At 45.0% G+C, this 130,672-nt stretch overlaps 8 protein-coding genes, 4 long non-coding RNA genes, 1 other non-coding gene and 2 pseudogenes across 19 annotated transcripts; 10 read left to right on the top strand and 5 right to left on the bottom strand.

The window, feature by feature from the left end:
• The first annotated feature begins 3,776 nt into the window (after positions 1 to 3,776).
• Positions 3,777 to 4,450, top strand: LOC120694983 (basic blue protein-like). Its single transcript, XM_039978318.1, has 2 exons — positions 3,777 to 4,003; positions 4,110 to 4,450. Exons 1-2 carry the CDS (start codon positions 3,838 to 3,840, stop codon positions 4,448 to 4,450), a joined length of 507 nt encoding a protein of 168 aa, XP_039834252.1. The 5' UTR covers positions 3,777 to 3,837.
• Positions 4,451 to 13,380: 8,930 nt separating this feature from the next.
• LOC120662796 (small nuclear ribonucleoprotein-associated proteins B and B'-like) lies at positions 13,381 to 16,372 on the top strand. Its single transcript, XM_039941872.1, has 2 exons — positions 13,381 to 14,315; positions 16,007 to 16,372. Exon 1 carries the CDS (start codon positions 13,508 to 13,510, stop codon positions 14,303 to 14,305), a length of 798 nt encoding a protein of 265 aa, XP_039797806.1. The 5' UTR covers positions 13,381 to 13,507; the 3' UTR covers positions 14,306 to 14,315; positions 16,007 to 16,372.
• A 24,994-nt stretch (positions 16,373 to 41,366) lies between these two features.
• On the top strand, positions 41,367 to 46,174 carry LOC120662807 (probable inactive leucine-rich repeat receptor-like protein kinase At3g03770). 2 transcript variants are annotated; one of them, XM_039941879.1, is made up of 8 exons: positions 41,367 to 41,659; positions 41,816 to 43,757; positions 43,854 to 43,987; positions 44,079 to 44,319; positions 44,536 to 44,744; positions 44,877 to 44,911; positions 45,166 to 45,563; positions 45,680 to 46,174. In XM_039941879.1, exons 2-7 carry the CDS (start codon positions 42,371 to 42,373, stop codon positions 45,557 to 45,559), a joined length of 2,400 nt encoding a protein of 799 aa, XP_039797813.1. In that variant the 5' UTR covers positions 41,367 to 41,659; positions 41,816 to 42,370; the 3' UTR covers positions 45,560 to 45,563; positions 45,680 to 46,174. The 2 variants fall into 2 exon arrangements, with proteins under 2 accessions (XP_039797813.1, XP_039797817.1); XM_039941883.1 differs by having other exon boundaries at positions 41,369 to 41,659; positions 44,883 to 44,911.
• A 323-nt stretch (positions 46,175 to 46,497) lies between these two features.
• On the top strand, positions 46,498 to 47,536 carry LOC120662834. Its single transcript, XR_005670235.1, has 2 exons — positions 46,498 to 46,705; positions 47,270 to 47,536. It is a non-coding gene; the product is annotated as an uncharacterized LOC120662834 (long non-coding RNA).
• On the bottom strand, positions 47,261 to 53,601 carry LOC120662823 (ubiquitin-conjugating enzyme E2 2-like). The gene is made up of 5 exons (XM_039941895.1): positions 53,249 to 53,601; positions 53,039 to 53,064; positions 48,784 to 48,873; positions 48,587 to 48,675; positions 47,261 to 47,678 (listed from the first exon to the last, which is right to left on the bottom strand). Exons 1-5 carry the CDS (start codon positions 53,371 to 53,373, stop codon positions 47,550 to 47,552), a joined length of 459 nt encoding a protein of 152 aa, XP_039797829.1. The 5' UTR covers positions 53,374 to 53,601; the 3' UTR covers positions 47,261 to 47,549.
• Positions 53,602 to 54,377: 776 nt separating this feature from the next.
• LOC120662841 (BTB/POZ and MATH domain-containing protein 5-like) lies at positions 54,378 to 59,272 on the bottom strand. Of its 2 annotated transcripts, none has more exons than XM_039941914.1 (4): positions 58,697 to 59,268; positions 56,535 to 56,910; positions 56,179 to 56,452; positions 54,378 to 55,154 (listed from the first exon to the last, which is right to left on the bottom strand). In XM_039941914.1, exons 1-4 carry the CDS (start codon positions 59,182 to 59,184, stop codon positions 55,129 to 55,131), a joined length of 1,164 nt encoding a protein of 387 aa, XP_039797848.1. In that variant the 5' UTR covers positions 59,185 to 59,268; the 3' UTR covers positions 54,378 to 55,128. The 2 variants fall into 2 exon arrangements, with proteins under 2 accessions (XP_039797848.1, XP_039797844.1); XM_039941910.1 differs by having other exon boundaries at positions 54,380 to 55,134; positions 58,697 to 59,272.
• A 2,835-nt stretch (positions 59,273 to 62,107) lies between these two features.
• Positions 62,108 to 69,048, top strand: LOC120662857 (probable transcriptional regulator SLK2). The gene is made up of 10 exons (XM_039941922.1): positions 62,108 to 62,341; positions 63,578 to 64,264; positions 64,353 to 64,481; positions 64,965 to 65,013; positions 65,576 to 65,790; positions 65,918 to 65,986; positions 66,548 to 66,648; positions 66,804 to 66,897; positions 67,053 to 67,122; positions 67,802 to 69,048. The coding sequence occupies exons 2-10, from the start codon at positions 63,659 to 63,661 to the stop codon at positions 68,761 to 68,763; spliced, it is 2,295 nt and encodes a 764-aa protein (XP_039797856.1). The 5' UTR covers positions 62,108 to 62,341; positions 63,578 to 63,658; the 3' UTR covers positions 68,764 to 69,048.
• A 5-nt stretch (positions 69,049 to 69,053) lies between these two features.
• LOC120662868 lies at positions 69,054 to 73,057 on the bottom strand. Of its 4 annotated transcripts, none has more exons than XR_005670238.1 (5): positions 72,905 to 73,057; positions 72,554 to 72,799; positions 71,172 to 71,270; positions 70,791 to 70,996; positions 69,054 to 70,357 (listed from the first exon to the last, which is right to left on the bottom strand). XR_005670238.1 is itself a non-coding variant. In XM_039941941.1 (4 exons), exons 2-4 carry the CDS (start codon positions 72,797 to 72,799, stop codon positions 70,916 to 70,918), a joined length of 426 nt encoding a protein of 141 aa, XP_039797875.1. In that variant the 5' UTR covers positions 72,905 to 73,057; the 3' UTR covers positions 70,650 to 70,915. The 4 variants fall into 4 exon arrangements, 2 of the variants coding, with proteins under 2 accessions (XP_039797875.1, XP_039797864.1); XR_005670237.1 differs by having other exon boundaries at positions 72,544 to 72,799; XM_039941941.1 differs by lacking the exon at positions 69,054 to 70,357 and having other exon boundaries at positions 70,650 to 70,996.
• A 6,032-nt stretch (positions 73,058 to 79,089) lies between these two features.
• LOC120662893 (probable polyribonucleotide nucleotidyltransferase 1, chloroplastic) lies at positions 79,090 to 90,067 on the bottom strand. Its single transcript, XM_039941952.1, has 24 exons — positions 89,700 to 90,067; positions 89,310 to 89,378; positions 88,704 to 88,810; positions 88,563 to 88,605; positions 88,400 to 88,483; positions 87,516 to 87,580; positions 87,250 to 87,406; positions 86,411 to 86,467; positions 85,786 to 85,899; positions 85,015 to 85,275; positions 84,687 to 84,761; positions 83,946 to 84,059; positions 83,454 to 83,546; positions 82,607 to 82,785; positions 82,048 to 82,231; positions 81,892 to 81,939; positions 81,716 to 81,788; positions 81,052 to 81,125; positions 80,854 to 80,961; positions 80,690 to 80,784; positions 80,484 to 80,547; positions 80,269 to 80,322; positions 80,136 to 80,177; positions 79,090 to 79,898 (listed from the first exon to the last, which is right to left on the bottom strand). The coding sequence occupies exons 1-24, from the start codon at positions 89,949 to 89,951 to the stop codon at positions 79,641 to 79,643; spliced, it is 2,670 nt and encodes an 889-aa protein (XP_039797886.1). The 5' UTR covers positions 89,952 to 90,067; the 3' UTR covers positions 79,090 to 79,640.
• A 1,707-nt stretch (positions 90,068 to 91,774) lies between these two features.
• TRNAG-GCC lies at positions 91,775 to 91,845 on the top strand. The gene has a single exon. It is a non-coding gene; the product is annotated as a tRNA-Gly (tRNA).
• Positions 91,846 to 93,217: 1,372 nt separating this feature from the next.
• LOC120662901 lies at positions 93,218 to 97,226 on the top strand. 2 transcript variants are annotated; one of them, XR_005670240.1, is made up of 4 exons: positions 93,218 to 93,635; positions 93,935 to 94,038; positions 95,429 to 96,553; positions 96,973 to 97,226. It is a non-coding gene; the product is annotated as an uncharacterized LOC120662901 (long non-coding RNA). The 2 variants fall into 2 exon arrangements; XR_005670239.1 differs by having other exon boundaries at positions 95,429 to 97,226.
• A 2,338-nt stretch (positions 97,227 to 99,564) lies between these two features.
• LOC120662912 lies at positions 99,565 to 102,537 on the top strand. The gene is made up of 4 exons (XR_005670241.1): positions 99,565 to 100,041; positions 100,652 to 101,298; positions 101,392 to 101,608; positions 102,268 to 102,537. It is a non-coding gene; the product is annotated as an uncharacterized LOC120662912 (long non-coding RNA).
• Positions 102,538 to 104,341: 1,804 nt separating this feature from the next.
• LOC120695866 lies at positions 104,342 to 105,225 on the top strand. The gene is made up of 2 exons (XR_005683930.1): positions 104,342 to 104,511; positions 104,821 to 105,225. It is a non-coding gene; the product is annotated as an uncharacterized LOC120695866 (long non-coding RNA).
• Positions 105,226 to 106,578: 1,353 nt separating this feature from the next.
• On the top strand, positions 106,579 to 114,965 carry LOC120662917 (annotated as a pseudogene).
• A 1,315-nt stretch (positions 114,966 to 116,280) lies between these two features.
• On the bottom strand, positions 116,281 to 120,104 carry LOC120694984 (annotated as a pseudogene).
• Between the last annotated feature and the right edge of the window lie 10,568 nt (positions 120,105 to 130,672).

Genomic DNA, 130,672 nt, shown 5'->3' on the forward strand with positions numbered 1-130,672 from the left:
ACATGTCTTGGCATGATTTTTACAGGGTAGCTTAATCGGTTCATGTTCTGTTTAGGGTAATTTTTGCTAAATTTATTACTGTTTTTGCTTTGAGTTATTTATTTATTAGCAAACATGGAATTAATTGCTATAGGAATCAACCGCCACTCATTTTATGAAGTTAGTATAACTTGCTTGTGCTGTTGATCATGATGTCTTGTGTAGTTAAATTTGTTATTTAACTACTCTATAAACGATTGCCCATGTGTGTTTATAATGTTGTTCTTGCATTACATATAGATACGACTACCTTGTCGGACGGGACGTACGAGTTGATCCCGGAATCTGGCGAAGGTGATCTCGAAGCTCAAGTAAACACTGCTGAACTAACTGAAGCCCCGGACCAAAGTTCGGAAGAGCCTAGAGCTGAAATAGTTAGCAACTACCGAGAAGGCAAGCCCCGGACATAACCTATATTTCAAATTATTATCATTTACTGTTATTATTTACTTGTGCATTTACAGTTCTTAGGATTTGAATTGAAACCCTAGATGCATGATCCTAGGAACCTATGTACTGAATACTAGACTTGAGTTCGATTAATTGCTAAGCTTACAGGACCGGTAAAAGTCGAGTGATTGCCTGTCACTCGCGAGCTTTATAGGAATTGCTTGTTTACTTTCTGTTATCAATATAAGGACAGGACGACGGACGGGGTCGTGTTCGATATCATGACCTTTGGTGAGACCCCGTCTGTGTTGATGAACTTGCTAAGGTCGCGGTGTGTGGTAGTGCTGGTTAAGTTTTTGAAAGTACTAGCCACATGTCGTAAATATGGTACGCGGTAAGCCTAGTAGCCGATTGGATCGGGGAGTGGATATACCTTTCACTCTCTCTTTAGAGATAGGTTTTTAAATGTTATTGTTGATCAACACTACGACTTCAAGGGACAAGGGTGGACCGGGCACGGGTGGACCTTGGAGCCCTGTAGTCGGGGAGAGTGACCCTATCCACAAGCCGGAAAGAAAGGTCAACGGTTGCTTAGAAGTGACTCGACGGTGCTTCAAGCGTGTGTGTTAGGTTTATCCTTGCAAGGTTGAATTTCGATTCAGAATCGTCCGCCTCTCACGATGAAATGAGACTGCTTAATCTCTTTGCCACACAGAGTAACAAGAGCAACAATATTATGATCAATCTGGATGTTTGCTTAGAAGTTCTACCATGATTGATTAATAGTTGCTTACATAGAATGGTTAATCAACTAGAGTCTTGAAAGCTAAAACTTGAAAGTAAGGACATACTCTTTATTGCTTTTCAGCAAAAAGGAAAATCAGAACCTCACAAACCCTGCATAGTCTAGCTAAAGTGGGTTAAATATACCCGTTGACGGTTAAATCTTACTGAGTATTAGAATACTCAGTCTTGCTGTTGAAACCCTTTTTCAGGTTTGAGTTTCGAAGAGCAGATCGCTAGTTTGACCTTTCCCTGCTCTTTGCCTCATGGCTGGTCCGTAGAGTAGGATACATCTTCGGCTAGCAATGACCATGACGAGTGATACCTTGCTTGGGCTAGCTTGGTATACCTTTGCGACGTGTTGTAGCCGTCGTTGTCTCTTTCCGCTGCTTTCAAACTCTGAAGTTAAAGTTATGGCTTGTATAACTGTTTTACAAAGTTTGGTTTTGTAATAAGTACTTTGAATCATGTTGTAATCTTTGCCTTGCCTGTATTGTAAACTTGTGGTTGTAATATCTCTGGACTCGCCTTCGTGCGGGGTATGCTTGTTCGATCCGAGAACCGGTGGTTGTATCGGGACGTTACCCGACAGACCAAGAATTGTTCCGTTTGAAGTGCGTTTGAGCCGGTATTGCGTTATGATGTTGGCCAGCGCACTTAAGCCGGGATAATTCCGGTGGTTCTGCCACAGGTCCAAGCACCGGTCAGACCGGCTGGCCAGAAATAAACCCTAGCTAAGTCATATAACACTGGTTTAGCTCTCTAATTTAATTTAACCTGATTCTTCTTAATTATAAATTTTTCTTTAATTTCCAAATAAACCAACACATGAAGAATTCACTAACACATCAACTATGTTTCCTAGGCCGGAAACTTGTATAGTGGACTACACATGCCTAAACTAAACCACTGCCTCGGTTTCATAATTTTTGGACTAACAGATTTGCCGAAACTAATTAAATGAGTCTAAACACCACTTAAACTCTACTATGGGCAAAAAGGACATTTCGCAAGAACAAACATTTTTTCCTTGTAGATACAGACGTAACCAATCTAACAAAACTAACTTTGTATTTTTATCATTTTTCCTTGATTTATTAGACAACCTGCAAGTTTTCGCTGAAATAATAAAAATAAAAAAAACAACCACCGGAAGACTCCGGGTTTTACTCCCAGATTCTCCGGACACAATGTCCGGAGTTTCCGGATAATTGTCCGGAGTTTCCGGGATCCCTAGTCCGGAGAATCCGAACGTATATCCAGAGTTTTCGGGTATACCTAAACAGTAGCCAACCTCGCGCACCCATGGTGAATGGCGGCGCGCGCGGTGCACGGAGCGGCGGAGAAAGGGCCGAGAAAGGAGTGGGGAAGGTGGAGGAGCTCACCAGGAATCCATTCCCATAGTCGATTTTGGTGGAGGAGGACCGGAGAAGCGGATCGACGCGAAGAGGTGGAGCTCTGGCGGCGGTCGGCGGTAGGGCCGTTGATTCCCGCCGGAGAAGGCTCGAGCAAGGCTCATGGAGGTGCGGAACACGGTCGGGGAGGCTCTCGCGGAAGGAAATGGACGAACGGCGGCCGAAGATGGCCGGGACGGTGAGAGCAGGGGCTCAGCTCGAGCTCGGGCTGAAGGGAGGCGCGAGAGCTGAATGAGAGAGATGAGGACGAGAGCAGGCAGCTCGGGATAGGATAAGGACGTGGGCGGTCCGGAGTATCCGGGCACATTCCCGGAGTATCCGGGGTGTTACACCCGAATACATGCTTGAATGTGTGTGTATGTGTGTGGAGTATACATGAGTGAATTCGTGATGCATGTGATGTTCTGTTGTTTGTATTTCATGCATGTTCATTTTGTAACCCATATACTCTTTCCATTTCAAATTATAGGTTGTTTGACTTTTTTAACGTAAAGTTTGATCACTCATCTTATTTAAAAAGTTTATGAAAACATAGCCAAATTTAAATTATTTTTGAAGAACTTGTATTGACAAATTTAAGCAAGTCACAACACAAAAAAAATAATATTTTGCATATATTTTTAAATAAGACGAGTGTTCAAATTTGCGGTCAAAAAAATCATTATCTCCAATCCCGGCCCCGACCGCGTATTACTGAGTGCAAACAAGATTTCTGTCGATCGAACACTAGCTAGCTAAGACAGGCAGACAGACAACGACAGGTCGATACACGCTCGGATCGAGAGCTGTCTAGCAATACGGTGCGAGGAAATCGCCAGGGAAACGTATGCCATTGCCAACCCTGGGCGCGCGACGAACCGGTAGTGGAAACACCGATGCGTCGCCGGACGTTGCCTCTTGCCATGTCCCCTGCGGCCTCCCATCCAGTGACGATCCCAATGCAGGCTCCACCTCGCTTTTATCAGCTGGATGGCGAAACACTCTGTCTTGCCTCTCGCGCTACCGACCTCGTAGAGACTTGTTCCATCTGGTCTCGTGTTACCTAGTCAAGGCTCTAGGCCTCTAGCTTCTCTGCTGTGCCACCATCTCCTGTATAAATAGACACGAGCCCTTGTCATTGCCAAGCCACAGCAGCAGCAGCAGCAGCAGCAGCAAGACTGATCGCAATCTCGATCGACCAGGGTCGACGACGTTCGCTAGGGAAGAGGCAATGGCAGCCCACTGGCAAGCTCTGCTCTTCTTGGCCGTCGTCTTCGCCGCGGTGTCGCTGGCCTCCGCCACGCAGTGGATGGTCGGGGACGGCGGCGGCTGGAGGGCCCAGTTCAACAAGACCGGCTGGGCCGACGGCAAGACGTTCAGGGTCGGCGACACCCTGAGTACGTGCGCGCGTTGCCCGGCCGGCACGCACATCCGGTCTCGCGTCTCGCGACGAGAAATAACTAATCACGCGCGTGCCCCTCATCTTTGATTAATTCTTGGCAGTGTTCATGTACCCCGCGGGCAACCACACGGTGATCCAGGTCGACAAGGAGGACTTCGCGGCGTGCAACGTGGAGACCAACAGCAAGCTCGGGGCCTGGTACTCCGGCAACGACGTCGTCCCCCTCAACAAGCCCGGCAAGATGTGGTTCTTCTGCAGCGTCGAAGGCCACTGCAACAACGGCATGAAGCTCGTCATCAACGTCGTCGGGGACGGCGCCGCCCCGGCCCCGGCCCCGGTGGAGCCGGCTTCGCCGCCGTCGTCCGCTCCCGCCATGGGCTACACGGTCGGCGGCGCGGTCGCCGTGGCCGGCGCCGTGCTCGCGTCGGTGCTGGCGTTCTAGCCGGGATCGGAAGACGGACCTACGCGGACGGCGGACCATCCATACTATACTTGACTTCATTTTGTGTGTGGTCGGATCATTTTTTTTTCTGTCGGCGAGTTGTTACTGTCGTTTGGCGATTTACATGTACTGCTGCAGTGCTGCTACACGACTCTTGTTTGAACTAGTACGGGTAGCAAGAGTTCAACGGTATGTAATGTAACACGGGGCCTGCTCTGCCTAGTCACGTGTTGTGTGATTTGAGTTTGCCGTCCACTATATCGCCGGCATTAATAAATTCATTCTAATAAAGTTCGTCTCTGTACACAATCTTTTTGAAACCTCTTCTGCTCATTTTATTTTTATTTTTATTTTACGCTGGACTCAGCCAAATCTCGAGCCACAAAAAGGGTTACAAACTCTGGCCTCTGGGAGGGGTCGTGCCGCACCATGGATTGATCCGGGTCCCAACTGAAGCTTAGCTAGATCATGAGCGACCAAATTACAGGAGCGAGGGCTGAAATTAACATGAGCCACGTCAAAAGAGGGCTGAAATTAACATGAGCGACCGAATTACAGGAGCGAGGGCTGAAATTACTTTGTTTCGCAGATTATGACTAGTGGCTGGTGCTGATTTGCTATGAGAGAAAAGTACTACTGGCTGGCTAGAAAAACATTGTCGCTGAATATCGGCAGAACAGAATGTCCCTAAATAGTGGACCGCGAATAAACACATTTTATTGACCTTAAATGTAAAAGGCTCAAGGGCGGCCAACAACGGCGATGTTGTGCCTCCGTCTCTAGCCCTCCCCTGCAACTGCCCATTAATGTTTCGCATAATACTTCAATCCCATTGGGCCACCAAATATCATCTCTCAAAACCCTAGCTTCTAGCACTACGCACTCCTCATTTTTTTCTCTCTCCCTTATCCTCGTCGTCGATCCCCTCCGCCGCCTTTGGTGCCTCAGCTGCAAGCGGCGACGACAGCCTCAGTGCTCACTGGCCCAGTCCTCTCCTCCCTTCCACTCCGTGCTCTAGCCTAAGGCCCTACCTTTCTTTCTCGGCTTCTCTGACAGGAGGCACGACAAGCGGAGGCGACGTCGCCAGGCGGGGCCGCCGAGCGTGGCGTCGACAGGTGCAAGCAGCAACAGGCGGGCATGGCAGTGGCAGGCGCAGGCGGAGGCCTGCAGGCACAACTGTGTGGGGGCAGGCGTGGCGGCAGGTGAGCAACTGCCTCCATAGAGCGTGCGGGTGGCGGATGGCACGGGCACGTACGACAGAACCCGTGCTTTTTGAGCCGGCATGGCACGAAAATGGGCCTATGGGCTCGTGCTTGGGACGAGAACGTGACAGGACGGGCGGCACGACATGACCCGTTAGCATTATCGTGCCATGCCTGGCTCGGCGAGTTCGTGCTCCGGCCATACCGGGCGGCCCGAATCGCCATCTATATACGGTCCCTCCCTGATGCTGTTTTGGGAACAGGGGTAGCCTGTCGAACTTTCATTGTTACAGTCATAATCTAGTAACCTGGAGATGAGACTCTGGTGGCTTTATATGCTTTTGTATTTTGATCCTTTGTGCTGTGTCAGCTAGCTAGTTAAGCAACGCGTGCCGTGTTATCTAGCCTTACATCATCGTGGATGCATATTGCAAATTTGCATCCTCTGGGCAACTTCACCTTCGGCCTTTGCTGGATAAGATTAGGGCGTGGCGACGGGCCAAGAAGTTGTCATATGTTAGTGTCTGTTGAACCACGAAGGTTACATTGCATTGTGATCATCTGATCGATCGACCTCTGAGTGAAACACTTCCCGTGCTCAGCTCAGAATAACCGGTTGAGCCATGCGGTTTGACCAGTCCTGCATGAAGTCTTCCCCTTTAAAATCAAAACTAAAGAAGTTTTTAGGAGAAAATGATTGGGAGCTGGTTTGGGGAGCTGTTGGAGTCCGAAATTTGCTGGTTACTTCCAAAAATGAGTTTTGGGAATAGATTTAGGGTATTTTTGGAGATGGTCTTAGTGTGCAATTTAGAAAACATGTTAACAACTAAAAAACTATTGGCATGGCCATGGAGAAGTACAATTTAATAGCATTTTACTAAAAAACTATGAGTAGAAAAAAGTTAATACGACTAAGATTTTGAGAGAGTGATGATGACCATAGAGGAGGGTGAACATAAAGAAGTAGATTGTACCTTGCCGGCTATAAAAATAAATTTATAGAGCATGTACACGACACGTGATGGAGAAAAGATACCGCAGCCATTAAATCAAAATAAATGCATGTATGAATAAACTTTAAAAACTGGAGATGGAAGAATAAAAATAAAAACTAGCTACCCGCACTATTTGTGCGGGCCACCTTGCTAGTTTCTCAAATTCAAATGTGAATTTCTACTAAGCTTTTAGTAGATTAATCCTTCTCTTGCCCAAATATGTGACTGCAATAAATGGTGGTTTTAGTTTAAGTATATGATTTGAAGGTATACCACAATTTACGAATTTTGATGAACACAACTCATCTTGTGGCATCCTATCACTGCCTTCCGCTACTTCCCCACCCCTAAGCACAAGGGAGGATAAAAAACAAGTGTATCCTTACTTAGATGAGAATTATCTTCTATTTCTACTAGCCAGAAGATAAGAGAGACATCTTCTAATATTTAAGAAAATAAAATCATTTCTTCGTTGGTCTTGTCTTGCACAAGGGAGGTCGTGTTTGGAACAATACACCTAAGGCCAATCTCAGTGGGAACTATCATCGCACAATTACCAAGACTGTAAACTAGATAACCGAGCCGGAAGAGTGTCATGATAATGATTGTCGTGGTGTGGCAAACCACAGCTGGGTGGCGGAAGGCACCCGCCTAAGTCCAGAGGGTGTGTACTCGGGGGTTAGCTAGTTCTAGTTCGATCTCCGAGGAAGAACACGATGAACACAGCAGTTTAGAGTGGTTCGGGCCGCCGGAGCGTAACACCCTACGTCCAGCGTGTGTCTGAGTATGCTCTGGAGAGCCTGTTGTGTACAGCGAGCGTCTCCCTTTTATATCTCAAGAGAGGCGCGTACATGGCTGCTGGGTCCCCGACAGGTGGGCCCAATGATGTAGCATAAAATAATGTATTGTTCATACATTATGGCGATGCAGGCGAAGGGGATCTCACTCCTGGATTTCCTTGCCTGCTCCTTGAATCCCCCGTTCAGCATAACCTGGCGTTGTCTTGTCTAAACGGTGCCGGGCGTAGCTAGCGGCGTCGCCTGCCACGTAGCTGAACGGGCCGTGTAGCTTGCGGCGTAGGCGGCATGATGGAAAAGTGCCGTGCCGTCGTATCCAATTAATGCGACAGACGGGCTCTGCGAGGGTGCGGCGCAGGCGACTGCACTGTGTCCTCGGTAAAACGCGGTCTACAGTGAGGCCTGAAAAAGGCTGCCCCGCGTGCCGCGGGTGCAGAGCACGCCTCAACCATCCGCATTAAATGCGGTAGGTGGGCGAGTCTTCCAGTGGAAGACTCGTGCCCGCGCCCGCACCTGCGGGACACGTGGAACCTCCGGACCCCTGGCGGCATGCTGGCTCTACGCGTATGGGTGGTCCGAGCAGGCGCGGGGAGGTCCCGTACCCCTATGGGGGTCCGGGCCCCCGGCCGTTGGTTCGGAGCTCCCCCTCCTCTTGGGACACGTGGCGTCACCGGACCCGTCCCAGAGCAAGGAGCAGGTCCGGGGCCATAGGCCCGGTGAGGTAGGAGCCTGGCCCGTGGGGCCCGGCAGCTCCGCCCCTTATGGCGTTGGTCACAGATGACTATGCGAGTCCTGCCTTGTTGCAGTAGAAGTGGGTATCCCTGGTACAGGGTACCGACAATGATGACACTCTTCTCACATTCTGTGACACTAGCTCTTCTCCCTTTCTGCCATATTAACAAATTTAATGCTCGTGACACTTCCGTAACACTTCCATTGAGGAAGTGTTGTGGCGGAGCCATCCATCTTTGGCGTCTCCTCTTTCTCTACCACGTGGAACCCTGACAACTTTGGACAACAACAACAACAACATAGCCTTTTTTTCCCAAGCAAATTGGGGTAGACTAGAGATGAAACCCAAAAGAAAATTGCTAGAGGGCTCGTCTCTTGTGCTACTTTTAGTACTTCAACGGCCGTAGAATGCTTAAGTTTTATATTCTAATCTCTTGATCGGCAAGTATTGATTCCGGATCTTCTTCACACTGGTACTTTTTGGGTGTAGACTTTTGACAGTGTTTTCTAGTAGTGTGCCCACCATACATTAAATGCCTATTTGGACGATAAAGTGGATATTTAACATCTAGTAATAGAATTTTTCCGGACCCAATTGAAACATGAACCATGCTTGGCACCCGTAACCAGACACTACAAAAGCAAACTACATTTTTTTTGTCTAGTAAAAAAGCAAACTACATTTTACCTGCACTTCAGTGGAAGGGCCTTTTTACAGTAGAAATTATAGGTGGGGATAAAAAGCAACAACATTATTCTACGAAGTTATTTGGCATGATACATTTGCCCGACAGCTAGCTGGACTGTTTACCGTTCTATGCATCATCAATCGTACTTACCTTTGCCAAATATGGGAAACTCCCAGGAACGCCATCATTACCGTGAAATTTCGTGATGAGCTGATGCATACCGAATTGCCCCATCGATGCCGGTCGAGAGACGACAATGACGGCGGAGATAGCAGCCTGATCATACCGAATTGCCCATTGATGCATCCGAAGTTAATTACCCAAGATAATTGCCACACATGGATAGATATTCCTCTCCAAACATCATCTGATACCTGATGATAACAAAGCGCCTCATCAACATCTATCTTCAACCATCGCTAATTACCATTACCATGCGGTAATTCCCTTGACAAAATGGCCCTTAATTGCCTTGCTCGACGGCGCATAAAACTACGGGGCTCATCAGCCGCTCAGGGTTGGAATTGGAATCACTTCTTTGGTGTGTAGTGGCAATGGCTTCCAAGCGGGCAAGCGGCGGTTGCTGATCGGCGCCGTCGCCGTCCTATTTGCGGTGGGGGCGGCGGCGGCGGCGGCGCTCGCTGCCGACCTCTTGGTCGGGGACGGCAAGGGCTGGCACCTCGATGTCGAGTACGACGAGTGGGTCGACGGCAACGAGTTCTTCGTTGGCGACACGCTGGGCACGTGCACAATTACCCGGCGTTAATCGGCGAGATAATTCAGGTAGCTTGTCTATCCTGTGTCCCGCGCCCGTGCAGTGTTCAAGTATACCAAGGGCAGCCACTCGGTGGTGGAGGCGACGGCGGCGGGCTTCGCGGCGTGCAGCGCCGCCAACAGGCAACAGCCTCGCGACGTGGGCCTCCGGCGACGACAGGGTTCCCCTCAGCGCGTCGGGGCAGCGGTGGTTCTTCAGCGGGGGTGAGCAGTGACTGCGTCCAGGGCATGAGGTTCAACGTCACCGTCCTCCCGGTCGTCAAGCTCTCCCCCTCCACGTCGTCGCTGCCGCCGTCGAGTGCTCCCTGCAGCGGGGGTGGCATGGCGCCGGCTCTCGCCGCTGCCGCGGTGGCAGCGGCCTCGCTCCTGTTCTAGGCATCGCGTTCAACCGGGTTACGGATGACGAGCCGCTCGAAATGTATGCGCCCTGGTTTTTGTGATTTGACGGGTTCTTCGGATTTATTTTCTGAGGAAAATAGATGCTTTAAACGGATCTGCTCGATTTAATTGCATTGAGAGTGGAAGTAATTATAGCACGGCTCATAGAACAGAACTTCGATGGATATATTTGTAAACCTTAGCAAATAAACAGCTTTTTGAGGGGGTAAACCTGTAAGGAACATGGCCCCATCTAGCCATTATTTGTGATTTTAGTGATTGAGTGACAACATAATTAATGGGACTAACAAATTTGTGAGATCATATTTGTAGGAGTCTTTAGGTCCCATGGATATGATTCAACACGTCTAATTCATCATCAAGACGCAATGTCCAATCTATCGTCGAGACACCCCATGTCCAATCCACCATCAAGATGACAAGTCCAATCAGTCGTAGAGGTGCCAAAATATATTTCAAGGATCCAAATGATCGCCGCGACAAATTGGACAAGAAGATGCAGTTTCTGCTGCACCGGTTTAACTGATGCCCCACCATCAGAACATACGATGGTTGTCAGAAGAACCGACGCCACTGCATCGGTGTCATTGGGCGTGCATACTGAGCCAAGTGAGGAAAACTCAGTAGCACCGATTGAACCGATCGGGTCAAGTCAAGCATCAGTGCAATCAACATACCATTGTCCAGAGATTATGTCAAGCGTGCAGCAGCCAAGCCTTCAGCACCGGAAGGACCGACGGTCACCGGAGCAATGCGTCGGTGCAATGACGTCAGCAGGTGCAACGACTATATGAAGATCCAGTGTAACCGGTTTAACCGACACCCCAAGCATCGGATTAACCGATGGTCCCAGAAGCTGATGCAGAAGTGTCAGAGATGCCAACAGCTACTTCAGAGCGCAGAGTGACTGGAAGAACCGATGCCATAAGCACCGAAAGTTTCGATACCTACGCAGAAAATTGGCTAACGGCTAGTAACGGCTCTCTTGAGTAGGTGGCCTATATATACGCCTCACCCCGGTCATTGTGAGTTTACTGGAGATCAGAGAGACACCATACACATTGAAGAACACCTCCAAGCCAACCCAAGTGCATATTGATCAAATTCTTAGGTTTAGCACTAGCTTTGTGAGTGTGAGTGCTAGATTAGCTCTTGAGTGAGTGAGTAAGCAAGGTTGAGATCCTTGTGTTGCGGTTTTTGAGTGAACCAACCATTATATCTCGATGCGCCGGCCCCTTGGAGCATTGGTGGCTCGCCAGCACGTCAACGACCCTCCGGCTTGGTGTGGAGCGGCGTCGATAACATTGTGCGGGGAACGAAGACCCCTTTTTCATGGGCAATCTTCCTTAGTGGAAAGCGGGATCAAGGTGACCGTGATTGTATTCACGGGATAAATTCTCGTGTCGAGAGTTTGTTTTCTCTCATACCTCCTCTTTAAGCTTTCGCATTTCATATTGCAATTTGTGTGCCTTTACTTTCTTAGTATAGTATCTTGCTAGGATTGGCTATAGATTGCAAAACTCTTTTTGGGATGAGGTTTTCATACTAGAAGAATCATAGTTGTACATCTAGATAGATTGTTTTAGTTTAAGTTTTTGTGCAAACTAATTGGAGCCATAGGTTAAGGTTTTAGAGTGCCTAATTCACCCCCTCTCCCTCTTAGGCGAGAGCACCCGATCACTTTCAAAACTACTTCAAAATATTGCTAAATGTTCAATTACACCATCTGAACAAATATTACATGTAACCTAAGATATCATCTTCTTTATTGAAGGGAGTAGTTACTAGGTATCATGTTGGGAAAAGCAAGGGCCATTTGGATTGAGGCCCCAAAAGGCCTACCTAAATATTGGCCATGGCCAATGCCAATGTAGGGGCAGTGCAAAAATTTTGCCTAAAATAAAAATATAGTGACTGATTCATGACAAAGTCAAATATAGAGAGTAGGGTCAAAGATAAAAGTATAAAATATGAGGTCCACTTTTTATTATTTCCTATCTTCAAAATATAATAAGAAAAATTGGTCTTGTTTTATCAATTAGTAAATTGCAAGGATTCATTCGAATGCATGGTTTAAAAATCGTGACCGTTTAGTTGTTTTGTAAATACAAAACACAAAACAATGACTAAAATCAACCAGTTTGTGACAATCATGGACCAGCCAAACAAAATCCGGATTATATTTCACAAAAAAATTCATATGACATTTTTAAAATTTAATACTTGGGGAATCGACAGAAGCCGAGAAGCGCTTTTTTCATTTTTATATTAAAAAAACAAAATTTCAAAAATATCTGCCGAATAGGGAAATTTTCAAAAATAGGTGCCTGTCGCCCCTCTAATGGGCGACAGGGTGCCTGTCGCCCATCTAGTTGGCGACAGAACCTAAATGTAAAAAAAAAAATTACATTTAGTTCCTGGCGCCCAGGACGCATTAAACAGTGAAATTGTAAAATTGATATAAAATCGTAGAAACATCAGAAAAATAAAAACTCAAATATTCTGGATTCTATGAAACAATATCTACAACTTTTGTTACATAAAGTTTTTCATTTGATCAACGTATCTTCTCTATTTTAAATACCAGTTTAATGCACTTTTATTTAAATCTCAAGATCCATCCGTTGGATGCATGGAATCTTTGGCTAGAGTGTTGCATATGGTGAGCATACGCTTGTGCAAAATTATTAGGCCCAAAAAACATTTCTAGAATAAGTTTGTAAATTAGATCTTGCAATATGTCTCGTTTAAATGAGTTATTTATCCATGCTGCTATACTGAGTATTAGAAGCCATAACTTTTACAGTACCATTATTTTATTTTCTAAGATCTATAAAAAAAGTTTGGTAAATTTTAGATAAGGACAACTAGATCAAATGAATTATTTCAGATTTTTCTAGGTACAAGAACTATTTTTCTTGATTTAGATACATTAATCAAATGAAAAACTTTATGTAACAAAAGTTGTAGATCTTATTTCATAGAATCCAGAACAGTTGAGTTTGAATTTTTCCGATTTTCTACGATTTTATATCGATTTTACAAGTTTACTGTTTAATGGGCCCTGTACGCCAGGACCTAAATGTAATTTTTTTTACATTTAGGTCCTGTCGCCAACTGGATGGTCGATAGTCGCCCATTAGGGGGGCGACAGACACCCATTTTTGAAAGTTCCATATTCGGCATATATTTTTATAATTTTGTTTTTTAAAATATAAAAATGAAAAAAAAGGCAGCCGAGAAGGCCTAGGCACACCTTTCAATTTTCACCCCACGGGCCCAAAACTAACCGACATTACAACAGGCCCACCAGCCCACGACAAAGCACCGATTCTGCGAGACCAACTCAAACGGACAAACCCCTCGAAACCCTCTCATATTCATCCCCGCCCGCCGCCGCCTCCACCCCCTCCTCGCCGAAACCCTAACCCTACTCGCCGCGGCCGCCCTCCCCCCCGGCGACGCCGCCATGTCGAACCCAAAGGGCTCCAAGATGCTCCAGTTCGTCAACTACCGCATGCGAGTGACGATCCAGGACGGCCGCCAGCTTGTGGGCAAGTTCATGGCGTTCGACCGCCACATGAACCTCGTCCTCGGCGACTGCGAGGAGTTCCGCCGCCTCCCGCCCTCCAAATCCTCCAAGACCACCGGCGACCGCGAGGAGCGCCGCACGCTCGGGCTCCTCCTCCTCCGCGGCGAGGAGGTCGTCTCCATGACCGTCGAGGGCCCGCCGCCGCCCGACGAGTCGCGCGCCAAGGCCGCGGCGGCTGGGGGTGCCCTCGCCGGCTCGGGTGTCGGCCGCGCCGCTGGGCGCGGTGTTCCCACCGGCCCGCTCCTCCAGGCCGCTCCGGGCCTCGCCGGCCCTGTTCGGGGCGTGGGTGGACCCGCCCCTGGCATGATGCAGCCCCAGATCTCGCGGCCGCCGATGCCCAATCTGTCGGCGCCGCCGGTGGCGTACCCGCAGGTTGTGCGCCCGCCGCAGGGGATGCCTCCTCCGCATATGCGACCTGGAATGCCGCCGCAGATGCCGATGCCGTTCCAACGTCCGCCTGGGGCGCCGCCTGCGCCATTCCCTGGGGCACCCCCACAACAGTTCATGAGGGGACCCCCGCCGATGGGGCCGCCACAGATCAGGCCCGGGATGCCGGGTCCTCCACCCCCTGGAATGAGGCCTGGGATGCCTCCGCCGCCGTACGGACAGCCGAGGCCAGGGATGCCGCCCCCGCCACCTGGCCCGCAGCAGCCTGGACAGAACCCGCCGCAGTAGCCTCTTACCTGTAAGTAATTCTCGCATCTATAGTTGTTAATTGGTGTTTAGGGTTGATTTTTTCCTTTGAATTGGTGTCATGGTTAAATTTGCATAAGATTTACTTAGTTTGTTTGATGCTTAGTTAGTTTGTTTTGGTTAATAATAACTACACTTAGCAGCAATAACTGGCTGATGCAATTCATCTGTTACCTTCTGCTGCGAACTGTAATTCTGACCTAAGAACCATTCTTGTTACTATGCTACAATTTGCAATGGCACTGCCATTATGATCACGTGGAAGCAATTTTCGTTTGCCCACTTACAGGATAAGTGAATTTGCTTGCTGCTCTCGTACCACTATGCTTATAAACCCCTTTTGTTTTATAACTTCTTATTTGAATTTCTACATACAAGTGCAGTTTGCAAATTCTACTTCGAAATTTCATTGTTTGATGCTACATTCTACTAAATTAGTGGATGCTGGTTGTTTTAGTTTGCTCCTAGATAATTTATTATTTACATTTGTAACAAGGTTTAAAAAAAACGCTAGACGCTAGGTGAACGCTAGCCTATGGTTTAAAGTTTTTTGTGATTAAACGTAGATTAAACGTCTTTTGTAATTAAACGACACTGTGATTAAACGCAACGCCAGGCCAAAGTTTAGAGTTTAATCAAGATTAAACATAGTTTTAAAATGTTTTTTAAAACAGGGATTTGTAATGTTTGGAGGAACAACATGGAAAGAGAGTATAGCTGTTATTGTGGTTTCATAAAGGTGCTCTATTTCTGCCTTTTGTTTCTGGGCAGGGTGTACCATGCAATTTCATGGAAAAGTATGAGGGACTTTTGGTATCATTCGTTTGGTTGAACAGGAATTATGTGGAGTACTAATATAATTAACTATGCTATGAAACAATGCTAGGTCGTTGGGGATACTTTTTCAAAAGTATTTGATTTGAATGAAGCTGAGCAACGAAGTTTATTCTTCTTGGCATTGTAGCTTATCTTGCATTTCAGCAATAGCCTTCATCACTAAAACTACTTTGGATTATTAATTAGTAGATCCTTATGTGATCACAATTTAGCATAGCTCTTTGATTTTAGTCTATCAGTTCTCCGACGCATAGAAATCTAATACTCTGCACAAGCATAACCCATCTTGTTTATTATCACAGTGCTGAGCCATTTTAGTATTGAATATACAGTTTCCTATAAGTAATCTATATGCACTATATGGATAACTGACAGTGCCCATGTTTATTGTAACCTTGTCGATCTCTCCATAATATGTGCAGCTTTCATGCTTATCTTTGCTGATATATCTTCTGTCCAAGAGTGTTATACATAAACATAAGTAATTGTAGAGGGATCACATGACAATATCCACCATGATATAATTTGTAGGAATGTTTTAAACCTTCAGGGCCTGTGTGGATGTGGTGGACTGCGGCCCAAATATCCCCTTGAGAACCCAATGATGTGGTTTATGTCGTAGTCTGTGGTTGTTTTCTTGTAGGTAAACAGCATCCAGCTGCAATTTTTGGTTGCCTGATAGCCAACTTGTTGAATCTGAGCTGATTGAGATTGAGTCCATGTCATGCCAGATATTCTTAGTTCCTTTGCATCGTCTGTTTAATTTGCAAGATATGGTTAGATCATTGCTTGTCCCTTTGCATGCAATATAATATTTTCTGCTGACTTTGTGAATCTTCTACCCAGGGATAAGCTTCTTGGGGACGCACAATGGAAGATTTCACGAGAAAGGATCGTAATTGCACCTATGGAAGACCTGTGGAATTCCACAAATGCTTCGTCATTTCTGTCTCATATCCAGCAGTAGTTTCGTTTCGGTATTGTGAGATGAGAGAAGAGAACCTTGTCAGTGTGTACCAATCATCCTTTTGATGTGATTTGTGAGAGGGGACTTTTGTTCTGATGCAATGTACGTAAAGTGGCCAGGGCCTGTTTTAACTGTTTGGATGTTAAGTTAGGAAATATGGATAGCTTGTTTCATTATGTCTGAAGTCTGGATAATTGACTTGCTTGTCACTGATTCAAGTTGCCTAAGCCAATGTTTCTCTCGAAGCGGCATACTTTCTGTGTTTGGTCATGGAGCGACATAATTGCCATAGAGAAAGGATCACCACATAATTTTGATTTTGATTTGTCTGTGTTTACTAAGATTCTAGCCAGTAGCACGAGTAGGAGTGGTAATGGGTCTCTTTTCAGGGCTCAACTTGGTCTTTAATTTTTTTTAGCTCAAAATTGTATAGAATTAGAGTATGGTCTTTTTAGTGCCCAGCTCTTAGATTATCCAGATCAAATTTGACGGTCCTTTACCACCCCTAAGCACGAAGGATTAGGAGTTGTTGGTTCCAAGCGCTAACTTTAGTCTATGTCACGTTATAGAGAATCTTAGTATTTAAAAGTATTAAATAAATGTTAATTATGAAACTAACTGCAGGGCTCTAAGGTTAAACTGCGAGACGAATCTAATAAGGTATATTAATTTATGATTAGCGGATGGCTACTGTAGCATCACTGTAGCAAATTATGAATTAATTAGACTCATTAAATTCGTCTCGCAAATTAGCACTCAACTGTCAAAGAAAAATTAGAAACAAATTTTATTTAATACTCCAAAATAATAAAATTCTTTTTGATGTGACTGGAACTTGAATAAAATTTCTGATAACAAATAAGATCTTAGTGAAGCTAGCCAACTGACATGTGAGGGCTTCACATGTGAGCGCGAGGGGGGACGAGACTGAGACAGGCTCTGTTGGAGGCTTTGCCGAGCGTGAGTGAAGCCAGCTGCACCGCAGCCAGCCACCGCTCCGGCCGTCAGCGCCGGTCGGGAACGAGCAGCTTTGCCGTGAGGCCAACAGGAAAGAGAGACGCTCCATGACCCACCAGTGATCACTCCATTTACCGTCATCGGCTTTGCATGGCCTGGCCTGCACGTTAATGATATTTGGAGCTCCCTGTCGTGTTCATGGGCTCTGGAATGTTCCCGGGCCCGTTGCGAAGCGACGACGCTGCACCGGCCCACGAGCTCCGGCTCTCCCTGGTCACGGAATTGCAGCTCTTTAACCGTTCTCCGAGATTTGGAGGGGGTTGAAGTGAATTGGAAGAGTTGTGACATGTGAGGGATCAAATCCTCAACAAATTTAATCCCCCTCAATTTATAAAAGAAATTAACCGAACAAACCTTTAAGAATTCAAGGCTACTCACTTGAAGTTTCGCTTTGAATAATACACGCCGAACCGCAAGCAGTTCATGATTTTTCAAAAAAAAAAAAGTTTCGCTTTGAAAAAATATACATACTCTGAAGTTAGGAAATCGTCGTGTGTGGTGCAACCTGCCTCAAATGGACCAACACATACACACTGATTGATGATATGATAGAGACATGCTTAGTGGCTACCGTACCTGCTCTTCCTGATTAAGCACATCAATTGACTCATGATGGAGTCCTCACTGCCACTGGCTACAGGAACGAAAACTCGTACATTCAGCATTAAACAATGAGCGGCACACATAAACTGAGTACATACCCAACGCCAAACCCTAGCATCAAAATGGTTCTTGAACCTTGATGATGACGCTGTTAGCTTCTGCTGCGCCTGGCCAGTCAGAGCAATAATCTGAGCCGTCCTCCTCCTCCAACCAGCAGCATGTGCAGAGGAAAGCAGCTGCACACCTAGCTGCCACATCCAGAACAGTGGGCTGCTCAAGATCGTGCCAGTGTGATGCTACTGATCGGTTCAGCGATTGCTGCAGACCAAAGGAAGCAGCAGTACACGGAAAATTTACCCGAATTAACTGGCAGCAGTCACTGGCACAGTGGCACGAGGTCGGCCTATTTTTTGCGTCCTTTTTTCTGCAGGGCAAATCGCTTTCCATGGTGTTGAATGCTCTGCCGGCTGCTAGCTCTCCCCTCTGTACGGCGGCATTTCACCGCTGATGAATGAAACCTTTTTTTTTTTTTGCGGGTACCGCTGATGAAACCTTGTACCACTTGCAACTCTGTTGTGACACTTGTGCGCACGAAGTTACATGGGCACGCAACACGGTCTGCTGGCTGTACATGTCCAAGGACAGGTCGAGTCCTCTCCGGGACAGAGCCGCTTGCAAGTGATAGATCATCGATGGAGCACCTTATAATAACTAGTTTGTGAACTTTGATTATAAATGTGACATGTTTGAATATTTGGAAAATAATGAGCAGATTCGTATCGGAATAGTGATATACTGGTGCGTTCAGATTAAATGTGCCCAAAGAGTTAGGGACTAAGTACGGGCGCCCCGACGCTTACATGCATGGACCCATACTCAACCTAATACACGCACACAACTTTATCCCTGTGAGCACCTCGAAAGACTGAGCCGGCAAATCTTGAGCACCCCGAAAGACTGAGCCGGCAAATTAATCTTAAAATTGACGAAATTACCATAGGTGCCTTACTATCGACCAGCACGCCAAGGAGATACTTGTGTGCCCAAACTCCGAAGGGTTATTTATTTATGACCAAAGGAAGTGGGTTGGAGATATCATGTGATGATCACAATTCACAAACAGGACAATATTAATGGTTAATGCCATCATTTATCCCCCAACAAAATGGCAGACCAAGATGAGACGTGCATGACGTAATGCTCCGAATCAAGCTTTCCTACCATGGCTATTTATTTATTTACTATTATTATTTTTTGAAATGGCCACCGTGGTTAGGCGTGCTAGCTTACGGGTGGTCCGGCCGTCCGGGTCGGACCATATGGCCATATGGGCGGCCCCTGGAAGCTACACACGGCTGAGGCTGATCTTGTCGTTTGTTTGCACGGTGCGATCACTCATCAGCTAGCACGCACAGTAGCTATATTCTGCAGGCCATCATTTGATTCCGAATCTGACGGACGGATGTGTACGAGTACGATCATATTTATATCTTTGCAAAAGGCACCGTGCCCCAATGTACATGTATACCATATATGTATGTATGCACGTACTGTACGACCGTATACGTACTTCACGATTGCTCATCAGTGGTAATCACAGGACTATGTATGCACGGCACTATTGTTAAATTTTCTCCTTTTCTTCCACCATTTGAACATTAATTTGAACTTGTTTGCGATTTGGAAAAGTCATGTGTGCAATTTGCCTAGATGGGCAACACGCTGACAGAGGGACCCAAAAGATTGTGTCGCAGATACACATTTTTTTTAGAGAAAAAAAAATAATATTAAGTAACTATGCTCTGAACTTGGAGATGATCTAGCTGGCTACGTACTCCTCTTGAATATTAAGTACAATCACAGTGGGATCCTCACTAACTACAAATAATATTCGTCCTTTTTGGGGCCGACACCAACTAATAATTCTTTTTTGCAAATTCGAGCTAATAATTGGATCTCTCTAACTGGTTGGTGTTAGTCCCACTGGACTAGATAGATGGAATGCAAGATCGCTCTGGACTGGCCAGTAGTGTTAGGTTGCATCATGCATGCACGCGCGTGATCTCCATACATCCATGCATCATCGCGGTTTACATGTCATCACCTGTATATATATTCGCTGCAACTAGCGAACAATGTTTTTCTCACACACCAAATCAGCACCAGCATCAACCAGACAGTAGTACTTTTTTCACACAACAAATCAGCACCAGCCACCAGTCACAGCCAGCCGAATAGTATGTTTGGCCAAATTAACAATATATATACTCTATATGTAGGGCTACTGGCCTATATGGAGCTTCATCAGCTCTATATTCAGATTTAAATGAAAATGTTTCAGTTTATTTCAAACCTAAAGTTGGGGAGGTTAGTTGGGTTATTGCAGGTTCAAAGACTTTTGGTGATTAAAGTGAGTGTGTTCAACTTTCGTCTTTTTTTTTAAAGTCTATATCACCCCCTCGCATATGGAGAGTGGACTACATAACCCCCAACCTATAAAACGGTCTATATCACCCCCTGAACTCTCCAAAACTGGTCAAATTACCCCTGAAACAGTTTCGAAAAATCATAGTAAATCACAGAAAAAATATAAAATAAACAATCCAATTGTGTTGGACTCCAAATGAGTAGATCTACACAGTGAACATATAATATGATATGCTTTAGTATATTTTTATAGCTATGAAGAAAAACATAGATCTAAAGCTACAACAAAAAATATACTAAAACATACCATATTATATGATCACTGTGTAGATCTACTCATTTGGAGTCTAACACAATTGTATTTTCCATTTTATGATTTTTCTGTGATTTACTATGATTTTTTGAAACTGATTTAGGGTGTTTCAGAAAATTCAAGGGGTGATATAGACTGTTTCATAGGTTGGAGGGTTATGTAGGCCACGTCCCATAGTTGGGGGAGGGGCGGGGATGATATATATTTTTTCCTTTTTTTTGGATTGATGGTATACTGTCATCGTTTGTTGTATGACGTGTCGTAGCACTTCAGACTCACGAACAAAGCTGTTACTTGTAGATATTATAGGTACAATTTTCTCATTAAATTTACATGAGACTTGTGGAACGCTACAACACCATCCACAAATAATGGTATAGGCACATTATTTTCCGTGCGGCCCTTTTTGAAATATTTCAAGTAAAGTGCCAAATAATAGTGTGGCAGCTTATTTCTAGCTACACGCTGACCGATTTCATTCTTCATGCCACTAGTTCATTGATCTGAATAGTTAGAGCCAATCAGAGCCGTCCTCCAACGTAACCACAACTAAACAGAGAAAAAGGCCGAAGGTAAGGACACTGTTCATTGATCTGAATGTTGGGATAATGATCTGTGAGCTTAAACAGTAAGCTCATTAAATAAATGAAAAGTAAAGTGGTAAGATAAGCTAATAAAGGAAAATCAATGAACGGAACGAACATTCCCGTGCCGTCCTGATCAGGGACGGCAACCGACCCAACAATGGCGGTTCTCCCCGGTGTGCAACAAGTATAAATAATGAGGTGAGAACCCCGCTCAAGGTACTGATCACCTGGACGTTGCCAACACCGGGGAAATCACAACCGACACACGCACACACACTAAGAACACATACACAGAGGCAAGTGATGGGAGGCCCTAGTGACCAAGGTATGTGCATCTCATGACATTCTTGTGGTTCCTTTTGATCTAGAGATCCTAGAATATCTAACAATGGCATCACGAGCAAGGTTAGCTTCAAATTGGAACCCTCTGTTTATGCTAAATACCTCTGTCATGAAGTTTTGCGTCCAAATCCTGCAACCCGAAGCCCTAATTACCCAAAAAAATCCCCACTGCCGAAACCCTAACCCTAGCAAAATCCCCAAATCCTAAGGAACTTTAACCCTAAGATCTAAAGAGGAAGGCGGGGAGCTTACCTCAAGGGCCGCCATGGCCGTCACTAACGGCGAGCGCGCGCCCGGGACTTGGTCCTGAGCAGCCTCGTGGGCCCCCCGCACCGGCCGACGCCGACCCCACGCGCGCGCCATGAAGCCGAGGTGGCCGTCCGCTCGCTAGATCTGACGACCGCCGCCGTCGCCGCTGCAAATCGGGGGCACGGCCGGCGGGTGCCTTAGGGCACCGACGAGCGGTGCTCGAAAGAGCTGCGCGCCGGCCACGGCCGCACTCTGGTGAGCAAAGCTCGGCAGCGCCTCCACCCCCTCTGGCGCGCGCCGCTCCGACGACGCCGTCACCGTCTCGCTCGCCCGGAGCCGCTGTCGGGTGAGAAGAGAGAGAAGGGGAGGGATAAAATAACTTAGGGTTGGGGGGGGCGGCCGGGCCGCCTTTTATGCGTCGGGGGGGGGGGGGGGAGGCGCTGGCCGTCGGATTTGATCCGACGGCTGGCACGCGTCGGCCCCGGCTCAGGCCGTGGCAGGCCGGCGGGGAGGTTGAATTCCCGGCCCAGGCCTAGGTTTTTGGGCCTAAGGCCCGGGTTTTGGGGGCGGCGCGACTGTTTTGGACCAGGCCGAAATCGGCCCAGGTCGTTTTAAACTTTTTGGGCCAAATTTTGTTAATATTTTTGTTGACACCAATTTTTGACACGTGTCAAGGAAGCTGATTCATATGAAGGGAAGATGGCCGATGGAAGTCCGTCCGATGGGTCAGGAGAATATTCTGCGAAGAAGCTGATCCGCTAGCTCCGGTGCTCGGCCGATGGAGAGTTGCCGATGAAGTCAAGGAAGGAGAAGAGGATCCGGACTCTACGAGAATCTTGATGATTCGGTTGTAATATTTTAAGTAGTTTATCTTTTAGATAATCTTTTCTTTAGGGTCAAGTAATGTTTGTCTTGATCGGTTAGGACTTGATAGCGCTAGGCTATATATATCAGTTGTAAGGGACCGGAAAAATTTGATACACATCTAATACAACAAACTTTACAATTTCTTTGCACTTTTTTCGGCGACTTCACCTTTTCTTTTTTTTCGACGAGTTCTTTGAAGTTGATCAAGGACGCCTCACATTCGAGCGACTTGATTTGCTGGTGAGTTTTCGTTTTACCGAGTATATTTGAGCTTTAGCTATCGGGTGCATCGATGTAGCTTTGTTCAAATCTATTTAAAAGTTATCGAGTTTATCTGGACTTTGACTTCCGGGCGCATCACTGTCGTCTCGTCTAGATTTATTCACCAATTATCGATATCGGCTAGATTTGTAGGTTTTCCTATGCTTTTTGGCCATTATCACATCTAAAAACATACTAGATCGGCTTTAGGTTTTGGAGTAACACTTTTGTTATCTCAAGAGCCAGTTTAGATCTGTTTTTAGCTCACATCATCTGAGTTACACATTCGTAGCTTAGATCTTGTCATACATACGCAAACGGCTGTTCAAAGCCAGTTTTGTCGTTTAGTGCATCGGCTGATCCTGCCGATGCGCTCTTTTACTACGCGCTTGCATTTAATATCTTTTTATCGTCTATAGTATCAGCAAAGCTTGCCGATACGCCCATCTGAGAGATATTTGGAATCTCAGTCGATACGCTCTCGAATTTGACTTTGTTTTCTCCCTTGTCAATTTCAGGTCAAATTGACTGGCACGCTTGGTTGACTTTCCGTGACTCGGCGAACACTTGCCCTAGGATTCCAGTGTGTTGATGTTTGTGTCAACACATCTTTTGGCACGCTCGATGGGACCAAAAGCTTCAACATGGTGGAAATGACAGATAAATCTGCAGTTAGTGAAGAAAACTAGATTCCTGTTCCTGAAGACAAGCTCGAAGAAGAACAAAAGAAGGAACATAAAGAGCTGGTGGAGAGATTCAAATGTGAATGCCTCAAGTCGTACATCGTCAACAGATCTGGTGAGGTGATCAAGAAGTTTAATCTTCCATCTTTCCAGCCATTGACAGAGGCTCAACGTGAAAGCAAGATGATAGACGCAGTTGGCCAAGCTGTGGCACAAGCCTTCATCAAGAGTGCAACAGTTATGGGCAACACAGTGCACAATGCGGTGGTTAAGACTTTTGCTGAAGGCATGTTTTCAGGGTGCATGGATCCTTGCTATATACAGCCAGATCAGATGCAGTATGTTCTCTTGGAAATATCTATGGCAGCAGCCCTGTTGGCTCAGAATAGCCAGGCAGGAACAAGCAACAGTCAAACTCCACCCCAGATGACTACTGCAGCATCAGCGGTTACAGCAGATTCTATATACTCAACCACGCCGCCGATTGCTACAACTGTGCAAGATGGATCTGCGTCTGTATTTCCTAAAGGATGGAATCCTGCTACTGGGTATGGTATGCATCCGGATTTCTTTTCTACGCCACCCAAGATGCAGTTTAATGCGTCGGCTTCTCAGCCGATAGCCTCTCAGCCTGATCCATCGATCGTTCAGCCGATGGGTGCACAGCAGGATGCATCGGCAACACAGCTGAATGCACAAGGCGCATGGAGTCCACAACAGATGGCACAAACTAATACATCGGTGCCACCGTCGTTGACCCCACAGCAGCGTCTTGCTATTCTGCTCCAACCCCAGTCTCCTTCAGAAGTGTTGTTGTCACAATCTCCGCATCAGAAGGGAATCAACTGGGTATTCCACAATCAAGCAACCGGACAGATACGTTGTGTTAGTGTACCATACATGGAGGCTACTGGGCAACAGTCGGCTAGTCCATCAGCTCCACAGCCGACGATGATTTAGCAGACACCCAATCGGATAGCTCAGCAAATACATCAGATGCAATCGGCTAGACAGCCGATGAACCATGTAGCTCAGCAACTTGCGATGATGACCAATGCAGCGAGCACGGTTTCCCCTCAGCAAATGCCAATAGTTGAGCCGCAAGTTGATTGGAGCACAAAGATAGCTGAAGTGATGAGGGAGCAGTTTGGTTTGAGGCCAAAGCAACAATCCGTTATGTACAAGACTCCCTATCCTCTGTCTTATGATCAGATTCCTCACCCACACAAGTACAAAATGCCTGACTTCACAAAGTTCTCAGGGCAGGGAGAAGTTTCTACGATGGAACATGTTAATAGGTTCCTTCTATAGTTGGGAGAAGTGGGCAACCATGATGCACTCAGAGTCCGTTTGTTCTCCTTGTCTTTGTCTGGATCGGCCTTTGCTTGGTTCACCACTTTGCCAGCAAACTCCATATTATATTGAGCCCATCTAGAGAGACAATTTCATCAGTTCTTTTTCTCTGGGATTACTGAGTTAAAGTTGACCGATTTGACCGGCTTAAGACAGAGAAATGATGAATTGGTTGCTGCTTTTATCCAAAGGTTCAGAGATGTCAAGAACCGATGTTACAGTTTGGTTCTATCTGATCCGCAGTTGGCCGATGCAGCATTTAATGGGCTCTTGCCGCACATTAAAGATAAATATGCATCGCAAGAGTTTGAAAGTATTAGCCAGATCGCAAGTCGGATGATAGGAAAGACTCGATCCTACGAGTCCAAGAAGCCTTTTCAGAAGAAGATCAACTATGTGGAGTATTTTGCTAATGATGAGTCTGAAAAGGAGCAAGAAACGGTCGCATCGGCTGAGTGGATACAGAACAACAAAAAGCCGGTGATGTGTTCGTTTGGGAAGAAAGAGCCTGAGTAGTATGGGTTTGACATCACCAAAGTCGACAAGATCTTTGACTTGTTATTGTCGGAAGGGTTGATCAAGTTGAAGCCATATCACAAGATTCCATCGAAGGACGAGATCAAGAATATGAAGTACTGCAAGTGGCACAACGTCACATCGCATGATACAAATAAGTGCAAGGTCTTCCGACAGCAGATTCAGATGGCTTTCGAACAAGGGAGATTGAAATTTGAGGCTCCCAAGAAGATGATGAAGATCGACGGGCATCCTTTCGCCACAAACATGGTTGATGTGGCCAGAGATGAGGATTCTCCTCAAGCCAAGATTTTGATATCGTCATCGGCCAAGAGATCTGGGGCTGTTGATCCTAAAGTGCAGATAGCAGCCGATGAGGTCAAAGGAAAGGGTCCGATGAAGGATGTTGGACGTTCATCGACACCACGTAGACGTGTCACGTCTCAAATGCTGTTGAATAAGTTTCAGCGTGATCGTGAAAGGCGGCAGCGTAGAGAAGAAGAGGAGCGACGCGAGCAAGATCGTTGGAGGTGTCCTTTCTTTGTCTACTGCTGGGAAGAAGGGTTGACATTGCCATCGGCGTATGATTGTCCCGAGTGCAATGGTCAAGGCAACCGATCATATGAAAAACCACGTCATGAACCCTATCGACGTGAGCGCACTCCTGTGCATGATCGGCTAGGAAGAAAGATATCGGTACATGATCAACTAGGGGGCAGGACCATGCTACGTGATCCTGCTAGAAGAAGAATACCTGCACACGATTGGCTAGAACAGGTGGCCGATGACAGAGTGCAAGATGATCAGCCGATGCAGAGAGATCCAGAACGTGAGCCTGATCGCACGGATCAATCTCAATGGTGCCTAGGGGATTTGACCAGGTCTCAGAAGCGACGTATTCAGAGGTTACGCCAGCTGGAGATCATTGAGGAAGAACAAGAACAAACTCTGAACGAGAAAGGAGTCAAATCACAAATTTGGCGTGTTAAGGCTAAATCCGATGATGAATCGGCCAGTGACAATTCTACACCGATCCAAGCAGTCGGTTCTTCAGAAAGTTCCTGATGGATGAGTTCCTAGAGGAAGAATGGAAGTTGGGGCATGGGTTTATGTCGGCCGATTTACTAGAGGAAATTGATATCGGAGATGGTGATAGACCGAGGCCGACGTTTATTAGTGCCAACTTGGATCTCAAATACAAGCAGGAACTGAAAAGTTTATTAAGAGAGTACAAAGATTGCTTTGCTTGGGAATATTATGAGATGTTTGGCTTGGATAGATCTATTGTGGAACATCGTTTGCCTATAAAATCGGGATATCGGCCATATCAACAAGGAGCGAGGCGATGTAATCCTAAGATTTTGCCAGATATAAAGGCCGAGATTATACAGTTAATTGAAGCTAATTTTATTTGGCAGTGTCGTTATGCCGAATGGATTTCTAACGTGGTTCCTGTTTACAAGAAAAATGGCAAGTTGCGGGTATGCATTGATTTCAGGGATCTCAACAAGGCTACGCCGATGGATGGTTACCCTATACCGATAGCTGATATGTTGGTAGATGCTGCTGCTGGGCACAAGGTGATCAGTTTTATGGATGGTAATGCTGGGTACAACCAAATCTTTATGGCGGAAGAAGACATCCACAAAACTGCATTCAGATGTCTGGGACATCTCGATTTATTCGAGTGGGTAGTCATGACCTTCGGACTAAAAAATGCCGGTGCTACGTACCAGAGAGCCATGAATTATATCTTTCATGAATTCATCGGCAAAATTGTGGAGATATACATTGATGACGTGGTTGTGAAGTCAAAGGGGCACCAAGAACATTTGGCCGATCTACGTAGAGCTTTGGAATGCACCAGAAGACATGGTTTAAAGATGAATCCAAACAAGTGCGCTTTTGGTGTATCAGCTGGCCAATTTTTGGGCTTTATGGTACATGAGCGAGGGATTGAAATTAGTCAGAAGACTATATCAGCCATCGACAAAGTTGAAACCCCTACGATGAAGGTTGAACTTCAGTCATTGATCAGCAAGATTAATTTTATTCGAAAGATTTATATCTAATCTGTCGGGAAAAATTCAGCCGTTCAGTTCTTTACTAAAGTTGAAGGCCGATCAGGAATTTGTATGGAGAGAGGAACATCAGAAGGCATTGGATGAAATCAAACATTATCCGGTAAATCCTCCGGTGTTGGTTCCTCCCCAAAAGCACAAACCATTTAAATTGTATTTATCGGCTGATGAGCGTGCTATCGGATCGGCCCTTATTCAAGAATTTGACGGAAAAGATAGAGCTATCTATTTTGTGAGCAGAAGGTTGCTGGATGCTGAAACCAGGTATTCTCCTGTCGAGAGATTGTGTCTTTGCTTATACTTCTTCTGTACCAAGCTTAGACATTATTTATTGTCGGCTGAATGTGTTGTTGTGAGCAAAGATGATGTTATTAGATATATGCTCTTATTGCTGATTTTAAAAGGGAGAATAGGGAAGTGGATTTTGGCATTATCAGAATTTGATTTGAGATATGAATCGGCTAAAACAGTTAAGGGTCAAGCCGTAACCGATTTTGTTGTGCAACATTGTGGACCAGAGCTAAGCATGGTAGATCTTGTTCTTTGGACTTTATTCTTTGATGGATCTTCGTGTGGAAACAATTCTGGAATTGGTGTGGTGCTAATTTCCCCTCGGGGGACAAATTTTGAGTTCTCATTTCCGATTGAAGCCTCTACAACCAATAATCAAGCTGAGTATCGTGCTATTCTCAAGGGGATTCAATTACTTCGAGAAATCAAAGCCGAAGCTGTTAAGATTTTTGAAGATTCTATGCTGGTGATCAATCAGTTAGTTGGGGAGTATGAATGCAAAGATGGTATTTTACAATTATATCATGAAGAATGTCTCCGGCTGCTGAAAGAATTCAAGAAGGTAACCATCGAGCATGTTCCCAAATTTCATAATAGTGATGCAAATCGGCTGGCTCAGCATGCTTTAGGATATCGGCTGATGGAAGGAATAATGGCCTTGGAGTTAACAGCCGATGATTGAAGGAAAGAGATTATTGATTATCTGAAAGATCTATCCAAGAAAGTGAACGGAAAAATCAGATTCTAAGCAATCAAGTATGTATTGTTGGAGGAAGATTTATATTATCGGTCAATTGATGGGGTTTTGCTCAAATGCATTGATAAAGAAGAAGCAAAGGTGTTAATGGGTGAAATTCACGAAGGTGTCTGTGGATCCCATCAATCGGTGAAGCGTCCCCTCATAAGAGAAGACTTAAATGTATTACAAATATCAGTCCCAGGAGGCTGATACACATTTATTACATCAGATAGTACATCACCGTTCAACTCTACGCGATAATGGGCAGTGAAGCGCCACTATCGCGAGGATAACAACTAAAACCCACACAACGACATTAACTACGAAGAGGTCATCAGAGTCCTGCGGCATACGGAGCTTCCTGCGGGTGACCCTATCCACAGGAAAGGTTGGGTGCAGGACGGAACCTCTACTCAATGTCTTCGGGAACGAAGTCTGGACCTTCCTCTGTAAAAGTTAAGAATGGGGTGAGTACAAACGTACTCAGCAAGTCCAACCACACCCACGGAGGGGGTATAAACAGAATATAATGCATGGGGTAAACCAAGGATAAGGCTAGGGTTTAATTTGCGGAAAGCTAATTTTTATGCAGGGGTTTATTTGAAAGAAAGGGTTTTTCAAAAAAAAAACAACTATATCTCACAGTGTAACACATAGGGTTGATCCACGCAGGATCCCAGTTTTAAGTTGCTACCGGACTCCTCATCCGCCGTAGTACATGGCACAACTGCCGGACACTTTTTCAAAATGACTCACGCCATCCCATCCATTCCCAGAAGAAACACTAGTTGTGTGACCAAACCATAACTCACCCAGTACCGTGGGCACGTCTATTCGAATAGATTTTAACTCTGCAGAGGCGTGCAACTTTACCCACAAGCGGGGTACCACGGCACGATCACCTTAGTGTCGGTGCGGATCTCAACAAAGCCATTACCCACCTTAGCTAGACCTGACTAGCCACCACGGGATCCACCGAGGGGTCATCGACCTATCACCGAGGTATAACCGGGGCATAAATCACACAGAGCATATCCCTTCTCCTTGGTCACTCGTTGCTCTCAACTCTCCTGATGGCTATCAGACTAACTAGTGGGGTTTATGCTAAGCCGTTGCCCATACAACGGTCGAGTGGTTTGCACGATGGTTGAGTTAGGTGAGATGACACACCAACTCGGTCCTTAGTTGTGACAAGATGGATATCTCCCTTCCTTGCTCAACCACACAGGTACGAGCACACCATTCGGCAATTCACACAGAAGTGCCATCCATCTCGTTTAAACTTATCTTTCGAAAATTTCATATTTTTCCTTCCCACACACTCACACCTTTTCTTTGTATAAAACAAGTTGTATCGTGTTTAAGGTCCTAAGCGTTCTAGCATCGATTAATGTCCAAACAGATCACATTCAGACATTAATCTAGGTGGTCAAGAAATAGTTATAATAAATCAAGGGGTGGCTATCCAACCATGTTTTCAGCAGGCAAAACATATGCAGTTTTGTAAATCGGGCCAATAGGTTGTGTTTATAAAAACTAGGACAAAATATGCCTCAAAGGATGGGATTGAACTTGCCGTCCTCAAAGCCTTCCGGGAAGTCCTGATCGAAGTACTGTCCTTCGGGTTCGGGGTCGCGGAACTGGTCCTCGTTCACTTGCTGCTCGTCGACGGGTTCTCCCTCGTTCACACCGTCAGCTACGGATGAGAACGGCACAACGACAAGCAAACACAAACAAGCACAAACATAAAATAAAATGAGCTTAGAGAGGATGAAAATAGGAGGAATAGATAGTGTATGATTTTAGAAGAATTTAAGAAAAAGAATCAACGGAATCGGAGTTTGGATGGGTGAGATATTGGATGCTAAAGTGAACTGATAATTAAACTACATAATTAAATTAGTATATTTCACATGATGGCATGGTCACGTGGGCTACTCGAACAGCACACACATGCGTATATACTTGGGCCTTTGGATTTTATTAGTGTTGTGGGCCCAGGAGATAATAGGAAGGGAGAGGGGCACAGGTAGCAGAGAAGCACGCAGGTTCTCGTGCCCATCTCTCTCTCTCTCTCTCTCTCTCTCTCATCCGCCATGGCTGGGGTGCTCGAGCTCGAGCCGGCGGCAGCTCCGGCCACCGTTCTAGAATCCGAGGGCACGGGGAGAGAGAGGAGGGCGAGGGGGTTCTACTTGGGTGACTCCGGACATGGGAAACGAAGGTCGGCTCCGGCCGCGTGGCAGCCATGGCCGCGGCTTATGAGCTTGCTGGTGGTGGGTAGAGGAAGGGGCGCTGGTTGGGGAAGGCCGAGGGTGCTGCGGAGATGCTCGGCAGCTGCTTACCTTGGTGCGGGGCTGCCTACAGGAGGAGATCGACGAGCGGCTGCTGCGGCTCGGGAGGGAGAGCAGAGAGAGCTCGATTCAGGGAGGAAGGGAGGCGGTGAGTGGTGGAGCTGGGGCTGCTCGGAGAGTTGAAGGTGGCGACGGAGGGCAGCTCGGCCTCGCCTTTTATAGGCCGAAGAAGCAGCAACAGCTCGCAGCTTCAACCACCGCCATTAATGGCGGTGACTGTGGACAGGCATCGGCTTGTGGGCGTCGCCTAGCGGAGCGGTGTCATTGAGGCGACGGCAAGGCGTTCGCGGCGAGGCGGCGGGGCTGCAGCGGTGAAGAGACGGGGCGGGCAGGCGCCCCGGCGGCCGGCGGCCGGCGCGGCTTTGGCACGGCGAGCAGCTCGGCAGTGTGATGGGATGGCACAAGCACGCGCGGACTTGCGGTGATGATGGCGTAGAGGAGATGGGATGGCATGAGCAGAGGGCAGCGTCGCTTTGCAGCAGCTCGCTGGGGTCTCCAGCTTTTGGCTAGGTTGTCCGCTGGTGCGAGAGCTCGGCGTGCCATGGCCATGTGTTGCTACTGGGTGCTAGCTAATGGCAGCATGCATGTGATTAAGTGTTGCTGCATGCGCCAGCGAGAGCGAGCACAGCGAAAGCCTCGATCTGCAAAGTTTGCATGCACACATGGGTGCTAGCTTGATGCTAAGGCTGCATGCAGATGTTTAAAAGCTGCTACGCGAGTGCAACTTGTGTACGTGAGAGTGCATAGGTGAGAAACAAAACAAGAGAGATTAGTGAGGGAGGAAGCTAATTAGTTGGAGCATATATGATGAGAGAGAATAGCTAAATGGAGGTTTAGGCAAAAGATAGAATCTAGGTGACAAGGAAATTTGAGCTCAACGACGAAAGAAATTTTGAAATGATTTCAAAATTTATTTTTAGCGAGTAATTTCCTTGGGTGAATTTTCGGGATGTTACAAACCTACCCCACTTAAAATGAATCTCATCATCGAGATTCGGTTGGCTTCTAAATAGGTGGGGAAACTCCTTCAGAGCATCGGTGCATTGGGTTTGCGCAAATGGAAGGCGAAAGGCTAGGGGCAAAGAAGAGTTTTACCCAGTTGTATGGGGTAAGCTGTGTGCACGGGGTATGAGGAATGACTTTGAATGCTGGTTGGAGTAATTTCGGAACAAAATAAATTATTCCGAAACTGGAGGGCATGTGTTGACACCATTTTTTGACACGTGTCAAGGAAGGTGATTCTTATGAAGGGAAGATGGCCGATTTGGAAGAAACCAAAAGATACACAGGGTTGGAATCGGCCGATGGAAGTCCGTTCGATGGGCTAGGAGAATATTCTGCGAAGATGCTGATCCGCTAACTCTGGTGCTCGGCCGATGGAGAGTTGCCGATGAAGTCAAGGAAGGAGAAGAGGATCCGGACTCTACGAGAATCTTGATGATTCGGTTGTAATATTTTAAGTAGTTTATCTTTTAGATAGTCTTTTATTTAGGGTCAAGTAATGTTTGCCGTGATCAGTTAGGACTTGATAGCGCTAGGCTATATATATCAGTTGTAAGGGACCGGAAAAACTTGATACACATCCAATACAACAAACTTTACAATTCCTTTGCACTTTTTTCGGCGACTTCGCCTTTTCTTTTCTTTTTTCGATGAGTTCTTTCAAGTTGATCAAGGACGCCTCACATTCGAGCGACTTGATTTGCTGGTGAGTTTTTGTTTTACTGAGTATATTTGAGCTTTAGCTACCGGGCGCATCGCTGTAGCTTCGTTCAAATCTATTCAAAAGTTATCGAGTTTATCTAGGCTTTGAGATCCGGGCGCATCGCTGTCGTCTCGTCTAGATTTATTCACCAATTATCGATATCGGCTAGATTTGTAGGTTTTTCTATGCTTTTTGGCCATTATCACATCTAAAAATATACTAGATCGGCTTTATGTTTTAGAGTAACATTTTTGTTATCTCAAGAGCTGGTTTAGATCTGTTTTTAGCTCACATCATCTGAGTTACCCATTCGTAGCTTAGATCTTGTCATACATACACAATCGGCTGTTCAAAGCCGGTTTTGTCATTTAGTGCATCGGCTGATCCTGCCGATGTGCTCTTTTACTACGCGCTTGCATTTAATATCTTTTTATCATCTATAGTATCAAAAAAGCTTGCCGATACGCCCATCTGAGAGATATTCGGAATCCCAGCCGATACGCTCTCGAATTTGACTTTGTTTTCTCCCTTGTCAATTTCAGGTCAAATTGACTGGCACGCTTGGTTGACTTTCCGTGACTCGGCGAACACTTGCCCTTGGATTCCAGTGCGTTGATTTTTGCGTCAAATTTTTTTTTCTTGAAATTAAGAAAAATGCATTGGGCTGCATAGTAATGGGCCAAATAAGTTATTGGGCTAAAATAATGTTGTTTTTAGACTTTAAATAATTGTTTTTGCTTTTAAACATTATGATTATAAATGTTATTTCATGTTTAAATTTTAAAGATGTTTTGTTATGTTTAGCAAATAATGATTAGAATAATAAACAGACTTATTATGTAATGAAATTTTCTCATGTCCATCTAATTTTTATGATATTTACATTAATTTTATTCTTTAAAGTTATTATTTTATGTGTTATAAATTATTTTCGCTGCAAATATTTACTCTGACTAAGTGTGACAAATAATTGTCATTCTGGCCAAAGCTGATTGACACTTATTTGATCATAAAATTTTATTTGTTCAAATCAATTCTGGCCAAAGCTGATTTGATTGAATTAATAAAAGAAGATTATGAAATTCAATAAAGTGTGGTTTGTATTTATTATTCTGGCCAAAGCTGATTTATAAATACTTATTCACAAAATTTTATTGCTCTTATTCATTTCTGGCCAAAGCTGATTTGAATTTGATCAATAAAAGAAGATGCTCACCTATGTTATTGATTCTCTCTTATGCAGCATCTCAAATTGCCAGTATCTTAGGCAATATTGAGCAGCTTAATGGAAGCAACTATGCTTCATGGAAGGAGAAGCTGGAGATCACTCTAGCTCTGCTGGATATTGATTTTGCCCTCCATAATGATGCTCCAGTTGAGCCTAAACCGGGAAATGAAAATTATGAAGCTCTTAAGAAGGAATATGATGAAGCAAAGGCAAAATAGGATATTTCAAATCGAAAATGCCTTATGATCATCAGAAGCTCCATCATTGACACTATAAGGGGTGCTATCTCAGATACTCAGACTGCCAGAGAATATCTTGCTAAGATTGAGGAGCAGTTTAAGGGCTCCTCTAAAGCTTATGCCACCACCCTTATCAAAAGGTTGGTTGGAGAGAGATATGATGCCACTGGAAGTCTGAGGGAGCATATAATGAAGAAATGTCACATGGCTTCAAAGCTTAAGTCAATGGAGATGGAAATCTCAGATGGTTTTCTTGTCCATTTTATCATGTCATCACTACCCCAGGAGTTTTCTCCATTTGTGATCAACTATAATTCTATGAAAATAAAGTGGGGGTATTGATGAGTTAATTGCCATGTGCGTGCAAGAAGCAGAAAGGCTTAAGGCAGAAAGAATTGATCATGCTAATCAATTCAAGCATTCTGAAAAGAAAAGGTATAAGAAATTTAAGAAGAAACACTTCAAGCCTAAGCCTGGTCAATTCAAAGAAAAGGGGCAATATTCTAAGCAAGGCCAGCAGAATAAGCCAGCAGGTGGCTCTAGTGCAGAGGATAAAGGAAAAGATCCCGAAGGGTGTCATTTTTGTGGAAAAAGTGGACACCGCCAGAAGGACTGCATTGGCTTTATGAGATGGCTCAATAAGAAAGGTACTGATGTTATAACTTTTGTTGATGAATCTCTGTATATTGATTATGCCACTGATTCTTGGTGGATTGACTCAAGTGCAACAATTCATGTTGCAAACTCTTTACAAAAATTCGCTACAAGGAAGACCCTAAGAAGAGGGGAAAGAAGAATTAGAGTTGCTAATGGAGTTAAAGTCAAAGTCAAAGTCAAGGCCATTGGAGACTTCACCCTTACTCTTCATACTGGCTTTAGACTTCAGCTAAATGACGTTCTTTATGTACCCTCTATGAAAAGAAACTTAGTTTCTGTTTCATGTTTAGATGATGATGGTTATCATTGTACTTTTGGAGACCATAGATGTATAATTATGTTTGGTAATAAAAATGTTGGTCTCGCTGTTAGACGGGAACAACTTTATAAAATATCCTTATGTGATACCACTTATCATGTTGATTCCTCCTCGAATGCAAACATCAGTACCAAACAAAAATATGATAATAATGAGACTTCTTCGAAATTATGGCACTGTCGCTTAGGCCATATTTCGAGGGGGAGAATTGAGCGTCTCATTAAAGAAAATATCCTCCATCCTTTGGATTTCTCGGATGCAAATGTTGAACATTGCATTGATTGCATCAAAGGAAAATATGCAAAGAAAATCAAGAAAGGTGTAAATCGAAGTACGAGAGTTTTGGAAATAATCCACACAAATATTTGTGGTCCTTTTAATGTTAAATCAGTGGATGGTTTTGATTCCTTCATCACATTCACCGATGACTACTCCTGCTATGGATATATTTATCCAATCAAAGAAAGATCCGAGGCATTAGATAAATTCAAAATTTTCAAAGCAGAAGTTGAGAATCAACATGATCAGAAGATCAAAATTGTAAGGTCTGATCGTGGTGGTGAATATTATTGAAGGCATACACCTTATGGCCAAACTCCTGGACCTTTTGCAAGGTTTTTGGAGGAAAATGGCATAAAAGCCCAGTACTCTACACCGGGCGAACCTTAGCAAAATGGAGTGGTAGAAAGGCGTAATCGCACTCTAATGGATATAGTACGAAGTATGATGAGTCACTCCACTTTGCCTGTGAATTTGTGGATGGAAGCTCTAAAGACAGCTGCACACATTCTTAGTAGAGTTCCCAGCAAATCAGTTCCTAAGATGCCTTTTGAATTATGGACTGGGAAGAAACCAACTCTAAATTATTTACATGTGTGGGGCTGCCCTGCTGAAGCTCGAGTTTTCAATCCAAATATGGGAAAGTTAGACCCCAAGACAATCAGTTGTCATTTTATTGGTTATCCTGATAAGTCGAAGGCATATCGTTTTTATTGCCCAAATCAGTTTACTAAGTTTGTTGAAATAAGACACGCTGTGTTTTTAGAAGATGAAGTAATCAGGGCGAGCATGATACCCAGGGAAATTCTTCTAGAGGAGAAATGGGAATATGTCCCAACACCTATAGTTCAGAATCCTATCTTCCCTGTGCATGCTGATGTTGCACCTCAAGTCCAGAGGACTATTGATACAACACCTGTTGAACCTCCTGCAACTACTTCAAGTATTGCACCTAATGATGAGCCTAATGAGCATGTTCAACAGCCTCCAGTTGTAATGAATGAGCAAAATAATGAGCAACCACTCAGAAGGTCACAACGAGAGAGAAGATCAGCTATTCCTAGTGATTATGTCATTTATATGAGTGAAGATATGAATGAGTTAATATTGGACGATGATCCCACGTCATTTAAGGAGGCCATGAATAATGAACATTCATCTGAATGGCTTGATGCTATGAAAGATGAAATAGAATATATGAATGCTAATGAAGTATGGGACTTAGTAGAAATTTCTAAAGGAGCCAAAACAGTAGGCTGCAAATGAGTCTACAAAACTAAACGTGACTCCAAGGGTAACATCGAAAGGTTCAAAGCAAGACTCGTGGCAAAAGGTTTTACGCAGAGAGTAGGCATTGATTACAATGAAACCTTCTCCCCTATTTCTTCTAAAGACTCATTCAGAATTGTTATGGCACTTGTGGCTCATTATGATTTGGAGTTGCATCAAATGGATGTTAAAACGACATTCCTGAATGGTGATTTGTATGAGGATGTTTACATGGCTCAACTTGAGGGTTTTGTTGTGGAAGGAAAAGAACATTTGGGATGTCATTTGAAGAAATCCATTTATGGACTGAAACAAGCGTTAAGACAATGGTACCTTAAGTTTGATCAAATTATCAGAGAATTTGGTTTTGAAGAAAATAAAAGGGATAATTGTATTTATGTTAAGTTTAGGGGGAGTAAATTCATCTTGATCTTATATGTGGATGATATACTCTTGGCCAGCAGTGATAAGAATCTATTGCTGGAAACAAAGAGGTTCCTTACCTCTAAGTTTGAGATGAAAAATCTCAGTGAAGCCACTTATGTTCTGGGCATAGAAATTCACGGAAATAGATCCAAAGGGATCTTGGGGCTATCTCAGAAGACATATATAGAAAAGGTGCTGAAAAAGTACAATATGCATAAATGTTCAGCCTCGCCTGCTCCTATAGTTAAGGGCGATAAGTTTGGAAAATTCCAATGTCCAAAGAATGAGTATGAAGCTGCGCAGATGAAGTCAATACCATATGCTTCGGCTGTCGGAAGCATAATGTATGCACAAGTGTGCACTCACCCTGATTTGGCATTCGTGACCGGGATGCTTGGCAGATTTCAGTCAAATCTAGGACCAAAACCCTGGAAAGAAGACCCTACGGTATTTGCAAGGCACTAAAGATCTTATGCTCACATATAAAAAGTCTGGTAACCTTGAAGTCATAGGTTACTCAGATGCTGATTTTGCGGGATGCGTTGACACTAAGAAATCGACGTTAGGTTATATCTTCACACTCGCAGGAGGAGCTATATCGTGGAAAAGCTCCAAACAAAGTGTTACTGCATCGTCGACAATGCAGGCTGAATATGTGGCATGTTATGAGGCTACTGGGTAGGCAGTATGGCTGAAGAACTTTATCCCGGGACTTAGAGTGGTTGACGGCATTTCAAAGCCACTCACGTTATACTGCGATAATCAACCAGCAGTAATCTATTCCAGTAACAACAAGTCAATGAGTGGAGCCAAGCACATTGACATTAAGTATCATGTTGTGAAAGAAAGGATCCAGGATCAGACAATAAGTATCAAATATATAAACACTAAGTCTATGTTGGCGGATCCACTCACAAAGGCCCTACCACCCAATATATTCAAAGATCACGTTACGGGTATGAGTTTGGTAGATAGGCCCATAATCCTAATGTGGACTTTCTCTGAGATCGTTCAGGAACCATAGTCACTTAGTTTAGTAGTACTTTATTGACTATTGTAACTTAGTGTCTTGGTGTACTGTCTGTCAAAGAGTGAGTCTGTAAGTTTGTATAAATTTAATGTAATAAGTTCATGGAGCTCCTAAGTTAAAGAAGTTTATTTCGAAATAAAGTAGTATGTTATAGTCACTGGGTTCAGTGGTGCAGGTTATTAGCTATTGTAATCCTTTTGTCTTGATGTACTATTTTATTAAGAAATAAACTTATAAGTTTAAGCCCTACGATCAAGGGGGAGAATGTTGGGATAATGATCTGTGAGCTTAAACAATAATCTCATTAAATGAATGAACAGTAAAGTGATAAGATAAGCTAATAAAGGAAAATCAATGAACGGAAACGAACGTTCCCGTGCCGTCCTGATCAGGGGCGGCAACCGACCCAACAATGGCGGTTCCCTCCGGTGTGCAACGAGTATAAATAACGGGGGTGAGAACCCCGTTCAAGGTACTGATCACCTGGACATTGCCAACACCGGGGAAATCACAACCGACACACGCACACACACTAAGAACACACACAGAGGCAAGTGATGGGAGGCCCTAGTGACCAAGGTATGTGCATCTCATGACATTCTTGTGGTTCCTTTTCATCTACAGATCCTAGAATATCTAACACTGAACTGATCGATGCCACATCCAGGCGCTAGTACTGATTGCTGTCACTTCTCACTACTACGAGCTAGCTAGCAAGTGATCTCTAGCTGATTGCTGGCGACCAAAGGAAACAGTACGCAAGATCAACAACTTGTACAAAGCACTACGCACCGCCAGCAGCAACAGAATCATTTTAATTTCTCGCCCAAAAAATCGTTGTCCATCTTTAATTTCCTATGTGTGGACTTTTGAACGCTGCGTGTCTCCGTTCTGAAGATCGGCCGGTCAGTGGGCATCTCTCGCCGTGAATGAAATCTTGTGGTAGCAAGCAGGCAGCAAATTGAACACACTGTCGCGGCACGAGTGCACACGTTGCTATCGAAGAAGTGAGGGCAATGGCCACCCTTGTCCCTTGAGAATGACGCGAGCTGTGTACGCTTACTTGGGAGTGAGAACAGATGGAGTGCTGTGCTTTGTATTGTGATCAAAATTTGAATTATAAAATAATTAAATAAAAGAGTTTAAGATGTTTGTACTAGTGCTTTTGGGGGGTAAATAAAGAATTACTGCATACCAATTCTGGAGACAGATGGGACAAATGGGGGAATCAAACAAGTGATGGCGCGAACTGAAGTAACTGCCCACCCACCCTAACAGAGACGCGGCAACGTGATAATGGCGCCACCACCCCAAGCGGCAACATCGGTGCCGGTCTGCAAGAGAGCAAGTGAAAAGGAGTTCCTTCGATGTGCAGTTTCACCTTTTTTTTCAACCCAAAATGCAGTAATTTTCTTCTGAAAACGTGCTAGTTGTTGCTGTTCGTTCTAGTGGCTTCTCAAGTAAGCGGAAGCTTACGCTAGCTACGTACTTCGGAAAAGTCATCTTATTTGTAGAACAAGTAAAGAATAGTGCAAAGCTGGCTAGCTAAAATCTTCATTCCGTTCCCTTTCACTTTTCACCGGCGAAATGCATTTTGACCGACTTTTTTTCATTCTTTCTTCAGGTTTTAGCCGCTGCTACGTTTGTGGATATTGTTCATGTTTGTGACAAGGAAACGGTTATGTATAATCCCAGTGGCCTCTTTGCAACGCCTTTTTTTATATCCTCGAATTGGGCCAGAAGGAAGGCTAGAATTCAACTAACTCCTAATAAGAAAATCCAGCAAATTTTGTGTAAAATTTGCCACGTTCCAGAGGAGGCCCTTAAACTTTCACAAGTGAAAACCCCCCGGCGCACCGCAACTATGAGGTCATGCATCTCACTGCATTGTTAAACAAAAAAAAAAGGCGCATTCCATTTCCACCCTATTTGTTTGCTCTCGATTCAGCTTTTTTAAAAAAAGGAAAAAACTTTTTATTTGCTCCCAGCACCACCCCACCTGCACTGCACGCGCACGCACAATACAATATGCAAGAGAAAGTAGCAAGGTATCCGGTTCACAGAAGTTGCGTGCTACATGACACGCACATGAGTGACATTCTACTGTCAACCACGCCTTTTAGCTATTAAGCTATCCTCTGGGTAAACTTTGCAGGCACCATCATCAGGTACGGTTAGCTAGTAGCTAACCATCCTCATTAGCAAGTTAGCATCCAAGCTACATGTTAGTGTCACGCACACTGCTGCCGTCATTTTTTTGTCTCACTCACTCACTCACAGAGTCACATGAATTGTGGGCCAGCCCAGAGTTTCCAATAGGACATTTGATTCTACTACATAGGGGCCCAATTAGGGGGCCGGTGGTTGAGAAAGAAATCCAACAATTATTTATTTCTGACGGCAACAGTCTGTGTGGGCACCAAAATCTACACAAACATCCAAGTCAATGTGGGAACACAACACACATGCTCTGCATGCAGATTCCAAAGCTTTCACAGGGATTCCTAAAGAAATGTTTTCAGAGGCCAAATATATATAATCTATCTGTGTCTTACCAAGTTTCACAAATTATTTATCTAATTAGCTGTGTGTGTTTCTTAAAATCTTTTGCCTATGAAGTGAGGGGTTGGTGCATGATGGCTGCCTTAGTGAAACTGATGCTCACATCGTCTTGTCTGCTTTATGTAAAGCAAAACAGAGGAATAGAAGGAAGGACAAAAAAAGATGAAACCAGTCAAATCAGAGGAATGAAAGGTACACTGGTAGGCAAAATATGGAGCCCCAGGCCAACCAGTGCTGAACAATTCTGATATGAAAAGCTGGTTGATGTAAAATTCAAGTTATTGGGCCACCCTGGCATTAAATCTGTATACTCTCCGGGCATCTGGAATCGATATTCTCTATTTAAAAGTTTCTTTTAAATGTTTGCATAAGCTCACAGGAAAACAGTGCCCAGCTTAGTATTCTCTGTGTCCCTGAAGAAAGCTGGGACAGGGATATCAGCTTCTGTATGTTCAGAACAAAGATAAACTACTCTAATCAATAAACCTACTCTAGATCACAGTTTGATCTGATGTTGTTCTGCCACCGACTCAACTTTTGTATGCTGACTGATTACACTGGAAACATTTTATATGAGAAAAAAGGTGACACCGGAAACATTTTTAAGGCAAAAATCTAAAAAAGAATGCATCTAAAATGTTAACCTACTGGAAAACAACATAGTGTTAGTTGTTACACCCTAGCTTTACCAAATCTTCAGAATGAAGAAGAGGGAAAGCACATAGTAATATAAAAAGTGCAACTCAAATAAAGAAAGGCATAGCCCTAAAAATACAAACAATTTCCCTGCTTGTTTCCTACACTTAGCTTTTGTATGATGGGAGAGCAAAAGGTAGCACCGGGCTCACCTCTCATTGTCCTTTAGCCAACCTCCATCGTCCAGCTCAAACTTTGGCGCTTTGCCTCATGCCTCAAGCCAGCCCGTGATGCTCAGCGACAGTATAGTAGTAGCCGACACACGGGGCATACGATTCCCTCACCAGTGACCCCCCACAAAACCCCAGGAAAATTAATAAGAACTGTTGATGCTGCTCCCATTCAGAACTTAGCTCCATTGCACTCATCTGCACATGCTCTCTGAGTTCCTTGCAAGCTGGCCTCTGCATTCTCAGCAGTGACAGTGAGTTGCTGCTCAAAGGTAATTGGAGTTTCTGCAGTTCTGTTCTTTGATTTCTTGGAGTTAATAGCAATTAGTGTTTTGAGTTAAACGCAGTGGTTAGTAGGAAACAGTGCTAGCAATCTTGCTGCAGAGGTGATGCTTGGGTAACAACCTGACGATTCGATTGTTCTGCAGTTGTGTTGCCACTTGCCAGTTCCTGAAGAAAGGGAGCAAATCTGGAGAGGTTTGCTGCAGGGGGAGGAAGAGGCATTAGCATCCAGTGCTTGCTTGCTGGGGGGTGAAAACAACTGGTGGTCTACCACTCAGATCCCTGTGCAGGGTTGGACATTGTGGCACAGCACATTTTTTTTCTGGTCACCGGTAGCTATCTCAATAACTATAGATCTTCTCAGCTCAGCTCCTTCGAGTTCAGTTAGTTGCTGCCTTCAATTTTCTCCCTGCATCCAGAGCTCAGACAGAAATCCTCTTCCAGATTCTGCACACATTTCTGTTAGTATTCTTGATTAAGAAGGCAGATAGATTAACAGCTGGAGAAAAAGTTCCTCCGTTTCCGATCATTTGGTCATCATTTCTGCGCTTGCTGTCCTCCATCAAGCTGATGTTCATCGATTGCACAGTAGAAAGCTAGCAATCATCGACGAATCTTCAGAAGGCTGAAGGAATTTCCAGCAATTTTTAAGAAAAGAGGAGGAAGAAGTCTTCGTGGCAGCAAGCTAGCGAGGTCCGAGAATGGCTAGAAGAAGTAGCAGGCATTCTCTGCTCATCTTGCTGCCAATGCTGCTTGCAATGGTGCCCGAGTCCACGCAGCTGCAGTCGTCACAGACATGGTCGCTGCTCAAGATCCAGCAGCTGCTCAACTACCCGCCGGTGCTCAGCACCTGGGCCAACCACACCGACTTCTGCTACGGCGGCGACTACAAGACCGCCTCCGCCTTCGTCGAGTGCTACGGCGACAGCGTCACGCAGCTCCACATCATCGGCCCCGGCGGCGCGCCTCCGCTGCCCAAGACCTTCAGCATCGACGCCTTCTTCACGACGCTGTCCAGGCTGCCCGACCTCCGGGTGCTCACGCTCACCGGCCTCGGCCTCTGGGGCCCGCTGCCGGGGAAGGTGTCGCGGCTGGCGTCGCTGGAGATCGTCAACATCAGCGGCAACTACCTCTACGGCCAGCTCCCGGAGGGCCTGTCCCGGCTCGGCAACCTCCAGACCTTCATCGCCGACGACAACATGCTCTCCGGCGAGCTCCCCGGCTGGCTCGGCAAGCTGCCGTCGCTGGCCGTGCTCAGCCTCCGCAACAACTCGCTGCAGGGGCCGCTGCCGGAGTCCGTCGGGGACATGGCGTCGCTGCGGTCGCTGACGCTCGCCTCCAACAACCTCTCCGGCGCGGTGCCGGACCTGAGCGCGCTCAGGAACCTGCAGGTGGTCGACCTCGCCAACAACTCGCTCGGCCCCGCTTTCCCGCGGCTGGGGAGGAAGGTGGCCAGCGTCGTGCTCAGCGGCAACCGATTCGGCGACGGGCTCCCCGGCGAGCTCGGCTCCTTCTACCTCCTCGAGCGCCTCGACGTGTCGAGGAACCGGTTCGTCGGCCCGTTCCCGCCGGCGCTGCTCGGGCTGCCGTCCATCGAGTACCTCAGCATCGCCGGGAACCGCTTCACCGGGCTGCTCACCGCCAACATGTCCTGCGGCGAGAACCTCCGGTTCGTCGACGTGTCGTCCAACCTCCTCACCGGCAGCCTCCCGTCGTGCCTGACCAGGGCCCCCTCCTCGAGCAGCAAGCCCGACGAGTCCAAGGTGACGCTCGTCGCGGCGTCCAACTGCCTGTCCGCCCCCGGCGGCGGCGGCGACGTCGGCTGGCAGCACCCGTCCCTGTTCTGCCAGAACCAGGCGCTGGCCGTGGGCATCGTGCCCGACCAGGCCCACGGCAGGAAGAGCGACGCCAAGGCGGGGCTCGTGGCCGGCATCGTCGCGGGCGCCCTCGCCGGCGCGGTGCTCGTCGGCGTGGCCGCCTTCCTCGCCGTGAGGAAGGTGACCATGAGGCGCGCCAAGGCCCGGCCGCCCCGACGGCTGGTGGAGCACGCCTCCAGCGCGTACCCTTCGCAGTTCTTCGCCGACGCTCGTACGATCATTCTCCCATCTCTTTGCGTTTACTGCTCAATTCCTCTGAAATTTCAGTGTCACTGACCTGTTGTTCATCGTTGATTGGGACGATCAGGTTACATATCGCAGACGGTGAAGCTGGGAGCTCTGGGCATTCCGGCGTACAGATCGTTCTCCCTGGTGGAGCTCGAGGCGGCGACCAACAACTTCGAGGTCTCCTGCCTCCTGGGGCAGGATGCTCACGGCCAGGTAGCTGCTGAATCTCCATTGGAACCGAGCAAGTTTCTTGTATGTGAAATGGCATGGCATGGCATAGCTGAGTGCTTGATCTCGGTGGCAGATGTTCCGGGGGACGCTGGGCAACGGGACGCCGGTGACGATCCGGACGCTGCGGGTGAAGCGGAGCCAGACGTCGCAGAGCTTCAACCGGCACATCGAGATGATCTCCAAGCTGCGGCACCGGCACCTGGTCAGCGCGCTGGGCCACTGCTTCGAGTACAACCTCGACGACTCCACCGTCACGCAGCTCTACCTCGTCTTCGAGTACGTGCAGAACGGCAACCTCAGGAGCAGGATCTCACGTGAGTACCCCCGTCCCTGCTGCCAATTTTTTTTGCGCAAACGTGCTCAGGCACGTATTTTATTAAAAAAAAAGTAAAAAGAAAGTTACAAATTTTAATAGACAGAGGTTATTAACGCGGAAACATAGACTTAATAGCGGAGTGTGATCATCGCTCGTCGGACAGTCTGATCATGTACTGACCAGTGATGGATTGGATGCTGTTGGCTTTGTTCAGAGGGAACGGAGGGGAGGAGGCTCCCCTGGGTGCAGAGGATTTCGACGGCCATCGGCGTGGCCAAGGGCATCCAGTTCCTGCACGGAGGGATCATGCCGGGGCTGTTCGCCAACAACTTCAAGATCACCAACATCCTCCTGGACCAGAACCTCGTCGCCAAGATCGGCAGCTACAACATCCCCATCCTAGCCGAGACCGCAAAATCAGAGGTAAAACCCACGATGCAATGGATCCCATCTTTTTGAATAGTGATGCTGTTCTTACTTCTGACCAATGTACTGCTAGAAAGGGTCAGCTTGTTCCCAATTAATGGTGTTGTACTTTTTGTTGGATCAATGCAGGGAGGAGGAGGAGGAAGCAAGTATCCATCTGACAGGTAGAGTCCTCATCAACAATCATCACATTTGCATTGCAAGTGTGATTGTGTACGTTTTGATTTTTTTTTAATAATAGAAACGAGTTCCAGCGTCTACAAAGTGTATACGGCTAAAAGATTATTACAAAACAGAGCTGTTCATTGGCTAAATGGAGAAAAAAAATTAAAGAAATAAGAATCTAAACCAATCTCGAGGTTATGCTTCCACCCCGATTGGCCAGAACTACTGAACTAATGGTGCATGCATTTGGCAGGGTGCCCAACGGCGACAAGATGGACATCTACGACTTCGGCGTGATCCTGCTGGAGGTGGTGACGGGGCGGCCCATCACGTCGATCCACGAGGTGGAGATCATGCGGGAGCAGCTGCAGTCGGCGCTGACGTCGGAGAGCCCGGCGCGGCGGCGGCTGCTGGTGGACCCGTCGGTGGGCCGCGCGTGCTCCGACGAGTCGGCGCGCACGGTGATGGAGATCTGCCTGCGCTGCCTGGCCAAGGAGGCGGCGCAGCGGCCGTCGGTGGAGGACGTGCTCTGGAACCTCCAGTTCGCCGCCCAGGTGCAGGACGACTGCCGCGCCGGCGACTCCCGCTCCCAGAGCAGCGAGGAGTCGCCGCTGTCGCCGTCGCAGATCCCCAGGGCTGCTGCCTAGCTAGGTACGCGACACCACTCGATTCTCTCGATGAGCCATCTGAGATTCCGAACAGTGATCGATCATGCTTCGCAAGTTGCAACTAGTACTAGAAATCTCAAATGGCGCTGCTCGATGCAGGTGCGAAGGTGAAGAACAAGGAACATTGGCGCGATCAGGCGAAGCAGCATGGAGCCAACAACTTTCGTTTGATGATGTAAGTTCGGTCTGATCAGCACGGCTGCATGGTAGAGAACGGAACAGAGTGGTGTCAGGCTTAAGTGTATAGCAGCTGCAGCTGCAGCTGAAGCCGGAAACTCATACTACGTATTAGTAGTTTTTTTTTTGAGGGCTACTACGTATTAGTTATTGTTACTACTTACTACTACTACTACCCCAGGATGTGTACAGACTACAGAGCCTTCTTGGCCTTTTTTTTTCGCTTACTGTTTTTTCCATTTCTGTTTCTATTTTCCCCTCATGAATCCGTTGACTTTGCAATAACCACTGTGGCACTGGCACTGTGTTTGCTTTGACCCTCGGTGGGGTTTTTAGGACCAAGTGTAACATCTTGCTGTAGCCTCTTTCCACTATGAGCTGGAAGGCAAATCAAGGGAAGTACACAGTGATCTCAAACATGCACTGTGTGAGTTTTTTTTTTAAAAAAAACATGTACTGTGTACTAGTAGCATCTTTGGCTCTCTGCATTTTATGATGAGGAGCTGGAAGGCATGGAGACACTGTAGGTCAATAGGTGGTGCTCTGTTCCTCCACCAGACTATCAGCTGCCATGTTGGGTAGCAATGGGCAATGGCAGACAGCCACTGCGTTGCCACTTGCCAACATGCCGGATCGGGTGGTCCAGCGCGCAGTCATCATTACGTACGTACATTACAAAATCAGGGCAGGATCTCGTCACGGGCGTACCCAGCGTGATCATCTCCACCACAACCAGGAAGGTTTGAGGTGCCGATCAGGACACCGCAAAATTCAAATCCATATCATTTCAAGATCAACCTGTCCTCCCCTCCCCTCCCAGTCCCAGCTGCCGACACAAGGGGCCAGAGAGGCCCAAGGCCAGCTACCTTCGCCTCGGTCCCTACAGGAGATGTAGGGATGGAGGATGTCAAACCAAAACCACAATGCAAGGGCAACGATATTTCAGCGGTCCAGCTAGGGGTGGGCAAAATATAACCGAAATCGATTAACCGAACCGAACCGAACCGCTTTAACCGCAAAAGTCGGTTAATTCGGTTAACGGTTAATTTTGTGGTTAAAATTTTTGAGATATTCTTTAACCGCATATTATTTCGGTTTTGATGTGCCACTAACCGATTTAACCGAATTAACCGATTTAGCAAGTTGAGAGTAATATGTATTTATCTTATGTCTTAAATATATGTATAATCATGTGAGATATCAAGAATTCTTGGTTTTCATAATTAAGATATCTAAGTGAGGCTACATTAATTGTTTTTCTAGTTTTCTAAGCTTATTTTAGTGGCCAATAGCTTGTAGTTGATGTCATAATTTCATTCTAATTTGCTTGTTATTTATGTATTGTATACATTACGATTAACCGCAAAACCGAACCGATTTAACCGCAACCGAATTTACGCGGTTAAAAGATTTCTAGCTACAATTTCGGTTAAGAGTTTGTCATAACCGAAATATTTCAAAACCGAATTAACCGAACCGATTTAACCGCACTAACCGAATGCCCAGCCCTAGGTCCAGCAAACAATCATTCCGACGCTATAGCTCTGTACATAGCCAGGATCCTTTTTAATTCATGAGCAAGATAGGTCAACAGCACCGCTACATTAAAACAGCCACCACCACAAGCAACCGAGGAAGCTCTGGATCGGGACACAAAAACCACAACAGCGATGGACTACAGGCAATCACGGGAGTTCTTCAATGTTTCGACAAGTCTGGCAAGCCAGAAACACAACGGTGTTTTTTGTTCTTGCTTATTGCACCAATCTAGGCGCAGCCCCGGCACCCTGCACTAGTCGGCCGTCCAGCTCTGCTCCACGATCTCGCGGACTTTGCGGTTGTACTCCCGCTTGTTCTCACTGAACAGTCTGGCAGCTTCAGAGTTTGCTGGAGAGTTTGGGTTTGGATCACACAGCAGGGACTGCAAACCAAATTCAGCGCAAGCCGTTTAGTTCAAATACAACAGGTGTTATAGATAATTGCAGGCAAAAGTCATCAATAGATGGTAGCGAGTATAAATTGTAAAAGGAAAACAACACAGCCATGAAAATGGTTCTAGTTAACATGCTTCCATCATAGTTTGAAAACATGGCATCAACGCTAACCATTCATAAGTAGTGCTGTAGGGCCAGGAGCCCCGAACCAGTGATCTGCAAACGCAATTTCAAATCCTAATCATTGTCCTATGCTTCTAGGTCCACTAGTCTCCCATTCACAATTAAGCTCTTAAACTAGATCCAGCATTCTGTCAATAATGTTATGACAGAAAGACTTCACCTACTGTATTATTTCAAAAAAATGATATTACTTCTAAATGTATAATGTTGACCAACATAACTCCCAACATTCAATACACAGGAGCATTATAATGGCTATGAAAGAACTAATCATGTGCACAACAATGCAAGTAACTACCAGATTTACAAAATAAAAACAAAGCTTGATGGCCTGGAAACTATAAATAAGTGTACATAAATAGTTTTCCAAATTTGAGCCATCACAACAACTGATTCGACACATTTACAGTACGTTAAATTTTGACTGCAACATAGCACTTAACCCTATTCACTTCAATGGACATTAAACACAATTTTTTGCCTAAATAAGGGTCCGCTTAGCATGTTAGAAATATATATTCAAACAGCCTGACTGCACGAACAGTGTCATTGTGTGGGTCTGGTGTGAATCTAATACCTCCTTTGAACTATTCATACAATCCAATCAAATACTCTGGTTGTATGTATAGCAGGACTCTACTTTAAAATCAACACAGCAAGATAAACACAGCGTGATTAGCATCCCTGCCCCAATAAACAGAAAAGAAGATACCTGAATAGAAGTCAATATGGCAGCTACATCATATATAGGACTCCACTGGTTCTGTAGGATATCCAAGCAGATGCTTCCATCTGCATATACTGCACAAACAGTAGGATGTCAAACCACTTTCCCACAACTTCGACATCAGATATTGATGTTAACATGGAGCGAGGGAGATGGAGGGGAGGAAGGTAAAGAGATATTACTATTTGGGTGAAACATCCTAGAGACAAACCGAACAGTTGGTGGCTTGTTCGGATAATCTTCTGTAAACTGCAAGGTAAGCTTGAACGTCCCTATAAGTGTGAACAATCCATAGTCAGTTAACTTTCCAATGCCAACTCAATAGCACACAGCCATTTGAAGATGCAACATGACCAAATGAGATGTTGATATCAATGATCAATAAGAAGCCACAATCTTACTCCCTCCATTCTCTTTTGATAGTCCTATTTCATCATGGTACAATGACCAAGAAGAAGTATCTTGCTTATCATCTCATTAATTATGATCCTCGGTTTCAATATTATCATATACATACACCAATCTTTTCCTAGAGAAGTTACTCTGCATGGAAATCGAAGGGCCGTCCATACTATTCCCAAGATATCAACCCAAATAGGACTATCAAAAGAGAATAATTCAATTTTGGAAATAGGACTATCAAAAGAGAATGGAGGGAGTATAACATATATTAAGAAAATATGCATTGAATTTTCAACAATCATTCAACTTTTTGGCACATGTTTCAAGGCTGTGTAAAAAGAGTGAAACATTAATTCACAATGGTAAAATGGATAAAAGTTAGTAAGAACCAGAAATGAAAACAAATAAGAGGATATCTCAGGATACAACAGAGCACATCTTCCGTAGATGTTAATTAATTGAAGTCATATTGCAAATTAATCAAGTATGCCTCATTTGCACTTTGACTGGTTAATATTAACCATATGACGCACTGCAATGAAGCGAGGTATATTCTCAGATAACATATGCTACATACAACAGCCCCCCATAGCTGTAAGTTGATCAAGAAGACAAAATATGCTGGACTACTTGTACACACAAGGACTTATAGACCAGCAATGCCTTACAGACTTGCAGCCATGAAATGACTAAAATAGATGGTAAAAGTCTGTTAGAAACTTCCACTTTGAAGTTAACCATGCTACTGAACCAGGAAAAAGTATCTCTTGAACTAGAAAGCAGTAGCAAACCTTATCTGGTAAAAGTAACTCTAGTTTTGGACTGTATAGGATCAGAAACTGATTAAACAAGCAAAAAACATTTCTACCACTAGTTCTCAAGAAATAATCGAATAGTACAATATTTTTCATAAACAAATAATGCCTACATCCACCTAGACCCCAGAAAAATCTTAGCACACGACTATACTTGTTATGTTTGTTTGTTAATGTTGGAAAAAAGAAATTAACCAATTCCATATGAAGTGCAATGATAATATCTGAAAGATTCATTTCAGTTTGCCATCTGAATCATCAGTGTTACAATAGTACTACTCATCTGAACCAGCAGTACACCAACTGCCAGTCTGCCACTGCAGTTGCCATGCTATAAGAGAAGGTCCCAGGCAGATTAAGCAGACACCTAGGCCAACTAACACCACCAAGGCACTAGGTATCAGCGCAGCACCTGAATAGTTCCTAGAGCTTTCTTAACACAAAGAGGAGGAAATACAAAAAGAATACCATCAAGGCAAACACAATATAGCAGTAGAAAACTGATGCAAGCGGCCCATCCAAGTGTTTTAAGACTACTTAGACGGATATGGTCCAGGCCCAATGCCCATGCAGGATACGGTAACACCAGGTCCAGTGATGGGGGCACCGTGCGTGCAAGGGTGTAAATGGACCATAGCATTTTTTTGCTCAATAGGGTAGGCTAGCAGATATCTAATAGCATTCATGTTTGAAGGGCCAGCCCTACAAGCTTATCATCCAAGTTTCAATTACCTATTATGCAATAGTCACAATCAATTAACATGGTATCATAGTTTGATGGAATCACATCCTAACGTGCGCCTTCACTACAATGTTCAGATTGCCATCAAGAAGCTATACAATCCAAAATTAGTAACCAGGACCACTTTAGAATAAAGGAAATCATATCAGCATGGCAGAAGCAGAAGCAGCAAAGGCTCTCGAACAAGTTGGTGTAACCTAAAGATGACGTCTTAGAAGGGCCCAAAAACAAAAGGGATATAGAAGGGACAGTGGTATTAGCACCACACACCCTACCTTAAATATTAGTAATGTTTCCATAGCCTTAGATGGGAAGCAAAAGAAGGCAAACAAAAAGAGCATCTTGATGAAAAGTATCATCTTAAAAAGTATACAGAACACATCGCTATACTTATTAAATCAACAGAGACATCCAATTGTAGAGACAGGAGTTACACATGGGTGGGCTGGGGATAGGATATATGGCATGGCTTGAATTACTTAGGTTTAGCTGTCATTATCTTTCAAATACTAACAAATACTAGTTAATGTAAGCTATGGGAACCAAATTACTCCTGAATGCACCAAAAACTGAAAGAAACTGAGGGAAGGAACCCTTGCATGAGCGCTACAAGGCTCATTCAGACATCCTCATCCAAGCTAGGTAGGTATGGAAAGATTTGCTGGCATAGCAAACATACATTTTTGTGCAACACGAAATCAGATAGTATTCATGCTCCTGTTTGAAAACCCAAACAAAGTACAAACCTCTAATGCCTACACATGGCAATTCCCACCAAGGTTTTTAAAGCGGTAAGGCGAGGCGAGGCGATGGGCCACCGCTCGGACGCCTAGGCGGTTAAGGCGCGAGGCGAGGCGACGCCTTAATTACTTCCTTGATTAGACTTTAACCTAGCAGATTTAGATAGTCACCTGTAAAAGAAAAGGAAAAGGAGAGAACTAGTGGGCCTAAAGGTGAAAAGAAGCCCATTAAATCAGCCCAACACAGGCAGCCCAAACTCCCCACTACTTATCCTAACCCTAACCTCTACCGGTTCCCATCCCCACCTCTTCCTCCTCCCCGACTCCTCCAGCCGCGCCGCCGCCGCCAGCCCGCCTCTGCCTCCTCACCCGCTGCCGCCGCCCTCCACCTCCGCCGCTGCCACCCATGCCTCCTCCACCTCCGCGGGTAGATGGCGAGCGGCCGAGCACGGCGCGGCTCAGGCGCTGAGCTCGCTGGTGCCTGGTGCCAGGCGGCCGCATCGGCGAGCGCGGGCGCGACCACGGCCAGGCGGCGGCCGGCGGGCCGGCGGCTGCGACTCGGCGAGTGCCGGGCGGACGGCGGGCGGCGGCTGCGGCTCGGCGAGTGCCGGGCGGACGGCGAGCGCAGCTGCAGAGCGCCGGGCGGACGGCGGCAAGGCGAGGAATGGAAAAGCGACGCGGACGCCCAGGTTTTTTTCCCGCCTGGACGCCTAGGCCTAGGCGACGCCTTGAAAACCTTGATTCCCACATAACCCAAACAAAGTACAAAACCTCTAATGCCTACATGGCAATTCCCACATACATTCGTGAAACTGCTTAGACAGTAGGCATTTTTAGTAAACCATGCAAACTTTGTCGTTTCCGATTAACGGAAACCAAAAGTGTAACGGATTTAGAGCTCTAGCCTATTGGGTGCTGCCGGTATCACCATGCAAACTTGTCGTTTCTTAGAGCATCTCCAAGAGTTTGCCATATTTTACTTGGTATATCTTGTGTTTTGCCAACTTCTAAAAAGATATGCCAAGTAAAAACAGAGCTTATCTCCAACAGTTTGGCATAATTCACTTGCCAAATCCAGATCTAACTTACATCAGGAACCCTGAGAGAGAAACAAAATTATATTTATGCCCTTCCACCTCTTGAAAACTTAAATCAGGAACCCTTCTCTGTTATTTATTTCTTTTTTCACCCTCCCACCTGACTAGAAACCACGATGCCAACCGCGCGCCGCGCGCGTATATTTACGCGCTGGAGGCTGGTTTTTCCCAAGTTGCCAAAAATTGCCAAGTCTTTTGACAAACTGTTGGAGGAGTATTTTTAACGTTTTTGCCAAAAATCAAAGATGACAACTCGATTTGCCAAACTCTTGGAGATGCTCTTATTTAATAGAGACCAAAGTCGTTAGTCCGTTACAGAATCTGCAGCTCTAACGTACAATTCACCATCACCCTGCGGTCGTAAGCCCCAGAGACAGCTCTGAACTGATAACTACAGAACAAAACACATAATAGAATTTTCCTCGCAAGCCCGACATCCACAGATTAATCAACGGGAACAAGATAAGAAACAGCCCTGAGCTGCCTAGACTGTCTCAGTTCCAGGGCAAACAATACCCCTAATATCACACGACCTATCTGCAGGTTCGCATGCATGATTCAGAATGAAACCACGTTAAAGCCACACAAGAAGCACAAAATCGGCTACAGATCAGAAGGGGGGTCAAAGCTGCGAATCTCACCTCCGTCCCAGGGCGTATCATCCGGCCTGCAAAACACAAGGAACTCCTTCGTCAGCACCGCAAACACGAGTAAAACAAAAATAGATTAGACATCGTCTCCCTCCGCCCGAGATCCAGAGCCCCCAAGGCCCAAACCCTAGAACAGGGACGGGACTAACGAACTCCGGGGCGAGGGGGCGAAGAACAGAAGAACTCTGAGGGATCACCCACCCGAATATGACGGCGTTCCAGAGCATGATGTTGTTATCGTGCGGCGCGCCGCTGATCCCGGCGGGCGGGTCCTGCTGCAGGCGCTTGAAGTCCCGCATCAGCCGCTTCCTCGCCGGCGTCGACATCTCCTACGCCGCCGCCCGGCGCCCTCAAACCCTAGCTAGGGTTCGATCGATCTCCGGCGGGCCGCGGCTCACCCCGCTCCCTCTGGTTGCGTCCGGAATCAGAGAAGCTTCGGGGCACGAGAGACAGAGAGAGGAAGGGAAGGGAAGAGGGGAAGGGGAGGGGTGGGTGGTGGGATGGGTGCGCGTGAGAAATGTTTCATCACGGGTGGAAAGAGTGGAGGCCGCGACGCCCCCGCGGGGCGGTGGGGCCATCACCTCCCCGCGACGTCGCTTCGTTTCCACGCAGGGCCCGGCTCGCAGCCACTGACCCGTGGGTCCCAGCGCCTCGATGACCCCACCAGCCGACGTGCTCGCGGAAGGAATTGAGCACCGCACTGCCGTCCAGGTCACTGACAGGTGCCGGACCAGGAGCCGTATGTCAGTCAGCTGGAGCCACAACATGCTCGCTGATTCGTGGGACCTGGATGGGAAGTGACGTACGGGACCCACCGGTCAGTGATATGCTATGGCGAATTTTTTGTGAGCGGCGGCCGAAGGGTGGGGCGAGGTGGGGCCAGGGGTGGGTGTCGCATCTCGCGGAGGCGGTGGGGCCGGCCTGGCTGGCGCATCCGTGGCAGCGCGTACGTAAGGCTCGACAAGCCTGCCGGCTCGCCCGTACTCTTTCCCTGGCCACAGAAAATCGATCGCCGCCGTAGGCTTATTCCACCACTTTTCGCTGGATTTGACGTGTCAAACCAGTTTAATATTTCCAGGGTTAAAAAAATCTGGTAGGTTACGTATAGTCCGTAGCAAACGTTGCCTTGCTAAAACAGCAGCAAGACGCCAAAGGTGTCTGACGATGAGATCATATCCATCTCAGGCCATGTTCGATTACAAAATATGACGGCATATAATGCCATAATGGTGAGAGCGTGCGCGCCATCGGACTATCGGAGATGAGTATGACGACACCATGGCGAGAGACTGAGAGTGTGCCGTCTGAGAAGATTCATAGCCATGATGGGAAGAGGAAGAATTTGAATGAGCATTGTATTTGCTACTTTCTGGCTCTTAGAGATGGTGTACATATTCATCACCTCTCATCATTGACAACTACGATACTTGCCAACAGAAATGTCAAAATCCATGTAAATAACATTTGCCAACAGACTAAAAAATGTGTCGCTTCAAATCTTTCTCCAGTCTTTCCTATCTGATTGCCTTTCACTCCAGAGAAGAACTCAGATCTTTCTCTCCGGTCTTTCCGATCTGATTGCCTTTCATCACTCCAGAGATGAACAGAGCTAAATGAATGGGTTAGTAGCAGGCAGCTGAGCAAACCCCCGGTGCCAAGACACAAGAGCACCATTTTATCATGACCTGGTGAGCTTTTGCAGGCTGTGGCTGTCTACACATCGATCCAGTACTGATTCGGGACCAAACACATCAACTAATTACAAACAAAACGCCAGTTAAGATGTAAGAAGCATGTTGAGATACAGCTATTTAAAATTGTTTTTCTTCACATACAGGACGAATTGACATCGCCATTTACAGAGCGAGAGCTGGCTAACCATGTCAGAGTTGTGGGTTGGCCTCAGATTCTTGGTCTAACCCTGCGTCCACTGGTGGCACCGCCGTCCGAGAGCTGCGCACAGACGCTCTGGCTCTTCCCACCACTGCTGCACTGCTCCTCGCACCCCGCAACAGTTTTCAGTATCTCTGACTGCAGAGATGGGCAGTTGTCCCTGAGGTAAAGGAACCCCTCAGTCCGGATTACAGCTGCAGAGACATAAGGGTATCTGGAATGTGTTATGGAGCTTTATAAACTTAATCGCACCAATATCTGTACAAACTTAATTGCACAAATAAAGCAATCAAAAGGTTAAACGTTGGTATGTGGAGCAATAATTTTCCTGGTAGTATCCAGGCACTGGAAACTATATACTTATTTACATGGCCAGTGCCCATTAGCAAACATAGGTATTATAATCTAGCATGCAATATAAGTCTTGCATCTGAATGCTGCTAGTGAAATCATGTCGCAGTCCCCAGTCTACTTAGTTTACCTTCAATTCATAATTGAGGTTGCCAATGTACTACTGTAGAATAAGTACAACACACACGAGCTATCAGAAAACAAGAAATCAATACATACTGCATCTGCGTGCTACTGAATTACCAGTACCTTAATATCTTTTTTATTCAGTTAATAAGTTGTTTAAAAAAAACTACTGTACCAAAATGGCATTTCAGTGATGTACATAGCTGTTTATATTGATGCCTAGCAAAATGTAAGTGTAGGTGGCTCAAGCATACTGTGTTGAAAAGAAACATGGAAGCATCTATAATGGTCAAATGCATACTTCCACAAGAAGTATAGCAAAAAAGTTTTAACTGGCAAAAACAAGAATTTTTTCATGCCACTATAATAGACATAAAAATGAACACAAAAAGGGGACATGCACTCAAATATAGAAACAAAACAATTTTTTAACACTTAGAGTCACTCTATTATCACTTGTGTTTGTGTAATACTCGTTGTTCGAATGTTGGTTTAAACCGCAGATTGGAGCTTATATTATTTGCTTGAATCATGCTATGTGGCCTAGGTGAAAAACTAGGGTCTCCTAACTGCTTCTTTTCAAACCAATGCATTTCCATTATTTCTGATAATGAAAGTGGGATGGAACCTCGTACCGGAAACGAGGGGAAACCAGAGTTTTTTTTTAAAGATTTTTCATGTTTATGACAGCATGAAAAGCAAATGCTGGGACACTTGGTGTAATAATGAGAATCAAGATTCGATGTGAAAAGTTTTAGTACCTGAAAGATTTTCAGCAGCAAATTTTAGGCAAACAGCTTTAAGCTCCATAGCATGGTGACGATCAGCCAATGCTAGTGTACTCGCAACTGAGGCCACTGATATACCCTTGCACAGGTAAGACTCGCATAGCAATCTTAGCCTTCCTAAGTCATACTTGTCTGCTGCAGCCAACAATTTTGCTGCCAGAGAATCAAAGACAGAACCATCAGAGCTTGATGCGCCCAACTCATTATCATCAACAAGGGTATCTCTATAGATGAAATGAAGCATCGCCTGCAACAAATATTCACAGAGTAATTACTTGCTGGTCACTGTTATACTGCAAGGATAAGTTCACATGGGAACAGCAACATACCTTGAAAACCTTTGGCTCCATGTCATCAATAGAAAACTCTCTCAGTTCATCACTTTCATCAACCTCGTTCTTCTCTCCCTCAGATTCGTCATCAAAAAATTGAGATCTGAATACATGAGAGCGTGCAGCCAGCACCAACTTATGGGCATGAAACCTCTCTCCTCCCACATTAAGAATGACATCCACACCCTCCTGATTGTCCAACAGTGAACCAAAATGGTAGCCGATGTCTGAGTCTGAAACCTGTATAGAGTGTGGTCTGGAGTAATCAATAGTTGATACAACAACACCCACAGTGCAATTTATCTTCAGGCAATCATCTTTAAGAAAGTCTGAAGTCTCGAGGGCAGTTCGCCTAAAGAACCGTTTGTAACCCCTGAAACAAAGAAGGATGAATTAAATTAAATTCTCAGAGGCTAATTAGCTGTCCTCACTTGATGGAATTGCACAATGTTGCAAGAGCAACAGCAATTTCAGACAATACAGTTCGCACATGTAAAGAAACATTTAGCAAGCTTTATCCATCTCTCAATTTACATTATCAATGCATCACAAGAGAATATTTCTTGTGCTGTGATTGAATTGGTTCCATAGACAGTATGTATTCAAAATAACTAAGCAGATCAAAGTAACTAGCTGCTGTTTACAATAAATCAAATCATTCGGTGAACTTGTATTGAGGTGAACATCTAACAAATAAACAATAAAAAACTTGAACTGTACACGTTAGCATAGAATCACAGCTGCTACTTACAGCTTTGCACTACCAACAAACATACCAGTATGAAAAAAGAAATGAGCCAAACAAAAATGCCATATCAGGTTCCTCAAAAAATACGAGTATAAATGTGTCAAACCAAACAAGGTTCCAGACAAGATTCAAGGTTTCTTTCATTGAAAGAGAAGGACCGCCAATTCAATGGACCAGGGACTGGCAGCAGCGTCATCATTCCCGCCCATAAATATCATGCCTATTGACTCGATATATATACTAGAAAAATAATGGAAACAAACATGAACTATGTAATTCCAACACTCGCGACAATCTAATTCATGAATAAAAGTGCACAGGATAGATTAGCTGTAGGCTTACTGAAAGGGTAATCAAATCAAATGTATAAAGATTAATGCCACTTCATTAGTTCAAGGGGAAACAAAGGAAAACAAAACTTACTAAAACATAAACATGAACGTTTGCCAATAAGTTTTAGCACAAAGGCAGTAAAAACATACTACAATATCAGTACACTATTACACTACAACAGCTAAAAACAACATACAGCAACTGAAAGCATATGTTCAACAGCATCGTTAAGTTGCTGGAACCATGTAAAATCACAATTTGTACAGCCAGCCACATAAATATCCATTTCAAGCATGATTCGATAACTCCCATGATATCTGTGTGCTCCAATTTCAACAGTGGAATATCCATCATTGCACATGCCAATTTATCAGTGAGTGAAGCATACAAACAACTCACATCCAAATTAAGGATCAGAACCAAGATGCACATGATAACAGACATAAGAACTGATATTCAACCAGAACTACCAAGTACCAACATCAATTAGGGCTTGTTCGGTTAATCCCCCTCCCAATCCCCTTGTGGAGGGGATTAACCGAAATTCAATCCCTCACAATCCCCTTCTGGAGGGGATTAACCGAACAAGCCCTTAAGGGGAAAATCATATGGTTACCTGAACACCAAAATCAGAACCTAATTATCACGAAATAGACCCTTGTATGTGAGTCATATCCACACCCACAAGCACCCACATGAAGTCCAATAAATCATCTTAGTACAGTTTTGCAACGTAATCACACAGGTGCCAATTCATCACCCCTCAACCATTCAAATCCGGATATGACTCGTAGAGTAATGTGCAATCAAAACTAATTCACAATGGAAGCTAATTCGTCCTGTGGCTGCTAATTGGTCACAATGGAAGCAGTCTCATGCTAGTAACAACCTAACACAACCACATGAAGCCTGATTGAAAATTGACTGTTGGACTACAATTCTACTGCCGAATTAAACCTCTGAAACGAACTCGTCACAAGCAGAGTAGTATCGTATCATACTAGTAACGAACCCAAGACGATTGAATATGGAACGAGCACGACAGAAATGGGCAGGGAGGGATCAGCGCGGGGCTTACCACATGGATCCGCGGTACTTGAGGGTGTACGGCCCGGACTCGAGAGAGCGGTCGAAGTGGGAGTGGACCTTGTGCTTGCCCTTGCCGCTCTGGTCGAGGAGCGTGAGCTCGAAGAGCGCGCGGACGTCGGTGCCCTCGGAGGCGAGGGCGATGAAGACGGAGACGTAGGCGGAGTTGTCCTCGGGGTTCTTCCCGTCGGGGTAGAAGTAGACCGCCCACTGGAACCCGCCGACGGAAAAGGTCTCGCTGGCGATGTGCTTGCCCACGCCCATGCCCTTGGCGAGCGAGTAGCCCTGGATCACGAACCGGTGGGAGCCGTTGACGGTCTCCGTCACGGAGCGCGAGCTGGTCGGGGACGCCGACACGTCCCGCTGCGGGGCGGCCGCGGCGGTGGGGGGCTGCGCGGCAGGAGGGGGCGCGTGCGCGTGCGCCGGGGGCGGGGGAGGGGGCGCGGGCGGCGGCGAGGCGTCGCCGGCGTCCTCGTCCATGGCGGGCGCGGTAGGGTTAGGGTTCGCGGGGGCAGGAGGAGGAGGCGGGGGATTGGGGAATTTGGCCTCGGTCCGTTTGCTGCGGTTGCGGGTGACGTGAGCGCGCGTGGCGAGGGTGTGAACTGTGTGATGCACTGATGCGACGCTGGCGGGGAAGGCGAAGCTGCGAGCCGGCCGGTCGGCTCGGACTTGGTAGTTGCTCGGTCGGTCGGTCGGTCGGTCGGTTTCGTCGCGTCAACTGGCTAGGTCAATGCGACTATGTTCTGGTTCGCGTTCGAGTCTTCGAGATGTTCAGAGTGCGAAACCGATCGAGCCGCTCCGCATCAACGGCCGAGGAGCGCTTCTTCTCTGGTGAAAATAGGCCATTTTTTCTCATCTCATAAAACCCGTAAACATAAAAAAAATATCACATCAAATATTTCGACACATGTATAGAGTACTAAATGAAGTCTATTTACAAAACCTTTTGTATGGATGGACTGTAAATCGCGAGACGAATCTAATGAGCCTATGCAATCTATATTTTGCAACAGCGATGCTACAGTAACAATCCGCTAATTATGAATTAATCATGAATTAATTAGTATCATTAGATTCGTCTCGCGATTTACAACCGAAAAAAAATTATAAATAGATTTCATTTAGTACTTCAAATTAATAAGATTTTTTTTAAAAAAAAAATTACGTTTCAACTAAACAGGCCCTAATCGAGCAAACCAAGCACGCAATAATTCGGAGCAGCTGCCCCTACAATCTGTTTTTTTTTTTTTTTGCCTCCGCAAAACAACTGACTGCAGGAATCGTCCCTCACACCGCTGGAAGGAGAATTCCGCCCAATTCCGCGGACCGTTCCGCGGGTGTATGGTGTTAGATTACCCCTCCAAGTTTCCTGAAATTACAAGCCAAATGCCATCGTATAAAAACACGGGTGCGGCGATCGGAGGTCGGCGGCACGCCAAGCGGCCGCGGCGCCGACGCCCCGGGTTCGGCCGCGCCTCGGCAGGCCGAGCCGCTGCCCCGACGAGCTCCGCACGTGCCCTCGGGCTCACCGTCGCCGGAGCTTGGACGCGTCGTCTCCGGAACTCGCCCTTGCGCCCCTGCTCCGCCAATTAATAGTTTAGCCAGTTTCAACGGGAGTTTTATAGAAGATTTTAAAACATTAAATATCATCACTTTTACTGATATTGTAAGGAGAAAAGAATAAAATTTTATAGGATGGCGATGAGAAACTCGTATGGCACAGTTATCTAGTTCTCAGTCTAGGTAATTGTGTCCATGAAACTTCTACTAAAACTGGTCTTAGAGATAAAAACATTATAATATGTTAGGAAACGATGCATTATGACTCATTAATTTTTAGTTAATCTTGTAATGTTAGAAAGTGGATGTGATCACCACATTCTATGCTAATTCAGCTACCAACACAAGGTATTCCTCAGGGGCACATATATCATTATACGTTCAGTGCAGGCAATCAATCATTAAATAATCGGTTTATTCTACCAACAAATTCTCAGGACACCTAGATTTTCACAAAATCAATTTTCAAAAAAGAAACATAAAAATCAAGGCCCTAGCTGCCAAGAAGTTCATGGCGCAGTGGCAAAGGCCACTGGCCGGGAGGCTCTTGCCCAGGGTTCAAACTCTAGGTGCGGCACCTTAAGGCTTCCTCCAACGGCGCCCTGGACAACGCCCCCCACCCTACGTAGGGGGGTTTTGGGGGGAGCGAGCAGTCCAACGGCTCCCCCCACAGCTCCCCCTACGTAGGGGGAGTGTTGAAACTCCCCCCACGTATAGAGGGAGTTGAAACTCACCCTATATCTCTAATCACACCGTTTTTTCGCGATATTAATCCCGTTTGAACCCCGTAACACGATGATAATGTGTATTATGACAGTACAAATACTGTATGATTTTTTTTAAATTCAAAAACGTTAAATAAATAGTTAGTTAATGAGTGATAGTATATAGAGGAAATAGATATGGGGGAATGGTTGGAGAGAAGGAGTTATAGAGAGAGGAATCTTTTGGAGGGAGGTAGTAAAATATAGTAAATAGTACGTTTGGGAGGAGTTGGATGGGGGAATGGTTGGAGAAAGCCTAAGTTTCAGGAGTTTTCCTTTGATCGAGTATCTCTTTCAGAAAAAACATGGCCCTAGCTTAATTTGGCGCGGCGCAATAGCTAGTCGCTAGATAGAATCTCTCGACTTTAATGTTCCGTTGTTTTTGGTTGGACATTGATTTGAACTGGGTCGTGCCGCCGCCGCCGGCTGCTGCTCGACTCCCGTCGATTCGACACTCGCTGCCGCGCCATCCCCCTGTTGCCACCGCCAACGCTCTGGGACACGAAGGACGGGATCGAGGACCTTCGCCACTTCATGCTTTTTCCCCAGATAACTCGCTTGACCATCACCCGTGTTTCAATTTAATCTATTTGTGGGGTTGTTGGGTGGACCTGGTATGCCTTGGCATACCTACCGAATCATTGACAATAATTCATGAAACATAATAACATAATTAGATCTACTCTTCACTAGGACCATCTTGATGAAATGTCGGAGGAATTTTTTCTTTGATTTCTGTTGGATGCTTTTTCCCCTATGTTTTGTGAAAGAACATAAGTCTTTTCTTGTGGATGGAAATCACTTTTCCTCCTTTCCAAATACTTAAATCAGAAAATTTTTCTAAACATTTATTTATTTATTTATTCTACAAAAAATACTACTTCCTTCGTTTCAAATTGTAGGTCGTTTTGATAAATCTAGATGCATAATTTTTGTCGTGCATCTGGACATAATATTTATCTAGATGCATAGTAAAATTTATGTATTTAAATTTATCAAAACGACCTACAATTTAAAACGGAACGAGTACGTTCCCAATGGACCCTATAATGATTAGATCAACCTCGGCTCGCTCGCTCGAACTCGGCTCATTGACAGCCCTCCCGACCCCCCGCTCAGGGCCTCAGGTTCGTATCTCCTCCCACGCTCAAAAAAAAAAAAAGGTTCGTATCTCCTCCCTCTGTTTCGTAAAGCTTTCCCTTCTCTCGGACTCTCTCCTCCCTTGCTCTTGCTTCCTTGGCGGCGACGACTGAGCGAGCGGCGGCGGTCCTGTCTTCGCCCAGCTCATTGCCGGCGATGAGCGCATCCTCCAGGTATGCCCGCCCCTTCTCTTTCCTTCTGCTGTGCGAGACGGAGCACCCCAAACCCTAACAAAACTATTTGTATTCGGATCTGAATCCAGTTACCTACTAATTTCGATTTCGTTTGCAAGAATTTTCGGGTGTACATGTGTACACCCACGTTCTATGCTGGGTCAGTACACCCACGTTCTATGCTGGGTCCGCCCCTGGTGGTTCCCAGGAATGGAGTAAAGAAAAGCAACAACAACAAAAAAAAATCTTGTTTGGCGTCCACCCCTGCACTGCTGCTGCGATTTGGGGGGAATTGCCAACCTACACATGTCCTACTCCCTGCCTCCCCAAGACCAAACTTCACTGCCATCAAATTCTAGCTCGTGCGATGTTGCTACCACCTCCTTTTGTGAGCTATTTGACACCCTAAACTCAAACACTGGCGCAAGGCCTCTTAAGGTAGCCGCTTAGGTTGTGCCAAGCCAAGGTACCTTGCTGCCTAGCAGCGTGCACTTTATAGCACTCTGATTTTAGTAGTCTTGGGGAGGTTAACAATATTCAATGAGAGATGTGCTCCATCTTGCTGCTGGAGAGTAGCTTTGATACATTGAAGAATATATCTCAAATATATGGATTTGGGGTAACAAAATGATTTCAAGGTGTATCTTGAAGTTGTATCAAGATTCCTCTTTTTTTTTCCTGCTTGCAGTTTGATCCTCTATACAATTGAAGATATATGATTGGTTTTGTTCTATTGGTGATACTCTGTTGCTTCGTTTATCAGGATTCTTTAGCTCTTGCTGAAGATAGGCCATCATTATGCAGTTGCCTATAATTATTGTTTCTCCAACACTGTTGTACTAGGCTCATATCTGTGACGAGTTGAATGTGTCGTTTTGCTGATGTGGAGATGATCAGTTGGTACTGTTCATGTGATTTGTTGTTTGCATCTGGCATCTTCTCATGTCCCAGTTTTCTGTATTTATGGGAAATATCTTGGCATCAATTGAATAATTGCAAATTTGTTTCTTTGGAAGATAAGGTTATGCCATCTCTAGTCCTAGACCCCTAGCAATGACACTTGGTGTCTGTTGTTTGAACCTTTTATGACTTACGAACTGTGAGATTGATGGGCTGTTGGTACATCCTCTATTTGCTCATAAGAAAATTGATGATAAACTTCCATTGTCACTTGCATATTTTATTTATATTACATGACTAAGTTAATCTTCACTAATATGTACTCTCTCATAACAGATCGTAGCTGCAAGTATTTGAAGATCTTTATTGGTGATTTCTAGTTATGTTCCCTGCTTTTATCGGAGATTCTTTGAGGTGATGCCGGATGCCAACTCATCATTCTCCGGAGGTGCTAAGTTGCAGCCAAGCACAAGCATGAATACAGATTCATTCATGCGTGTTCCAGCCTCCCCGATATCATTTTCATCAAATAACATCTCTGGCTCTTCAGTCATTGATGGTTCAATTGTGCAGCAAAGTCCACCCCAAGATCAGGTGCAAAAGCGGAGGTCTTCAAGTGTAACATCACATCCTACGATTGAGGCTGGTGGTGCATTGCATCCTCAAAAGAAATCAAGAATTGATGTTAGGCAAGATGATATACTACAGCATCAGCTGATTCAGCAGCTGCTCCATGGTCAGAGTTCTTTGCATCTTCAGGGGCAACAGAATCCACAGCTTCAAGCTTTGATGCAGCAGCATAAACTGGCACAGATGCAGCAGCGGCAGCAGCAGCAGCAGTTGTTGCAACCGTTTGCTCAGATACAACAATCTCAAATTGGCATCCCTCGACAGCCTCAGCTTAGACCACCACTAGCACAGCCTGGAATGCAGCTAGCTGGGCCTATTAGGACTCCTGTCGACAGTGGGCTTTGTTCCCGCAGGCTATTGCAGTATTTGTATCACAAGCGTCATCGTCCAGAGGTACATTTCTGCATTGTATTCATTGATCATGAGATTACAATATACAAGTCCTCAGAAGTACAATTAATACCTGCACTCTGTCTTGTAGAATAATCCCATAACATACTGGAGGAAGCTTGTTGAGGAATATTTTGCACCACGAGCAAGAGAAAGATGGTGTGTGTCTTCTTATGAAAAGAGACCAAATGGTTCAGTTTCTACTCCACAAACAGCTCTGGTTAGTTAACAGTTTACACTTCACAGTAGCAAATTTACTTGCAATCATATCGATCTTGGTTTTGTGGTCTGTGTGCAGCGTCACTTTCTGTTTTATTTCAAAACAACATTGATTAGCATCTTCTTAAACCTCTACTTGGATCTTTAAACACAACATTTTATTTATCATTTATCAAGTTCTGTTAATGGCAGCTGAATAGAGTTGGTAGGTATAGCTTTTGGTAGTAAAGAGCTTTCTTGTTGCAGTACCTAAATAGAAAAGGCTGATTCTTTTTGCTCCTTCACATTTACAGTTAATGTGGGGGAATCCTTATGACCCCTTCTTTTTTATTTTATTCTCTCTTCTTAATCAAATGAAACACAGCTCTCCTGCGTTTTCGAGAAAAAAAATGTGAGGGAGAATATTCCTTGATTTTTTTTAAATTACAAAATGCGATGTATATATTCATAAACACTTCATACAATCCTATTTTATCCATTACAGGATTCATGGCGGTGTGACATTTGCAATACACATGGTGGGAAAGGATATGGTTTGTAATATCTGTCAACTCTGGCAAACTATATTCCTGATGCTTTTCTTTGTATTCGAATTTTGGTTTCCTTGGTTCCTCTTTGAAAGATGATTGATCTCTTGGTAGCCAAACTCAACACTTTCCATAAGTATCTTGTGGTAGACAAAACGGTGTACGGTTTCGGACCAGAACAAAGATGCAAGTATGTGTATTACAAATTGTTATAATACATCATGCATAGGCATCAAGATTTGTTAATAGTTATCTATGAATATATATACTGAGTGGTCAAAATCATGCATGCATTTGATATGCGAATGACTGATCAGCCACAAAAGAAGAACATTTAAAATAGCATGGTGACATTGCATTGCTGTGTACCTTTTCACATTGAATCTGTGGTAAAGCAAGATTAAATTTGTGTTATCTACTTTTCATCTGTGCACTACGCAAGTGCTGTGGCCATTATATAGATGCACAGCTTACATCTGTTGTTCAAGTAGCTTTCTGATTTGGTACTTGTAATACGAGCAGCATCTCTTACCCAGTTATCCTTTTTATATCTGATCCCATCTTACAGAGGCTACATATGAAGTGCTTCCTAGACTGTGTCAAATCAGATTTGATCATGGCGTTATAGATGAATACCTATTCCTTGACATGCCCAATGAGTTCCGGTTGCCTAATGGATTAATGCTGCTGGAGCATAAAAAAGTTGTTCAAAAGAGTGCCTATGAGCATCTACATGTTACACACGAGGGGCATCTGAGAATCATTTTCACTCCAGAATTAAAGGTATGCTTCGCGGAGTAGCTCGCTCACATATTTGAAATTTGTGTAATGTATCATTTGTAAGCATAGAAATAATCCCAAAAAGGGGCAATAATCATTCTTATCAGCTTATTGCCTGTGAATTATGTAGATAATGTCCTGGGAGTTCTGTTCACGACGACATGAAGAGTATATCACCCGCAGGGTTCTGGCACCACAGGTGGAGTTTGTAGACCAGCACACTCTTCCACTTTAATTTGGCTGCAAAATTGTTAATTTAAGATTTAATCCTGCATAAATAAACAGTAATATAGTTTTTCTAGGGCATAACAATTTAGTTATTGCTCAGCAACCTAGGTCTTAGGTGATGAATCATAAATGATGCGGCATAAATCTTATTATTACTACATGGCAACTTTGTTGGATCCTTCAGAATTGGTGAAAACATGCCTGTTTCCATCACAGCTCTTCCACAAACTATTTTGGCGATTTTTCATTTCTCATTGATGTAATGGAGTTCAAAACTTCTTCAAAAAACCCCAGATAGGATCAAACCTTTTTAATCCATTCTCATGGCATTTTTCTTATATGTACTCTGAGGGCATTCCCTAAGTGCATACCTATGTTTTACTTATAGTTACACTTTTTAATCCATTCTCATGGCATTTTTCTTATATGTACTCTGAGGGCATTCCCTAAGTGCATAATTATGTTTTACTTAAGTGTAACTATCATTGATGACTATGATATCTTAAATTTTACACACGATTCTGCCTTTCAGGTCAATAATCTGCTACAAGTTGCCCAGAGATACCAAGCTGCTGCCAGTGGAAGTGGTCCTGCAAGGGTTTCAAATGATGAAGCACAAACCATTTGCAATATGTTAGTGAATAGACTATGCTCCACAGCTGTATTGTTCATTATATAGAGATTTTTTGCCATGATAAATTTAAAAACCTGCATCTCATAGCAATCATGTTTTTTTTAACAAAAAAAATCTTACTAAAGCAATAATAATTTTTCTCTCGTTCTATTAGGTTTGTGACTGCATCGCGGCAACTAGCGAAGAATCTGGAGCATCACACCTTGAATGAACATGGTCTTTCTAAACGATATGTTCGCTGCCTACAGGTAATTAGACTGTTCCCGTCACATTATATACTTCTCCAATATTATCCCATAAATCCTGCCTAGATTTTAGTACAATGTAATTATCTGCCTGCCCATCCTATTGTTCTGTACGTTCATATGCATCAAGAACACTGATGATCATCTGTTGTTTTCAGATATCTGAGGTGGTGAATCATATGAAGGACTTGATTGAGTTCACTAACAAGAACAATCTTGGCCCTATAGGTATGATCATGCACATTTACCTATCATTATCTTCTGTTTATACCTATCACTGTTTTCAGTCTATACCTATCATTGTCCTCAGCTTATACCCAGTTGTTAATTGTTAGCTGTAAAGGGCGTACCCAGTGCCGTAGGCTTCCCGCACTGTGCGGAGTCTGGGGAAGGGTTGTTTTTAAGCCCCAAGCCTTACCCACACAAATGTGCAGAGGCTGGGGCTCGAACCCGGGACCTTCCGGTTACAGACGGTAGGCTCTACCGCTGCACCAGGCCCGCCCTTCTGTTAATTGTTAGCTGTGGCTGAATATTTTTTTTCTAAAGTAGGTTGTGACCGATGTTTTGCTCATTGTTTCTATGAAGATACATCTTTAGAAAAGTTAATAGCTAGTCCAAGTTCTTTGTATAAGCAAACTGTAGAGCTCTTGAAACGACAGTTGAACCATAAAGGGACAAACCCAGTCGGTGCTAACCTGGTCAACTCAGTTGTTTCCGGACCTAATGAAGTGGAATATTATAAGTTATTTCCTTTTTTCCCTTCTGTCAACAGCAAAACATTTAACTATATGACAACAGTGGCAAAACAGTAGATTATCAGAATGCTAACATTTTGGTATAAGTAGCAGTTCCGACTTACCCCATCAACCTTTAGTGTCATTTTAATGTGCTCTGTGTTCATATGCAGAGGGCCTGAAGAATTATCCGAAACCAAATGTACCAAAGCTTCCAGGACAGAATACGCAAGAGGCAAAACACATAATGGCTGCTGCTGGCCTTCCCAATGACCAGAACACCACCAAAGTCATGGGCCTCAAACAAGAAATAGGCGCTCATGTGGACAATGGATCTTCTGGTGTTGGAGCTGTCGGTAACAGTACTCCACAGAATGCTACAGCACTAAACAGTTACCAGAATATACTCAGAAGCTCCAGTGCAAATCAGAGCCTGCTACAGCAGGAGGCATCGAGTGTCTTCAAAGGTTCTGCAGCAATGCACGGCATACAGCTGGAAGCATCTAGATCATTCCATGCACCTAACCAAGCGCACCTTGCACAATTCCAACGTTCTGCGTCATTTCCGCATCCAATGCCCCAGCATAACAATCTTCAGGGCATGGGAATGCAAAATAATCTCCAGGGCTTGGGAATGCAAAGCAATCTTCAGGGCTTGGGAATGCAAAATAATCTCCAGGGTGTGAACCCACAATACCAGCAGCATGTTTTGAATCAGCTGCTTCAAGAAGTTAAGAACACTAACAACCACGCTTTGGTGCAGCAACCACCTCCAGCCAACCCTAATGTAAACAGTGGTCTTGCACCTGGAGCTGCTAACACCAACAGTGCTGCTACTGGAGAGCAGACTCAGCATATCAATAACAGCACCCTAAAGGGTGCAGCTACAATCGGCACCGGGCCGAGCAATGTGATCAACAACAGCACAGCCAGCATCGTCCCCAGCAGAAGTAACAGTTTCAAGTCGGTAAGCAGCAACCCAGCTGCTGCTACTGGAGGCAGCAATGCTGCGACTTCCAAGGCTGAGCCCTTCCATGAATTAGATGATCTCGACCATCTCATTTCCAATGAACTGGCAGAAAGCGGGCTGTTCATGGCGGACCAAGGTGGCAGCGGCTTTTCGTGGAACATGTGACAAGAGTACATAGACGTCTCACTATGTGAGCTTCACTGTAAGCGATGAGCAATATCCTGCTTGGACGCTAGTGTGGAAGTTAGAGAGTGGTGATGGAAAGTTGCCTTCTTTTACTTATATATTTTAGTTTTTTTAATTACCGTTTCGGACTGTTGTGAGTTGTGACCGTGCTCAGATGTAACTTCAGATGTCACTGGATCTGTTGTGGGGATGTGAGAGCAGTAACCAGTAGTTATTGGTATATATCGTTGTCGTGCAGTCAAATGTATTGCCGTGATTGTCTCATCATCTTTTTTTTTCTCGAACGGCGCATGAGGACTGCACGTCATTTCATTTAAGATAGAAAAAAAGGAGAGAGTACAGAGGTTAGACAACCCCTGTACTCCGTACAGTTTTGTAAAGGTCGACTCTTACAAAAGAAAAACAATCCATGATCATGCCCCTAGGACCTAAGGTGCCAGGGGCATCGACCTATCTAGGAGCTCCTTGAGTTTGGATGCTCTTGCCATGCACCAAAGAGCACACTCGCTGGACACAGTCTGGAGGAGCAACTGAACACTTGGCCGAGCACCCTCGAACACACAAGCATTGCGGTGCTTCCAGATTTCCCATGTGACCAGGATGATGAGGGAGTTCAGACCCCTGCGACGATCTTTTGGCACAGATTTTATAGTTAAGCTCCACCAAGCTGAAAAACTGGTCGTCGAAGTAGCAGGCCCGGCAATGACCAAATTCAGGTGCTGAGATATTAGCGACCAGCATTGCCGGGTGAACACACAGGTGAGAAGGAGATGCCTGGCTGTTTCATGTTCTTGGTCGCAAAGAGGGCAAGCAGCTTGGTGAGGCAGGCCCCGCTTGGCGAGGCGATCAGCAGTCCAAATGCGTTGCTTGATGGCTAACCAGAGGAAGAACTTGCAGCGCAGAGGAGCCCAGCTCTTCCAGATTCGCTTCCAGGGTGGAAATCTGATGGAGCCGACAAAGCAGGCAGCATAAGCTGTTTTGCTGCTATAGGAACCTGACGGACTTAATTTCCACCGGAACTGATCAGGTACCCCCTGCTGTAAAATTACCCCATCCATAAGGTCCCAAACCTGCAGATACTCCATCAAGACTTGAACTGTTAAAGCACCTCTAATGTCTTGAACCCACCCTCTATTTTGTAGTGCTTGAGCTATTGTCCTTGACTTTCTCACTCTTTTTGGTACAGTTCTGAATACATTGGGGGCTAATTCAGCCAGTGTTCCCCCATTAAGCCACCGGTCTGTCCAGAATAGGATGGATTCGCCGTCGCCAACCACTGCATCGATTGCCATATCAAAAAGAGCTTCATCTATCAATTGCAGGTTATGATCCAACTCCCAAATGATTTGTTTGGAGCGTTAAATATTGAGTCAAGCAGGGTTTTACGAAATTGATAGATGAAGTCATCGAGTTGTTCTTGGTCTGGATCTCCAAGATCCTAACGATATCTTATAGAAACTACACTTATAGCGAATAGGTTCCTTTTTCCTCGGAAAAGATGGGAAACACAGCTAAGATTTACCAATATTCCAATAGATCATCCTCCAATGCCAGAGTACTTTAGCTCACCTTTCTGCAAACAGGACATACGTAAGAGCTTCAATAACGACCAATGTTTTATGAACCCATCAGGTCATAACAATTGTATGAAGCAGGCATGATTTAACTTTGATAATCAAAAGAACATGCAGATTTTGACAAACTTTTACTGCAAATATAGTGTAGTTTCTACAAGTTCATTCACCTAAACAAATTAGCAGTTAAGAAGCAAATACAAAGCTAAGTTGTAAACAAATATGCATTAGGTATGAACTCTACGAAAAGCAGTTGCTCATATCATCGTAGTAATTACCAGTTTTTTTTTTAACCGAAAACAGCGAGGGAGGCCCCCGCTGTTGAAATTTTATTGAAAGAAAGGGTATTTACACAACAGAAGAGAAAACAAGACTAAACATACAAGGTATAGAGACTGGAAGAAAAATCTTTACAAAACAAAAAGTAATTACCAGTTTACCACAGAATTTCATCATTTTTGTGCCACCAAGGTGTTATCGAGTTATCCAGAAGTAATCACCACAAGTTTCATCCTTCAGCGATTCGAGCTAGACAAAGCATCTACTCATTAAGGTCACTAGTTGCTAAGACGAACAACAAGCAGTGCCACCCCGCAGCAGAAAGTCACAACCAAGTACCAGAGAACAAAAATGTAGTCCTGCAGGAGATAAAACACTAGTTAAGTTTCCAGAGTCAATCAATACAAAGCAGAGTACGGCAGATTTGTTGATTTTCAGTTATTCAAGTTCAATGCATGCAAGCTCCTTTAGCTATTCCTAAACTCTTTGTCACATCAATAAAATATTATCGTGAGATCCTATATATGTATTTACCGAGGAGGTCCTCGTGTCTTCCACCTGGGCACGGGAAGCCACAACTGCCTTGGTGATTACCTCCTCTACCATGCTGTGGGGTGCGGTCAGTGATCCAGCCTGCATGTCAATCAGATATAAATATATATTTTCCTTTCAGTGAAACAAGAACAACGTTACTCCACCGCAGATTGCACAAATAGAGAAGAGAACAGAAACACAGACAACGGAAATGCGAAAAACACCCCACATAAAAAATGACCAAAAGAAAGACAATGAACCAAATAATCAACTATTAAATGATCACCAACACAGTACTCACAAACAAAACTTGCCAGGTCCGACCCATCCAAACTTCAGCAAACCTCATTTTGGAGACTGATGCTTGTGGAAATAGCATATTATATCAATATATGGAAGAAAAGGCATCTACCAAATCTACTTATGATAAGGAGGCCATGGCTATTTTGGAAGCTTTAAAGAAGTGGAGACACTACTAATTGGGAGCTAAACTCATCATTAAGAAATACCACCAAATCTTAGATATAATAATACTCAGATTGATTGGTGGAATTCAACGTAAGTTGGACTTTGACTATTTAGCAGAATACAAGAACAGAAAAGAGAACTAGGAGTGGATTCTATCAATGTTCTTATGGCGTCGCCTAGGCGACAAGGCGCTCCCCTATTTTGGCCCGCCTAGGCGTTTTAGCCCGCCTAGGCGTCGCCTTAGCCCGCCTAGGCGGCTAGGCGGTGGTGACTCGCCACAACTCGCCTTAACGCCATAAGAACATTGGATTCTATTGAATATGTCGACGGAACACAACATCATTTGCTACCACGTTACTACCATGAGCTTTGTCAGAGCTCAATTCAGGTTGATGGATGGAGAACTTCTGAACATTCAGGCAGAGTAGTTTGTAGGTATCAGCTGGAAGGAATATAGTAAGTGGACATTTTTATGAAAAGTGGTAAATGGACGTTTGACGTGATGAAGATTGGAAGTTCACTGCCCACTTTTTGAAGAATATCATCCCACAGGGTTAAAGACTTAAAGTTACTCCATTGTAAAGTGGCTGTGATTTCTCTAGAAAATGACTGTAATTTGTTTCACGTTGCTGTAAAAAGAAGACCTAATTTATTTCACGGTGCTAACGCTCATTTAATTCTCTTAGCTGAAGAATACTAGGCCTATCTCTAGTGTTCCTCCGTGTCTACCAATGTTCATCAATTTCGAACACAAAATTATCCCAAATTGAATGCAAATTCAGATCCTAGCACTGCAGGGTATGGCATGGCGGAAATTGGTGGGTGCCCGCGGCCGACCTGAAACTCGCCACAAGGGTCTATTCGCAACTAACATCGATGCAATATGTTATAATGTTAATCCTACTTAAACCGACGTTGACGATGACGGTGAGGGAGGCCGTGGCGGCCGCAACGGCCAGCTTCTCGACGTCCTGTCTGCGCACGGCGAGGTTCTCCGGGGAAGTCTTGGCGACGCAGCTCCTCACGCTGACGGCCACGGTCTCCCCTGCGTCCTCGACGCTCACCAGGCCTCCAGGCGCGAGGAGAGCCCGGACCAGGTCCCTCGCCCTCACGGCGACCGCCTTCGTGATGACGGCACGCTCCGCCTCTTCCGACGCCATCTGCCACAAAACCCTGTTACGAGCGCAAAATGCCAGCGAAACGAGCGAGAATCAGCGGAGGAGGAGGTGGCCGATGAGGACGCCGAGGTTCGCCGCGCCGCTCACCTGCGAAGCAAAGCGACGCCGGCAGCGAGGTGGGGAGGGGTCGTGCGCGGCTCGAGCGTGAAGGCGGCGCGGTTTGGTGTGGGCCCTCTTGGAGCTCGGAGACGGCGGTGGTGACGTGGTGTGTGCGGTTTGGTGTGGGCCCTCTCGGAGCTCGAAGAAGAAGGCCGTGGAAGACGGGGACTCCTATATGTCTATAAAGCCCAAGGTGCAGTTAACCATTTTTGGGCCTGGGAGCCTCCGATCGTACGTGCCGAGCGCACAGCTGTAGGAGGACCCAATCGCAGGCAGCCAGCAGCCCAAGAGACTAACGTGAAGAGGCGGAGAAGCAAAGCCGCAGATCTCTCTGGTACTTTTTGTTCTCTGCCCACCATGAATGTCGGAAGGCTCAACATGAGCACGGTGCTATGCCTCTTTTTGTTTCTTTTTTTTTCTATTTTTCAACTCTAATTCTTGTAAAACCATCTTTAAGACTTCAACACTTGTTTTGAGTTGATTCAACACTCTGAAAAGACTATTCCTACATTTTGGATATACTAATTCAACATTTTTAGAATAAATGTTGAAATAGTATACTATATATGTTGAAATGATCTGTTCAAAATATTGAGACAGTATATTCAAATGTTGAAGTTTTAAGATAAAAAAATAAAATAACATATTGGATCTTGTTTTGTTCCATTAATTTCGAAGAATATTTTGATTCAAACGGGTTCTAAATTGGATTTATGGTTTAAGAGAAAAGATCACTTGAAGTTAGAAACTTGATTAACTTTCCAACCACGTCCATCCACTCATTCTGCATGTCTACTTTACGCCGCTTGCGTCCTCTGCTCTGCTCCCGTCCGTGTCGGGCACGCTGCCTGCTACCCACGTGGTTTCATCACATTCATTTATTTTAGTTGGCACAGATCTCAAACACTAGAAGATATTTTACGGAAGATCTATAGGTTTTCCGGTGGAAGACTCTTAACGTTGGAAGGCCCAGCAGGGAGCGCAGTAGGCCTTAGACGGGCCGGTAGGCGGTAGCTGGAGGAGGTCAACCGTCGGCCCGTTTTAAGCAACAATAAGAAGTGTCTAGAGGACTTAAATGAAATTTAAGTACATAATCAGACTGGAATTTGTAAGGCTTACAATGCCAAAAAGGGTCAATTCATAGTTTCTGATTTTGCATGCAATCATCTCTGGTTACGGAAGAAAATTCATAGCATTCCTTTGAAGATGAATGCATTTTCTGCCATTCGTTTAGCGTCGAAAAATCTCATCAGTCTGCACAGTAACTGAAACGACCCGGGTTTTCGAACGAAGAACCCGAATCTCTATATCATTGTGATAGCCCCTGGATCAGTACCTATCACATACAGAACTCATTTCAGACAGTAAATCAATTCATATTCACTTAAAAGAGATTCAAACATGAATTTAATTATTACAATATCCAGAGAATTTGCAGTACGAATTTATTACAAGCATATTGGGCTAAACTGGAACAAACAGAAAACGGTAGCGGTAACTGGTCTTCAGGTCATCCTTCATCTCGAACTTCATCTCCACAGGCAGCACTTGAGCGTAGCACGAGCTTCTAAGTTTCAATCGTACCATCCGTCGGTGTTGGCGTCGAACTCCTGTTCGGATCCTGCAACTTGTCAAACTATCCCCAAGGACGGGATAGGTTCACGTCACCATCCGTAGTCAAGCTATAAGTGGATGCAAAGGTATAAAAAATAGCTAAGGATAGGCTGAAGTTTCCTATACAAACACAAGTATATAAATACATGTCAACTGTCACTCTCCGACACGGACCATACCGGCACCGGTCAACTACAAACCCCAGGTCGGTGCAGGAACTCCCTCTCCCTGCACCTCAGCTGACTCCACAGGGGGAAGTGGACTAGAGGGAGGTAGAAAGCTGGGTTTACTACTCTAGATGAAGTAACAAAAGAGTAGAAATGTACATGACTGAGTACGCAGCTATACGTATAGTTTTCACCCTGCAGGGGTTGTACACATGTACCTACTCGCCCCGAATCCAGTCGGCAAGCTACTCCAACTGTTTCCGAGGCACCGGCCTACCGAAGCACTTCGAAGAGCGAGACTAACCGCTACGGCACCATCCTGTCCCTCCAGGTTGGGATGCATCCCCTCTCAAGAGGTCGCCCTGGAGTTGTGTGGCTCACCCCTTGCCCTCCGGAGTTTGTGTAAGGCCCATGGTCCTTCCGCATCGGGCCTCCTCCGCACAACTCGACCCCTAACAGGTCTGGTGACGCGCATAGCTAGCTCGGACCGGATCCACCCTCATAGTGGATAAGTGGTGTGCACGCTCACAAAGTCCCACAAATCATAGTTACCGCATATGTCCATAAGCACCGGGGCAAGCACTCCTCACGCAGTCCTCCGCAGTGGTCCGCCAAGGCACCCATAACAGGTATTGTCTCTCCTTGGGCACCCATAACAGGTATTGCCCCTCCTTCTCTTCCCGCACCCGCCACAGGTGCTCCCCAGAATGTGCCCAATACACATTCCCGGCCAGTAACTTGCCCCCGCTAAAAGCCCTACCTCTGGGCTCCTCACAAAGTGGGTCTCCAGCATGCCAAGACTATCATATCATGAAATCCCATACCCAAACACTCTCATAGTAGCCAAAGCATCCAAGAATCAATCAAGGTATAGGGATGCAAGGAATATGGTATAAGTAGGCCATGCAGGCTTATCTCACATACACACAAGTAATGCAATAGCAATTCTAGCAAACAATGTCTAATAGGTATTCCGTCATAGATGGGTGTGAACCAGAGTGTTCCTCGTAGAACTCCTAGGCCTCCTGGTAGTCCTGGTCGTCGGTCTACTCTTCAGCAGCAGGATCTATTCGTAATTACGTATTACTATAGGGGCCAAAGTGCAAAAATGCACAAAACTACTCAAATAAAATCCAACTCATAATAAAACCTACTCTAACGCGTAGAGCATGTTTTTAGAAGAATTATGAAACTGGTTTCATAATTTTCAGAGCTCCGGTTGATTTATTACGAATTTCTGAAGCTTAAAACAATTTCTGGAATTAAATAAAGGTTTTCGGAAAAAGAAAACACACAGGCTGACACGCGGCAGCACCAGGGAGTGCCCCGTGTCCTGCTGACGTCAGCAGGAGATGACGTCATCGTTGACTCGGTCAACTTTGACCCAGTCAACGGGTCCACGTGTCAGGTCAGCAGGGTCCGCGGTCAGTGGGGTCCACCAGTCAGCCTCACAGGAGAGAATGACATGTGGGACCCGCGTGTCAGGTTTTTCCAGGAAAAGGAAAAAGGAAAAAGGCTAAAAAGGGCAGCTGGGCCGGTTCAGCGCGGTTTAAAGGCCGGCTCGGGACAGGTGCTCGCGGCTCGCGGCTTGGCGGGCTGGTCTGGCCTGGTGGAGCCGCGGCTTGGCAGGCCGGCTCTTGATCTTGGGCTGGCAGCAGCCCTCTTCTTCTTTTCCTTCTTCATTTCTTCTCCTTTCCTCCTCCCTTCCGCAGACAGAGTTGGCCCGCCCATCGGAGCATCCTCCTCTTCTCTGCTTCTCTCGCCTCCTCCTCCTTCTTGCTCCTTGCCGGCGGGCTACTCTGACGGGCCAAGGCAGGGGCAACGGCGGCGCATGGTGCGGTCAGGGCGAGGTCGGGCGGCGAGGTCAGGCTGGAGCGGCAGCTCTGCCCTGGCAAGGTAAAGCGGGCCGGACATGGACTCGGGTGAGGGTGGACATGGCTCGTGGCGACACGGCGGGTAACGTCTGCGCGAGGCACGGCAGCAGCAGTGAGCTCAGCTCGGCCTTGCTAGGGGAATGACCCTCAACACGGCCGGCCAGGGTGCGGGCGCGCGCGTGCGTGCGCTTGGGAAACCAGAGCGTGGCACAGCAGCGCTAGGCGGGCGAAGAGGGTTGCGACGGCGGAGCTGGGCGATTTTTCCAAGGCACGGCGAAGCCGCGCATGAGTGCAGCAGCGCACGCGGAGCGCTCGGCAAGAAGCCATAGTGGCGCTCGCGTGTGCCATGCCACGACGTCGTGACGGCGGCGGCCGTGGGCTCCGGTTCAGGTTAGGTCACGGCGCGCGCGAGCTCCCGACTTCCGGTTTCGCGGCGAAGGGCGAGGACAGGGGCATCGCGGGGCAACAAAACGGGAGGTCTGGCAGGCGGCGGGTTCGCGTGTGCGCATGTACGGCCGAGGCAACGTCGTGCGATGTGCGCGTGAACGAGGCCGCGGCGTGGTCTGGGTGGGTGCCTGGTCTGTGAGCAGGGGCGTCTCCTTGGCGTGGGGTGTGTGCGCTCACGGCGCGGCGCGTCGCGGCTATGGCGAGGCAGCCGTGCGTGGGTGAGGCGGGACAGAGGCTCGGCGCGTGGCTAGGTGTGGGCGCGCGCAGACCGGTGGTGGCCTCGCACGCTCGGTGCGGTGTGCGCGTGTGTCCAGGGCGGTGTTCGCGCGCGAGCACTTCGGCATGGCCGAAGCTGAGGCGAGGTGGGGCGGTCATGGCGGCTCGGCTCGGTCAGCGCCAAGGCAGGGCAAAGGCCTGCGCTTGGGCAGCAGAGCACGCGCGCACGCACGCGACACACGCATGGCGTGGCCGCGGCGGCGGCGATGGGCAACAGCGGCGGGGACAGGCAAAGGGCTCCTGCAGACGAGGCACACAAAAAAGAGGGTAGGAGGGCCCTATGGCGGCTATGGCTCAACGGCGGCGAGGTGAAGCGGGTGCCTACCGGTTGGGCTGAGGAAGAAAGGCCTAGAGCGTTGGCGAGGCGCGGCCGTGACCACTCGGAGCTGTGCCGTGCCGAGCAGGATCGTCGGTGCAGGGGATCGGGGCGCCGGCTCGGTGATGTTCCAGCGGGCGGCGTCCTTCCTCGGCGGCTCCTCCTTGCTGGCGTGGCGGTGGCGCACCTCCTCCTTTCCTTCTCCTTCTTCTCCTCTCCTTGCCTTCCTTTGCTTCTTTCCCTCCCTTTCTCCTTCCTTGGTGGCGGCGATGGAAAGGGAAGACTTTCCCCCGAGGCTAGGGTTTTGGGGACGGACGATTGCGGTTTTAAAGGAGGCTGGGGCTTGGACTTGGGCATCACGGCGGCACGGACGCCGAGGATTGCCCCGCGGATGGCGGTTCACGGACGGGGCTACGTGGCGCGCATCAAGGGCATCTCCGCTTCGAGGTCGGGGTCGCAGGCGCGGGTGGTTGCGCTCCCGCGTCGCGGAGCGGGGACAGGCGAGCGTCAGCGGAGCAGGTGAGGCAGGGCTCGGCGGAAAAGGCGGGCGCGCGCGGCAGGCGGTGTCGTCCGTGTGAGCGGCGTCGGCGCAAGGCGTGAGGGGGAAGAGATACAGGGGAAGGGGGAAAGCTGCCGGTGGGTCCCCACGGTCAGCGAGTGTGGGAGAGGGGTGTGGGGGTGCGCCGGTGAGGTGGTGACGGGCTGGGCTGGTGGTGGTGTCGGGCTGGCACGCGCGGGTTGGGCTGCGGGAGATCGGGCCGAGGTGCTGCGCGGTTTGGGCTGGGAGGCGTGCTAGCGGGCCGAAGGCGGGGCGGATCGGGCCGCGCAGGGTGGAGTGGTGTGCTGGGCCGTGAAGCGAAGCAGGCCGGGTTAGGTGGGCTAGGGGAGAGGTTAGCGGGCCGGGTTTGGTTTGGGAGGTTAGCAGGCCGGGCTGAGGTAGGTTTAGGAAGGGGTTTTTTGGGCTGGTTAGATGGGTTAGGGCCTGTTAGTAGTTAGAGGTTTAGTTAGTTTGTGAATTTAGTTTGAATGGCTATTTCAAACTAAATTCCACTCAATTTCATACAAAGACAATGAATACTAATCGAATTCAAATAAACAAGGTAGATCCAAAAAGATGCAAATAAAACCAAATAAATCACGCTAACATTATAGTCCTTGTTAATTTGTTTTTAATTTACTAGGAGTTTGGGATAGAAAAGAAGACATTCTTAAGTTATTCTAGCTATTAACACTTCCACACAAAAAGTTTTTGAAAACTCGCATTTTTGAAATTTATAAGATTCCGTAAAAATTACAGGATGTTACAGTAACAATGGCATCCCGCATCCGTATAAATGCTGAGGGTTGGAGTGTTGGACTATGAAGAACACAATATCATGTGTACAAATCGAATGGGTCTCCTCAGTACTGGACTTACCCGCTGACGTGTGGGCCCGAGTGCAGTGGGGCCCACACAACAAACCCAGTCTCTCCTCTCAATTATACCGGGCAAGACTCAATTATTATTGACCATCACTGTATTCTGTTTAATTCCAACATAGCTACACTCGCTGCTTTCAGCCCACAGTCCACAACTCAGTAAAAAGCAACACATTGTGAACAAAATTTGAATTTCAGCAATAACAATTTCTCATAAATCCCTAGTGTGCTAACTTTTTTGTGGAACTAATATTTAAAGAGCAATGAGCTACTTGTTGCAGCATCGTGTACTCGTGTAGATCCCACTTCTAGGAAACTACAGCCTTGGTCAACACAAAAATCATGGCGTTGTGCAGCCCATTCTAAAATACTGCATGATGAAGCTGCACCTACCACATACTACAGATGTATTTCACAAACTCTGCCCACTCTGCTTGTCGTCAGCATCAATCAATTCCTCTGTATGATCCAATCTCGACTTCTGTCTGAACTCTTGTTATGGACTGCCTGCCTTACGACCATCATATAGGGGCCCCTTAGTGTATGGATCCTTTTAACTCGGCCAGTCATGTGAAGTAACCATCTGATTAAAGCGCTAAGTTGTTCGTGAGCTAAGTTGCGGTTTCACTGCCTTGTGAAGTAGCTGGAGCAGCGGCACTCTTTTCAAGAGTCTTTGTTGTGGCATTTTCAGCTCCAGATGGCTCAGACTGCTTCTTACGTTTCGGTCTTGTTGTCATCTTGATAAGATCATCTTTCTGCGGCACCTTTTCTTTTGTTGAACCACTTGATTGCTGCTTGCTGTTGGATTCTGAATCCGCATCAGGAAGCAAAGCTCGAGAACTTAGTCGAAGTTGACCCTTGTCATTTATCTGGTTCAGATAATCAAGAAGGCAAAACATTCAGAAAGGGATCATATCATGTTCTCAGATAGCTTAACAGATGGCAATTCTGGAGGTAGGGATTGTATCATTAGCAGTTTTGCATTGCCTACAACCTAGAGAAACAGCTAAGATCACCTTTAATCACCTTTATTTGCACTTCGAATTAGGCAAGATAACAAATATAAACCACCCCAATCCATGTTGAATTTAAAAAGAGCTACCAACCTCAATAAGCTTGACATCTATGCGATCACCAACTTTAAAAGCCTGCACAACATGCAGTGGATTGGATTACTTAAACAAGCAGAGGGGGATATGGATTCGAAGCAAATGAAACAAGTTCATGATGTTTCCTCACATCCTCAGCCTTGGCCAACCAGCCCGAACTTAACTCACTGATATGACATAGACCCTGCACATTGAGTTAAGTAAAATAAATTATGGCAGCAAGACTATCAAAACTAAACTGAAACAAACTTTCAGGAGAACATCCCGATCTTTTGTGAATTATATACATGTGATAATTATGTCAAAATGCTGAAACTAATTGGTTAATTTTTAACATCTGCCCACCTCCCGCCCTGGAGCAATTTCAACAAAGGCACCATACGGAGCTATTGATTTGATCTCACAATTCCTGGGAAATGAGTTTCCAAGAAGTGTGTTAATTCGTAACCTAGAGAAATGGTTAGGAGAAAGCAAGCAGGGTAATTAATTGAACAAGAGATAAGAGATATTTTGAGAATGTATATAAAATCCAAGGGGATAAACGCCGATACCTATAAATTTCTCCAACTTTTGGAACCATGGTAAGGTTAGCTATTATAGTTTTTGATTTCTCTAAGCTTGATAAGTCCCTTGCGGTAATTTTTACCTGCCACGAGCATTTGTCAGATAGTATTTTAAGAAGGCTAACTGGCAAGTATCACTAAGTTCTCCGTACCGTGCCATCATCTCCGGTATCAATAGCATCTACTCCAGTCTCCTCAATTATGCTTTTTATTGTTTTTCCACCAGAACCAATTATTAAATTCACCTTGTTAGGTTTGACCTTGAAGATCAATTGTAATAAAAACATGTTAGAAAGTATAGTTACAAGATAGCATACGTAGTGTATATACTTCATGAAGAAAATAATAACCTTCATGACATGAATTAAGGGAGCATGTCGAGATAGTGCTTTTGATGGTGGAGGCGAAGATTTTGACATTTCATCTGAGGAAGATAAGCAGAATGTAACATCAGATGGGGGGATGATCTATGCAAGAGAAAAATGCAGAAAATGACAGTTTCAACATTGAGCATTCTATGGAACAGAGAGGAGATGGTTATTATTGTTGGTCATTCAAGGATAATTTTAATATTAAGAAAAGTTCCAAACATCTTGTGACAAAATCGTTCAGTAGTGACATTAGTGCTCACAAATTTAGTGGGGCTGATGTCATGAAAATTGATCAATTCGAGAATTAGCATGATGTACCAGCACAAAAGACAGCAGCTACTGCATAAGTGCATACCCTATTTTACATGCTGTATATGTATACTAATGTGAAACAGTGAAATTCTGATCCATAACAAGCATGAATAGGTCTACGTTTTTGTTTTTTCTGCAAATGCTGAAAAAGTTTCGAAATGGGCTCAAAACTGAACTCCAGCAGTTGCTATGCTTTCATATTCTTCCTTTTCATTTTAACCTAAAGCTTAGTTATGAATTATGATGTATCAATTATCACAGATTTGCAGATAGCTGCGGTGAGCACACTGAAATGTAATAAATGTTGATGTCTAGTTTAGCACAGGCTTACTCAGAATATGCTGTCTACCATCCCTTGCCTGAAGGAGTGCTTGTTCCATCACAGGTAGAGTTATCCCCACCACCTGCCACAACAAATTTTCTAAAAGGCTAACTTAAGCACTGTAGCAATGCGACATAACAGCAAGCTAAATGAAAAATGCTTGCATTTATATATAGTCATATAACCTTGATGTCCATCTGGAATGCAGTTATACCACTTTCATTACCAGCAACCTGCAACAAGATTTGATTGGTAAGAAGACTGAAAGATGCAAGCAGCACCATACTAACCTTGCTAATGCATTTCCAAAGACCAAATTCTGAATACAATACAAGTCACACCTTCAGATCCATGTCACCAGAGGCATCTTCAGCTCCAGTAATATCAGAAAGTATAAGTGGGCTGCCATCTCCACCAAATTCTTGTGTATCAAGAACCAAGCCCATTGCTATTCCAGCAACAGGAAACTTTATAGGAACCCCAGCATCTTGAAGTGCTAAACAACCTCCACAAACAGAAGCCATGCTGGTGATATATCAGAGATAAAAATATTAGCAATTGAGGAGAGTAATCAAAAGTGCATTTGTCAACTGTAAGGAACAAAGAAAAAGGCCACTTGTTAAATGTGTGAGAAACACTGGTGGACGTTCAGGCAAACCTGGACCTAGGACTTTTTTTTTTGTCTCAAAGCCAAGGAATGTTAATTTTTGCACCTGACTAGGTAGCGGAATCTATATATGTAACTCCCAAGCAGACATCAGGTAACAGAACATAAAAAAGTAAAATAAAATGCTGTGCCAACTCTCAAATAGTTCAGCAAATTAAAAGGAGTGTAGAATTTTCTCTTGCCAGAAGAAACAAACAAATTTATGCAAGCTAAGAAAAAGAAGATAATAGTACCTGGATGAGCCATTACTTTCAGTGATAGTACTCTCGACACGAATAGTGTAAGGAAAATCCTCTTCTGGTGGTAAAATTGGCTCCAGTGCCCTTTCTGCAAGCATCCCATGTCCAATCTCTCTCCTACTAGGTGCTCCAATTCGACCAACTTCACCAACACATGATGGAGGAAATGAGTACTGCAGTTTGTCATATAAATTAGTTGGCAATGCAGAGTAATCTCATTATCTAACTTCGTTGAAAACAAAACTTCAAGCTAGAAAATGGGGACACTATTTAGGACTGTTTCACAAGTTAACAATGAAAATAGTAAGCATGTAGCCTTTAAAAATAACTTCAAAAGATGATCCTCAAAGGTCAAGAAAGAGCTTGGATAGATACTCGTAGACACCCTGATCAATGATCATGAATAAAATCTCAACGATAACTAAATATAAAAATTAGCATTCGCACAGATGACAATTAAATAGAAGATAGCATCTTGACAGCTCATATTTACTAGGGAATTAGTAATGTACAAATGAATTTAGCTCAGGTTCAATACCATCAGTTAAAATGGTAGCAGCAACAAGGTAAGATGCGATCCACATGTTTCCCTTAGATAACAAATGTTAAATGGGGCTAATATATGATGGCCCGTTACTTGCTACCCATTCTATTCTCACATATCTTGTTCAGAAATATGGATCTGAAGATTTCCTTTTTCTCTCTCAAAAAAGGACTAGCCCAAAGATTTCCAATGAATAAAACTATCCAAAAACAAAGTATAACAAATGAGAAACATAGTAGGTGGGAGTTGGCCTAGCAGGATGATGTAGCATTCAATCAGCAAAGGCATTTCGCATACCTGAAGATAGAAGCTCTTTGAATCCTCAGTGTCTACAAGGTTGTCAATTCGCTGTGCCATTTGATAGCCACCTAAAGTCACCACAGCCAGTGACTGCATGATTGAACAAAAGAAAAAGATGAAAAAAAGAATGATAAAGGAAGCGAATCTGAGTGCATTTGACTTGAGTTGAAACAGCATGTCTATTAATAAACCAGCAGAAAGTATACAGCTTTAAAATACAGTTACTAGTTGCACTCTCTATTTATTAGAAACAAAGTCCTCAAAATAAAATGCATCAGCTAAAGTTGTAGGAGTTAATGATTGAGATAAGATTAGCTCTTACAGATGAGGCGCATATGAATAGAATATACCAAATTTCTAAAAACACTGAACAGATAGCAAGACTGGCAAAAGCAGCATATGACAAATACAGTTATAAGACCAAGTCATTACTATGTGAAATCAGAAATGACAGTTCAACAGACTCTCAAATAAAGTGTATTACCTTACCTGTGTTTCCCCCCTCGTGAACAGAGCACTACCATGTGCTCGTGGAAGCAACCCACATTGTGAATGAATGGGTCGAAGTTCCCAAGGGCTCCGTCCATCACTTCGCTTTCCGCCCTGAAATTGAGATATTGATATTCAGTACTAAAATTTTCTTATTCGACCAAATGAAAAGTCCCAAGAAACTGTGGTTACCAACAGAATGATATATGTCACTAGAAGTTCAATAGTGAAAGAGAAAGTCGCAACAGACAACATTACTTCTAAAATACAACTATAATTTTAAACCTACGTTGAAGAACAAAGGCATGTACCACAGTGCTATATCATGCGAGCACCCCTTTTTTGAACTCTATATTGGTTTCACTACTAGGTACTAACCTGTTTCGCCAAAGTGCATATAGGTGTGATAAAAAAAAAATCTTTTGTGGCAAGGACTACAAAAGTTCATCTGATATTTCTTAGTTTTTACACAGCTGTGATCAAATATATGTGCTGCACAAATGGAGATATTGCAAATCCATGATGACTGATGATAGTTTATTATCAAGACTGCAATGCACCCCATGACCCCAACATTGCAAATCAGAAGTCAAGTATGCGCATGAAAGTTTAATCTCTAACAAGTTCTTTTAAGCAGAAAAAAAAATCTTAACACGTTGACATAATAGATTACAGGAACCATCCTGCTAAGCTCACATAAACAAGCGAAGTAAATCTTCATGTGATAAGTGCGCCCAATACCTCTACAATGCGTCGTCGTAAATATTTAGATGAAACTTCCTTGAAGACTAGCTTGACATCAACTTCAGCAAATAGCTATATAGAAGAAACAGTGGAAATCAGTATAAAATGCCATCTTATAATAGGTATGAGGTGCTAGATTAAAAAGTCAAGCGAGGCAGGAAAAAATAGGGGAAAAACAAAGTCTACTTACGTAAGAAACTTGAGAAAGTTCCTAAAAAACCTTTACGAGACAAACAAAGGCTTATCTGAAGATACTATATCCAATGTTTTAAAGAAGCATTTACATAAACCACATCTTTAACGAAGACAAAACATTAACCATCACCTGACAAGGGGGCTTCCTTGAAACCGGCTTGATGTGAACATCACCTTCATCTACTTCTCCATCCACTATAACTTCATCCTCATCTTCATCCTCAACAATATCATCCAAACTTTCAGTGACTCCTAATGAGCTATCTTTGGAAACATACCCTTGTTCAGAAAGTATAGTTATAACTTTATCCTCCAATGCTGAAAGAGCTTTCCTTCTGGGAATCTTTTCTTTTATTTGTAATGCCTTCACCAACTCATCTCCAGAAATATCCTGAACAACATTAGCAGTTTAAATCAGCAACCCGATCAAGAAGATGCAAAGCAGATTAACTCTTCGTTCCTATGACATGGACAATGCCTATAGGCAATATACACTTGAAAGCAAAATGGTGTTGCATAGCTACTGTTTTCAACTTAAACAGGCTCATGAAGTTACACTGTCAATGATTAAACAAGGAAATGATCAGCTGGGTTCATTGACTTTTAGTGATTTACAAGACTGCCCAACTGACCACATGAAAGAAGAATATGCAGAACAGTAATACTATTTATACAAAGGAGTGGTCACTGGAACAAGCATATGAAGCAAATGAAAACCATAAAACAAATAGGAACTAAGAAAAAGGGAGTATAAAAAACAGCATTATAGTCACTTCGCCACAATTCTAGACAGTTCAGTTATTGTTTAGCTACAAACAAGCGTATTAGGTACTTTTAGTTGAAACTATCAAATTAAACCATTGACCGGTTAGTAAAACAAAGAGCTGTAGTATGTTCGTACTTCAACGTGCCTGTAGAGTTCACGAGGCGGGAAGTTGATGGCATCAACCATCTTCTTCTTTCCACAGTTCTGGACAAGAACATCAATTGCTTTGCAGATTTCTCGAATTGCAACCTGATTTCTAGATATGTCAGAATCACAAAAAGATGTATAGACCAGGACAGAGTTTGTGTTTCAGACTATCAGGTGTAAGAACTGGAATAACAAGAGGTAAGAAATGAACAATTACTGGCAGATAGCAGCTCTTCTTAAAGGAAGTCTATAAATGAGAGAAGTTCTGGATCTTGAGAAATTCAGAAAAGTAAGGGGGGGGGGGGGAGTGAACTTAACATTTTTGGGTTGCTTGTGCTGGGTACTAAGAGAGGTAACATAGCAGCAGAAAAAATTACAAATATAACAAACTAAAATCTCTACTGTTAAGAACAACTAAAATACATTGATAAACAAAATGAGGAAACAGATAAATCTATTATTTGACAAATATTTGAATAATTGATTGTAGACTAAAGTGATATGTGCTATCATCTTGCCATATTTAAGCACTTCTTTCATACTTACATTATGGAGCATTTTAAGTGTTATGTTCTATCTAAAAGCATATCTTATTGGTAAGACATAAGCTAACCTGCCCAGCTTCCACAGCTTCAAGCAGCTTCTCCTCAGTCAGAAAATCACAGTAGCCCTATGAAAGACTAGTCAGAAATCAAGAGATAACCATAACCTCAATTATAAAAGGTACAAAAACAATGAAGATAGTTGAGCTGATTTGAGGACTATCAACTTGGTTTAGCACATGAACTGATGAACCTAAATCATAACTATTTTATAACAAAAGAAAGGCAAAGTAACAAAATACAACAAATATAAATAAGATGAGAAGCTACTCATATTTGCCTAAAGAAGCTAATAAGCCCTGTAGAACAACAGAACATCGGTGAGCCAAAAGGTATGGCAATAAAAAATTAAATATTTTTTACTTTGATCAGATCAACCGTCGCCATAAAGCATCAAATTTTTTTGGTTATCACAAATGCATAAGCACTGTTGTAATTGTTCTAGTGCAGTACAGGTAAAATGTGAAATAATAAGGAAGCATGCAGAAAGCATCAACAAACACAGATTCAATTCATGGAGATTGCTGCCAATTTTCTATCCATATTATTCCTATTTGCATCCTAGTTGAACTAAATTTCTGCCACCAACCAAACAAGCCCTGATACAGCTGCTGGAAGGATAAAATAAGAGAGTGAAGCTTAAACCTAGAATGACATGTTTCTGAATCGATGGTATACAAATGAATAGTGCCAATTTCTCATATCCAAAGTTAAAACCTATTGCTAAAAATGAAAGTGAGGATATATACTGCTAAATGCAAGTATCACATGCGAAGATGTTTTCATCAAAGGAAAAAAAAATACTTGGAATAGGGTGGAGCACGTATGCAACCAAAGCTTCAGTACTAACCTCAATCATCAATATGGCACTATCAGTTCCAGCCATCATCAAATCCAACTCTGAATTCTCCATTTGTTCAGTAGTTGGGTTAATAACAAACTGGCCGTTAATCAGGCCAATTCTTACTCCAGCAATTGTTTGTTTATTTGGAATTTCAGAGAGGGCCCTGCAATGAAAGATTTGAGGTAAATAATAGTATCTTGGAGATAAAGCGCCATTTAAACTCGCACGAAAAAAAAAGAATACATCATTTTGATATTTTTCATTAGACCTACACGGCTATACCAGCAGCTGTGATAGCCAAGCAATCCGGAGAGTGAATGCCATCGTAACTGAAGACCTGCAGTAGTCAGAATATCTCATCTTATCGAGTCATTGATGGAGGTCATCATGAAACAACATCAAGGAATAGGCAGAAAGTACAATAGCAAATATGATGTTTGAAGCTTGGCCCATGAGCAATAAAGATGCCAATAGAAAAGGTAGGCAACCATGGCCCATGGGTTTCTTTGGTTGCAAAGGTGGGTTCATATTTCTTTTGTTTGTTGCCAAAAAAATAACAACAGGAACAGATCATTAAGCTTTTGATAAGGGAACAACCAAAACAATTGTACTTGCGAATAAGAATAATCACAACTGATGCTATGTCATACCTAGCTTCTACTAAAAGGCTCTGTACAGGTCAGCTTGCATAAATAACCATATAACAGTCATCTATGAAGATTGCAGATAAGAAGTATGCAGCATGTCAGTTTCAAAAGTAGGAACAATAGCCTTTTCAGTTTAAGTCAGATCTTATGCTTAGTTTCTGCTTTTTTCAACATGATTACAAATAACGGGTATTTCAGCTCTAAAGGTTCAATTGTGAATGGGATTGCCCAAGTTATGAATAAAGAATCCAATCTACATGACGTTATGCATAAATTCGCCATGAATGAGAAAAGTACAATATTAAAGTTGCCACCGTTTGTAGTATTGTGAGATTACTGCAGGAAGTTGATGCTATTTAGAAAATACTAAGACAGGTTACAATGAAAGGAAAGAAAATATGCAACTGATAATGAGCTACTCATATAGCTCTAGCACATGTTGCAGGAAAGTGCAAGAACATACGACCAAACTCAGGCAATATCAATGCAAGTTAACTTTTAAAGATTACCCAGGATAGAATCTGAGTTTCATAGTAGAAACCCTTGGGCATAGTAGGTCGCAGGGGCCTGTCTATCAATCTGCATACTAAAACCTGCAATGGGAGCAAGAAAGAAATTATAATAATCCAACAAAAATAATAGTTCAATAAATTTTAAGTTCTTATGGTAAACCTCATGGTCTTTTGCCTTGCCTTCTCGTTTGAAGAAACCACCACTGGAAACAGTTAAAATATAGAATAAGGTTGCATCAAAAATACAAAAGCTGAGGGTGGAAATGACAAGGATGCCAACACCAGTTTTAGGTTTCTGTACCTAGTTCTTCCAGCAGCTGAAAGGCGCTCTTGATAGTGAACCGATAAAGGGAAAAAGTCTGAAGGATCATTTGGAGTATCGGACAGACAAACAGAACAGTAGAGAATCTGACAGCACAGTTTGAGGTTCCAGTTAGACATAGAAACGTCTACAAGTCAAAATAATGAGATTAAAAATATTTGGGATGCTTCAGTCTTCATCGATTGAACAGGAAAACAGCTATGGAGAAATAAAATTCAGACTACAACCTCCTGTAGAACTTGGGGAAAAGGCAAAATTATGCTATGCTTAGGCAGTATGCTGTCCTCCAGAAAGGAATTCATGAAATATGGTACATCAACGAGAACATGAGAAGAATCATGGTCAGACCAGTCAATTTGGCTGCCATACACATAGTAACATTATACATCAAGGATAGTGGCCAAGTCATGGCACATTGTATAACAAGTCTTCCACCCCTTCAAATTACTAAAAACATTGAGATGTTGTGCTCCGATGAGGAATTCCGAGAATTTTACCAGATAATTGAATGCACTTAAGCATGATGGTAAAATTTCTTAAGACGCGTATGTAGTAGGCCAGAGATACTAAATTGTGACGACTTACTGTTTCACCATCAGTGACCATTACAGAAGCGCTCGCTTGCCTCCCGATGTGGCCCGTTTCCACCAGTATCTGCGAACAAAAATGTGCGACATTGCAGTGCTCACGCTGTGCCATCAATCAACCGAAACCCATGATGAGGAGCAACAAATAACTTCAATGTGCGTATGCAGTTGACATGGGTGCACAACCAGGCATTGCTGGTGCTCTTCACTTTTGATAACAACAGGAATGACACTCTGAATTGCACGTGCGAACCCAGCAAGCACGAGCACCACAATGCACTGCGCATGGACACACTGCGACGCAACCGCTGCGATTCGCGACGCCTGGACAGAGCACCGCGCCACAGTACAGAGCTCGGGGGGAAACTTGCAGTTCATCGGCGCTCACCTCGCGGTCGCCGACGGGGATCCTCACGGAGAACTTGGCCGGGCCGGAGCTGCTCGCCTCCTCCGCGACGGCGGCGGAGGCCCTGGCTACCCCATGCCTCTGCGGCAGCGCCCTCCTCCGCGGGCGGCGCGAGCACGCGGCGCGGGCGTGGAGCGGCGGCGCGGGGTGCGGCGGGAGCGCGAACGCGAGGTGCCGGCGGTGAGGCGGCGGCGCCGGGAGGAGGAGGTGGAGCGCGGCGGGGCCCGCGAGCATCTCGAGCGCGGAGGTGGAGGAGGAGGAGGCGCGACGGCGAGCGCGGCGGGTGTGAGGGGAAGGGGGCGGGAGACGAGAGGGTGGCGACGCGCCCACGAACCTTATCACTTTCTCCGCCTTCGTTTTGCCTTCCGCCGTGTGGGGTTTTAAATCGCGAGATTTTGCTGCCTACCTGCCTGACCCTGGGGTTTTGGGATGCTACCATTCGAATTTAGGGCATGTGTTTTTCAGGTTACAGCTTTCTATCAGCCTGTTCCGTTGGCTGGTTGGAAGTCACTGATTCACTATAGTGGCTGGTTTTGTCATAGGTTATGTACTATAGCGGCTGGTTACTATAGTTGATACTTTCAGTAGAGACTCGAGTACCCGTAGTCATATATAATATGCCGGTACTATAGTACCAACCAGCGCTGTCTACCGAATTGAACAGGCTCTATGACGGCACATGAGTAGACTAGTAACACGATCACATCCGTACTAAATTTCTGAGTTTCGTGCGAAATATAAAATAAGGCTCCTATATTTAGAAAATACAGATAACTAAAGTGTATTTAAACTTCATTAGGTAACAATTCACGGCATCGCTTCTACCTCAGGCCTGCCTCACACTAAGCCGCTAATCACCGATTTGTCGATCATTTTGCTGTGTCGGTCTCTTGCATCGATCGAATGCAAGCGTAGATACGCTGTCGCACGACTCGAGGCCATCTGGTGTCGTGCGGCATGCGCTTGGCCTGCCGTAGAAAATTAGAAATTAACTTACACTTAGATGCGCAAAAAGCTTATCAGGGACCCCTCAAATTTGGAGTCCATTGTCTTCCCACTTTTTGCACCGTATGGTCATGTTTGGTTTGGGGTGAAAAAAATTCACGAAATTTTTTTGCTCCTTTGACCACTAATTTAGAGTATTAAATAAAGTCTAATTACAAAACCACCCGCAGAACATCTGGTAAATTCGCGAGACCAATCTAATAAGGCCTTTGACCGCACGATCAGAGCATGATACTGTAGCATCATTGTAGCAAACATAAATTAATTACTGTCATTAGATTCGTCGCGAAAAGTTACTACAAATAGACTACATTTAGTACTCCATGCATATAAGATTCCCTTTTCGCGAAATTTTTACTATAAAAACCAAACATTACCGTACACGCACATGATGAAGATTATAAAATGATACCAGCAACAGAAGGAATAGAGATTTTCATCTTAGATTTGTATCATGGTTTTTCTTCTTATAAAAGAAGAGAGCCATGATAATTACGTGCGTGTGTTTTTAAAATGATAAAAATGTTACGTATTTATCATAAAGATGTACTAGTTTACTTCAAGGTACGTATTTTTATCCGTGCGTATAGAGAACCGTTCAAATGACCACCGGTAAAGATTCTTTTTTAGTAGTATAAGATAGTACTTTGTCGAGTTTATCTAATCTGTCATTCTAAGTCAACATTTTGAACTTCTAGCTCTTCACCGCACCGTTATAAAAAACGCATAAACACAATATTTGTTGCGGTCGTCGTTCTTGCTAGGGATTTTGACAGTGGACTGCTTGCATGGTTTCCAAGCATGTGCTCCAATTTTAAATCCGCTCTTGTCCATAAATAAGTTATTATCCATATATTGTAAAGTCCATACGATGTATGGTTATATTTGTAAAATCTTCGGATAATCTATCTGTCTGTCAATTTATCGTGAAGATTGGTGCAGTTTACTACAGCACGTGATGAGAGGGAATTGACATGATGTTTGTAGAGTAGTTCACTTGTGCACGATAAAAACCGTATTTGTAGAAATGAATTTCTACAAAATTTATAAAGGCACCAGTGGTCTAGTGGTAGAATAGTACCCTGCCACGGTACAGACCCGGGTTCGATTCCCGGCTGGTGCATTTTTTTCCTCCTTTGTCCTTTTTCTCAGCCCATTTTGTTATTTCCTTCCCCTTTTTTTTGTACTGTAACAGGAAGATTTCAACCATTCACGTACACATACACATGTACATCTTCCCTATGATTTCAAGTAGAACTGAACAGCTAATAATTCGAGTGCAGTCAAGTAACTGAACAGCTAATAATTCGAGTGCAGTCAAGTAACTGAACAGCTAATAATTCGAGTGCAGTCAAGTTCAGACCGACAGAACATCTTCACCAGAACGCATGTTCAGAATTCAGATACGCTGCAACTTCGGTAGCCGCCAGAGTACTTGTAACAGTGCACTTTTTTTTCCATGCAGTTTTTTTTCCGGTTCACGCATCAGCATATTAGCAAGGAGGAAGAATTGCACCTGCTTTAGTCATTAAAGTTTCGTTTCCGAAGAAACTTTCAGTACTTCACTCTTCTGAGCTAAAGTGTCAGGGCCTCGTCCATGCTGAAGCAGGACCGGAGTCGCATGATCCAGTTCAGTTCACAGCACAGAGACAGCACTCTTTCTGCTCACCACACACGGTAGGCTGAAAAAGGACATCAGCTCAAGATCAGTCTAGATACAACACCATCAAGCTACATTCATGATCCATGCTTTGCTAACCCATTGCATAATAATGTTGTCTCGGTCCGGCGGATTGGTTTCTTGCTCCAATGTGCCCAGCAAGGCTCGCCAAGCTCATTCGCCGTACGCACACCGGCACTCGGCCCGCCGTCTGCTATGCTATGCGTGCTCTGCTCCCTGCGGCTCTACCACCCATCGAATCCATTCAGCATCTTGAACCGATCAATTCATCTTTGAAAACTTAGTTGTAAGGTTGTGTTTAGGTCGCGAAAAAATTTAGATTTTGATACTGTAGCAAATTTTGTTGTTATCTGACAATTAATATTCAATTATGAATTAATTAAACTTAAAAAATTCATCTTGTATCAAACAGTTGTACTGTGTAATTAATTATTTTTTCAACTGTATTTAATGCTCTATGCATATGTCCGAAAATTTGATGTGACGAGTACTGTAGAAGATTTTTTAAAAACTAAACACGGCCTAAGTATGTTTGTGAAATAAAATGTTCATTGTCCAACCTAAGCGTATCTTATCTATACTATAAAGGCTGAAAGAATTGAGTTGTTTTCTCATCTACATTAACTCAGCCATCCCTCTCACAAATTTTTACTTGAAGGCCCACATAGAAGAGCTAGATGCTGGACAGGATTTGATGGAAGAAAAAACTACATCAACAAAATTGTTTCTGCCAAAATTCGTTGTTTTTTTACACCACGGCGACGCATACCCGCCCGCTGTACCCGCCTCATCCTCGCGACGCCCCTCCCCCCGACGTCGCGCCCCACACTGCCCAGGAGGCACCCTGCCACGCCGCCGCCCCCGACGTAGGTGCCTGCCTCCGACGCCGCCGCAACCTGCTCAGGAGCCAGCCTGCCACGCCGCCGGTGTCTGCCATCAACGTCCTGCTCAGCGTACGACGACGCCTACAAGCTGGTCAACAAAATGTGGATCAAGGGCCGGAAGCCTACAAGCTGACGACGACGCCTACCACCTGAACTGAACTCTGCGTTGCCGGAAGGCCGGAGCAGCCTTCATCACCTGCAGAGAAGCTGGGCTTGGTGGGGCTTCATGAACAGGGCGTGTGGGGAGCAACTCGCTGGCGGCTGGCCCACCTATCTCTTCACTGTTGCCGGTGAGGCCATCAACAGCTAGACCCGCACCACGGCGACTCCTTTGAGATGACCGGCAAGGTATGCTTGCTTGCTTCGGCCCCCTCTCTCCCGTTCATTCCCTCAAGCCCTGCTTGGGTCCCGTATGGAAATCCTTTATTTGCTGCTAGATTGGTAAATCTGGGGTAACAATTAGGACATAATCACTTGTCTACTGATTAGACATGTATGTGATTCTTTCTAACAGCAACATTGATGTGTCTTGGTGCCTTGTCCTATGATACGGAGATCATTGTTGAAACGATTGCTTTTGCAGTTAATTCAAGTTTGAGTTCAAATGATTGCTAGCTACTAATTCTTTGTCACCTCGGCTTCTGCAGCATCCTGCATGGTAGATGTGGTGGCCAGCTTTCTTCTAATTAGTCATGCCTGTGTCAAAGGCTCGGTCATCCAGATTTTAATCTCAGCTGCTCTAGCTTCCATGGTAAGGCTCCACAGTTCCTTTATTTTACAGAAGGGATGCAATTGTACTGCTCATCATGTTAGATGACCAAATCTATACTATAAGGATCCATAGAAATTGAAACACTCCTCACCAAAATTAGTCCCCATACTCACCTCACAAACCACCACTTTGAGGCCCACATGTAAGCATCAAATGTTTGACAGCGAGCTTGGCAGGCCGAAAACGCCGCCCACCCCGTTCATTCACGAGGGCGCCCCCCCCCTCCGTCATTTTTTTTCACCACGACATTCTTTACCCACCCTTGGGTACCCGCGATCCTATTAGCCATCGGGCGTGAATTACTCCCGTAATGACGTCTACCTTCCAAAACGCGACGTATCGCCCTCATCCTCCCTCGCGACTCCGCCTCCCCCGATGCCCTCCGCCTCGACGCGCGGCCCTCAGGACGCCGCCCAGCCCCGACGCACAGTCCTTGGGGTGCCGGCTCTGGGCCCCGCCGACACCGTGCGTCGCCACGCCCAGACGCCGATCCACCGGCCTCGTCGTCCCTCCCTCCACGCCGCGGCCACACCTGGCCACCGCCGAGCCCGCGCGGTGCGCCGACGCCGAATGTCGCCATGCCTGGACGCCGAACCACCGATCTCATCGTCCCTCCGCGCCGCAGCCTCTTCCGCCAGAACCCTAGCCTCACCTCGGCCACGATGGACGAATCCGGCTCAGCCCCCATCTCCGCCTCCATCGCCGCATCCTAACCCCTGCACCTGCGCCGGCGCTCTCACCTCCCTCTCGCACTCGCTGCCGCCGCCGCTCCGCGTTCCCCTCGCGCGCGTCGTCGCTGCCACTCTGCCGCGTCCCCCATGATCCGCCCTCGCTTCCCTGTCTCGCTCGCCACCGCTGCCGCCACTCCGATGTCCCCCCCTGCATCATCCCTGCCCATCGGCCACCTCTCTGCCGTCACAAACACCAGGACTCCGAGCGATGAACCATGTGGTGCTGCCCAGGTTTCGGATCTTCCCCTTCCATCTTCCAGATACGAGAAGGTAGGGAGAGGTAAGGTCATCCGGCTCTCGCCCTTCTCCTCGCTTTGTTTATTCTCCTCCTACGAACTCTGCTACGTAGGTGATAAATCCTGATACCGGTTATGCAGATACGCATTTGCAATGACAGCATGCTTGGTTCAGGTACTATCTTCTACGGATGCATAATAGTTAAATGTATGGAAGAAAAGTTCCCAGGCTTTTGATTGTGAAACTATGTAAGAGGGTTAGGTTTTTGCCACTGCTTCTTAATCTATACTAAAAAAGAATGCTTGCATGCTTTACTTCTATATTGAGACAGATGATTACACATTGCTCATATCTACTGCTATCTTGAAAGAAACAATTACACAATGTTTACGGTATTGCAGGAACTTGGCACCGATAAAAATCTCTATGCACTGGTTTTTGGAGAATCAGTTTTAAATGACGCTGGATGCAGAAACTTTTCTTTACTCAATATCCTTTTGTTTAAATTAATAAATTAGTTCTGCTCATGCTTACATAACTCTTTTGCCCTTTTGTGGTCTGTTAATTAAGGTGGCTATATCCTTAATTAACTGGCTTCTTGCAGGGTCTGTTAATATTTTGTTGTAAGATCTGTGGTCCTAAGATATTAGTTTGTGCATAGCTTCTGAATTATCACTATAAGTTATTTATGATTTAACTGGCTTCTTGCAGGGTCTGAGAGGACTTTATGCAGGCTTTTATCCTACAGTTCTTGGATCAACTGTATCCTGGCTTACCAGACCATATGGGAATGAACTTTGATCAATCTTGTGTTTAATCAATTTATTATTTTCTTTGGCCGAATTAATTGACAACCTTATGGTGGGATTAATTGGATATTATGGTTCTTGGCCATTTTGCCATTTAGGTAAAAAGAAATAGTTTTATACTTTACTCAATTGTCCATCTATATTATAGATAAGAATTTATGATGATAAACATGTTATGATGCACATGTATTCATCAGTTACAAACAATAATGTTTCAAGCTAACAGATTATATCAAAGATATGTTCAGATGCTGACCAATTTCTATAACTTTATTTTGTAATACTATACTTGCAGAAATGGATGGATCACTGATGTTTTAAATTTTCTAAAATGTCAAATCGATAGAGATTGAAGCTTTCTCATGCACAAGGGAATAGTTATTTTGTTGTTGGTTGCCTTCTATTCATCAGTAATGTGGTGTTATAAGTGGCCCTAATTCACTCTATTTTGAAATGCTTAAAAGAATGTTAGAACAGATGCTAGATATCTTTTCTGGGAGGAGTGCTCCTTTGGACAATATCATGGCTAGGTGTGAGTGTATGCAAGAAATGTTGTTTCAATATCATTTCTCAAAATCTATATTCTTTGCGTATTAGTATATATTTGATGATTTCCTCATGTCAAGTCCCATATCATTCTCCCATGTCCATTTTAATTAATGGTTCATTATATATATCATAGGTCCATGTTGCCACTCATTTATTTTGGTGATGCATGTGCATATGTTTGCCTTCTACTTGGAGTTCCCAGAAGCAGAGTATGTTGTTTGAGATACAATGCATTTTTAACATGCAGAAATCTCGACCAGGTAGCACTGATATAAGCAGGGTGAGATGTACTTCTGTTCTTGAACCTATAAGCCTTCAATTTTATTTTTAGCAGTACATGTATGCTTATGTGGTATCATTATCCCTTTGGCATACAAAATAAGCAGTGTCATTGATTAGGTTGAATTCCATCGCCTCTTTTCTGTCTCCAACTTTTGGAACCCTTCTTTTCATTTTTGAATTTTTACTTATTTCTTTTGGTTTTTGTTCAAGAATAGATGTAAGCTTCTTCAATAATTAGATTGTGTTTGTCACTGGCACAAATGAAAAGCCAACATAATAGGAAATAGTAAAATGTGTTCCTGCAGTGTGATATAGTGTATAGGCACTTTGCCTGTTTGCCACATTCCCCCTTTTCTATTGTCTTGAAATTTTCCAACTGCAGAACTGTGTCCTAGGTTGTGTGTAAACATGATTGGTGTATTTGTTCCACCTATGATAAAATATTGATGGAGAGATATAGGGAGCAGAAGAAGGACTTGCACATGGTCTTTATTGACCTCGAGAAGACGTATGACAAAGTACCGTGAAATGTCATGTGGTGGGCCTTGGAGAAGCACAAAGTCCCAACTAAGTACATTACCCTCATCAAGGATATGTACAAGGATGCGACGACGTTTGTCCGGATATGTGATGGCGACACCACTGACTTTCCTATTAACATAGGCCTACACCAGGGGTCAGCTTTGAGCCCTTATTTATTTGTTTTAGTGCTGGATGAGGTCACAAGTGGATATACAAGGTGAGATCCCTTGGTGTATGCTCTTTACTGATGATGTGGTGCTAGTTGACGAGAGTAGGGCAGGGGTTAATAGGAAGTTAGAGCTGTGGAGATGCACGTTAGAATTGAAAGGGTTTAGACTTAGTAGGACCAAGACCGAGTACATGATGTGTGATTTCAGCGCGACTAGGCATGAGGGGGGAGACGTTAGTCTAGATGGGCAAGTGGTGGCCCAGAAGGATACTTTTCGGTATTTAGGATCGGTGCTACAAAAGGATGGCGACGTTAATGAAGATGTTAAGCATAGAATTTCAGCTGGCTGGTTGAAATGGCGTCAAGCTTCTGGCATCCTTTGTGACAAAAGGGTGCCACAAAAGCTAAAAGGCAAGTTCTATAGGACAGCAATTTGCCCGACGATGTTATACGGTGCTGAATGTTGGCCTACAAAAAGGCGACATGTCCAGCAACTGAGTGTAGCAGAGATGCGGATGTTGCGGTGGCTTTGCGGGCACCCAAGGAGGGATAGAGTCCGAAACGAAGCTATTTGGGATAGGGTCGGGGTTGCACCAATTGAGGAGAAACTTATACAACATCGGCTGAGATGGTTTGGACATGTCCAACGGAGGCCTCCTGAGGCGCCGGTGCGTAGTGGGGTTCTTGAGCGGGTCGATAATGTAAAGAGGGGTAGAGGTAGACCTAAACTGACTTGGGATGAGTCGGTTAAGAGAGACCTTAAGGATTGCAATATCTTTAAAGAAATAGCTTTGGATAGGAGCGTTTGGAGACTAGCTATCAATGTGCATGAACCATGACCTTTATTTCTTTTGGGTTTCATCTCTAGCCTACCCCAACTTGCTTGGGAAAAAAGGCTATGTTGTTGTTGTTGTTGTATGCTAAAATATTTATAGCATGTCAGGTTAAAGGAGCATTGCATGCTATCCATTCAGGTTAGGATGAAAGATCACTGGTTTGCATGCTAAGGTTCTACAATCTGCCATTATACTAATTCTCCTTCCCTTTGTATTACAGTTTAACACAGAATTTTGCAAGATGGATGTTAGCATATGTAAATATTGGTTGATGTGGTTTAAGCCATGTGTCAGAGAATGCCGAGACAGCCTCAACAGGATCAAAGGCACCTCAATGGCGATAAAAGGCTGCTCTGCAAATACCCTTGTGCGGGCGAATTAACGTCACCTCTTATCAGGTACATCTTTAATTAGTTCATGCATGGTGGGCAGTCAACAAAATCACCATTTATTGACATTATATTTGAAGCTTCAAAATAATGTGACTAATTTGTTCATTTTGGAAATGATCTAATGCTCTATTGTTCAGAGAATAGCAAGTAGTTCATTAAGATCATGGCTGCACACATATTCTATTTTTGGTAGTCAAGTTCAAAGTGGGCCTACATGCTTTGCGTAGAATAATCAATTTAGTTAGATATGGCCACCAGCTCACCAAAGAGTTTGAGATGTTGCTTGGAACATCATCATACGCTCCAGAATATTCTATTAGGTTTCTTTTCTTATTCTTGCTTCTTTATGCCACAATAGTTCTGCAATTTTTTTTTATAAAATTAACAGTTTTGTGATAATACGTAGGATCCTGACAAGATTTTTTTAAAAAGAAGTGTTTATTTGTTCACTGCGAAATACCAATTCAGGATGATACTTATTCTCACTTTTCTTCTGGTGTTGCTTTGAAGCTGCTACATTATGGTTTAGTTCTATTCTTGTTGCAATAGGTCCATATCGACCTAAGTTGCAAGATAGCAGTGACGTCTATCATGGTGCACACTTTAGGATTTAATTTGAATATTAATTTAATTAATATATAGCTTAATGCTTTTATGAATTAAAAGCTAATTATATTTTTTTAATTACGTGCGTGTCGCACGTGCGTCTACCATGTAGCTCAAGCAAGCTATTGGACTCCACTATTCAGTTTGATAATACATATTTTGTAATGCAGAGATATATATTTCAGTTATGAGAAATAATTTCCCAGAAACAATTTCTTGTGTGATATTTTACATCTATTTTCAGATGTGTAGGTAGGTCGCACCCAAAACACTTGTAGTGATCCCAGACTTATAGTAGAAAATTGCCCCTAATCCTGCTTATTACCTCCTAATTTCCTGGGTTTCATATAGTGAGTACTTTGCAGTTTGGATTATACTTCTTGGGTTTTGCACATATGGTTTGTTTTCGGAGGAAAGACTGGAATGCTTCATAGCTCTAAAGTGTATGATGTCATAGCTGAGCAGGTCAAGGTCCTGAAAAGGTTCAGGACATTGCATCTCACTATGGTACTATAAGCCTGCAAATGATTAATTTCGAGGATCACATGTGTTTAGTTTCAGAATCAGTTTGAGCCCTCTATCTATTGATTCTTTTAGTATGAGTTCGAGCCCTCTAATTAATTCTTGAACTAATTCTTTTTTCCACCAAGAACATAGTAGAACTAGATAGTTGGATTCACAAGATCTGTTAGAACAACTACCAGCACTGCAGCAGGTATTGTACAGACTTGTAGGTATTTACAGGCACCTCCTCATTATTAGTTATTGATGCCATCCTGGATGCAGTTTCATTGGATGGGGAGGGAGCAACTGCTGGGCAGCAGTCAGCCGCCAACTCATTGTAGCCAGGTAATTGACTAGCCACTTACTCTTTGGATACGATGTACGTTGGACAAGTATGTACAGATTTGTCAGTTGTCTACTAGATGTGAGCTATGTGTATTGGGAAGGAATACTTGATTGCTTATTCTAGATCTTTTTTTGTATTTGTCAAATGGCTATAATAAATCTATTTCTGTTGTCTCCCATAGTTGAATGTTTTATTAAAGTTGTAGGGATATTAATCTTAGCCATGGTCTTAGGTTTATATCCTTTCTGATTTCTGAAGAATGCAGCTGTAGCTACAATGTACGTCGGACAAGTATGTACAAATTATTGCAAACGTCTTAGTAGAATTTCTTTTTGCTCGGTACAGCTATCTGACTTCTCAATGTTGATTTGGTTTCCGCTTTACTGTAATGGCATTGAGTCCTTTTACCTAAAGAACATGAAAAGTCCTACCATTTCCATTTTCGTGTGGATAACATGGAGGTAGCTATATGAAGCTTTTAAGCGCAATCTACCCAGAGACCTGGTTAGCTTTGATTGTCTGATGTCCATATATATGAAAAAGAAATATAATTCTTGATTCATGACACTAAATTTTGTCTGACTCTGATCAATATATGTTATAGTGTAGGATCTTTGGTTCAGAAATGATGGTCTTGTTTGCAAAATAGTAAAGGAGCACGAACGGCATGCTGCAACTGCTCTGTGTTCAGAAACTGCCACGCCGCCGACTGTTCCCCACCATCACGGCCGCCTTTGCCCCGATCCGGCAGCCGGGGTCGACCTCTCGCACCGCCCCGCGACGACCGCCTTCGCCCAGCTGGAGGGCTTGTGGTAGTGCAAACAAGCAGATGATGAAAGTGACATCCCTCCAGCAGATAGTCTTTGTTATTGCAATGTCTTTTACATTAGGCCATGTTCCAACTTGATTTGTCATACATACATGCCTTTTTTTTTTGCACTGCTTGGTCTGGCAGCTGAGGCCCGCGAGTGACATCATGACAATTGCTGTTTTCAGCCATGAGGTGGTCCTTTTGTTTTGTGATACCCAAGCAATCTGGACAGATAATGCTGATTTGTACTTCTGTATACAAAACTTGGATGAATCTAAAAAAACTTCAGTTCGCAACTGTAAAGCTGACTATTATGTTTATATTCCTGCAGTTTTCTCACCATGAACCTTTTGTTACCCACGTCTTAGTAACATGAGGAGTTGGTTATATTGGATCACATGCCTCTTTAAGGCTCTTCAAGGATAACTATCGAGTTACCATTGTGGTAACCAAGACTTTCTTTGTACCGACTGTGTGAATTTGTTTGTTCTTTTAATCTTTTCTGCTGATGCGCATTTTGGTTCATCTTACTCTTTAGAGGAAACATGGGAGCAGTAAAGGTTCTGCAGGAGTTATTTCCGCAGCCTGGGAGGCTACAATTCATCTTTGCTGATCTGGGAGGCTACAATCCAAAGTTTTGTTTTTCACTTAACTGGCTCCCAGGTCAACAAGATATTTGCTGAAAATGCATTTGATGCTGTGATGCACTTTGCTGTAGTTGCTTATGTGGGTGAAAGCACACTGGAACCCCTTAGGTAAGTCTATAGTCGTTACCTTGGTGACAGTTTGACACTTATATCTCGGTATCGAAGATCAACTTATTTTATTCATCGATACCCTTTGGAGAATGTCTAAAATCATCCCACCAACATTGGGAAATCGATGCCAACCATTTATTATTCTATCATGTGCACCTTTGCAGTAGAACTAATGAACAAATTGCCTACAGGCTTGCTGATATTATTTTTCATATTGTTAACCTGTTATATATCTTCTTCGGAAGCTATTTTGATTGATGCTAAGCTATTTCTACATGGATTCTTTTTAAATTTTCTTTTCACATATCTGTATGTAAAAATAATTCATTGGAATTGAAGGCACCGTAATAATGCTAGGAATGATCATTGGTTTGTTCGTTTCAATTGGTTGATGGTTTTATTAGGATGGTAATTTGGGAATTGGGAAGAGCTAGCTCTTTAAATTTGGGAATTTGGGAATTTGGTTGATGGTTTTATCCTTCTTAGAATTAGGCAAGTGTTGCATAACCTAATCATTCAAGTTTTAGTTGTTGCATAACCTAACCATTCAAGATCTTGTAGTTCTTTTTTTGTTCTATTCTTTCAAATGCTTAATTTTTTAATGCATTATTATTCTCTATACAAGACATATGTGCCATCCCAGTTTTGCACCCAAGATGTTTGATATAACGAGGGGACAAGGCAGGCATGGCCAGCGACTGGTGGGAAAGCATGCGGCAAGTCAGACATTGCCTGTCGAGGCCCTAGGAAAGAACGCAACTTCGACTCCTACTCGGCGAGAGCTATTTGGAGCGTTATTCAGTTCGTTTGCAGTGAATAGAACGCAATGCATTATTGAAAAAGCAGCTGTGTCCGTAGAGATATCATATTTCGAACATATTTTTATAATTATATACTCATACATAATTACATACCATTATGCACTATCTTATACATACCATTTACCTATTTTTATAATTATATACTTTTTTTCATGTTTCGAATATTTTGTCTATTTTTACCACAAAATTGAGACTTCGTTGTTTGTTTTCACCATATATAGTTTCTCAAAAATGCTTGTTGCAATTAAAATTTAATGTGATTACTTTTTTGTAATTTTATTTTTCAAACACATGCAATGTCGCACGTGCACCCTACTAGTACTAATAATTAGTTTTATTTATGTACTTTCCAGTCTAGACTTGAATATATTTCGATCCGCAACACAGGCTGACTTACAAGTGAAGTGCGGTGAATCCCTTTTCCCTACCATCCATCATATTCATAGTTTTTTTCCTATTGTATAATTGAATAATTCTTTTTTTTTTGTAATTCCTAATTGTGCAGCAAGTTGTGCTTTTGTGGCTCCGATGAACTTCTATGTTGCTGTGTACGCATCTAAAAAAGATTCAGTACATGTTTTGGTGCTTAAGGGATGCTATGATAATTGAAAGAATCCTTCTTATTTGTGCAAACTAATTTAAATTAGGTATTACATCCATTTTTTGTGATTCAATACATGTTTTGATGCATCTGTAGCTCGATTTGGTGGATGTTTATTTGAATTTTGTGAATATGTAGTTTGTTTTGGTGGATAGTAGTTCGATTAGGTTATCGCCAGGGGCGGATGCACACCCCGGGCCACCCGGGCCATGGCCCGGGGTTCGGCCCAATTTTTTTTCATTTTGCAGTAGTTTCTACCTCTGGACTTGGATCAATTGCTGAAGAAGGACTTGGATCAATTGCTGAAGAAGAATAAATATATTACTTCGCGATGACGTTTTTTTGTATGTTATCTATCTTTCCGTTTATATTTTTATGTATCTTTTAAACTGTTAGTTTGTGGACGTCTATACTTAAAACTTGGCCCGGGGTTCGACTCAATCCTAGTTCCGCCACTGGTTATCACGCTGCTGGTCAGCTAAGCTTATTCAGAGCGGACCTTATTTCACCATAGCTGGACTTGGCCATCAAACGCCCATCGGCACTTGAGGATGCTAATTGTTGTTTCTTAATTGTTTTGGCAGTGCTGATTCCAGCAACATGATGTGTTGTTATGGGTGGGGGGTGTTAGAAGGAGCATAGTGGCAGCGCTCCTCACTCAAGTTCTACCGGATCATGAATTTCTTTGAGCAAGTGTTATTTTACTTGGTTGCGTTGCGAAAGACGAAGCAATTAGTTTCTTTGACCATTAGTTTAAATATAATGCTTAATTTTACTTTGAGCAAGTGTTATTTGTTTTGCTCGGCACGTGCCTTACTTGTTTACTTATGTTTGAATTATTTATTTAATCTTAGCCTTGTATATCACGCCATCTACATTTTTGTTTGATGTTTTATTTTTGATAAAATGGTCGCGTCAAAATGTTTCTTATGGAGCAGCACATTCACTTGATCAAATAGTGTGAGAATAGTGTTAGCGCGCCCCACCTAGCCAACCCGACCATAAAACCCAGGTGTTATAGTGGGAGGGGTGGGGGCTTTTATCCATAGTCCATCATTTCCCCTACGGCGTGCGAGCCCGGCGTAGCCCGCAACAGGTTCTAGTGCCCGGCGTAGCCTGCAGCAGATCTCAGCACACGAGAGGCGCAGGGGAAATCGCACAGCGGAAATGCGTGGCCGGGTGGGTTCGAACCCGGGACCTCGGCTCTGGTACCATGTTAGCGCGCCCCACCTAGCCAACCCGACCATAAAACCCAGGTGTTATAGTGGGAGGGGTGGGGGATTTTATCCATAGTCCATCAAATAGACATCAGATGAGATGAAGGCTGGAGAGATGAGATGACTACAACATATGCATACAAACTGACCAGCATAGAGATTTGCATATATTTTGACATTGATCTTTTGACATGCTTTATGCAGTTCGTGGCTGCTCTAAGAGGTCTCCACTCTCCAATGCTGGGCGCAGTGGAAAGCGAGGTTAGAAACTGAATCACACGCAGTAATCATTGTTTATTTGCCATTTAGATAAGATGCATATTTCATTTGGTTAAAAAAATAAAATCCTTTATCAGTGAATGAGATAACAATTTACAAATAAAATAATATGGAAATCGAAGAGAGGTAAGATACGTAAATTGTCTGCTTCAATTATGGTGTACTACTTTATTGTTTTCTATTTCTTGGCAATAAAGGTACAATAGTAATTTTATTATATTTCGTCAAATGCTTTACTTGATCTCTACCTCAATAAGTGAAATGGACGAAAATTTACTTTCTTTGATGCAGCGAACAACTATATTGGGAGGAGGAACTATATACACAACATTTATTCTATCCTATTTACTCAACATTTATTATACTTCCCAAAGCTTCTAGAGTTTGGCAAGTGCTAATTTGCTGTTGCTGACTTGCATTGGATGCTGGTTATAGAGGGGAGGTGCTGATCACCATGGTGATGAGAAGAAGATTACTGTATTCCAGGAATTGATTTAAAGTGCCTAAAGAAGCATCAAATCACATAGTAGTCTTGGGGTTTGAGAAATACAAAAGAAATATCAATTTCTTGTGGTTACTTTTTCTTTTGGAAAAATGCAATAGTGCTTCATCACTGTTTGTTGAATAATTGATAATTGATACTTAAGGTTTGCGTATATTCTAGAATATTTGAACATCCATTGCATTCCTGACCAACGAGTTGGATGAGAGCTGTTTCTTAATACTCTCCTTGGTGATTAGTAATTTAGTTTTTTTAGGAAGGATTATTAATTTAGTTGGTATTCTAGATTTCATAGACACACAACACCATGGTCCATGGTGCACTATCAAAATAGAACTATAGAATTTTGAGATTGATGATGAATTGTTGAAAAATAGATTGTGTTAGGCAGATTATTTATGGTGTATTCGTATGCGTTGCTTGGCTGGTAGAATAAAATAGAGATGGATAGATGGAGAGGGAATGAGAGGAACATAAAAAAATCATAGGGTATCGAGTTAATCTAACAACTTAAGTCTTAACAAAAGCTAGAATGGAATGTAATATTCCGAGATTAAGTTTGGTTATTCCTAATTTAAGGTGGAAGGTTCAATATCAAAGATGCCAATATATCTTTTTCCTTACTATAAAGAGCAAAGCCCCAAAATAATAAGGATATATAATCAATGTTGCTTTCCTATGGTTGCTGATTGGACTTGATTGCTCTGAGCAAGTATGGAATATATATTGCTTATTACTCTTTCAATGGAGATGATCGGTGAAATCCTTATAACATGGACTAGGCTATGTACATTGATATATATATGACATTTATTTATGATATTCTTTTAATTATTGATACTACTTTTAAACACATGCCTGGGCACGTGCATCCCAACTAGTTTAATAATAACACGCTTACCCTGGAAAGAAAATGGGAGAGATTGAACTAAGGGTGCTTTCATAAATCCAGCGGACGCAACGGGAGGCACGTGAAACTTGCTTCAGGTAAAACACACCCCAAAATCCACTCTCCCCCGCGGCGAAAAGCCAAACGTCACGTCAGCACGAGCGGGCTAGCCCTGCCACGTCACCCCGCACTACAAAATTCCTCGTACACGCTCCACGCAAAATGACTGAAACGCCCTTCCCCTTCTCCGATTACAACCAGGGCCGTGTTTGGATGCCCTGAAAAAAATTTCATGAAAACTTTTCGACCCTTTGACCATTAATTAAAAGTATTAAATAAAATTTAATTACAAAACTACCTCCACAACTATGGTACTGTAGCAGTTGCTGTAGCTTATGAGGCATTTGACCGTACAATCTGAGGATGATTAGGCGTGGTTACTGTAGCGTCATTGTAGCCAATCATGATGGAACTTGGCTCATTAGATTCATCTCGAAAAATTACACTCATCCGTAAAAAGATTTTGCAAATAAATTTTATTTAATATTCTATACATGCATTTGTCTTTTTTGAAAAAAAATTCGGGGTATGAACCAAACACGGCCCAGACGGACCCGTCCCGACGAGCTGCTCTGGTCATCCGCTCGGATTGGCCGCTCGCTCTGCCTCCTCATCCTCCTTCTAGTCCTCCGCCCTCGGTTCTCGCGCAGCGGCGTCCCCTGCTCCCTCGATTCAAAATTCTGAATAATTTCCCGTCACAATCCCGTTCCGTTGTCGTCTCGTCCCTGCAATTCTTGACTTCGAGTTACATTAAGGGACTCCAGCTTCTCTGAGCTGGATGGATTGTTCGGCCATCCCCATCCCGGACATCTCACCTCACCGGCCTTGATTCCAGTAGCTCCCCGACCTTCCTTTCCTTCCCCTCAGTTCTTGGAGCTGAGCTCCACAAAATCCACCCAAAATTCTAGCGGCCTTCTCCAACTCCAAGCTTGCTGCGCTCGCCGGATTCCGGGCCGGAAGCCCCGAAACCTTCGCGGTCCTCTCCGGGTGGAGCGGTGGCTCGCATTGCGCTGATGGCGAGGCTCGCCGTGGCGCTGCTGGTGGCACTGTGCTGGGCGGCGGCGGTGCTGCCTGGGGCGGAGGCGCTGGGGAAGAACTGGGGCACGCAGGCATCGCACCCGCTGCCGCCCAAGGCGGTGGTGTAGGTGCTCCGCGACAACGGTATCAAGAAGGTGAAGCTCTTCGACACCGACTTCGCCGCCATGAGCACGCTCGCCGGCAGTGGCATCGAGGTCATGGTTGCCATCCCCAACATCATGCTCGCCGACCTCGCCGCCGATGCCGGCAAGGCCAAGGACTGGGTCAAGTGCAACGTCAAGCGCTACGACTTCGACGGCAGCGTCACCATCAAGTGAGTCACCCGCCGACCCCATCTCGCCGCCGCCGCGGCACGCCATGCCCATCCCTCTTTTACTACCTTACCAGATTTGGTAAGGTAACAATGCGCTCTGATCGTACTGTTACCTAGCATCGATCCAAGCACAGTCAGCTTAGCGTCACCATCGCCCTGGCCATTTACGACAGCGACTTGTTCTGAATTGTTGCGCTCCTGGTCACAAAAATCATCCTGCCAATCATCCACAATAATCGGATAACAACTGATGAAGACTAGGCCCGATCTTCCGAGAGGTAGAGGTAAATTCGATTGGTGGAGTGTGTGACGTTGGCGATCCGGCTTCTAATCAGCACGATTCGAAGTCAAGCAACCGTTACACCACTGCTCCGTTGGTTATCAACCAAGCACAACTTGATTGACCTCGCCGAGAAAGCTTTTCCTGCAAGCGAATCGAAGAACACAAGCAATAAGAAGTAAACACGCAATCTGATATTGCAAATATGAATGATGAAGCGAATCAAAGAGGAGTTTGAGAACTCGATTCCAAAGAACTAATCGACACAGTGGAGGAGATCAAGAACGGGGGCCCTAAATCACTGTAAAAGGACTTGTCGCCACAGTTACAACGAATCAATCTTTGTTTCTCGAAGAAAAACACAAGAACTAAACAAAATCCAAGTCTAAATGGCGGCGACTACTGAGTTTAAAGGAGAAGGGGGCATCCTAGGGTTGGGGGTGACCAGGGGGCACCCACAACTTGGGCTTAAGGCCCGACACGATACAAAGCCTGAAAAAGGTTCAAAGCAGGTGTCGCAGCACCTTTCCGTGGTCACACAGAATTATCCACAAGGCTTCTGGAGCTGGTACCAGAACCAAAAGAAGCGTCTCGTCGTCACGATTACAACGCATCCAAGATCACCTCATTCCGACTCCGTATGAGGGAGATATCGCCGAAACCGTGCAGGAGTGTTGGCTGAATCCGAGATGAACGTGAAAACCGAGTTGAAGTCGACTTGTAACTTGGAGATGAGGCCGGTTCGTGCATGTCCAACGTGGCGATGTTCTCATCATCATCCCCTTCTTGAATTGGAGTCGTCCTCGACTTCATCCCAGCATCAAATTCCTGCAAAAGGTTAGTGACAACAGGATGCAAAATATGTGGCATAGGTTTATTATTAATAAAACACATATCCCGACAAAGCATTGTATAACAAGGTGCATCAAAGTTATCACATAACACAGCAGCAGCAGATGTAGTAGCAATATAAACACCATTCTTTAATTTAATTCCATTAGTTTGAGCATCACAAGAGTCATTACTAGGAGGTGTTTTTTTATCATTTGCAGCAAACTCATTAAAATATTTTCTAATATTAGCTGGGGATAAAGGAAGCAAAGTAATCTTTTTGTTCTTATGCATGAAAGTGTATGTATTAGTTCTACCATGGTGTACAACATCATTATCAAATTCCCATGGTCGTCCTAACAACAATGAAGATGATTGCATAGGTACAACATCAAAATCAGCATAGTCATGATAAAAACCAACCGAAAAGTGTATGCGTGCTGATTTAGTTATCTTAGTCTACCACTAGCGTTGAACCATTCAAGGTAGTAAGGCTGAGGAATAGAACAAGTGGGCAAACCAAACCTTTTGATCAAATCTGAACTCATCAAGTTACTGCAACTCCCGCTATCAATTATGGTGAGAACACGACAATCCTTGACTTGGAGAAACATGTGGAACAAATTCTTGCGTTGGATTTTGTCCTCATCCTCATGTTCCGCATTAGAAGTCAGCACACGCTGCACAAGAAGACTAGGAAGGTCCTTTGTCGCAGCCGTAGAATCAATTGCCTCACCCTCGTCCTCCGAATCTGCAATAAAGTTAGCTGCAAGAACCAATTCATCCTCAACATCGCTAGCACTTACATATCCATTACCATCAGGTGCAGCGATGAAAGCTCGAGTACTTGGACAATCCTTCATGACATGTCACATTCCCTTGCAGCGGTGGCACACGATGTTTGTAGATAATCTACTCGAAGACCCCCTTTCAAGCGTAGCATGCTTCTTGTGTTGTTGGGCCTGCACAGTAGACACATTGCTTACCTCAGAAGCTGGCACAGGAGTTGGTGGTGTTGCTGGTGGCTTAGCAACAGGCGTCTTGGGCTTCTCAACGTCGGAACGCTGCTGAAACGATCTCTCAGTGTTGGACCTGAAAGAATGTTGGACAATGCGGCGTCCCTGTACTTCCCGTTCTGCCTTAAGAGCGAGATGGTACAATTGGGAAAAACGAGTCCAGTCTTTGTAATCAAGAATTTCCTGTATATCACGATTTAAACTACCAAAGAACCTAGCACTAGTATCATCATCATCCTCACGAATACCACAATGTGCTAGACCAATAAGCAATTCTTGATAATATTCCTCTACTCTTTTATCACCTTGTTTTAAATTTTGCAATTTTAAACGTAGATCGCGATGTTAATAAGGAGGAACAAAACGAGACTTCATGCGTTGTTTTAAAACAGGCCAAGTTTGAGGCACAGCAGCAGCATTACAGGCATTGCAAAGATCATTCCACCAAAATAAAGCAAAGCTAGTAAATTCACTAGTAGCAAGTCTAACTCTATGCTCAGCTGGAACCAAATGAGAATTAAACTTTTGTTCAACAGCGAGTTCCCAATCTAAATAAGCCTCAGGATCAGCAGTACCAGCAAAAGGAATCATGGTAAATTTAGTTTCAGCAAAAGAATTATTGTTACCACGATTATGATTACCTCCCATACCTTGACGATTGCGCCGAAGACGGTATGCATCACGATCCTCATCATCATCAAGGACGGCATCCTCATCCTCGTCCTCATCACCATCAGGAGGGTGGCGTCGGTGTCGCTGTCGAGGGGGATGTTGTTCAATATGCTCAAGGCGTGTGACAACTCCATTGATACTGCGCATCATCTCATTGAACTTCCCGTCGATGTAGGTGCGCTGGTCATCAACAAGTTTCTTAAGCTCATCCTTGGAGATGCATTCATTGAAGTCTGTAGGGGACTCCCCTCCTTTACCTGACCCTGTCATAGTTAGAAGACAGCAAAAGACAACACCAAAGTATTATCCCTATCAACTAACAAGTACTGGGTGATGGTGAAAGTGGAGAGAAAAATCTCAAGCGGCTTACTACCGTCTTGCAAGTGTTCTTACCAAAGCCAAATAGGATGGTACAATCTGTTGTTGAGTTGGGTGTAGCAGTTGCAAGATGAACCTGTACTGATCGAAGTATATGTGGAGCTGTGGGACAGGCACAATATGTAGCAAGGAGTAGCAAATAACGAATGCAGATTAGCAAAGTTCAATAAGTATCCAAAGTATAAGTCACAATTACTGGCTAAGACGTGTTCTAGGCGTAGCACAACAAGTTGGAACAAAAAACGGTGGATAAACCTCAAAGAACAAGCAAAACAACACTCTATGCACTTGTTTTTAATCTTTTCCCCGAAAAATCTCCAGGACTAGTAGGAATTAAGATTTCTTATTTTTTCAACTATTTTTTTATATTTTTCTCCGAACAGATGTAACACAAGCTCCAACCACAAAAATTTGCACCTTAAACAGAGGTGGGATCTAGCCTACAAAAAATCAGAAGCGTTTCTGAAAAACTGGAAAATCACTTGGAAGCCTCAAAACTATTTCTTCCCGAATTTTTTTTGAATTTTTTGAGATCGGCTCCAAACGACAAAGTGGTTTTATCGTATGTACAGAATTTTGTCTTCTCTCTACTGTAAAAAAATTGAGCCAAAATGGAGCACCGAGCGAAAAGTTATGCCTGTTTTACCGAAGGTAACTCAAGTTACGCGTTTCCAATGGCACAATTTGGCAAATTGGCCGGCGGCGGTTAGGGCAAAGCTTCCCTCTCCCCGGCACACAAAGCGACTGAGCAAAGCATCTCAGCTAGGGCAAAGTATCCCGAATATATGCAGCAGTAGGTATCGCCAGGTGAAATCAAGAAAGGCTGCGATGCAAGGCGAAAAAAAACAAGGCGGTTTGCAACCTATCTAGGGCTGGTGCGGCGAGAGTTCACGCAATGCGGCTAGCGAGGGCAAGTCGAGTAATGGGGTGGATCGACTTGTTGTTTGGGTAAAAGTGGATGGGATAGCGGCGGAAACAAACAAACTGCAACGGACGATTGAACTACGACTACGAACACACTAAACCAACAACAAGAGTCGACCACGGACACAAACTCAACAAAGCGAATCTGAAATGAAATTGCAAAGGCTAAAACGGATCTAGGATAGTGATATTTTTTTGTAGGGTTTTTGTGGACTCTAGGACAGTGACACGAAACGAATCTAAAGGGAAAAACAAAGGCTAATACCTCACGGGAAACCTGGCTTTGATACCACTTGATGAAGACTAGGCCCGATCTTCCGAGAGGTAGAGGTAAATTCGATTGGTGGAGTGTGTGACGTTGGCAATCCGGCTTCTAATCAGCATGATTCGAAGTCAAGCAACCGTTACACCACTACTCCGTTCGTTATCAACCAAGCACAACTTGATTGACCTCGTCGAGAAGGTTTTTCCTGCAAGTAAATCAAAAAACACAAGCAAGAAGAAGTAAACACGCAATCTGATATTGCAAATATGAATGATGAAGCAAATCAAAGAGGAGTTCTAGAACTCGATTCCAAAAGACTAATCGACACAGTGGAGGAGATCAAGAACGTGGGCACTGGATCACTGTAAAAGGAATTGTCGCCACAGTTACAACGAATCAATCTCTGTTTCTCGAAGGAAAACACAAGAACTAAACAAAACACAAGTCTAAACGGCGGCGGCTACTGAGTTTAAAGGAAAAGGGGGCGTCCTAGGGTTGGGGGCGACCAGGGGGCACCCACAACTTGGGCTTAAGGCCCGACACGATACAAAGCCTGAAAAAAGCCCAAAACAGGTGTCGCAGCACATTCCTGTGGTCACACAGAATGATCCACGATGCTTCTGGAGCTGGGACCAGAATCAAAAGAAGCGTCTCGTCATCACGATTTTAACGCATCCAAGATCACCTCATTCCGACTCCGTATGAGGGAGATATCGCCGAAACCGTGCAGGAGTGTTGGCTGAATCTGAGATGAACGTGAAAACCGAATTGGAGTCGACTTGTAACTTGGAGATGAGGCCGGTTCGTGCATGTCCAGCGTGGCGATGTCCTCATCAACAACGAAATGCTATAAATTTCTTTTTTTTTTTGGCTCAAAGCTATCATCTTGCAAATCTGAAGAGCAAACTCGACCGTGAAATTTGATTTGTTTGGATGAGGGTGGTTGGGCAGTGGGGACAGAGTCAGTGGAGGAAGCTGTTGGCAAATTCGGTTGGCCGGGCAAGGCGTCGCATTTCTTTATGGGTCGTTTTCGGACATGGATAATGTCAGCAAGATGGTTGTCCTTGTTTGAACAATAGCAGTTGATTGGCATTAAATTAAATAATCCGATGGTTCGGTGACGGTCCAGTTGTACCAAGCATGGTCCATCTTCATCTGAACATCTGGCTTAGGACATGTTTGGAACATGGGTAATGCCAACATCGTTGCAATTGTTTGAATATCAGTTTGTCGATGTCATTAAACTAATCCGATGGTTCGATTGCGTTTCAGATGCACCAAGTCAAGTGCGATCAAGGTTTGGAAAAAGGGGATAATACTCACTTTTAATCTCCCGCTAAGATAGTGCGCCCTATAGACTGATTGCGATGATGATTTAAGTTGTTTTGGGTTTTGTGGACAAGTTGAACATATAATTGGAGATTTGAGGGTATTGCTTAGAAACAGGGCAACAGAAATCGTAAGCTGTCAGGTACCTACCTCAGATTGTCATGCAGTTTGTTGAACTTTGATCCTGCAGGGCCACTGAAATTTGCTTTTGCCCTTTACACCCTGCAACTGGTTGTCATGCATCCGACCTAACCTGATCATAAACAGTAACTGCTGCCAGCTAATTCAATGGGGATTGGGGAAGCCACTCATGTCTACTTCTCGTTTCCTCTGTAATTTTGTTCAGTGATGGTCATTATGTCATATTGTCATGTGTTCTTGGACTTTTTTTTTATCAAGGCAGTGATGTGAAATATTCAGTGTTGCACGACAACCAAACAAATTTCACCAGCATTTACTCACCAATTCTCATGTCATCTGAAGTTCTGAACCGCATTTGCTCAAAATTCATAATTGTCAGGTGATCATGAAAGATGTTTCTTGGTGATCTAGTCCAAATTTTTGACACACTAAAATCAAGAGAATTTAGTTGCCATGATGATACACTCATGCTGTGAACCTCTCTTGCATTGCAGGTACGTGGCTGTTGGCAATGAGCCGTTCTTGGAGACGTACAACGGCTCGTTCATCAAAGTCACCTTCCCGGCGCTTCAGAACATCCAGAACGCGCTCAACGACGTCGGCGTAAGCGACAGGATCAAGGCCACCGTCCCGCTTAACGCCGACGTGTACAACTCCCCGGCCAGTCACCCGGTGCCGTCGGCGGGCCGGTTCCGCAGCGACATCTCGGGGCTCATGACGGACATCGTCAAGTTCCTGGCCAAGAACAACGCGCCCTTCACCGTCAACATCTACCCGTTCCTGAGCCTGTACCACAATGACAACTTCCCGCTGGACTACGCCTTCTTCGACGGCGGCGCGACGCCGGTGAACGACAACGGCGTGCTGTACACCAACGTGTTCGACGCTAACTTCGACACGCTGGTGGCGGCGCTCAAGGCCGTCGGGAACGGCGACATGCCGATCATCGTCGGCGAGGTTGGCTGGCCCACCGACGGCGACAAGCACGCCAAGGCGTCCTACGCGGAACGCTTCTACGCCGGGCTGCTCAAGCGGATGGCGGCGAACACCGGCACGCCGGCGCGGCCGAACCAGTACATCGAGGTGTACCTGTTCGGGCTCGTCGACGAGGACATGAAGAGCGTGGCGCCGGGCAACTTCGAGCGGCACTGGGGCATCCTCCGGTACGACGGGCAGCCCAAGTACGCGATGGACCTCGCCGGGCAGGGCCGGAACACGATGCTGGTGCCGGCGAAGGGGGTCAAGTACCTGCCCAGGACGTGGTGCGCGCTGAACCCCAACGCCAGGGACCTCGGCAAGCTGGGCGCCAACATCGACTACGCGTGCACGTTTGCCGACTGCACGCCGCTGGGCTACGGCTTGACGTGCAGCGGCATGGACACTGCCGGCAACGCCTCGTACGCGTTCAACGCCTACTACCAGGTGCAGAACCAGAAGGACGAGGCCTGCGACTTCTAGGGCCTCGCGCTGCCCACGGAGAAGGACCCGTCCACGGCGACCTGCAACTTCACCATACAGATCCAGGCCGGGGCGGCGGCGGCGGCGGCGGCGCGGCGCGGCGCGGCCGGAGAGCTGGCGCAGCGGCCGGGGTGCTCTTGGCGTTGCTGCAGCTCCTGGCGCTGTGGTAGTTGCTAGTAGCTGCCGCTGCCGCTGCCGCGAGCAGTGGTGGTTTTGTGTTTACGTGTTCAAAAGATCAACGTGCCCGGTTGATTTTTTTTGCAAATTTTTTTCAATTTTGGACTGGATTTAGATGCATGTACTCTAGGATGCAATGGATGTAATTAATTGGTTGGGCATGTCATGCAATTTTTTAAATAGTTATACATTGTTCTTTTCGCCGGCTGTTCGAAAATTGTAGGTTAACAAAGCCATCACCATCCAATGTTGAAACTTCAAATGATATAGAGTAGATACAAATTAAAAAACTATGTAAACAAGACCATTTCCATACGGTCATTGTTGAAAAATTACAGTCTCGATAAAGCCGATCAAACATTTATCGATGAAATAGAATTGTTTTCTTAGGGTAGGTGAAATTGAATAGGTGTGCCCGTTGGCCGTTGCATCACAAAAATGGACACAGCCCTTGGACTTTACTTTTTTTTTTCTTTCCCGAGAGGACTTTGAACTTAGCATGGAAACCAACCTGTACAGGCTACCAGCTATATAGCATAGCATTTCCTACATGGGTCGGGGCCTCGTGGGCTGTGGCCTACGTGTGTGGACCGAACACCAGGTGCACGGGCCGTCAGCAAAAGGAACCAAAAGCAACAGGAATCCTGTATATCTTCTAGAATATTTTCTTACTCACCACCTTACACAGATTCGTGCAAAGAGCTACTTCCATTGAATCTGCTCAATCCTAACCTTCTCCTCCCTGCCTCCTCCCTCACCATGCGCGCCGCCGCCTCCCCTGAGCCCCGTGCTCCGCCGCGCGCCCCGCCCCGCCCGCTCGTGCTCCGTTGCTCCCTGCCCGCCTGGCAGTGCTCCACCGCACCGACACGCCCCGCCTGCCGTGCCACCCGTCCGTGTTTCGTCGCCCCACCGCGCCCACGCTGTCGGCGCCGCCGGAGAAGAAACCTGTTCAACATTTTCATTTTAATATTTTCAACATTTTATGTTTCCAATTTTAACATTTCATCTTTACAATTTTAATATTTTGAAAGCCAAATGTTGAATATATTTGCTAGAGATAATGGATCAAAGTGGACTTTTAAAGATAGATGACTTTTCTATATTCCAGAAGATAGATAGGAACCCCAAAGTCCCAAACCCAAACCCTACACGACCTGAACCCGCTCCAACGCCTACAAATGCAGCCTCAGGTTCTTCCATCTCCGCGCCGCTCGTAGGCACGTTAGGGTTCATCGCCGCGCCCCATGAACTCTAGCCTGCTCCCATCGTTTGATCCCGATCTGCGCTTGTTCCCTTCAATTCAGTTCAGTTTCGTTCGTTTGCGTCGTTGGTGTGCTACTTTGGTTGGTTGATTGATCCTGTTTGGTTCGCCTAACATTGCAATTGTCTGGCGCTGCATCCGGTGCGGCGGGCAATCTATCCTTAGGCGAGATTGAACCCAAGGGGAGGTCGCTTTCCTAGTCCTTCCCGCCTGCTTTTTAAGCTCCGGCCGTCCTCTGTTTCTTCCCAGGATTCGCCGGGACATCAATGCCCTTGTCTACTAGACCAGCATGACTACAGGCTGAGATGAGAGCAACAAATGTTACGTAGTCTGGCTCTCATCCCATTGAGACCATTTGCTTAAATGTATCCTCAGTTTCCTTGAAATAACCATACCTTGCATAACCTGATAATGATATCAATGTATTCGAGCACTACTTGACTATCTGAATCAATGCCACATTTCACGCCAAGACCATGTAGATGCATGCCTTCTTCTAACGATGCCAGACTTGCACGGGATAACAAACATTCAGCTAGACTAAAATGATCAAGTTTGTTTCCAGCATGCCGCATATCCATGAAAAGATTTAGAGCTTCCTCTCCATGGTCATGCTGTACATTTGCAGCTGTGATGGCATTCCAGGAGATGGCATTTTTGTTGACGATTCTTCGGAATACATCAGTGCTAGATGCTAAATCACCACAGGTTGCGTACATAGTGATCAGAGAGTTAGTAATGTACTCATCTGATGATAATCCAGTCTCTGTCATCTATGCATGTAAGGGCCTTCCATATCTACGTAAATTATCTGACGATGTAAAAGATCCCAGGATATTTATCATTGTTATATAGTTTGGCTTTATCCCGGCACCTCTCATCCAAGAAAACATGCGCATTGCTTTCGTACTATTCTCATTCTCATGCGCTGCATAGCCCCCAATAAGCACAATGCAACTAACTGTTAGAGTAATTGGGCCTAGCCCATTAACTTTCCTAAATAAATCTCAAAGGCCCATTCATGCAAGAGTGGGAGTGGAACTCTTTAGTCCCATATTGCCAAGTGAATGAGTGGGAGACCCACTTAAATAGTGGGTTGCTCCCTAATCATTTGAAGTATGTGATGAGGAGTAGAAAGGAAGAAACCCACTTGCTAGGCGGGGTGAGGCGCGCGCGACATGTGCGTGAATGGTCCGTCAAAATCCGGCCTCAAACCTTGCGGGGGCATAATTTTCTTTTGCAGTTTATTTTTGCTGCGGATTTGATTCGTATTCAATACAGAAACCGACTCGGTTACGGACGCCCTAACCCTACGCGGTTTCTCCCTATAAATACGACGGCCGCCGCACGACTCGTCCTATCCCAAAAACGCATCTAGGTTTTGCCTCCTCTCTACTGCTGCGCCGCCGAGCCTACTTCATCCCGTTTGTCGGCGTGCAACTGCGATCGGGAGAGCAGGTCTCCGAAACCATCGTCCTCAGCGATCCTGCACCGGGAGAGGGCGAATAAGGTTTTTGGGAAGCGCTCTGCGCGACTGCTCGATCGCTTCCGTTCTTCTTCACTGCATCGATAACACGGCGCGCCTTCCTCTTCGTCGGGCGTGCGTCGCGCGTCGTCGCCAGGAACGACAAAACAGGCTGTTCTGTCCCGTCGTCATCAAGAAGGAAACGTACGTGCATCTTGCCTGGATCATGTCTTATATACTGTTCTTGTTTACATGTTTAGACATGATTCTGCTAGATATTCTGGTTCAAGTTCTCTTGGTAGGACTGTCTAGATCTGTTTCCTATGCAATACTGTTCATGATTTATTATCAGATTAAATCAAAACTAAAAGTGCTAATTTTTCCAACAATCCCAAAACCTTATTGTAGGCACTTTAGTTTTATGGCTGGATTTATTGAAGCTCTGAGGCCCGACAAGTTCTGTGGCGAGCACTTTAAGAGATGGCAGACGAGAGCCATTCTGTGGCTAACTGCTATGAAAGTGCTCTGGGTGTCCACTGGCAAACCTGCAGGTCCTCTCACTCAGGAAGAGGAAAGGGCCTATGAGGAGGCCAACACAATCTTTGTAGGCGCTGTGATCGGTACACTTGTAGAACATCTACAAGATGTGTACATGCATCATACAGTCGCAAAAGATCTATGGGACGCTCTTGAGGCAGACTATGGCGGTTCGGATGTTGGCACCGAACTGTATATCATTGAGCAATATCACGACTACAAGATGATTGATGAAAAAACAGTAGTCAAACAGCCTCATGAAATACAGTGCATGGTGAAGGAACTTGAGCCCCTAAAGATCAATCTACCCGATAAGTTTGTGGCTGGGGGCATCATTGCCAAATTACCTCCTTCATGGAGGGATTTTGCCACATCTCAAAAACACAAGAGAGTTGAGATATCAGTTTCAGATCTGATTGCCTCTCTTGATGTTGAAGAGAAAGCTCGGGCTAAGGATGGTAGATCTAAGGTTGCTGAAGGTCATACCAGTGCCAACATGGTGCAGAAAACTCAGTCTCAGGGCAATGGCAAAGGCAAAGGAAAGAAAAACAAGCCTAAGCAGACCACTGCTTTTAAGAAGAAGAAGGACGAGGGTTGCTTCGTATACGGTTCAACTGAACATTGGGCAAAGAAGTGCCCGAACCGCAAAGGAAGAAAACCTCAATCTGAGCAGAAGACTGCGAACATTGTGACCAGTGGGTATGATTACTTACCTTCTGTTCTTTCAATGTTTCAATCCACGAGCTGGTGGCTTGACACTGGTGCAAATGTTCATGTGTGTTCTGATGTCTCTTTATTTTCTTTTTACCAAGTTGCCCGGGATTCTTCTGTGATAATGGGGAATGGGTCGCATGCTACTGTTCGTGGTGCTGGTACGGTAGATCTGAAGCTAACTTTGGGAAAGATCGTGCTGCTGAAGAACGTACGTCATGTCCCTACTATCAGCAAGAATCTAGTTAGCAGCTCCCTTTTATGTAGGGACGGTTTTAAGGTCGTGCTTGAGTCGAATAAATTTGTCGTCTCTAGATATGGACAATTTATTGGTAAAGGCTATGAGTGCGGAGGCTTGTTTCGCTTTTCTATTTCTGAATTTTGCAATAAGTCGGTGAACATTATTTCTGATGGTGTGAATGAGAGTGATGCTAGTGTTTGGCATTCACGGTTATGTCATCTAAATTTTGGTTCTATGTCACGACTTTCCAGCTTGAGTTTAATTCCGAATTTTTCCATCGTCAAAGGATCTAAGTGTCATAGTTGTGTGCAATCCAAGCAACCTCGAAAACCTCACAAGGCAACAGAGGAGGGACACTTGACACAATTAGAACTCATACATTCAGATATATGTGAGATGAATGGTGTGTTGACGAAGGGTGGAAAAAGATATTTCATGACTTTGATTGATGACGCTTCTAGATACTGCTATGTGTATTTGTTGAAAACGAAAGATGAGGCTCTAGACTTTAAAATCTATAAAGCTGAAGTTGAAACCCAATTAGAAAAAAAAAGATCAAAAGAGTAAAGTCAGATCGAGGTGGTGAATATTTCTCTAATGATTTCAACTCATTCTGTGCGGAACATGGTATTATACATGAGAGGACGCATCCCTATTCACCCCAGTCAAATGGGGTCGCCGAAAGAAAGAATCGCACGTTGACTAACTTGGTTAACGCAATGTTAGACACTGCTGGATTATCTAAAGGCATGGTGGGGGAGGCTGTATTGACATCATGTCACCCGACCAAAGAGCCTCTCGGCGTCCTGCACCCTCCCGAGATTCCCGAACATGGTGATAAGCGAGTTCGCCACTGAAACATGCGTCTGGAGGCCCGAGACCACGATATGTGGGCAGCGACCTGAAGCCCGGCCGCCTCATCCTCGAGTGACCCGCACAAGCTGACCACCGTGGCGAACGCATTCGCGTTGCAGGTGACGCCTTCCATTCGCATCCGTCTGTAAGCTTGCAGTGCAACTTCCAAGTACCCATTCGACGACAGTGCCACCATGAGCGCGGTCCAGGACACGATGTTCCGCTCGGACATCTCCTGGAAGAGGCAGAAACTACGAGCTGGCTCAACGAGCCAAAATGGCAGCTCAGCTTGGCTCGGCATCAAACTTGAGCCGGCTCGCGAGCCGCAGTGCCTGTCTATGTGGATCCGTCAGTCGATGGCAGCGAGAGCATGCAGAGGAAGCAGAGCTCGACGTGGGAGCACCAGTCCCCCGTGGCGACGACCTGGGCGGGGTACTGGCGCGCGGTGGCGGCGTCGACGACCGCGGCGGTGGAGGAGCACAACGTGCTGCGGCGGCGGCGGCGAGGCAGTCACATGGCTGGACCGCGACTTCCCTCTCCAGACTCCCGGTACCCGATGCTTGCAAGCGGTGTACTACCAGTACCAAGATTCATAATTTAGTTATTTATTTATCATCACTGATCAAGTTGGGGTGCGAGTGCTTAATCAGGTTCAATGACTCACTCAGATGGAACTTGGTGTTGTGAGCGGCGACAGATCGAATGACGTAGGGGATGGTTGGTTTGTCTGTGTCACCAGGCTAATTCACACTGCTGCATGTCGTGTTGCCTGCCAATGCAATGCATGCATTTTTTTTCTTTTTTCTTCAAGCTGTCTCCACCCACTGTAAGACCCTGTTTGATACAGAGGAATAAATTTCAGTCCCTATCACTTCAAATAATATGTGATGTGCAGCTCCTAATTTCACTCATTTGGAAGCCCATTAGCTCATTTGTTATGCAAAATAAGTCCTATACATGTTGTATGCTGAAATTAGGGTTGTTTGTAATATTCTGGAGCTCCGAGAGCTGTTTTGTAAAGCTGCCTTTATATGGTTGTCTCCCAACTCGGGAATAGACGAAGAGTGGGTGCTTGTTCTTCCCCTTTGGGGGTTGAGAGAAGGAGAGAGGAGATCTGAGGGGTGAGGCTAATATTTGGTATAAGATTTCTCATCTAAATAATTACATTATATTCAGTATAGCAGACAATCATTAGGTTAATATGAACAGCTAAGGAGCACAAATTTGTATTTTGGTCATCTAAACAACGGTCCATGTGACCCTGTCACGGTAGAAAAATATTCTCCATGGTGTATATGTGACCGTACATGCACACTTTTTACAAGTTTATGTATTTGTTTGCACGTTTTGTAACTTATTGGATCAAAGTGATGCAACCATACAAGTTGATGTATGATGAGTACAATTTACTCTATATATAATATGTACTGGAGTATCTGTTGGCCGCGAGCGCATTTCGTTCATACAATTTGCAAATAAACTGCTTTAATTTCTATATGTATACGCATTACCAAGATTGCGAGACCTTAGTTTTTATTCCTTACGTATTTAATTTATTTGCCACTAAGTTGCCGTGCAAGTGCTATACAACTAAGCTGGCTGCTGCACGCCTGCACCTCGACCCACTTGCCGTTGTCAGTTATAGAGCGCATGGCTTGTTATGTACTGATGATTATCCCGTAGAAGATGTTGATGAAAATCATTGGATATTCGATCCGCATTCAGGGATGAAGAAGCACAACATTGCTTATGGTTGTGGACGGCTGGACGCTGCCCAATCGGTTTGTGACAATGCTGATGCGTGTATAGTTTAATTTTGTCCTGATGCTGATGCATCCACGTACCCATAGTATATATGTATATTGTTGGTGCTGTTACGTATCTAGCTCTCACACACGACAGGTACAGCTAGCGCTCACACTCACGCCCTCGTCCTAGACGTGGCCTCATGACGAACACCCAGAAAATGCCATCTGCTCCATGTTTAGTTTTGGATCAGCTAGAGATTATGAAAAGCTAGCTCATGGCTTCTAAATTGTAAAATCTAGATAGTTCAAAGTTGGATGTAAAAGATGGGGATATTTGGATTCCTAGATTATGGGTAGGTTCAATTGTTACTTCAGGAAGTTTTTGTTACTATATATTCATGTCAAAAGCTCAAAAGAATTAAAGTTTAGGATGGGAAGCTTCTGGGATTGATACATTCTAGTTTTGTTGGATTCTAAAAGTCGTTGAACCATAATCTAGGGCTCTAGGTGGAGCCAAACATACCTTTAAATCCACCTATGCCTGCTGGTTGCCGGCGAAGGATCACATTCATCTATATACATATTGGCATCTCATGCAAGCTTTCTTGCCTGTTGTCTCTGCAAGCACACGCAGGGGACTGAGCATTTGCAAACTGCCTGCTAGCCGCTGTGTACCATGCATGATTGAAAATTGTTGCCACTATATTATTTGTGTGAGTGGTATATCAGTTGCACCCACCCACATTCTTCGGTGGCTTGTTATTTAGATGAACTTTGTGTCGTCACTGAGAGTGGTTGCTGCACTTCCAGTTAATTTAGTGGCAAAAGAATGAATGGCGTAGAGGGTTGGTTGATAGGCTGTCCGCACTGCAGTCCACTACCGCGTCAGCGTTCTGCAGGATGTGGATAGTGGATGGGGAGCCCGCACCCGGGGGATGGTATCACGTTCGCTACCTTCCCGGATGGCTCGCCGTCCGACAAATCTAGTGGGGTAGCGGATATGCACTACCGCCTGACGTGGCGCGGGGCCCACCGCCGGTCGCGCGCAGCCCAACCATTCCCGACCCTCCTGCCCGCGCCCAGAGGCAGCACGGCGGTGCGAGGCTGCTCCCCGAGGGAGACCAAGGCCAGCCTCCACAGGGAGAGAGAGGGAGCAAGGGAAGGGGACACGGCGGACCGGTGACGAGGGGGTGGCGCGCGGCGGCGTGCCCCTGGTCACCGGCGAGAGCGCAGCATCGCCCAGATCCGCTCGAGCTCGGCGCGACGGAGCTCCAGGCTGCCGAGCTCAACTCCGGCTAATCTCGTGGCAGAGGGAGGAGGCCGAGCTCGACTCCAGCTGAGCTCGACCCCTGCTCCTGCTACTGCTCTGCCACCGCGCTGCGCTGGCCACGGCTGCCGCTGCCGCCACATGGGCCACGCCGCGCTTGGTCGCCGGCCACCCCTGCTCCTCCTCCTCCTGCTGCTCCGCCGCCACTGCCTCCTGCTCCTCCTCCCACACGCGTTGCCACGTGCTGCACCGGTCTCCCTCCGCTGCGAGCAGGGGATGGGGCGGAGGAGTAGCGGAGCCGGCGAGACCTAGAGATAGCGGACGGGGAGAGAGAGAGGACCGGGGAGGGAGGGAGGGCGATGGGGGAGGGGAGGTTGACGTGGGGAGTAAAAAATAGAAGATGAGGCTGACATGTGGGCTCCACCGATGGGTAGTTAGTATAGGATATGAGATATAGAGGATGACGAGTGCTGGAGAAATTGATAAAGAGAAGAGAATCTCGATGAGCAGAATTCTTTTAGAGGACAAAAATAGAATATGACGAGTGCGGATAGTTTTAGTCCGTATCCAACGGGCTAGCGCGGAGATTGGTAGTATATTTGTTTATTAGATGAACAGTGTCAAAACATCCGATCGAGCTAGCGCTCTGCGGCGCGCTAGTCTCGCACTTGTCCCAATTTCCAAACTGCCCGCTCCATCTGTTCTCTGCTTTCTCTCTTTACTTGAGCTAGCAGATGGCTCTGCACACACTGCATGCTGCAGTGTCGACTGCCAACAATGCGATGTGTTATTTCTTTTTCATCAAGCTAGCCCTAGCTCTTCATCCACTCGAATTAAACACAACTTGCTGCACATTCTATCTAACGATCGATTCCATACGATAATGTAATATGGTTGGAGGTAGCTGTACATCTTGTCGTGATTTGTGAGTGAGAGCTACGATAGCACCACCAACCATGTGGGTGCGTCCGTCGCATGCACCAAAAAGGCCAAAGTATAAAATCCATTTCATAAAGCTACATACGTACACGGGCATCTTGGCGCCTCTGATTCAGTTTATACATACTGTGTCCGTCTGCTGGAAGCTGAATGTTATCGTTTTATTATACACGTACGTACCGCTTTTCTCTAGTTCATCTCATTAAGCTTCCGACCCACATGGCGCAGTAGGTTATTGATGGCGCCAGAACAAGTTGCTATTTAGGTATTCACTCTGGCCGGCTTGCGCATATGTAGTGCGCGGTGTGGGAGAGTGACAGTACATGTATACATATACAAACAAAGGCTATGTGGAAGTTGGGGGTCTGTTTGATACCGTTTTTTAGCATGTGTCAATGTGATGAGCAGACAGCTGATGAGGAATGGGCCGATGACTTACTACCCACAGCCAGATCCATCGGCTTACCTGACGACGCGTTGGCACAAATGATGAACATGCAACCATGGGTAGCAGCTCAACAGCTACAGCCAGTCCTCAAACACCATTAGCAGGCGCCAGTGCAGCAGCAACTGGCGCCAATACAACCATCAGCACAGCCAATACAAGCTCAGGTGCAACAACCACCCATGCAGCAGCAGGGTATAGTGCCCCAAAGCGTTGATTGGTCAGCATTCATGTACCGCAAGCCTAACCCTGAGGCTTACGATCAGATCGCTCTACCATAGAGTGCTGGACTTCACCAAGTTCTTTGTATAGAACAACATGTCTACTGTCGAACACGTTAGCCGATTATTGATCCAATGTGGAGAAGCTGCTGGAATCGATGCTCTGAAGATTCGTCTGTTCCCGCTCTCGCTATCTAGATTGGCCTTTACCTAGTTTTCTTCCTTGCCTGCAAACTCTAATATTACATGAGCCGATCTAGAGAAGCAGTTCCACGAGTATTTTTTGAAGGAGTACATGCGATGAAGCTTACATACTTGACAGCGATCAGGCAGAGGAACAATGAACCTGTCACTGATTACATCCAGAGATTCAGAGACATCAAGAGCAGATGTTTCAGTTTGTCTCTCAGCGATAGCCAGTTAGCAGAATTAGCTTTTCAAGGATTATTGCAGCTGGTGGTAAAGTGTACCCCCGCTGGCTGCTGCAGCCTCTTGAGGCGTTGAGCCTCACCGCCGGGTTCAAGCGCCGCGGCAATCTCTGATACACACTGCAGGCACTGAAGCCACCTTGAGCAAGCGATGCCACCGGGAGCGGACACCAGACGCCTCTGGAGGCCATCGCATCAACTGCGACCACACCGCTACAGAGTGCCAGACTTCACCAAGTTCTCTGGATAGGACAGCGTGTCTACTGTCAAACACATTAGCCGATTCCTGATCCAGTGTGGAGAAGCTGCTGGAATCGATGCTCTGAAGATTCGTCTGTTCTCGCTCTCGCTATCTGCATCAGTCTTTGCCTGATTTTCCTCCTTGCTTGCAAACTCCGTTATTACATGGGCCGATCTAGAGAAGTAGTTCCACAAGTATTTCTTTACATGGACATCAGGAGCTGATGTTTCAGTCTGTCTCTCAGCGATAAGAATTGGCTTTCGAAGGATTGTTGCCTCACATCAGGGAAAGTTTCTCCTTGCACGAGTTCAAGAGCCTAAGCCATCTTGCTCAGAGGCTATCATGTGTTGACGCTCGAGCTCCAGTTCCAGTAAGAACGACGTTCTAGAAAAAGGTGAATTTTGCTGGAGACTCTTCTGATTCTGAGGATGAGGCAGAAATCAGCTTGGTCGAGTGGACCAAGAAAAGGTTGCCGGTTTCATGCCCGTTCACCAAGAAGGAGAAAGAAAAGTATGGGTTTGATATCACAAAGGCTGATAGGATCTTCGATCTGTTGCTGCAGGAGGGACAGATTAAGTTATCTGCAAATCACGCAATCCCATCAGCCGCTAAACTAAAAAATCGCAAATATTGTAAGTGGCACAACATTGTATCCCATAATACTTGTGAATGCAGGATATTCTGCAGGGAGATCCAATCGGCTATCGAGCAAGGAAGGATCAAGTTTGATGTGACTGAAAAACCGATGAAGATCGATGGGAATCCTTTCCCCGCCAACATGGTGGATGTGAAGGATAAGGACTCCAAGACGCAGGGGGGGCAAGATGCTGACTTCTAAATAGGTCAAGCATTCGGGAGCAATCGACCCCAAAGCGTAAGTATCGGCTAAACAATTCAGAGGTCGAAGCCGGTACGAGCAAGGAGAAGGTTCCAGGAGACCTTGTTGACCCGTGACGTCCCAGATGCTGCAGAACAAGTACAAGCGGTGGCAAGAAAAAAGAGAGGCGTCGGCAGGAAGAGTGAGCCTGACTCGACGAACTGGTGGTGTCCGTTCTTCATGCGCTGCTGGAATGAAGGTCTGCGCTTGCCATCGGTCAACAACTGCCCAGAATGCAATGCTCCACATGGAGGTTATTCTCCATACAAGAGGCAGTGCTACGATGATCGACACCAACAACCGATTAACAGGGATAGACCAAAGAGAAGGCACACTCCTATCCATGATTGGCTAGGAAAAAAAGGTTGATCCACAAGAGCAGTTTGGTGAGGAAGCCAACGCTCGTGATTCTGATGAGTCATTTGCGCGAGATCTAAAAGCCCAGGAAGACCATTACTATGACTTCGAGACCAATCCTCAGTGGTGTCCTGAAGGATTGACACGGTCTCAGAAAAGGAGAGTGCAAAGATTGCATCGTTGCGAGCAGCAATAAGAAGAGTATGCTCGTGAGGAGAGGCGCCCAAGATCACGAGTATGGCACGTGAAGGAAAAGACAACCCTAAAATTCCAATTTAGAACCCATTTAAATTTTGTTTAATTTTTGTGCAACGTTAAGGTTCATTTTGGTTTGAATTTGAATTTTAGAGCAATTTTCGCAAATTAAATAAATTACTTAGCCTTTAAAATAAATATAAAGAAAATAGGTTTTGATGCATCCATGCTACCTTGCATTTATTTTCATGTTTGTGGTTCAAATTGAATTCAAATTATCAAATTTAAAATTAATTTGAATTTGTTTGAATGGTTTTGGAAAAAGAAAAATAGAAAACCTCCTTTTGGCCCATTCCAGCAGCCGGCCTAGCCTTTTCCCCCTCCGCCAGCCCGCTCTCCCTTCCCCCTCCGCCCAAGATCCCGCGGCACAGCCTCACCTTACTCAGCCCATTCCCGCACGCCCCAGCCCGAGCCGCGCCTCGCCTGCTCCGTTGCCGACAGGTGGGCCCCACCTGTCGGGACCGTCTTCCTCCTCCCGCGCGTGCTGTCACTGCTGCTGGACCTGCGCCACGCCCCGCCGATGCCCCGTGGGCCCCGTCCAAGCTATGCCCGCATGCCGAGACTTCCTTGGAGCCCTTCCCGCGCACGCGCCGAGCCGGACCCGCCTTCTCCTAGCGTGACCGCACCGGACTCAGACCCGAGTCCGACCAGGGCATGAACTCCCGTGCCCTAGGCCCGCACGCCAAGGCTGGCCTCGAGCCTCTGATAAATAGCACCGCCGCGGCCCCGGGAAACCTCAAGCCTAGCAACCGCCTCCAATCGAGCGCCGCAACCCTAGCTCCGCTCCACGCCTTGCTCGCCGCCGATCAGAGTTGTGCCGCGCCGCCGCTCCACTACACCCCCGCCACAACCGAGCCACCGGGAGTTTCGTGTCGAGGTAAGAAGCCCCACAGACCCTTTTCCTTGCTCTTTTTCGCCTCTGCGCGCTCACGCGCGCGCTCACCGGAGCAGAGCTCTGCCGCCGCCGCCGCACGCCCGCGTCCGGCCACCGCCGAGCCCTGCTGACCCCGCAATTCTATTCCCCGTGTCGCGCGCTGCGTCCCTGTCCAGATCCCGTCCAAAATCATGCTTGGAAACGCAAGATTGCAATGCTCTGACGAGCTCGCCGCCACTCGCCACAGCGCGCCACCGCCCCACGCCACCGGAGTCACCCCTTTTAAACCTGTGCTATTCGATCCCCCATCAATGGCCCGGATTAGATCCAGATCGAGTCAACCCTCCCGCGTACCAGTCAGCCGAGCAAATTTTGCAAAAGAGCCCCTCTGGTTTATCAAAATCAACCCGCAGTCCACCTCTGTTGAAAAGTATTTACAAAACGGCCCAGATTTTTACGCCTAAGCCCCTAATCTTTTTCAAAATCAAACCCACCATCTTCAGCTGCTATTTTTGCATGTTAGTCCCCGAGATTTAAGTTTAGTTTCATTTTAGCCCCTATTTTCTTCACCCAGGCCCCTGGTTTTTCTGAAATTTTCAGAGTTTAGCCCCTGGAACCTTGTTTTAGCTCTAACTCCGTTTTAGCTCTATTTTCATCGATTCTTGCGCCCACGCGATCCATGAGATGTGTACAATAGTTTTAAAGTATTGTTTTGCTCTGTTTTCAATGTTTAGTGTACTGTTTCTTATTTTGTTCTTTTATTTGCTTGTATGTGCTCGTGTGTGCGTTAGACGGTGCGCCGTTCTTGGAGCAGCAGGAGCAAGGTTTCGAGGAGCCCGAGCAGCAGCAGTAGTGCTTTGACAAAGGCAAGTGGCCCTTGATCATATTCCAGACCCTATGATAACAAAATAATACACACCTTTACTATTTATGCATGCATGTGTCTATAATTTAATGGGAACCCTATTTAAAGATATGCCTAGATTTATTTAACCTTCCTTGATCAACTTGGGTTATTTAATTTAATGTTGGGTAGTATTGCTAGTTACTCATACTTTTGGGTTATAATAGTTTAATTGAAAACAAAGTTATATACATGTTTTACTTAATGTTCATGATGATTTAATATTGTTAAACAAGATCATATGGAGAACCACCCAGGAAAACTGTACAACCACAATACTATAATGGCTCTAGTCTTGGCTAATTAATTAGGAACTCTGGCTTATGATAATCTTACCGAAAGGGCAAGAGGGGATGCATCGACAGGGTATATCTCGGTCCTCTTGAGGTGTGGATATAAGTCCCGGGTAGGGCATCCTCTTCATTAGGAAGTGTTATGACCGTTTTGACTTGAAACATTAGCGGATTATTATAGGTTAGGGAATCTTTGTAAAGGCCTCGTAGTGAATCCCTAGCCACTCACCAAAGGAAGTGTTTAAGGGTTTTGCAAACTTGGGTGACATGGGAAACATGAATTGTGGGTAAAGTGTACAACCTCTGCAGAGTGAAAACTGATATATTAGCCGTGCTCATGGTCAAGAGCGGCTTGGACACTCACATGATAATTGAACTTGAAGATGATTCTAAATCGATGTTCTTACTTATGGTTACTTATGCTTATCTCAGATATCTTATTTATGGGTTAATGGTATATACTTATACTTAGTTAATACTTACTAATAAAACTTGATCAACTCAAATTGCTTACTGCAGTCAAACCAAGTCAGCTTTTCCTTGATCTCAGCCTTGCTTGTATATATATAGTTTTTCCCTACCACTTGTTGAGTACCAACCATAAGTGTACTCACCCTTGCATAATCGCTGTTCAGTGCAAGATAATTGTCCGAAGTTTCCTGAAGACTTTGAAGAGTTCTAGGCATATGTCTCCCAGTCATCTGCCTATGAAGTTGAAGTCCGCTGCTATAGTTATAGTTTGCCTTTGCTTAAGTTTTAAATACTTTCGGTCATGTAATAAATACTTTAATACTCTCTTTTGTTATGACATTGTTTTGAATATTCATTTATGACATCTATCATATGTGTGGAACTTGATCCTGGCACACATATGAGATGGATTCAGTTACTTTTTTAAACCGAATGTGACAACTTAATAGACAATTTCCTACTTGATGAGGGTAAGCTGGGGCATGGATTCACATCGGCCGATGTACTTGAAGAAGTTGATATTGGAAAAGGCTGGCATTTATTAGTTCTAACTTGGACCCCCGAGTTTAAGAAGAAGCTGATCGCCTTATTAAAGGAGTTCAGAGATTATTTTTCTTGGGTATACTATGAAATGCCAGGATTAGAATGATCAATTATGGAACATCGGTTACCAATTAAGCTAGGATATCGGCCTTATTAGTAAGGTGCTAGGCAATGTAAACCAGAAATATTGCCTGACATCAAAGCTGAGATCACTTGTCTAATCGAAGCCAAATTCATCCGACAGTGCTGATATGCTGAGTGGATTTCCAACATGGGTCCTGTGTACAAGAAAAATGGCAAACTACGTGTTTGCATTGACTTCAGGAACCTAAACAAAGCTACACCAATGTATGGTTATCCGATGCCAGTGGCTGATCTTTTAGTTGATGCTGCTTCATGCCACAAGATTATCAGCTTCATGGACGGTAATGCAGGATATAATCAGATTTTTATGGCCGAATAAGATATCCTAAAGATTGCATTCAGGTGTCCTGGACATATTGGTTTATATGAATGTCATGACTTTCCGCTTGAAAGTACTAATGCCACAAATTAGCGAGCAATGAATTATATTTTTCACGAGATCATTGGCAAAATCGTGGAAATTTATATTGATGATGTTGTGGTCAAGTCTAGAGGGGTTCAGGAACATCTGGCTAACTTACGTAAAACCCTGGAATGCATCAGAAAGCATGGGCTCAAGATGAATCCGCACAAATGTGCTTTTGGTGTTTCGGCTAGTCAATTTCTGGGTTTCATGGTCTATGAGTGAGGTATCAAGATTGGATAGAAAAGCATTAGTGCAATCAACAAGGTGGTTGCTCCAGAGAAGAAAAAAGCGCTTTAGTCACTGATTGGTAAGATTAATTTCATCCGAAGATTCATATCTAATCTCTTTGGAAAAATACAGCCGTTCAATACATTGTTGAATCTCAAG

This window comes from Panicum virgatum, chromosome 2K (genome assembly GCF_016808335.1).
Source record: "Panicum virgatum strain AP13 chromosome 2K, P.virgatum_v5, whole genome shotgun sequence".
Classification (NCBI taxonomy): domain Eukaryota; kingdom Viridiplantae; phylum Streptophyta; class Magnoliopsida; order Poales; family Poaceae; genus Panicum; species Panicum virgatum.

Coding starts and splice junctions, on each gene's coding strand:
- LOC120694983 (XM_039978318.1), top strand. CDS start 3,838: ATGGCAGCCCACTGGCAAGCTCTGCTCTTCTTGGCCGTCGTCTTCGCC. Junction 4,004..4,109: donor CAGGGTCGGCGACACCCTGA/GTACGTGCGCGC, acceptor AATTCTTGGCAG/TGTTCATGTACCCCGCGGGC.
- LOC120662796 (XM_039941872.1), top strand. CDS start 13,508: ATGTCGAACCCAAAGGGCTCCAAGATGCTCCAGTTCGTCAACTACCGC.
- LOC120662807 (XM_039941879.1), top strand. CDS start 42,371: ATGGCTAGAAGAAGTAGCAGGCATTCTCTGCTCATCTTGCTGCCAATG. Junction 43,988..44,078: donor GGCAGGATGCTCACGGCCAG/GTAGCTGCTGAA, acceptor TCTCGGTGGCAG/ATGTTCCGGGGGACGCTGGG. Junction 44,745..44,876: donor CCGAGACCGCAAAATCAGAG/GTAAAACCCACG, acceptor GGATCAATGCAG/GGAGGAGGAGGAGGAAGCAA.
- LOC120662823 (XM_039941895.1), bottom strand. CDS start 53,373: ATGTCGACGCCGGCGAGGAAGCGGCTGATGCGGGACTTCAAGCGCCTG. Junction 53,065..53,248: donor TGGAACGCCGTCATATTCGG/GTGGGTGATCCC, acceptor TGTGTTTTGCAG/GCCGGATGATACGCCCTGGG. Junction 47,679..48,586: donor CCATATTGACTTCTATTCAG/GTATCTTCTTTT, acceptor TTTGGTTTGCAG/TCCCTGCTGTGTGATCCAAA.
- LOC120662841 (XM_039941910.1), bottom strand. CDS start 59,184: ATGGACGAGGACGCCGGCGACGCCTCGCCGCCGCCCGCGCCCCCTCCC. Junction 56,911..58,696: donor AAGTACCGCGGATCCATGTG/GTAAGCCCCGCG, acceptor TCTTTGTTTCAG/GGGTTACAAACGGTTCTTTA. Junction 55,135..56,178: donor TGCTGCTGAAAATCTTTCAG/GTACTAAAACTT, acceptor ATGTCTCTGCAG/CTGTAATCCGGACTGAGGGG.
- LOC120662857 (XM_039941922.1), top strand. CDS start 63,659: ATGCCGGATGCCAACTCATCATTCTCCGGAGGTGCTAAGTTGCAGCCA. Junction 66,649..66,803: donor GCACAAACCATTTGCAATAT/GTTAGTGAATAG, acceptor TCGTTCTATTAG/GTTTGTGACTGCATCGCGGC. Junction 66,898..67,052: donor GATATGTTCGCTGCCTACAG/GTAATTAGACTG, acceptor TGTTGTTTTCAG/ATATCTGAGGTGGTGAATCA.
- LOC120662868 (XM_039941930.1), bottom strand. CDS start 72,799: ATGGCGTCGGAAGAGGCGGAGCGTGCCGTCATCACGAAGGCGGTCGCC. Junction 71,271..72,543: donor CATCGTCAACGTCGGTTTAA/GTAGGATTAACA, acceptor ATTGACATGCAG/GCTGGATCACTGACCGCACC. Junction 70,997..71,171: donor AAGACACGAGGACCTCCTCG/GTAAATACATAT, acceptor TATCTCCTGCAG/GACTACATTTTTGTTCTCTG.
- LOC120662893 (XM_039941952.1), bottom strand. CDS start 89,951: ATGCTCGCGGGCCCCGCCGCGCTCCACCTCCTCCTCCCGGCGCCGCCG. Junction 82,786..83,453: donor CAAAGAGCTTCTATCTTCAG/GTATGCGAAATG, acceptor GACAAACTGCAG/TACTCATTTCCTCCATCATG. Junction 81,940..82,047: donor CTGGTGACATGGATCTGAAG/GTGTGACTTGTA, acceptor ATCTTGTTGCAG/GTTGCTGGTAATGAAAGTGG.